This window comes from Tenrec ecaudatus, chromosome 1 (assembly GCF_050624435.1).
Source record: "Tenrec ecaudatus isolate mTenEca1 chromosome 1, mTenEca1.hap1, whole genome shotgun sequence".
Lineage (NCBI taxonomy): Eukaryota > Metazoa > Chordata > Mammalia > Afrosoricida > Tenrecidae > Tenrec > Tenrec ecaudatus.
In genome coordinates, this window is record NC_134530.1 from 249,092,388 (window position 1) to 249,223,145 (window position 130,758).

Below are 130,758 nucleotides of genomic sequence, written 5' to 3' on the forward strand. Positions count from 1 at the left end.
GGTGCAAAGGGTTAAACGCTTGACGAATAAGATTGAAAGGTTGGTGGCCTGAACCCACCCAAAGGTGGCTTGGGAGGCAGCTCTGGAGGTCTTCTTGCAGAACGTCACAGCGCAGTTCTGCCCAGCAACACAGGTGTCACCATGAGTTAGTCAGCTCGCGGGCAATTGGTGGCACAATCATATTTCACAGACTGCGTAGTAGACAATGAGCAAACCACTGGGATAATCCAGCGTTCTGTTTGAGCAATAACAGTGTGGCGTTCAGATCTAGTGATCCGGTGATTCACTGCAGCTACCAGGCTCCCTGCATCGGTACGGGAGACAGCTCATCAAAGCAGGGCGAGTTACCAGACAAGGAAAGCAAGCTGGACTGTCCCACGTGGGGCGCCGAGGTGCACGGAGCTACTTACATGGACGACGAAGAGAAGGAAGAGGCTGAAACTCTCAGGCCTGCAGGCCACGTGCCGCGTCTCAAGTGCCCAGAGGCACGCTCCAGGAGAAGCTCAGCCCCGTTGTGACAGCTTTGGGCACCAGCTCTCCTGTTAGTTGTCTGAATCCTCCTTTTCCAGTGTGAGGACAGCTCGAAACATGCTCCTTTCTCGGGAGGGAGCCAGCGATGTGACTGGGGCTGTGACAGACTCACAGGGAGGGGTCTGCTCCCAAGAGCCTGGGTGGCAGTAAGTACAAGAAGGAAAGGCTCCTAATTTAAAAGACTTCCACTCAGCGAGGTTCAGAATCTATCTTGCGTTTGTTATTTGAATTTCCACCGCAGTGACTACACAACAACAAAAGCTGTTTAGCATTTTATCACTTTCCTGGCACATGCATGCCTTTTGTGGGGGTGTTGCCTTCAGTCTCTTGTCATGGCTGGTTCTGAAATAAACTTCAGAAAGGTAAGAAGCCGGGGCAGCAGTGAGAGGCGATGAAATCAAAGCTGGGACAAGATCAAAGGGGCAAACAGCTCTCAAGGTGGAAGTGGAGCCATTGACTCCCCCCGGCTGCCTTTTCCTGGGTTTCTCCTTAATAAACACTGTGCCAGGGTGAGGGCTGCTGAGCCTGGCTTGAAAAACAAAGAGCTGACCGGGAAGAGGGTACTTAGCACTTAGAAAAGGGCCTCTGTGATATTTGTGGGAGTCAGGGGCAGCTACTCTGGTGGTGGGAGATGAGAGGGGGCCTGTGAGTCTGCCTGGCTCTATTCTCACCAGCCCTGGGGCTTGGCGGGGCGGGGTGGGGGAGGGCAGAGATGTCCCTAGCTACAGAAAGAAGGATGACTTTTAAAAAATTGTTTTTAACTGATTGCTTTCCTTCTGCACTTAAGAAAAACTGCGTTTGTTTGTTTGTTTGTTTTGGTGAAGTTTGGCACCGCAGTGTGGCTTCCCATTCAACAATGTCTGCCTCAGTTGTTCCTTGACGGTGGTGGTCTTCCCAGTGCATTCTCACTCCCTTCACGCTGATCCTCATTGCTCCTGTCTATGGAGCTAGTTTTTCTGGCCCCCAGCCCTCTCGTCCTCCTTTTAGAGTGATTGTTGACCATTTGGTCTCATCGAGGTGACTTAAACATTTTTTTTTATTCTGACTCATAGCAACCCTACAGGGCCGGGTAGACCTGCCCACAACATATATTCATTCACTCATTTATATGAGCATAGTACTTACGGGTGATATTGGTGGTTTGAGCCCAATCAATTATTTAGCTACAAGGTAACTTCAGGGGTTTGTTCCAGGCTTGAAGAAAATTGGCAGGGGTGTGTGTGTGTGTGTGTGTGTGTGTGTGTGTGTTAGGAATTTGAGGTTCTGTTGCACATTTTCCTCCCATCCTACCAGCGTTCCTCTATTGCGGCCCTGATTAGAATGGGGGGTAGGTGGGCACCAGCTAGGGTTATTTGTTTGTCTCAGAGAAGAGGAAACCAATTATATGCTTTTTTTTACTGCCTGCTTTCCTCTTGCATTGTCACTTGGAATTACTGGCCTTCTTCCCTGGTACCAGATGCTCTCCGAGCTCAACCTGATGAACCACACATGCTGCCCAGCTGCTGCTCTGAATGTGGGAACCTCAGAAGGCCCTGCACAGAGTGGCCTTCTAAACGCTAACTCCTAGAAGAGACCAGGCTTGCTAGCCAGATGCAGACTGGTGGAACCCCTGAGCCTTAGGCTCTTTGTCACTCTCCATGCCTAGAATTGAACCCACTCCTGGGCTCTGTTTTCAGCCAAACAAGGGAGAGGTCTGGAACATGAACAATAGCAATAGGGTGGTCTTTCCACTTAGAGTAACCGACCACCTGCGATCACAGGGCAGCAGTTGCCTCCAGACAGAGTTGGGAGGGCGGCAAGGTTTCAGGCAGAGAGGAACAGAAGCGAAGCGCGAAGCAAGGGGGGGGGGGGCGGGAATGGGACACAGGAGGTGGCATTGTGAGGATGGGGAACAATGACATAAACAAAACTGGTCTGAACTGTGGAATGAGAACCTCTTTGTTCTGGAAACCTCCCTCCAATGCCCAATACAAAGTTAATTAAATAAATAAAGCTCTCTGAGGAACTGTCTTTTCACCTTACCCTCTTTTGTGTCTGTTTTTGACTCACAGACCAAGTATAACTAATGACTCAAAGCTCTCAGCCAATCAATGGCAAGGGATCAAAGCTCTCAGCCAATCAACGGGGAGGGAGAATGCCACATCTAACCTCAGTGTTCAGCTAACTTTGTGCCTCGGTCAGCCACTGACCTGCTGCTATAAGCCTATGAAAATGCAGTGTGCCCTCCATGATAAGATCGCCGAGGACAAACGGGTGCATAAGCAAATGTGGTGAAGAAAGCTGATGGTGCCTGGCTATCAAAAGAGATAGTGTCTGGGATCTTAAAGGCTTGAAGGTGAACAAGCGGCCATCTAGCTGAGAAGCAACAAAACCCACATGGAAGAAGCACACCAGCCTGTGCGATCACGAGGTGCCAAAGGGACCAGGTATAAGGCATCATCATAAAATATCTATATCTATATCTATATCTATCTATATCTATCTATCTATCTATCTATCTATCTATCTATCTATCTATCTATCTATCTATCTATCTATACCATAGTGAATGAAGGGGGAAGTGCAGACTGGAGACCCAAAGCCTATTTGTCGGCCACTGGAGACCCCCTCACAGAGGGGTTTATGGGAGGAGATGGGTCAGTCAGGATGCGATGTAGTACTGATGAACTAGACAGCTTTCCCCCAGATCCTGGATGCTTCCTCCCGCCAACTACCATGATCCGAATTCTACCTTGCAGGACTGGATAGGGCAGAGGTTGTACACTGGTGCATATGGGAGCTGGAGGCACAGGGAATTCAGGGTGGATGATATACCTTCAGGACCAGGGTGTAGGGGCGATACTGGGAGAGTAGAGGGTGAGTGTGTTGGAAAGGGAAACTGATTAAAAGGATCCACATGTGACCTCCTCCCTGGGAGATGGACGGCAGAGAAGGAGGGGAAGGGCGACTCTGGATAGGGCAAGATATGACAAAATAACAATCTATAAATTATCAAGGGCTCATGAGGGAGGGGGGAGTGGGGAGGGAGGGGGAAAAAAAAAGAGGACCTGATGCAAAGGGCTTAAGTGGAGAGCAAATGCTTTGAAAATGATTAGGGCAAAGAATGTACGGATGTGCTTTATACAATTGATGTATGTATATGTATGGATTGTGATAAGAGTTGTATGAGCCCCTAATAAAATGTAAAAAAATAATAATAAATTTTAAAAAAAAGAAAAAGAAAATGCAGTGTGCTTGTTCAGGTGATTTATCTTAGGGAACTACTGTGCAATCGGTATTTCTGAGGATACTGCCAGGTAGCAGGCTCTTGGAATTTGTAGCTAGGGATACAGAGTTACAAGGGAATTGAAAAATAGAGTCAAGTCTGGGAATGTCGGAACTCGCTCATAGGACGGTCTTTATTTCTGGGTATGTAACTTTTCTCCTTTGACAGAATATAGTCTGACCACCTTTTTTTTTTTTTTTTTAAATGCTATTTGTGGAAAAGAATCGCCTTTTCCTCCTTCTCGCAGGTTTACAGGAGCATTTGCTTTCACGAGTTTTACTGTCTATTTGCAACTGAGTCAGGAAACTAGAACTTGGATTCAGTGACAAATCAGGAGTCCGGAGTGAACTCCACCTCCATGCAACCCCCGCACGGATCAGAGTGGAACTGTGTTCCCCAGAGCTGTCGAGCTAAGAGGAGACTGCCAGGCAAGTCTTCCAAGGGACCTCTGGGTGAACTTGAAAATCCAAACTTTCTGTTAGCAGCCAAGTGAATGAACCATTTGGGAAACCACTTATTATTTTACGTGGTTTTTTGTTTGTTTGTTTTTTTACAAAGAGGTGGAAAGCAGCGCTATTTTCACTGACAGGAGTGAATGCACAAGTTTTCATAGAGACCTTACAAAGGCTTACCTGTCCCACACCTGCCCTTGAACCTCCCAAGAAAACTGGGAAACTGAGTACCATGGTGAAGTAAGATCTGCTCATGGATACCTTCCATTACAACCTCGGCTTTAAATTTTTGTTTGTTTGTTTGTTGTTTTTGAAAGGACTGGCAGCACTACTATTTAGTTACAGTCTCCAGTGATGAACGTCTGATGATGGACTGTTGTTTTTTTTTAATTTTTGGGGGGACTCTTACAGCTCTTATAATAATCCAGACAGCAGCTGTATCGAGCATATTTGTACATATGTTGCCATCATTTCCAAAACATTTTCTCTCTACTTGAGCCCATGGTATCATCTCCTCTCCCTCATCCTTTTGAACCCTTGATAATTTACGAATTATTATTTTCATATCTTACACTGCCTGCTGCCTCCCTTTGCCCACTTTGTTCATCCCCCTGGGGAGGGGAGGGGAGTTATAAGTCAATCATTATAGTTGGTTCCGTTTCTCCCACTTCTCCCCGCTACCCTTGTGGTATCACGACTCCCTTTCTTGGTCCTGAGGGGTTTATCTGTCCTGGATTCCATGTGTCCAGAGCTCTTATCTGTACCAGTGTACATGCTCTGGTTCAGCCGGATTTGTAAGGTAGAACTGGGGTCATGATAGTGGGGGGAGGAAGTATTAAAGGACTAGAGGAATGTTGTGTGCTCTATAGGTACTATAATGCACCTGTCTTGTTCTTTTCTTGTGACCCTTCTGTAAGGGGATGTTCAATGTGTCTACAGACGGGCTTTGGGTGTCCACTCCGACCCCCATCATTTGCATTGATATATTTGTTTGTTTGGGTCTGTTAATGCCTGATACCTTATCCTGTTGACACCTTGTGATCACACAAGCTGGTGTGCTTCTTTCATGGGGGCTTTGTTGCTTCCCTGCTAGATGGCTGCTTGTTTAACTTCAAGCCTTTAAGACCCCAGACTGTATCTTTTAATAGCCAGGCACCATCAGCTTTCTTTACCACATTTGCTTATGCACACATTTTGACTTCAGCAATCTTGTTGATAAGGTGAGCATCACAGAATGCCAGGTTATTAGAGCAAAGTGTTCCTTGCATTGAGGGAGTACTTGAGTAGCGACCCCATGCCCATCTGCTAACTTAATACTTAACATTTAAATATATGTACATAGATATATTTACTTATGTATTAATATATTTACATGTGTTATGTCTATATTTATACTTTGATAAATGTCTTTTGCCTCCTTGTTCTTTCCTCTATTTCTTTTTACTTTCCTCCTGTTTGACCTTCATTCAACTCTCAGTACTTTCTCTCGACTACATTGCACTTGATCAAATCCCATGTACAACTTTTATTAGGCTTTTTGTTTTAGGTTTTCATTGTGATTTTTCACTTGCCATTTAATATGTTATATAAATCTTCCCTCACTTTGAAATGATTGAACCGGCCCTTACTTACAAATTATTTTATCACAATCATATTCACTTGCTGCTCATGTATCTTTTAAATCATACAAAGGCTTTGAACCTTTTCTTACACTAGCTCACTTACTATTCACTCACTCACTCACTGCTAATGCATCAATTCAGACACGTACTGGCCCTTTAGGGAAGAGTAGAACTTCCTCACGAATTCTTTACACGAATAGAAAGCCTCATCCTACTCATTTGGAGTAGCAGGTAGTTTTGAACTGCTGATTCTAGTTAGCAGCCTGACACATAGTTCAAGGGGGACTCTGGAACTAAAGCATGGCTAAGCAAGAAACATGTACTTGTTCTGACTTACCTGCGATGAGACTTAAAGACACTAACTGGTTTTGTTCATCACCAGGGGACTAGCTGTTACTGTGGTTAAGGGCCCTTGAGTCAGTTCTGACTCATTATGATTCTGTACACAATAAAAATGCTGCTTGCTCATGCCCCCCCTCACAATCATGGTTGTAGCCACTGGGTTGGTCCATCCGGTTGAGGGTCTTCCCTTTTGTGCTGACCAAGCTTGATGGACGTCTGCATTACTAAGCATAATGACCGTGTCCAGGGATTGGTCCCTCCGGATAACATGTCCAAAGTACTGGAGATGAGGTTCGTCAGTCTGCTAAGGAGGCATTCTGACTGTCCTTCCAAAACGTGTTTGCTCCTTTTCAGGCAGTCCATGGAACGGGTGGTCAATATTCTTTGCCAATACCCTAACTCAAAAGCATGAGTTCTTTTTCAGTGTTCCTTATTCATTGTCCATATTTCACATGCATAGGAGGTGAGCGAAAATACCGTGCCTTGAGTCTGGTGCACCGGACTCCTTAAATTCACATCTTTGCTCGTTAATACCACGGAGGAGTCTTATGCAACACATTTGCCTAATGCAGTATGTAGTTTATTTTCTTGACTAATGCTTCTATGGACATCGATTGTGCATCCCAGTAAAACGAAACCCTTAGCAATGTGAATGGTTTCTCCGTTTATCACGACGTGGCTTATTGGTCCAATTGTGAAGATTTTTGTTTTGTGTTGCATCTTTAATCTTCATCATTTAGCACTTCAGATCCTGTTTGCTTTCACCAAGTAAAGTTGTGTTTTATGTATAGTTCAGGTTAATGAGTCTCCCTCTAATCCTAATGCTGTGCTATACACATATATAGTCTTCATTTTTATAGAGACTCTTTTAGGGTTCTTCTTCATATAGTCCAGCTTCCTGGAGTATTTTCTCAGCACACACATTAAGGAAGTCTAGTAAATCAATACAACCCTGATGCACACCTTTCTTGATTTCACACCGTGCACTATCCGCTTGTGCTATTGGAATGACTGCACATTGGTCTACGAACTGATTCCACTTGAGCACAATTACGTATTCTGAAACTCCCATTCTCCGCGGTGTTTTGTTATGACCCGCACAATCGAGTGCCTCCGCAGAGCCCATAAAACACAGAAATAACAAAAAAACCCCAAAAAAACCCCAAACACAGGCAAACATCGTTCTGATAGTCTCTGCGTTCAGCCAAGACCCACCTGACGTCAGCAGTGCTGGTGTCCATTCTCTGCCCACCTCTGAACCTGGCTTGAATTCGGGATGCAGCTGCTGCAATCATTTTTGAATTGCCTTCAGCAAAAATTTAGTTACATAGGATATTACTGACAATGCTCACTAATTTCTGCATTCGGTTGGATCACCCTTCTGTGGGATGAGCACATTCAGTTGGCCAAGTAGTTGTCTTCCAAATTTCTTGACATTGTATCTGGTTATGTAAACATCTCGATTGGCATTCTATCAATCCCCTTCAGTGCAGTTCAGACTTCGGTCCTTAATCGTGTGCTGTTTCTTGAAATGACTGGATAGCGCATAGGGACTGCCTGTGTGCCGCTAAGTCGACTTCAAATAGCTGTCCAGCAGAGCAGACCTTACCTTGCACACTCTTTTCTTTGAGTTTTTAAAACTACTTTTTGGGAAGCTTTGCACTCTACATTTTATTCTGATTTCAGTAATTTTTAATAATGCTCTTCTTTTTCTTTTCCAGGATCCACTCAAAACACCGCACCGCATTGCGTCACAGGAAACTCGCTGCGCCTGTGGTTGTAGAGTGGGGCCCTGAATCATGCTGCCCCAAGCACCACGATGAAGCACTGCCTGCTTCTAGGTCATCCCAGGGAAGGCTTGTGGATCAGCCTGTTGCGACGCAGCGGACTTTTGTGGACTAACTTTTAGAAGTAGATCGCTAGGCCTTTCTTCCAAGTCTTACTTAACCTTAAAGATCCATTGAAACCTGTCTGTCTCCACTGACAGGGCTGGTGATTGTGCATGAAGTATACTGGCTGGGACTCAGACACGGTCTCTTGCATGGTTGGTGGGAATTCTACTGAACATCCACTGTCCCCATCAAAAAACTAAACTAAAAAAAAATATATTACAAGAATGCATGCCTGTGATTTTGAAAAAGTAACAAAAAGGGGGAGTCAGAGATTATAAAATAAAAGTCTGCCTCGCTAAACCTCAACTCTCAACTCAGCCCTTGGTTTCCACTGTGGGCCCACAGGTAGCATTTTCAGCATGTACAAGCACAAGCAACGAAAACGTCATTACAGAGCAAAGGATGGAGAAAACAGAAGATGCTGGACTCTTATTTCAATATAAAAGCAGATAACACAACAAATGATTATAGAAAATAATGCCTGTGGTATCTGTAGGGAGGATTAAAAACCCCAAGTTGAGAACTAGCATTTCTGACCAACAGCTATTACAAGAGAAAGGGCCGCTTCATGCACTGCTCCCTCCAAACTATGGCAAACTTCCATTTGATGTCTAACTATCCACAGGCCTGGTCCCCCTGGTCTTCCGCTAACAGGCAAACTCTGAATTCTCTCACAGCAAATAGAAGCAGAGAGGAAAGGCGCTTGAACAGAGGCCTCTGGGAATTTCCAGAGAACAAGATGGAGAATCCCAAGCGCCCTTTCCCTGGGCAGCTTCTGGGTTGCTGCCATCTCTGATTTCCCCTGCTCACCTGGGGAGGGAGGCGGGTCCGGCGGGGGGTGTGGTGTGTATGTGTTACTCAGAGCTAGCCTGCTTTGTAGTAGGCTAAGGGCAAAGGAAGCCTTCCATTCACACTGGAGTCTGGTGACGCTTTGAGGGAGTCACCGAAACCTGTAAGGTTGTATTTTTCTTGCATGTCTCTTAACCTTTCCAAGATGGACTTATTTTGTTTGTTAGGTTTGGCTGATTACAAGTTTGTCAGCAAAGGATGCATGCTGAGTAACGGAGGTGTTAAATTTTCTTAGGGAAGATGGAGTTTGAGAAATAGCATTGCGAATTGTTCGCCCCTGGACTCTGAAGGTAGGCTAGGTAGGATGAGGCATAGGAAAAAAGGATTTAGTCTTAACAAATTAATTTTCTTGTGTGAAACTCTCGTTAACACAGAGTAACACAGAAAGGCCTGCAATGGCTACACACTACTCTTTTTCGAGCCTCCTTCTTGTCACTGGTGCATTCTCCATGCCACCTGGTAGGTACCTGGACAGGTAAATGCTCCACAGCCTGTCAGAGCCCTGTGCCATATGGCACCCTGGCCACTCCTGCTTGTTCTTCACAGGGAAGGAGGGCCTGCCTATTCTTTTGATTTCCTGCCCCCAGTAAGTAGCTTTAGGAAAGGGAGCCAGAAGCAAAGCTGGTCACATCTGCCCCACTGGTTACAATGTGCTGTAAACAAAAATTAGCATAGTGCTCTTACCAAAACGGGCGCTAGGGGGTGGCAGAGTGGATAGGGAGCAGCTGGCAAACAAATGTGGAAGACATGAAATGATTTGGGTAAAGATATGGTATTGCACTAGAAAGTAAGTTATTCACCTGAAAATTATATCATCACTGGAAGTCATAAGTTCCAAATTACACAGAGGAAATCCTATGTCCACTCAGAACAGCAGATACGGTGTCATCAAACTTCCCTTCACTAGTAAGCATGTCCTCAATCATACACACGACACTACCAATGGCCAGCACATACCATCTGTGGAATACTGGTGTCCTAACATACAAAAACCCAAGCCAAACTCACCGCCATTGAGTTGATGGAGACTCATAGTGACCCGACTGAACAGGGAAGAACTGGCCCTGTGGGTTGCCAAGACTGTAACTCTTTACGGGAGCAGAGAGCCTCGTCTTTCTCCAGAGAGGCAGCTGGTGGTTTCCTTGCAGTGACCTTGCAATGTATAACCACCACATCACCAGGGCACAAGGCACAAGAGAAGCAAAAACTGTATAAGTGCACATACACATCCCACTGGTCACAAAAGGGACTTCAGACGACTGGTGGAGTTCTTGGGCGGTGCAAACGGTAACGGGCTGGCTTAGTAAGAGAGGTCGGAGTGTGCTTCGGAAAGAGTACAGATGGCACACCCAATGGCTTACAGTTTTGGATAGACGTGAGTCTCCGCGAGTCAGTCAATTCCACGGCAACTGATTTTTTTTCCCTCTAGTGAGACTGATATATCGGATCATGTGATTCATAGAGTTTTCATTGGCTGAGTTTTGGAAGTAAATTGTTTATCTTAGTCTAATGTATGTTCTCACTCTTATTAGGCCTATCACACCCTTTCCAGGGGGGAAAAAAGTACCCAGTTTTCTCCATGACAAAGGCAAACTTTTGTACAATAGCCCCTCATCCAGAATAAAGTGTAGGTATCTGCTTTTGCAGTACCCCTCTAGGGTTCCAGATCCACAGGGGGTGGTATCACCCACTTTGGGAACCACTATTGTAGAAAAGCCACTGAATCCCGTCCAGCCAGAGCAGCACGCGAGTCTCCAGGAAAAGGTTAAGTGGTGGCTACGCTGGGGTGCACTGGCTGGGAACCATCCAGGACCTCCTGCATGGGAGGCGCCAATTCTACTCTGGATGAAAGAATGCCCAAACCAAACCAGTTGCCCAGTCCATTGCAATGCAGTGACCCTACAGGACACAGCAGAACTGCCCGATGGGGTTTCCAAGGCTGTCACTTTTGTGGAACGGAGCCCTGGGGGCAATGTGAGTTAAGCATTAGTCTGCGAACCCCAAGGCCTGGCATTGAGACCCACTGGCAGTGCCTCAGGAGAAAGATGAGTTTTCTTCTATAAAGCTTTTAAAACTCAAAACTCACTGCCATTGAGTCAAAGCCATCTCAGTGACCCAATAGCACAGGGGTTCCAAGACTGAGTCTTTTCAGCAGACAGACTCGGCTTTCTCTTGCAGAGCAGCTGGCAGGTACAAACCCTTGACTTTGTGGTTAGCACCTCAACTCCTGACCCACTCTGCCACCAGAGCTCCTTCCTTAAAGTCTCTGAAATCCTATTTAGGTTTGCTATGAGTTGGATCGACTCGACCTCAGTGGCTTTGGTTTTATAAAAGCCACATATTTCCCCTGCGGAACACTGAGGTTTGAACTGCTGACCTTCCAGTTCACAGCGCTGAATGAGCGTACTACACCAATAGCAACTCGTTCCCAGCCTGCCTCAGAGGTCTGGCCTCCGTCATGCCTTCCGGTGACGGAGAAGGCCTGAGGGTGGCAGGGGAGCTCAGCAGGACCCGGAAGATGAGGGTGGAGGCTAGCGTGCTACAACAGTGGCCTGAGAAACAGTTGGGCCTTTCTCTGTGTTGTGAAATTGTTCTTGATCTAAAAACTAGGATAAAGACAGCTACTTTAGTTTATTTTCTAACAGTCTATGGGCCCTTCATACGCATATCGTACAATCCAATAGTTCAACCACATTAAGAAGAGTTGTACAATCTTTACCACAATCAAATTTTGAACATTTTCTTTTTCCTTGGACTTGTTCCCATGTAAATTATTTTTTCAATTTTTGGCAAAAATATACCCAACATTCCCCAATTCAACAACTTCTACGTGTATAATTCGGTGCTATTGATTATGCTCCTTGGGTTGTAGAGCCATTAGTTAGAACCCTCTCTAAATTGTTCCAGTGTCATTAAATTGACCTCAGTGCCCCGAAGCACAAGAACTCTCCCTTACCCCCATGGTCGTTTGGCTTCTTTATTTTTTTTTAGTCGTTTGCTGGACATACTCGTCACACACCATACACTTGCATAGTAAAAGCGCTTCCAAAAGGAGCAGCGTATACATCATACGCCAGGAGCGTGAAGCCTGCCTAGCCCCATGACCCTTCCCAACCGGGCCTGGCCCTCCTTTTGCTGCAGCTGCGAACACATTGAGAACGAACTCAGCAGCGCGCACTCAATGAGATCAGCTCCTGTTCTCAGGGGCTTCATCGGTTAGTGCAGAAGCAGGCCCGTAAGCCATGCCTGCGGTGGGATAAAATGGGGCAGAGCCACCGTCAGTGAGCGCAGGAGACTGAGGACGGACAGGCGATGGGCGCCTCCAGCCAGCCCCGCAGGGCAGCGCCAGAAAGTCTACAGCCCAAGTCCGCTCAATGCCGGTCTATTTCTAATCCTACTGGCCTGGGGGATCCATTCTAAAGGATCTTCCAGGGTCCACCCTTCCCCCTTCTCAGGGTGAGTTTATCACCCCCTTTCAACCGGGGTCCCTTTATCTGTGGCCCCTCCTTCCGACTGGAATGTGTTAGGGAAGCTGGGGGAGGCCCTAGGCCGGGCTGTTTAACAAACCTGGTACAGGGTCTAGCACATAGCAGGGGGCAGAAATAAATACCTTTGATGATGACTGCAGGGGAACCCAGAACGGCGGCCCGAGTGGGTGATCAGCGCCCCCACCCCGCGCCAAGAGGGAAACTCTCCCCACAGTGCCCCCCACCCACGCACTCCTGCCCCTCGAGGCTGCCCCTGCCCAGCAAACCGTCGCTGGGGGATGTTGATTGCGGTGGGTGGTGGGGCGGATGGGCTGGGGAGGGGAGGGACTGCCAGGGGGTCCGGGCCCAAGTTCACGCCTCTCCCCTCCCCTCTGTGCCACGGTCAGCGGAAGCGATTACTCCCCACCGGCGTCTGGCGGGGGTGGGGGCGGGCTCGCACCCCGAGAAGGCACGGGCCTCCCCAAGACCACCCCTTTGATGGGGCCGCCACCCCTTCCCGCGGGCACGTATAACTAGAGGGCGGCCCCCTCCCTCCCGGGCTTGCGGAACACCGGGCGCGTCGCGATGGCCACAGCAGAGTCCAGCCAGTTCCAGTTAGAGGAGAGCGCTCCAGTCCCCGGGTACCGACCCGCCGCCGCCGCCGCCGCCGCCTTCCCGCCGCCGCCGCCCGCGGGCCCCAGCGCCCCGACGGCGACCTTCGCGGGCTTCCTCGCAGAGTCCCTCCCTGGCCTGGGCGCGTCGGCGGCCGCCACCAGCCCGGCCGCCTCGTCGGTGCCGCAGCGCCGCAAGCGCACGTCGTTCAGCGCCGAGCAGCTGCAGCTTATGGAGCTGGTCTTCCGCCGGACCAAGTACCCCGACATTCATCTGCGCGAGCGCATGGCTGCGCAGACCCTGCTCCCCGAGTCCAGGATCCAGGTGAGCAGCCGGGCCAGCCGTGGAGGGAGGCGCTGCGACAAGTGCTGCCCACTCGCCCTCCTCTGGGCGAGCGGCTTTCCTCGAGCTTCGTGTCCTGGGCTGTAAACTAGGGACACCTCCAGTACTTAACGAGCAGTCCCGGTGGGCGGTGTAGTGCTTACGCAGTGGGCTGCCATCCACAAGGTCGGCAGTTTGAAACCAGAGGGTTTGCACTCCCTTGAAGAGTGAGTCTGGGAAACTCACAGCGACAGCCCTGCCCTATAGGGTCACTGCGAGTCACTCGATGGCAGCGGACTTGGGTGAACAGTACCTACCACCCGGTGATTGCCAGTGACGTAGTTCAGGCACGCACACATTAAAAAGTATAACACGTGTCCCTGCGAGGTTAGCTGGGCCTTTGAAACTCAGACAAGCACCAAAGAGAAAGTCCATTTACTCATCCCGGGCAGGAGCCCCAGGAGGTGCAGTTGGTGTTTGAGTTTGGAATGGCAGCTGAGCAAGGACAGGGCTGGGCTGACTCGGTGATTCCTTCTCCCACTTTCTAGGCAGATGGTGGCTCAAAAGGATATGTATAGTAGCTTGGGGTAAGCTAGAAGCATTTGCAGGGTCTTGCTTTCTTGTCCTTTGAACCAACCTCTTGCCTTAAAACAAAAACCTCGTGCAACCCGCTTTTACTGCCTAACTTTTTAATTTAGCTTCCTGTTAGAGAAGCCTTTTTGCCCATTAGTATCACTCTGGACTGCATCCAAGTGCAGTGTTGTGTAAAAAGAAAAAACTGAAAGCAGCACACCAGTTGCCATTGCGTACCTATATTGTAATTCAAGATCCACTTGTGACCCCATCCAGGGGATGGGCGGAGAGCTAGGTTCTGCAGAGCTGCCAAGGGCTGGATCTTTCAGTAGATTGCCAAGATTGAAACTGAAATGCTCCATCAGTAGCTGACTGCTTCGCCACTTGCACCACCATCAGTTTTAAGTAGTAGCCCTCATTTTCACACTGGAAGAGAATGGATTTGGTTTCTCTGAATCCCTGGTGCTAATTTGTGTCACTTCCAACAGCTGGTAGGAAGGCCTCCTACGAAGGACGTGGTCTCTATTTGAGGGGTGATGGTGAGCAGAAGTGAAGCCTACTGGGCAAAACATCTCCTTGATTGATTTGACTAGAGTATATAGAACTTAAAAAATTGATTTTCTCAATCATTTGAATGTGTATCATCTTCAAGTGTACCAAAAACCAAACTCCCTGCCGTCACTCATACTGACTCAGTGATTCTATAGGACAGAGTAGAATTGCCCTTGAGTTTCAGAGGCTACCACTTTATGGGAGCACAAAGCCATCTTTCTGCCTTAGGGTGGTTTTGAACTGTGGACCTTGTGGTTAACAGTCCAATGCTTAGCCACTGTATCACAAGAGCTCCTTGCTTTAACTGTAATTTTTAAAATTTAATTAGTTTTCCTGTACTTTATTAAATTTTGTGTAGCATGTTTGTGAAGATTCTCAAGGTTCTTAATTCTGGGACCCCATGGTTCATTTCAGATGTCCCTACAGCAGGCAGCTGAGAGAAACGGGCCCTGTTCTAATTGTTCACATGGGAATGGGGAGGCAGGGAAAGCCAGGTGCTGTGTGCTTCTCAGCATCTGCACTTCTGAAAGTCACAGCAAGTGTTTCAGCCATAACTTATGATGATGAACTATGAACCTAAGCGGCATAAGCACTTTAACCAAGAGCAGTTTTCTCCCTCTTCCAGGTGTGGTTCCAGAACAGGCGTGCCAAGTCAAGGCGTCAGAGTGGGAAATCCTTTCAGTCCTCAGCCAGGCCGGAGCTTTTCTTCAACCACGCTGCTCCCGGAACAGATGTGAAGTACTTGAAGCCCCAGCTGCCTCTCCAGGTGGATGTGAGCTGCCTACTCGATCCCAACAGGAATGGAGTGGACTTCTCGCATCCTAGCTCCCAAGGCCAGCAGGGCTTTGACACCTATGCCCCTCTCTCGGAAGACATTGATTCAAAGCTGGGCTCATGGGAGGGACACATCTTTTCTGCCTTTGGTAATTCTTGAAGATGCTGGGAGAACTCAGGCTGAACTGAGAAGCCATGACTGCCGGCCACACAAGACGTACATCAGAATACTGTACCTTTCTGGCTTTCATGTGAAGGACGCTTTCATGATAAAGGTTGACCGTGATTTTTGACTACTACTTCTCGCCTCTGATGGCTCTTCCCTTTTCACCCTATGACGTGGCCCCCCCCCCCCAGGGAGTCTGACACTCATTTTACCTCTGCATGTCCATATTTAGTTCCATTTACATGCTGTTCCTCCTTGCCAGCCCTATTTTTATTTTGGGGTGGGTGGGGCTTGTTCAGAACTCATTGATCTTTCACGAGAGTCCTCAACATCACTCGGTTCCCTTATGATCCCATCTTCTCATGTTCCCTCCAAAGCTGATGACCTTAAACTGAAGGAAACCTACCTTCTTCCACAGTCATCCTATCACCAAGATTTGTTACTTAAAACAACGTTGGCCCATCATCACCTTTACATTTAACTAGAGCTCTGAGGACTGCAGCCACATGACCCCAAGAACCTCCAGTTTCCCAAGTGTTTTTACGATTACTTTGAGAATTCTAAAGGTAGCTTTCAACACAACCAAATTTTAAAAACCCCGTTATTCTCACAAATAAGCACCGACAACGTCTTTAGCAGCTAGGGCAGTCATGTCAATCTTCTCATGGTCTCCCAACCACTCGAGCCCGTCTCAAAACCAAGTCCTTTCAGTGTGGGATCGCAATCACTAACTTTCTTTTAAAACACTCATTACCCCCTTTCTGAAGACTGAAAACTTCTCTCACCAAGCTTGATTTTGTACTTCCGACGTCAACCATTGCAGGATGCCCTTAGCACTTGTTAGAGCACTCCTGTGCAACTTTGGTGGATTCTTCCCCCTTGTCCCCAAGTGCTCTGCTGTAATTCTATTGAAATGAGTTTGCTGCTTTAGTGCCTTTACACCGTTCTTCAGTACATATCATGTAGCTCTAAAACTATTTCTAAAGATCCCAAACTGAAAAACAGTTATGAGTTTCTGCAAACGTAGCTTAAAGTACAATTAATATCTTGGCAGCATGTCACTGTGCTGAGAAATGTGACTTGGTTAAAAGTATATCTTTGCTCCTGGGAAGTTTAGTAACACATTTGTAAGTATTTTGGGACTTTCTTTCCCAATTTGTAAATTTTTATATATGTAAGTGAAGATTTAAAAATGAAAACTTTTGGTATTTGGAGGGTTTCTAATTTCCCCTTTTCTGCATCAGGAGGTTGTGGTAGGTAAGGGTTCTCTGTGTACTGTGGCTTCAAGTAGGCTCAAGGGGCCATGGCAAGGCCGGGCATCGGGACAGTGAGGCCAACCTTAGAAGAGTCTGAACTATACTCAATGCTTTTAAGGTTACATATGCCAATTGTACTAATTTCCAGAGTTATTAAAATGATTTATACTTTTTAAAGTAGCAAATCCATGATTAAAAACCAGAATGTAATTTAGTAGCAAATTGGGCTTCTGAACCCTTTGAAAATTGCCCCAAACAAAAATGAATAATAAACATTAGCTGGTATTATTTTAAGTGCTTACTATGAACCACACACATGGTGGTTGGGGCCTATGTAGGAGTGGCCAGAAGGTCTCACATCACAGAGCGTTTCACGTTGATACTCGTGACATGGCTCAACAAAATGCCTCATGCACACCTACAGAGTTGAAAAATATGTAACATTTTAAATAGATAGTCCTCCAAGAGTCACATTAAAACCTCTGTTTAGCTTAATTGCATTAATATTGTGTTAAACTCTAGTTTTCCAAATGAACAATTAAAATACACTTACTGCAAGTATTAGGTTTCTACATTTTGAAAATGGTGAGATTCTCTAAAATCAGAAGTGGCCAGTACTTCTCTCAAATTTTAATAGTCCCTAACTGCTAAATGTTGCTAGGATCATATACTTCATTATTACAGTTATGCTAAAAGAAAGGGACTATTATTCCCATTTAAAAAACTTTAGCTACCAAAAAAAACAAAACAAATAAAAAAACTCTAGCTAGCAAGTGGTGTGGTCAATCTAGGACTAGCTCGGCCCTCGTACTCGTTATCCATGATCCGATGACGCACCATACATTAAAATGGCCTTTTTAGTCAGGATTAATAAAGTAACGTGATAGGTGTAGAACAATACGCCACACAGCCTTTCTATACCGAATGAGTATTGTTTCACATGTCAAAGCAATCATCACTGGAGCCTGCACTCTTATCCTGACACCTACACCATCTAGAGCTCTTTCCCCCAACACTTAACTGATGAATCTGAACACGAGCAGGAGGCAAGTGGGAGCACAATTCAAAAAGGACTTGAACCCATCACTCTAAGAAGTAAGGAGACTGCAAATGTGACAAGCAGTAGAGTGAGAAGACCTGGAGACACTGTAATGGCTGCCGACATGGTACTTGGACAGATGCAGGAGGTTCATAGATACGAGAAAAACATTTCATAGGCAAATCTTTTTGTACACTCAATGGTAGTGAGTGAATCTGAAAATTTGGAACGACATAGTTTAAAATAATTCAGAATCAAATCTACATAAAAAGCAAGTGGTGTGCTTGTTGGCTCAATTTGGTCTAAATAACTTTTAAGCTGTGGCAGCACATTCAAACCAATGTACAAATGACTATTCTAAATGATAGATTTCTCCTTCCCTAAACAGAAATTTAAAATATAAATATATTTTTCAAAACAATCCCTCCTACCAACACATAATGGCACTGAACACATGAAAATGCTTAATTTAACTGATGAAACAAGTATAAAACAAGGTGCTATTTAAGTGAAACTTTTAAAAATGTAAAAGAAAAACATTAAAAATATTTGTTTAATTCTAGAGGGAATGTAAGGGGGCACTTCCCCCAAATAAAACAGGATTTTTTTTCAAAGTTTAACATTGAAAATTTTTTTTACAAAACAACATTATCACCTTCAATGTCCTCTCCATTACACCTAATACACTTGTCAGATCTGTGATTCCATTCTTAGAAACATTTTTCAAACTCATCTGTTTAGATGGCTGATCGTTTGTGTCTCCCTCGTTTCAGGTGAGTAAAGTGCACGGGGCAAGAGATGCATGCTGTTTTTGCCAAAAACTGGTGCATTGAGATGTGAGCAGGTGCATTGTCAGGGTGGCAAAACCAGTCCCCCATCTGCTACGAACCAGGCCTTTTTTGTCGCACACTGTTATGCAATCTTTTCAGACCTGCTGGAACAAATTCCAAATGCACTACAGAGTCGACATTTTCATCCATTCGGGCAGTGGATGGACGTCCAGAATGAGGTTATCAATTGACATTTCTTTCACCTTTTTGGAAACAAGAAAACCACTCATATACTTGAGTTTTTCCCATAGCGCTGTCCTTATAAGCCATGTTCAACATCACAACAATTTCTGCAGCATTTTTCCCAAGCAAGAAACAAAATTTCACAGCCACATGCAGTTCTCTTAAATTGGCCATCACAAAAATGAAGTTCCAACAAAAATGCTTTTATGAAAAAAAAAACTCACTGTGATCAAAGAACCTTCCCAGGAAATGCCAGTGGGTGTACTAACTCAGAGTGAGTTGCTCGATGCTCGCCTAGAGGGGAAAATGCGAGCTATGAAAGCCCGCTCTGCCTAGCACAATTCTAGTTTTTTTTTGGGGGGTACCCCCTCATATAGTCACCTCAGTCTTTAACTGGCTCTGTACTAAGACACAATTGCTTACTGTGATTTACTCAAAGGTGGAAAAAGAAAAATAATTTCATGAAATAATATTGGGCGGTACCATACTTGAAAATTGCTTTATAATGAATGTGTAATTTTTTTTCCTGAAAACAAATTAGTGAAAATTGGAATTCTTCAAAATGGCTTTTTAGCGAAGGAATGCTTATCACTTGTTACATCAATTAAAATTTTAGATATTAATTTCATAGATCAATTTATTTAGAATTACAAGTATCATTAAGAATAAAAGATCTATGCATTTCTTAATTAACATAACAATTTAGCTAAATATAAACTCTTGCTAAAGTTTTGCAGTGGCACAATACTAACAAAGAATACAGAAGCATTTGGAAACTATACAAAAATTTTAAATGGAAAATAATCTTGTTTTAAGTTTTATTTTACATTAACATATAAAAAGTCTCATTTTATGAGACATCTGAAAGAATCAGAACCACCTCTACATCTATTTTTTTAAACTCCAAATTTGAAAACAATTTAACTTTATAATATTCTATATCAAAACAAAAAAATTTCCAAATACACACTTTTGTACATGGGTTTTCTTTAAAATACCCCCCTCAAATTTCCCCCCTTCTCCCCAGAAGTCCCCAAACCTTTCCTCTGCATTCACAGCACTGGTTATTACATTTGTTTTCCTTATAAAAATCTTTTTACTTTTTAAGTTGTGTACTGTTGAATTTTAACCAGTAATCTGGTTTAAAAGTTGTGCAAATAAACAAAAAATATGAAAATAGTGTGTTATCAGTCTCTTTTTTTTCTTTTTTAATAAATCTCATAACAATAGCGCTTTTTTTGCCCTGAATCAATGGGAAAAGACATGCCAAATCCACTGGCTGAAATTCACCACTTTGCAGTAATGCTTTTTTCCTGTTCCTTCATTTTTTTTCAACAGACAGACAACAAAGGTTTTTATTTGTATAAATTATGATAAATTAAAATATTTAAAATTATAAAATGATCTACAGAGCCATGTCACATTACAAGTATATGTCACACACACTTGTAAAGTCCTTATTTTCCATCTCTCTTCCAGTGGCTTCCTTAAAAAAAAAATTAGAGTACTTCCCACACCTCATGATGGTATCTTTTGAAGATTGAGATGTTGATCAACCACATCAACTGGAATTATAATTTTCTAGACAGATTCCACACTGCCACTTATAGGCAAAGAAAGACCATTTATTTCTTCTTGTTCTCCATTGCAGTAGTTGACTGGATGCACTGGGTTGATTTTATGCACTTAAGAAATGGCTAACATATTCCGTGAAATGATACTGTGTTCAGACGTTTTCATTTTAAAAGTACTTGCTAATAAACAGACGTAACATAAGCAATGCTACTGCAGCTGAATAAAAAAGAAAAATATAATGCTGGTCAGACTGTTGGTTTAAGAAGCAGTACAGTATATTAAAATGCCGTATTTGGAAATTTTAGTTCCCCTTGTTTTCCAGCAGTTAAGTATTTGGTATTGGAAGCCTATGTAAAGGAAAAGAATTTCTAAAAAATAATGTCCTCTGCAGTTGGAATAATTAAATCTTCTATTCAGTCTCTGTTGGTGTTATTTGCTGCAAAGGCATGTAAGTTTCCCATCTGGCTCAGGCCACTCTGAATGTGTGCAACATGGATTTCTACATTATTCTGAAAGCAGCTAAAAAAGGGAAAGGAAATATGATTAGCTACTTGATTTCATACATCGAGAAAAACACATTTTAAAAGAGAAAACTTGCATTATAGTTAGGATAAAACTAAGACAACGAGTTCAGGGAAAGACGGGATCTCTTATATTAGTCTTAGTTCTACTTGAGTGCTAGCTGAAACAACAAATATGCTCTGAACAAGGAATATGCTGTCCAGGGAAGCTACTGGAGTGCTGGAAAGAGGATTAGCTTTTCATTCACCGGAAAGGCCTACTAAGTTGAATCTCCATGCTAAACCAAAAATTAATACGAGGAACTTCACAAAGTTCACAGTTCACAGAAAAATGCAATTAAGAAATAATGGAATTTCCCCACAAGTTAAAAAAAAAATGATCCTTAAGTCTAGTCTCCTGATTCCTTTATGTAAAAAAATCCACATGGAATATCTATTGTCAATCGACTAGATGTAACTGAACAGCTCTTTTAAAATTTATTCACAGGGTACATTATATGAATTTAGTAACAAATATGTATAATTCTTAAAACTTAAATGGAAATCACTTTGATGCATCCAATGACTTACCTTATATTAGAAGCATCTATTGTACTCTTGATATCATTTAATGAATCTGTCAGTGATTTAAATTCAAAGGAATTCAGGTCTCCTCCTTCTGCTAGACACTGAAAGAAAAATCGTATTTCGACATTTAATCACAGTACAAATATAGACATGAACTTTCTAATATAATCTGCTGACATATCGTTTCTTAGCAACAAATTAGCATAGTTATTGTTTAGGGTCAAAATTAAGAAATTTTCTTTGACATTTACCTTAATTTGTAATAATATAGCTGTGAGCCTAGAAATTAAGTCTGTCAGATTTTCATTTTCAACACAGGGCTGTCCTGTTGAGGAATTTGCATGCCGAACAATTTCCTGTGCTTCTTCTTCACATCTCCGTCTCATGTCTGTGGGCTGATCTGCAGGCTGGAGTCCCTGGTCTGGAGCAAGCTGAATATAGACGATGGAAACTTAAGATGTACTCTCATAAGGCCACAGCTATCTTATGTGTGTCTGCATCCTGTTTTCAGATTTGATTTTCATAATAGTAGCATTCATAAATAAAATGATGCTCTCTCTTTTAACCCAGAAGTTTCTTCTTTTATCTAACACTGTTTTCTAAGATGATGGTATGTATGAGGTGGTACCCCCCCAACCCAAAATCCCCCCAAAAGCTATGCATTTAATTTTTTTAATAAAACAACTTTATCATCTTTAAAGTACTCTCCATTACACGTAGCACATTTGTCAAACCTGTGATTCCATTCTTGGAAACATTTTTAAACTTATCCTAAGAACATCTACAAGTGTGACAGAGGATATTTGTACACAGGTATTTTACCTTTGCTGCTAGTAATCCATGAATGTGGTGGAGCATATGGAGGGAGAGTTATGAAAACTTCCTGGGCATAACCAAACACCACCTTGAGGGAATGAAGTGCTGAACCTCGGGGAAGGGTGGGGGTGGTGGGTCAGAATCATAATCTCTGGGAAACCAAGGTCAATTTGCAAAGCATAGTCCACGAAGATTATGTTCTCTATCCCACTTTGGTGAGCAGTCCCTCGGATCTTAAAGGATTGTGAATGATCATCTAAACAGGGGCCCTCAAACCACGGCCCGCGGGCCACATGCGGCCGGTCAAGGACTTTTACCCGGCCCGCCGGGTGTTTTTGTTTGTTTTGTTCTTTTACTTCAAAATAAGATATGTGCAGTGTGCATAGGAATTTGTTCATAGTTTTTTAATTTAAACTATAGTCTGGCCCTCCAACGGTCTGAGGGACAATGAATTGGCCCCCCGTTTAAAAAGTTTGAGGACCCCTGCTCAAAGATCTCCCTGTCTGGAGTAAAGAAGAGTGAAAACTACTGAAGGTGCATGGAAACAGTCCTGTGAACTTGTGGCTCACTCAAACCTCTCTCTCCATGTCTATCAGAGCACAACGAGGCGGTGCTCCTACCGCTACCAGCTGTTTGGAAAGGGATCACTTTAGAAAGGCCTAGACAGAGAGGAAAACCAACGTCCTCAAGAGAATAGGAGAAAATGTGGAAAACTCAATGTTTTGTTTAGAAATCATGTTTACTGGTCAGATAAATTGGCAGAACCCCTGAAACAATGGCCCCTAGTCACCCTTTCAGGTAGAGAAACAGGTCCATTTGCAGCCAAACAAAAGCCTGTAAGGGGAACAGTAAAACTGGTGAGGTACACACACACTGTAGCATACTCAACCATTTGGAACCCAATTCAGGAGGGCCAGGAAAGAAGGAAGAACAGAAAACACAAGGAAGAAGTACAATGAGTGGTGTTACAATGAAGGAGATGAAAGAGTGTGCATGTATTATCGAATATGAAACTGATGATCTGCTCAGCAAATCGTCACCCAATTCACTTAAAAAAAAAGGCCTTGATTACATATGAAATTATATAAGGCCATTTGTCATCAACCCATTTCTTCATATTTCATTAGCTTTGTGATGTGTCATCTTGGACTAATTGGGAGAACAATGTGTTTATTAGCAAAACAAATATTGCTTCTAAGTAACCGACAACCACTGTAAGTAAATGATAAATAAAAATAAGTGATAATTAAATGGTGACTCAGGGCTACCATATATTTGCTTTTTTATGACATGTCTTGTCCAGTAAGCACAGCTCTCCCTTTGTCATGTCCTACTCCTGCTCTGTTGATGTAGTGTCCAGTCATTTCAGTTTAAATCTGTAAAAATCAACAATCCATGTATTTTGGTCTATAAAACTGCCCTACACAGGCATAATTTCCTTTTCGTAACAGTGTTTTAAATAATATTCCATTGACTAAATTAATGATATCACCAATGGAATTACCATATTCCCCAGGAGGAGGAGGATATACAGTGTCTTCCAATAAAATAGTGATGTCTCTAGAGTGAACCAAGAACATATATAAGCTATAGAACTATGAGTGGATGTCGAGCTCACACTTCAATCGTAGCTAGTTATTATGACATGGCTCTGCTTAATGTTTGGCTTCATAAACAGATTATTGAAGATATGAGTAATATACAAAGTGCTAAAGAAAGAAGATGCCTGGCTATCAGAAAAAATAGCATCTGGGATCTCAAAGGGTTGTTTTGAAACAAGCAGAAATGCCGTGGGGTCCACTCACGCTGACCCCCATCTCTGCGACTTTCTGGAGAACCACTTCCTGGACAAGGAGGTGAAACTACTCAAGAAGATGGGCGACCACCTGACCCACCTCCGCAGGCCGGCCAGCCCCCAGGCCGGGCTGGGTGAGGATCTCTTTGAGAGGTTTACCCTCAAACACGACTAGGAACCTGCAGGGCTGAGCCACCTGCGAGGGGCCGTCTGCCTCCCTGCTGGCGGTCTTAGCCCCTCTGCCTGAACCTGCCAGCACAGCACCAATGCCACTGTTCTGGAGCCCCTCCCCCAAGCCGGGGACCAAATGGAAACAATAAAGCTTCCTTCTGCAGCAAAACAAAACCAAGCAGCCATCTAAGTGAGTAACTACAAGCAAACCACTAAAAAATAAAAGGAAGAAACACACCAGCCTATGTGATCCCAGGACTGTAAATAATAAAATCCAAATCAGGAAGAAGGATGGTATTGGAACTTAAATTCCGAACACCTTGGTTTGGTGGAAGCCTATGAATGAAAACCCAAAATCCATTTGCAGGGTCCCCATGTGCATGAAGCCTCCAGTCGGAGGACGGACCAGGGATATGAATGGTCTTGCTTGTCAGAATACATTGTAGGGTGAATTATTGCAGATAGAGTTAGGTTAAAATGGGACACCTTGTCATTTGATCTCCCCTTGCACCCACTTTATATTTGTTCTAGTTTTTAGTATTATCTGCTTTCTTTTGTTTTGTTATGTGAATTTTTTTCAAAGCCATTTTATTGGTAGTTATACAGACATCCTATCATTCCATGGTTCCATCCCATCAAGCAGTGCTGTATGATCGCTGCCACAATCAGCTTCAGAACAGTCTTTTCCTTCCTGAACTCCTTGACATCGGCAACCTTTCACCCCTACCACCAAAACAGTATGCCCCAGAAACCCTTATTCTACTTGCTGTCCTAAGAGATTCATCAATCCTAGGTTTCATGTAATGAAAAACATGTAACAAAAATTCAAGAGGATGACCCCTGTCATAACACAACTGAGGTCAACCCCAATATGAACAAGTAAAAAACAACAAAGTACAGATCGTGTTGAAACCAGACCAAGCCTCACATGCATCAGAGTGGGGGATCAAGTGACCAAGTTTTAACCACACAGGTCAGGTTTCTCATTTTGCTCTTCTGTAGTCGTCATCTCTCCCATGGACTCTACTTGGTAACTAGGTCCCTCCATCCCTCCATTATGTGTAGAGGGAACTCACCAGAAGCTCATTTCCTACGTAGCTCTCACAAACGTGCCTTGGGCTCCCATGTCATCCATAGCCTTCTGCAGACCACTCTCAGTTTAGGCTGTGCTACTGTTCCCTCCTTCAGCTTCAGAGGATATGATTTACAATCCTTCGGCGACTGCTATTGGTGTGCTTCTTCCTTGTGGACTTAGTTGACATCTCACTTAGATGGCTGCTTGTCTGGAAACAAGCCTTAAGACCCCAAATGCTATTTTATCTGATAGCTGGAAACCACGGAATCTCACCATACCTTGCTATAGCACTCACATCTTGTGTTCCCTTCCTCAGGGTGAGTATTGAGCAGGGCCATGATGTATGAACTAACTATTCTTAAACTGGAGCTAGGATTTAGTGGGGCCCAAAACCCATTCCTCAATTTCTGCTGTTTTTAAAAAATCTGCTTTTGGCTCCCTTTCAAGCCCTTGTTAATTTATGGTAATTTATGCTTTCTGTTTGATTGAGATTTTTGTTTTGTCTTTTTTTTCTTGTATGTTTTTCTATACATGAAATCCAGGATAGAAAATCTACAGAGGTAGTAACTGGATTAATAATTTCCTAGGGGTCATATCAATGTGAATAAGGGGGAGTGAGTAGTAGAGACCCAAAGCTCATCTGTACACAATTGGACATCCCCTTACAAAGAGGTCACAAGGAAGAGATGCGTCAGTGAGGAAACATACAACTTTCCTCTAATGCAGTGGTACTTAACCTTCCTAATGCTGTGACCCTTTAATCCAGTTCATGTTGTGGTGGCCCCCAACCATAAAATTATTTTCGTTGCTACTTCATAACTGTAATTTTGCTGTTATGAATCGTAATGTAAATATCTGACATGCAGGATGTACTTTCACTGTTACAAATTGAATATAATTAAAGCATAGTGATTAATCACAAAAACAGTAATGTAATTATATATTGTGAAATATTTATTTGTAATTACATGCTGGTTACTTGTATGTGGGTGTGTCTGCACGTGGGTGGACCCACCTGGAGACAGAGGGAGGAGCAGTGTCACGGTTCCTAAGATCCTCGGAAATAAGGGTTGCCTTTCACAAAGGGGTTGCAACCTACAGGCTGAGAACTGCTGCTCTAATGTTTCCCTCCTCTTCCCCCCGCTCCACACTATTATGACCCTAATTCTACCTTACAGATCTGGCTAGATTAGAGCATGTACAACGGTATAGATAAGAGTTGGAAACAGGGAATTTAGGATAGATAAACCCCTCAGGTCCAATAATGAGTGTGGCAATACCAGGAGGTTAAGGGGAAGGTAGGAGGGAGAAAGGGGGTACTGATGACAATTATCTACATGTGACCCACTCTCAGGGACAGACAACAGAAAAGTGGGTGAAGGGAGACATCTAGGTCAGTGTAAGATAAGAGAAAAAAAATTATCAAGGGTTCATGATGGAGGGAGGGTAGGGGGAAAATAAGCTGATACCAAGGGCTCATGTACAAAGAAAATGGTTTGAGAATGATGATGGCAACAAATGTACAAATGCGCTTGACACACGGATGGATGTATGGATTGTAATAAGAGTTGTATGAGCCCTCAACAAAATGATTAAAGAAAAGAAAGGTGATGGCAACATATGTATAAATGTGCTTGACACAATAGATGTATGTATGGATTGTGATAAGAGTTGTACAAGGCTCCAATAAAATGATTAAAATAAATATACTAATAAATTCCTAGGGGTATGGCAGGAGAGGTTGGGGGGGGGGGAGAAACAGAGTGCTAAGGACAATGCATATAAGAACAAAATGTCCTAATATTGACTGTGGTGACAATTGTCCAGTATGTGAATTATATATCAATAAAAATATCTTAAATAGATAATGGATAATCAGAGGAATGAACAAAATATACCTACTAGCTTTAGGTAACCATAGTTCATTCTCCTTAAATCAACTCAAGTGGATTGATAAGTCACTATGGCAGATCAAGTACCTCTAGTACTTACTTGTTATCATAAAAAACCAACTACTTACACACAAACATCTATTCTTTAAAAATGTAAATAGAGGGAGGGGCGAGCGGGGAGGGAGGGTGGAAAAAAATGAGGACCTGATGCAAAGGGCTTAAGTGGAGAGCAAATGCTTTGAGAATGATAGGGGCAGGGAATGTGCGGATGTGCTTTATACAATTGATGTATGTATATGTATGGATTGTGATAAGAGTTGTATGAGTCCCTAATAAAATGTAAAAAAAAATAGAAAGAAGAAAAAAAAAGTAAATAGAGAAGCATTCTAAAGGCAATCATTTAATGATGCTTTATAGCAGTGGTTTTCGACCTTCATAATGCTGTGAGCCTTTAAAACAGTTCATGTGGTAGTGGCCCCCAACCACAAAATGATTTTTATTGCTACTTCATAACTGTAATTTTGCTACTGTTATGAATCGGGTGACTCCTGTGAAAGGGTCATTTGACCCCCAAAGGGGTCGCAAGCCACAGGTTGAGAACCACTGTCTTATAGTAAGAAACTCAAATTTTAGGTTTAACTGTTGAACCACCCCACTCTTAAACATAATCATATGCAAACACAATTTGCAAATAATCATGTGATCCACATATCTAAAAGTCAAAAATTGATAACTGTAATATAAAGTTTAAAGGAGGAAACAAAATTATATGCATAGCATAGTAAACACTATGTGAGAAAAAGCATGGAGGTAAAAACAAACCAAGGGAAAATAACCCAAAACATGGTATTTGAGATAATGGAATTAAAAGTAATTATTTTTCGAAAACCTTTTAGAGATTATATTTGTAGTGAAAACAAACACAAACAAGAGGGTTGATAACTCAGTGTGTAAAGCACTCTATAACACTGAAGCTATGAGGAACAAAAAGTGTACATTAAAAAGGACTGTTTAAAAACTTAGCTTGCATTTTCCAAATGTGAAGGTATTAAGCTTCACATAAAGAAGGGCGGGCACAATACCTATAAAAGCAGCGAAACCCCATTACCTACCTCGTAACAGTACTGTTGAACTTTATGCAAGACTTTGTCTAGATCCTTGTTCAGTTGTTCAAGCTCAAGAACAATGGTTGCATATCTCCGCTGAAATTCAATGTTGATGGGCATTGAATATGATTTCTGAACAGAAAAACAAATTAGATCCTGATAAAGTTTTATTCATTTAATTTAGCTTACATAATGGAATTTCAATGATATAACAGATCTGACTTCTATACCACAAACTAAATGTTAATAAAATTGTCTATATTCAATATTCTCGTGTGTGATAATGGTACTGCTATCATTGAGATGATCTTTTTTTAGTTTTAATAAATCATTTTATTGGGAGCTCTTACAACAATCCATACATCAATGGTATCAAGTACATTTGTACATTTGTTGCCATCATTTCCAAAACATTTTCTACTTGAGCCCTTGGTATGAGCTTTTTCCCCCTCCCTTCTCTACCCTCCCACCTTGGTAAACCCTTGAAAATTTATAAATTATTTTTATTTTCATATTTTACACCGTCCACTGTCTCCCTTCACCCATCATTGCAATTGGTTCCCCCTTTCTCCTCTCACCCTCATGGTATCACTACTCTCATCATTGGTCCTGAGGAGTTTCTGTCCTACAGCTCATATCTGTACCATGGACATGCTCTGGTCTGGCCGGATTTGTGAGGCAGAATTGGGATCATGATAGTGGTGCGGAGGAACCATTAAAGAACTAGAGGAATGTTATGTGTTTCATTGGTGCTTATACTGCACCCTGGTTGGCTCATCCCTTGTGACCCTTCTGTAAGGAGATGTCCATTGTCCACAGATGGGCTCTGGGTTTCCACTCTGCCCCCGCCCCCACTTGTTTGCATTAAAATCGTTGTTTGTTTGGGGTCTTCTGATGCCTGATCCCTTCAGCACCTCATGATCACACGGGTTGGTGTGCTTCTTCCATGTGGGTTTTGTTGCCTCCCTTCTAGATGAGATGATCCTCTTACTGCATGTTCCTTGTTATTAGTTTTTTAGCGTGTCCATTTATTTTTCAAAATAAATATTGATACAAATTAGTATGTATACATTTTAAGTTGATGAAATGAGATGGAGCCATGTCCACACTCCTCCAGGAACACAAAGGGTGAGAAGAATTCAACTGCACACCAACCCTAGGCTGATTTCTCAAGCAGAGTTCGGACATACCCCCACTTTTAACCTCTACAACACCCTACCTCTCTGCTGGGTTCAACAGTCCATTGTAATGGTCACAGAGAACCCACAGAAAAGAATCATGATTATGGAAATTAGGGACACTATTTAGTTACAAGTCAGGGTAGAAACATTAAGGGCGCAGTTACTTTGCCTGCAGCACTTCTCAACTGTAGCCAGGGACACCTTTGTGTGCTTGGCCTCTCAGTCATTTGCCCCTTGGACTCTGCCCTGTTTGGGCAAGTGTTACAAAACTCTCAACAGTGATAAGTGCCGAAGGGCACCCTACTCCACAAGCCAGCCTTCTATCTGCCAAGCCTGACACTCCACTAAGCTTTACTTAGGCTGCAGATGCCACGGTGCCCCTTCTCTCTTGACGTCAGCAAATTCTTTGTTTCTGCTTCTGAGATGACTTATTTTATACCAGTGTCAAGGTAAATCTGACCAATCACTTCATATTAGTTCCACACATCTAATTAGTATGCTTCCATCTAGTCATCAGGGGGGAGTTACAAAGACTATGGATAAAAGAGTCATACAAACGAATTTCACTTCACTGCAGAAACTGTCTAGTAGTTATATTCAAATGATTCTTTACTTGAAATCGGTGGCTTAGTGCATAATGGGTTAGAGCATAAGTGTAAGGGTCAGATTATATACTTTCAACTCTTCACTTCATTGCCTACTAGCCATGTGACTGCTCTCTCTCTGAGCCTCAGTCACCTCATCTATAAAATGAGATTTTCAAGAGTTCTTGAAAGCATTAAATGAGATAATGACTTCCACATAGAATATAAATAAACATTAGCTGTACTATCCTTGCCATTGCTTTATAATGGCTCCATACCAGCAAGTGTAAATGAATTACATCCTTGTCATTTTATAGATGAAAAACAAAGCCCTACAATAGTTGAATGTCATGCTTCAAAAAACACAAATGGCTTGCTGTTGCTAACTATAACAGTTAACATATGTACACTAGAGCTAATTATGGAAACTCAGTGAACCTCAAAACAATGTCAGGAGAAGGATATTGTTATCTATTATTGTCTCATTTTACACATGAAGAATTGAGGCCCATAGAAAGATTAAAGTGGTCAAGGATGTCATTTGACTCTGATCCAGAATCAATGCCCATGGAAGAAGCAGTCAAAAAAAATCAAAGCTATTGCACGGGGCAAGTCTGCTGCAGGAGATCTCTTCAAAGTGCTAAAAAGCACACATGCAACTTGGAGGGCCATGGCGTACCTGGCCCAAGCCATGTGCTTTTCTAGTGCCTCATGTGCATGCAAAAGGTGTACAACAAATAAGGAAAACTGAAGAGTTGATTGCTTGAATGATGGTGTTGGGGAAGAATATGGACCACACTATGGACTGTCAGAAGGAGAAACCAATCTGTCTTGGAAGAAGTATGGCCAGAATGCTCCCTTAGAGGCGAGGATGGCCAGGCATTGTACTTTGCACACTGTATCAGGAGGGACCAGCTCTTTGCAGGTAAATAGGTAAAGGAGAGTGTCAGTGCAAACAAGGAAGCGCCTCAATGAGATGGTGGACAAACAGAACATGCCGATGCTGTAGAGTAGCAAATTCACAGAGCACTAAAGTTGTACTCTGAGAGTGAAAATACCTAGTGATGGCCAAAGAAAGCATGGATCTTTCACAGCCAGGGGTAAAGGGACGACAAGTCTCCAACTTATCTGCAATGTTCTACTCATTACTGCTAATGTCTTAAACATCACAGTTCGAAGCACCTGAAGTTTGTATACAGTAATTTCAGCTGGTAAGCAAGACCTGGCCACTGGTAATAAACACTGAAAACAAGTACACCCAGCCAACAGAATGGACAATATTCTCTTCATGTAACACAAACCTTATTTAACTATAAACCTCCATGTTTACATGTTTATAAGAGAAAACGAGAGGCTGCTGTGAAATAGTACTTTCAAAATAAATAGCATAAATCCCATACTTCATTATTTGAAAGAGCTGTAACTTAGATTGTTTATAGTAGCAAGTACAATAGAGACTGTTGATAATTGTGATGATTTCTGAAGAGGTGCTAGCTGTTAATCTCTAGATTGTTGTTCTTGATTGTAGTTACATATATTACCCCCAAAAATCACCTTTCTAATCATTTTTAGATATAAATTGAGTGGCATTAATTGTATGAACCATGTTATGTAATAGTCATTATGTTCAAATAGTCGATGCCTATATTTATTTATTTAAATTGTTTATTAGGGGCTCATACAACTCTTATCACAATCCATACATACATCAATTGTGTAAAGCACATCTGTACATTCATTGCCCTCATCCTCAAAACATTTGCTCTCCACTTAAGCCTCTGGCATCAGGTCATTTTTCCCCTCCCTCCCCACTCCCGTCCTTCATGAGCCCTTGATAATTTATAAATTATTATGTTGTCATGTCTTATCCTATCTGACATCTCCCTTCACCCCCTTTTCTGTTTTCTGTCCCGCAGGGAGGAGGTCACACGTAGATCCTTGTAATCGGTTCCCTCTTTCTAACCCAGTCTTCCTCTACCCTCCCACTATCGTCAATCACACCCCTGGTCCTGAAGGAATCATCCGCTCTGGATTCCCTATGTTTCCAGCTCCTATCTGCACCACTGTACATCCTCTGGTCTAGCTAGACTTGCAGGGCAGAATTGGGATCATGATAGTGGGGGGCGGGGAGGAGAGGAGGGTTTAGGAGGAAGTATTTAGGACTAGAGGAAAGTTGTATTTTTATCGGTGCTCCATCGCACCTTGATGGTTCGTCTTCTCCCCTAGACCCCTCTGCAAGGGGATCTCCAGTGGCCGACAAATGGGCTTTGGGTCTCCACTCTGCACTCCCCCCTTCATTCACTATGGTAAGATTGTTTTGTTCTGATGATGCCTTATACCTGATCCCTTCGACACTTCGTGATCACACAGGCTGGTGTGCTTCTTCCAAGTGGGTTTTGTTGCTTCTGAGCTAGATGGCCGCTTGTTTACCTTCAAGCCTTTAAGACCCCAGATGCTATCTCTTTTGATAGCTGGGCACCATCAGGTTTCTTCGCCACATTTGCTTATGCACCTATTTGTCTTCAGTGATCGCATTATAGAGGTGTGCACTCAATGATATGATTTTTTGTTCTTTGATGCCTGATAATGGATCCCTTTGGCAACTCGTGATCACTCAGGCTGGTGTGTTTTTTCATGTGGGCTTTGTTGCTGCTGAGCTAGATGGCGACTTGTTTATCGTCAAGCCTTTAAGAACCCAGACGCTATATCTTTTGATAGCCTGGCACCATCAGCTTTCTTCACCACATTTGCTTATTCACCTGCTTTTTGTCTTCAGTGGTTGTGTCGGGAAGGTGAGCACCATAGAATGACAATTTAATAGAAGTAAGTATTCTTATGCCTATTATTTATTATAAACAAATTGGATTTGTTAAAAGTAGTCATATTCCAAGAATAGTATTATTTATTTAGTCTTTCTTTTTCAAAACCATTTTATTGGGAGCTAATACAGAAACCTTATCATTTCATAGTTCAATCAGATCAATCAGTATTGTACGATCGCTACCATAATCCTTTTCAAAGCATTCTTTTCCTTCTTGAGTTCCCTAAGACCAGTTCTCCTTTATTTCCTCTCCTGACTATACTCCCCAGGAACCCTTATTCTACTACTTGTCTATGGTGGTTCATCAATATTTAGTTTCTTAGACCAGAAAACATATAATAACAATTCAACAGGGCTACCCACAATGACAAAATACATCATAGATAAACCCCACTATGAAACAAAAAACCAAAAAACACAGAAAATGTTGAAAACACGATCAAGTTCAATGTGTATCAGAGTGGGGAATCAAGTGACAAGGTTTTAACTGCTTAAATCAGGTTTATCATTTTGATCTCCTATAGTCATCTCTCCAAATACTGTCTTGTTTGGTAACCTGTTGAATTCTCATCCCTTCATTATGGATAGAGAAAAATCACCTGAGGCTTAATTCCTCTGTAGATCTCACAAATAGATCTTGGGCTCCCACTGTCATCTAGTATTCTGAAAACCAGAATCTCACAATTTAGACTCTGATACTATTTGCTCTTTAGACTTTTGATTATATGATTTATAATCCTTGGGTCACAGATATTGGTGTGGTTATAGTCTTTATTTAACAAAGTATCAAAAAGGAAAATAGAATCATCAAAATAGAAAATAGGTATAAGATGTATATATTTTTTAGATGTATAATTTTAAAATTTAGTCTTAAAATATAACTGAAATGTGAAGTGCCCTCAGAAATTGTTCCACTTATATTAAATCAGTGTAGTATATGTGCACTACTTTGCAGAGCTAGTAAATATCTGAGTGATTATGTCTTTTAATATACACATTATCTTCCATTGTCTGTTTTACTTTGAATTATTAATTTACTTAGAACATGCTCAATATGACAAGATCGTGATAGTGAATAAAAAATGTAGTAACACTTATCTGAAGATAAATATTCTTAAACCTTACAGAGAAAGCTCTACCATTTCTAAATAAGACAAATACACACAGGGCAGGAGGGAATGAAAGGGATCCTTACCAATTTTTCTGCTTCGGTGTTCATTTCCCTTAATTTCTTGATGTGTTCCTTTTTAATCATGAGAATTTTTGATAATTTGGTCTACAAAGAAATACATTCTTGAATAAACAGAGGTATTTAAATATGTCAATGAGAAATCAAACTACTTCCTTGTAGACCCATTCAACCTGTGGGCCTGTCTATGAGTCCTCGTGCTATCACTACTGCAGGACTGTGTGTACTACAGTGTTTATCTCTGTCGCTCCAGATCCAGCACTTCTCCCTGTGTCTTCCCCATCCCCATCATTTCTCCTAATAAAAACTCTAGAGGCCAGAGAAAATGTTGAATATTATACCACAAAGATTCAATCAGCAAAACCCAGACTACGGAAAATTCTACAGATAAATACTCCAAGTTTTGTCAACAAAGAAGTTGTATAACATAACAGAACATTAAGCACTCAGGATACAACTGGAAAATCTGAACACTGTTGGCGTACTTCATGATGTTGATATATTTCTCTCATTTTCAAGATACAGTAATGGCACTATAGTGATGTTTCTTTAAATAAAAAGAAACCTTGTCTCTAAAGAGATAAATACCCATTTACTTTTCCCATTTAATTTAAATGGAAATTTAATTTAAATACCCATTTAAATTTTCCATTAAAAATTGGCCTAAGTTGATGTACGCAGAGGACCTTGTTAGATAGTACACAGCCTTGTTCACTCAGACTTAATAATCGGTTGGCCTGTAATTTTCTGGATTGTTAATTTTATAGAAATCTGTGTTATTCTAGAATGGGAAGCAGTAAAAGACTGAGATGAAGGTAACAGTCTTCCTTAATTTTTCTCATCTTTTTGGTTGATTTCTTGTTATTTTTAAAATCATTTTATTGGGGGTTTGTACAACTCTTATCACAATCCACACATCCATCCACTGTGTCAAGCAAATTTGTACATTTGTTGCCATCATCATTCTCAAAACATATGGTTTCTACTTGAGCTCTTGGTATCAGCTCCTTATTTTCCCCCTCCCTCTCCAGCCCCCTGCCCTCATGAACCCCTGATAACTTATTATTTTGTCATGTCTTACAATGTCCGACATCTCCTTTCACCTACTTTTCTGTAGTATGTCCCCCAGGGAGGGGGTTATATGTAGATCCTTATAATCGGTTTCCTCTTTCTACCCCTCCTTCCCTCTACCCTCCCAGTATTGCCACTCTCAGCACTGGTCCTGAAGGAATCATCCACCCTGGATTCCCTGTGTTTCCAGTTCCTATTTTTACCAGTGTACATCCTTTGGTCCAGCCAGATTTGTAAGGTAGAACTGGGATCATGATAGTGAGGGGGTTGGAAGCATTTAAGAACTAGAGGAAAGTTGTGTTTCATCATTGCTACATTGAATCCTGACTGGCTCATCTCCTCCCCGTGACCCTTCTGTAAGGGGCTGTCCAGTTGCCTCCAGAAGGGCTTTGGGTCCCCACTCCATACTCCCCCTCATTCACAATATGATTTTTGTTCTTTGATGCCTGATACCTGATCCCTTCAACACCTCATGATCACACAGGTTGGTGTGTTTCTTCCATGTGGGCTTTGTTGCTTCTGAGTTAGATGGCCACTTGTTTACCTTTAGGCCTTTAAGACCCCAGATGCTTTATCTTTTGATAGCCGGGCACTATGAGCTTTCCTCACCACATTTGCTTATGCACCCATTTGTCTTCAGTGATCCTGCCAGGAAGGTGAGCATTATGGAATGCCAGTTTAATAGAACAAAGTGTTCTTGCATTGAGGGAGTACTGAGTAAAGACCAATTTCCATCTGCTGCCTTAATACTAAACCTATAAATATATGTACATAGATCTATTTCTCCATCCTTATATATAAACATATTTACATATGTACATGCCTGTATTTAGACCTCTATAAACACCTTTGCCTCCTAGTTCTTTCCTCTATTTCCTTTTACTTTCCTCTTGTCCCACTATCATGCTCAGCCTTCATTTGGGTTTCAGTAATTCCTCTCAGTTACATTGCCCTTGATCAAGCCCTACCAGGCCTCCTACACACTCCTTGCCACTGATTTTGTATCACTTGTTGTCCCCTTGTCCCGGGGTTTGTTAACACCACTTCCTTTCCCCCGCCTTCCCCTCTCGATGTCCCCTGAGAATGGGAAGCAGTAAAAGGAGTTTGAGATGAAGGTAACAATCTTCCTTCTTCATTTTTTCCTGTTCTTTTGGTTGATTGTTTTTTAAAAAGTGATACTGTTCCTTTATTTATCAAACTGGGCCATCAGGAACGAATTCATCAACCTTTTCAGATTTCTTCAAATCCCTGTTGTTGTCAGATCCCGAGTCTATCTTCAACTCAAAGTGACACTATGTGGCAGAGCAGAGCAGCCCATCAGGTTTCCTAGTCTAATCCTTATAGGACAGATCTCCAGGTCGCTCTCTTAAGGATCTGCCAGGTAGGTTCAAATTGCCTACCTTTTGGTTAGCATCCAAATAGTTCACCATTCAAAAGGAAAATTCATTCTATGAATCATAAAACTTTCCCCCAAAACTTAATTCTGCCATAAGAAACATGAAAAGAAAAAAATGATAAAAAAAAATATTCCTCTACCAACATGCACACTGCTACAGATAAAAGCCTTCAACACAGGGAATCAAGGACAGATAAATCCCTCAGGACCAAGAATGAGTAGAGATTCGAGGAGGATAAGGGGAAGGTTGGGGGGAGAAAGGGGGAATCGATCATAAGGATCAACATATAACCCCCTCCCAGGGAGACAAGCAACAGAAAAGTGGGTGAAGAGCGACAGAGGACGATGTAAGATACGAAAATAATAATCTATAACTTATTAAGGGTTCGTGATGGAAGGTGGGCAGGAGAGGGAGGGGAAAATGAGGAGCTGATATCAAGGGCTTATGTAGAAAGAAAATGCTTTGAAAATGATGATGGCAACAAATGTACAAATGTGCTCGACACAATGAATGAATGTATGGATTGTGATGAGATGTAAGCACCCACAATAAAAGTACTTAATAAAAAAATATCCATCTGCCTCAAGCTTAATATCAGCAAGAGTGAAAAGTATTTTGTAAAATCTTAATCTAAGAAAACAAACCCATGGCCCCATAGGGTTCCCAGGCTATCGACCTTCATAGAAGAATACTGCCACATCTTTCTTTCCCAGAGCGGCTGGGGCAAACCACTAGCCTTTGGGCTTGCAGTTAAGTTCTATAACCACGGCACCACCAGAGGCCTGTACTGGGTAAGCAGTACACTATTACACAGAGCCACCATGTGCCTGTGTGTTGTACTGTGGTGGCTTGCATTATTCTGCTGTGATGCTGGAAGCTGCTGCACAAGACCTCTTTTAAAGTGCGAAAGAACAGAAGGTCACTTTCAGGACTAATGTGTCCCTGACCAAAGCCACAGTATATATATATATATATATTTTAAAAATCATTTTGTTGGGGGCTCGTACAACTATTATCAAGCCATAGTATTTTTAATCGCCTCACATGCGTGTGTAAGTTGGAAGACCAGAGAGGATCAAAGAGTATGAGTTATGGTGCTGGTGAAGAATAATGAAAGTGTCACGGATTGCCAGAAGTGCAAGCAAATCTGTCTTCCAAGAAGCACAGCCAGAATGTTCCTTGAAAGCGAAGATGGCAAGGCGCATCTCATGTATTTTACACTGTTCTGTGGAGAGGATAGTCCTGGAAAAGGACTTGGTGCTTGGTAAAGTGGAGGGACAGCATAAAAAGGAAGACCCTTGTCAGAACAACTGTGAGGATGGCGAAGGCCTAGGCGATGTTTCTTTCAGTGCTACACAGGGTCGCTATGAGTTGGAAGTGATTCGACGGAACCTAACATTAGAAATAGTACATTTATACTATTAAAGGGTCATAAAGTCAGTTCTAACTCATAGAAATACTATGTGCAACAGAACGAGACACTGCTCGGTCCTTCATCACTTGCACAATTGTTCTTATGTTGAGCTCTGTTTAATTATACATAGCTAGTGATGCCATCAACACTGCTTAACACATAGACTTTAGTTTCTAGCTCCCTCTGGTGGCCAATTCTCCTACACACAGACAAACTACCTGTTCAGACACAAGTTTGACTTTTCATGGCTAACAAAAAATACAGCATCTGAGGTCTTAAAGGCTTGAAGATAAAGAAGTGGCCATCTAGTTCAGAAGCAACAAAGCCCACATGGGAGAAACACACCAGCAGCCTGTGTGACCGCGAGCTGTTGAAGGGATCAGGTATCAAGCATCAAAGAACAAAAATGCCTATCATTGAAAATGCGGTGAGTGCAGAGTGGAGACTCAAAGCCCATCAGCAGCCAACCAGACACCCCCTTACTGAAGGGTTGTGGGGAGGAGATGAGCCAGCCAGGGGGCAGGGTAGCAACGGAAACATACAACTTTCCTCTACTTCTTAAACACTTCCCCTCCACCACTATCATGATCCCAATTCTATCTTACAAAACTGGCTAGACCAGAGGATGTACATAGGTACAGCTAGCAACTGGAAACACAGGACAGATGACCCCTTCAGGACCAGTGGTGAGAGTGGCAATGCCTGGAGGGTGGAGAGAATGTGGGGTAGAAAGGGGGAACTGATTACAAGAATCTATGTATAGCTTCCTCCCTGAGGGATGGACAGCAGAGGAGGCGGGGGGGAGACGTCGGACAGTGTAATATATGACAAAATAATTTATGAATGATGAAGGGTTCATGAGGGAGGGGGGAGTGGGGAGGGAGGGGAAAATGAGCAGCAGATATTAAGGGCTCAAGTAGAAGGCAAATGTTTTGAGAATGGTTGTAGTAACAAATGTACATATATTCTTGACACAATGGATGTATGTATGGGTTGTGATAAGAATTGTATGAGCCCCAATAAAATGATTTAAAAAAAAAAAAGAACTATCCTTGAAAGCCAGCAGGCAGAAGCATAAGAAACTCTGTCAGGTTAGCAGATCAACACATAACCAACTATGGAACCAGGGTGCCTTAAAAATGCAAATGCTTGTGAAGTTTCAAATGGATTATGTATAAACATTTGGTTGTTATGAGTTAGAATGAATCGGATAACAATAGGTTTGGTTTTATCTATCCTAATCCAAAGCAGTCTTTCTGTAAAAAAATAAAAAGAAGAAGCATTTTCAGACTATGATTAAAAAACCTATTTGACCTAATTTTCAATTCTAACAATTTATTAAACCCACTGCAAACTGCCATCAAGTCGTTTTTGACGCATAGCGACCGGTAACTGTTCAAAAAAGGTAAAAAGAAATCTCACTGCCATCGAGCTGACAGACTCATGACAACCCAAGAGGGCACAGCAGAACTGCTCCTTTTGGGTTTCTGAGACTTTACATCTTTACAGGAGCAGATAGCCTCATTTTTCTCCCAGAGAGCAGCTATTAGGTTTGAACCACTAACCTTGTAGTTAGTGGCTCCGACCATGCCATCTATGCTCACTTCCACTGAGGTCAAGTAGATTTGAATTCATAGTAACCATATAGAACAGAATAGAACTACACCTATTTCCAAGAATGCAAATCTATACGAAAGCAAACTCTCTCACATTTCTCCCTCAAAGTGGCTGGTATATTAAAAACCCACTAAACTTCTGGTTAGTGGCCCAGTGCTTAACCTACTATGCTGCCTGGCTTAACTCATTTTGTTCTTTGTAATAACAATTAGTGCTTCATAGGCTTGGACTGCTGTGTTTCTAAAAGTATTTAAACAAACAAATAAATAAAACGATTTCAACATATCTACATATACTTTGTAGTTAAACAGTGATTTTATTTCTCAAGTACATACACAAATTTATGCAACCAGGGCAGAGGGGTTGTGGATGATTCATACTTCTAATTAGGGGGGGGGGGGCGACTCGCTTCATCGTATTTATCAAGTCAATTGGTAAATACAACTCTCAATCATAATCAAGCAAAATTTGTAGTCCTTATCCTTTCTGTTCTTCTCAAGATGCTTCTGAATAGCAACAGCTTCTTTAATCAAATGGTAGAGGTCCTCAGGAAGATCAGGAGCAAGTCCTTTGGCCTTGAGGATTCCCAGGATTTTATTGCCAGTCACAAAAATGTACTGTGTGACACCATGTTAACCACTTAGAATAAAGATTTGTGAAGGAGCAGCCTCTTCTTAGCCAGTTTGTAGACCTGCTCCTTCACACTGTTGAGCGCCAACCTCAGCTAGGTGGGAATACTAGGGCAATAGGGCAAGGCCAACTGAGTCAGGCTCATCCTCAGAGCATAAATGATGGTGGCGGTCAGGCAGTGGGAAAAGGGGAAAAAAAAAAGAAAAAGCTCAATTTATTTTTGAATGTCTAATGAGAATTGCAGGAGCGCAGTGGTTACACAATGGGCTGCTAACTGCAAGGTCAGTAGTTTAAAACCACCAGCCTCTCTGAGGGAGAAAGATGGTTTTCTACTCCCCTAAAGGGTTATAGCCTTGGAAACCCACAGGAACAGGTCTACCCTGTCCAACAGGAGTTGGAATCGACTGAATGGCAGTCAGTTTGGTTTTTGGCTTGGTTAATAAGGATCTCTGGTGATACCATGAGATAAAACATTGGGCTGCTAACTGAAAGGTCCAAGGTTCAAACCCACTAGCTACTTTGTGGAAGAAAGATGACACTGGTTCTATAAAGATTTATAGTCTAAGAAACCCTATTTAGTGAAGACGGTTTCAAAAGAGTTAATGATTGAGGGTAGTAAATAATAAAAAAATTAATCAAAAGTCTTCATACCACACAGGTGTAGTCAGTTTCATATGACACGTATGAGTCCTTAAAAATAGGACAACAATAAGAACCAATGCCAAAGTAAAATACAACAAAAGCCTCCAAGCCTTTTTTGACTATGCCAACTTTCAATTTCAAATTGTAGGAGAAATAATAGTTTTCTAAACCAACAAAATGGTCAGATTAATATTTGAAATATTCACCGTAGAATAAAAATGTCAAATTTAGTAACACAAGACATCAGTTAATATTTTTAGTGAATAGCCAGATACTGAAAGCAATTCTTACCACTTGGATAAGGAATTCTACTGGAAAGCCACCTAATGTTTCAGAATCAGAGCCAGAAATTTTATTTCTCCAAGGCGATTGTCCTAATAAGGGATCATTATCCTATGAGAATAAAAAGAAGTATTTAAGTATTGACTATTTTAAAAAATATATCAAATTTTAGATAAAGAAATTTTCATATAATATTAAAAATACTAAAATTTCTCTCAACTTGAATAACTATGGTTGCTATACACAGTATTTTATGCATTCTTGATACTTCTTATATTTTTAAAATTAGTAATTGGATTCTTGTTTGCTCCAACACTCTTGAAGTAAGATTCATCATTCTAATATAGTTATTCTAAGGCATCAACACGTCGAGTCACACTGGGTTAAAATGATATTAGCAAGTACAATGCAGGAATACTTCAGTTTGGGAGAATTAATTCGTCCTTTGGGGATTCATCAAAGGACAGCTCTGTGAGAGGAGTCGGGTAGAGTTAGGATGGACTCCTTATGATACCTCAGACAGCCATGCATACTCTCTTCCAGTCTATGAGAGCATTTCTACCTTTGCAACAATGATGTGAGCTACTCCTTAGCCAGCAGATGTGGCTAATAGCCCTCCTGGTGCAAGTCAGAACTTTACACAGTTTGAAGAAGGATTTATAGGTAGCACACAGGTTTTAGAAGGTCTGAGAGAATACTTAGTTTTGTGAGACTGTTACATGTTACTTGTATAAATAAAAGATGAATTTTTAAAAAACCTACTAAAAGGAAAATAGAAGGACTTTCAAAAAGTTTATGGAGATTCCATTTTCTTTTAATTCCATTTTTCCACAAATGTTTTGAAGTCCCCTTCATATTTCCAGAGTGGTACTAACTACTTATTTAATATTTAATACCTCAAAATAATTTGGATAGCTACTTCTTGAAAGTTGGTGTAATAAATGTGTATTTCACAAAAATATAATTCACATTAATAATGATCATTTAAGTTACGAATGACATTTCTAAGTGATTATTTACCGTAATAGGTGACTGTAGAGGAGGAGTATAATGTAACCGGGGTGGGGTCATGAAAAATCGAGACGGCCGTTGTTTTTGTCCAAAGGCAGCAATTGGCATAGTGTCATGAGGTTCATTACTCTTTGGGAACAGAAAGAATAGGCACAGACTTTAAAAAGAGATCTTCACCAGTCATTTAAGATCTATAAATAATATATTTCAGCTTGAGATATATATTAGTTCACATGATACTATTTATCACAGAATATATTGTTCTACAAAGATGAAAAACTTCAAAGTACGAAAACAAACACTACCATGTAGCCAGAAAGTTGAACCCATAAAACAGAAGAATTATGAAAGAAAACAAAAACAAAATAAGAATCAAACAATTCAGAGACGAGTATTAAAGTGTTCTATGGCCACTCTTGATAATCTGTGGATGTTTCCTAATTAAAACTGAACTCTTAACTAGATAGAAGAAAGGGTTGGGTGCTTTCAAAAAGAAAATTACATCAATAAAAAAAAGAAAGAAAATTAAAACAATAAAAAGAAAAACAATCTTCTTCTCTTGAAAGGAGAAGCTTAAAATAGAAAAAGAAAGGAGAAGCTTAATCATGTTCATCCTTTAATATACAAATTTAAGGCTTAAAGTACTTTGCCCTACATTTAATCTAAGTCTTCTTTTTCCTTCCTGTAAAAGATATTAGATAAGGAAATCCTCAAAACAAGCAGCAGGCCATTGTTAAGTATCAGGAAAGGATGGCTGCTCTATATTTCATAATATTTTAAAATCAAGTTTAACAAAGAAAGAAAAAGAGGAACCTAAAATGACTAACTTCCATAATGCTTAGCGGCAACATTATTTATCATGATTCACATTTTTAAAACGTTAACAATTTTTATTAAAAAATTATTTTAGCTTATTAGAACAATATATGATTCTCATAGCACTTCTAAATCAAGCATGATCAAGAGTGGTTCATAATTTAATAGACCATACCAGAAAATCAGAAGATCTGGATTCTACTCTCATACTGGTAAGAAATTATTTTGAGAACACTGAATAAAGTACTTCACATACTTATATCTAAGTTTCATCATGCACAAAATGGGGGTAATTACTCTCACAAAACTCTCAGGGGACAAATTAAGAGGGCACATTTGAAAGTGAAATATAACCCCCTCCTGTAGTCAGGACAGTGCTGTGTAGGTAAGGTAGGAAGATCCAAATTATATCCCTTTCAAGTTTCTGGAAAAGATGGAAGTGCTCTCAAACTTTAATTGGAGAAGGCGGGGAGCTTTTACTCTGCTTGAGGTCTAGTAGGCAGGGCTGGGAACCCTAAGGATCTCTTCCCCTATGACCTGAAGTCTTGGTTCTGTCATAAAACACAACGTCCAGAAAACTCGATGTAACATATGTAACACAATAAAAAAGTATTATGAAATACTACTTACAAGAACTTCATAGTCAGGGATGGTATGGGTTCCGAGCCCTGTCCTATCAAAAGTTACTCTGTAAGTAGCATTAAGAGTATCCACAGCATCTATTTGTCCAATGAACAGACCATCATGAACACCACGTAATCGTGCTGAGAAAAGAAACAAAGGAACTATGATATTTGGGAGATACAAGAATCATCAAATATAAAACTGCTCCATGTAATAGAAATGGCAGAAAGTATAGTATTACTGTCTAGTATAGTTTTAAAACAAGCAAATACTCAATTTTAGAGAAGCAAATTTTTAAAAAACAAAGAATAAAGCTACAAATAAAAATTTACTACATAACTAACTACTAAACTAACAAGTTTACTTTTTAAAGAAAAAACTTTAAGTCACTGCTTGAAGCTCAAAATTAAAAAAAAAAGCCAACTAAAAGAACTTTTATTATAATATTAATGAGTATTAAACAATGCAGAGGGAAAAAAGATGCCAAGGGTGCTGTGCAGAAAAGTTAACTTATCAGGCCTGAAATTATTATGCTTAAAGGCCTGCCTGCAAGACTGGCCACTGGCGGGCACTTGAGAACCTGGATTTTTGGGAGCATTCCCAACCTTTTCTATCTGATACAGGTAGTTTACCATGTCTAGACTGTAGAATGTAGTTTATTCTGAAAACCCACTTCTAGGAGTCCACAATTTTGTTATGTGCTAGGCAGAGGGTGCCTATTAAAAATCATGGGTCCTAAAAAAAAAAGTAAAGAAATATATCATGGCTCCTGCATCTCTAATGAGCTTTTGCAGTAGAAAAGATTTCACATGTGTCCTTAAAACCTGTTGATGAAGGAATTCAGCAGGTTGTGTGACTCCACTGGAGACAACTCTAAGGAGCTAGAGCTTGGTTTTCCCTACACCTCAGACCATGAGATTCCTCCCTTTGCTAATCTTTTTTGGATATCCTTTCACTGTTAAGAAATCTTAGCTATAAGTATATGCTGAATCTTGTGAATTCATTTACTGAATCAGCCAATCTGAGAGCGGTCTTGGAAAATGCTTATCTTGATAATCCTTGTGTCACTCTTAGTCAATTAACAATTCCAAATATTCAGCATAAGTGAAAATTAGAATGGTATTATGACTGAAAATATGAGTAGAATTTAAAGCATTACATTTGGCAAAGGGACAGATCTTAAAAGCACACACAAAAAAGTAGTTTAAGAACAAAACAATATCCACTTGAAAAATTAAAGGATCAGTTGATATAAGTGCAATTATAGTGGGAGACTAAAATATATGATAACCCAATTAACATAAAAGTAAATGGGGAGAGTGAGTGCAAGTAGCACACGGGGGAGGGACTCCATAGAGAACAGCACAGAAGAGCCACTGAGAGGGATATCCAAACTTCCAGATGGCAGCATGCTTAGCATAAAGGTAAGCAGACACAAATTTACTAACATTAAAAAGCAGCAACATCTGTTGATAAGATTCCCCATTGTCATTGGCCCTTGGCACTAGCAGGCTGAGCATGGACTCCCAAATCTCCTAACCAAATTTTCCCAGTCCATAAACAAGGGTGTTCGAGCAGCTGAGCTGTAGGGACACAGTTATAGACCAGCCTGGGGCTAATGAAAGCATAAATAGGATAGGCTCTAAGCCCAAGCCAAGGGAGCTCTGATTGGATTTTAAAAAAATTATTAGGGGCTCATACAACTCTTATCACAATCCATACATATACATACATCAATTGTATAAAGCACATCTGTACATTCTTTGCCCTAATCATTTTCGAAGCATTTGCTCTCCACTTAAGCCCTTTGCATCAGGTCCTCTTTTTTCCCCTCCCTCCCCGCGCTCCTCTCCCTCATGTGCCCTTTGTAATTTAAAATTATTTTGTCATATCTTGCCCTATCTGGCGTCTTCCTTCACCCCCTTTTCTGTTGTCCCCCCCCCCGGGGGGGTCACATGCAAAAAGAGCAAACCCCACACCTTCTGACCTGATTCACCAGAGGTCTATTCTCGTAGGATAATTGACTTACATCACAGGAACACAGGACTCTCAGCCATACCAGACACCAAAATCATTCTTAGCCTTAATCTCAACCCTATGCATGACATGTTCTAAGATCACAAGGTAGTAAAACAACATACTATCAGACCGACTGCTTAAAAGGCCTCTGGTTCCACACAGTATACTTTCTTCTCCAACACACATGGAACATTCTCAAAAATAAACCACATGCTATGCCACAAATCATGCCTCAACAAATTAAAAATATATATTCTACAATCAATTTGTAGAATAAAATGTTGTAAAATTAGAAATGAAAAATAAAACTAGCAGAAACATAAAGGCGAACACATGGTGAATGAACAACATAATACTGAAAAGTGACTGGGTAAGAAAGCAAATAAAGGAGGAGATGAAAACTTCCTTGAGAAGAACAATAATGATAACACAACATATCAAACTTTTGGGACACAGCAAAAGCAGTAATCAGAGGCCAATTTATAGCGGAAAATATACACATGAAAAAAGAGAAGAAATCTAAAATCAACACCCTAACACAACACCTCCAAAACTGGAAAAGGAAAACATGGCCCCAACAATAACAGAAGGGGGGGAAATCTTAAGTATCAAAATAGAAATAAATTAAAGAGAAAACAAAACATAAAAACCAATGGGGGGGAAAAATCAACAATACAAGAATGAAAAGATTAACAAAATAGATCACTGGCAAACTTAAATGAAGAAAAATAGAAAAGATGCAAATACCCAGAATAAGAGAAAAAGGTGACATTACAACAGATCCAAATGAAATAAATACAGTAAAACACTACTATGAAAAATGGTATTCAAACAAATCTGACAATCTGGAAAACATGGACAGATATCTAGAAATACATCACCCACTCAACTTAATGCAGACAGATATTGAAAAACTCCACAGACACATAACTAAAGTAGAAATGGAGCAGGTTATTAAGAAACTACCATTAAGAAAATCCCAGGACCAGAGGTTTTCACAACGGAATTCTACCAAATATTCCAAGAAGAACTGACTCCAATACTACACAAACTATTCCTGAACACAAGAAAAAACAAAGTCACAAACTCATTCCATGAAGGCAACATAAGACTCCATCAAGATAGAACATTATAGAACAAAATCCTTCCTGAAAATAGATGCTACAATCCTCAACAAAATCCTAGCCAATGGAATGCAACAGCGTATAAAAAATAATTCACCATGACCAATTGGGATTCATTCCAGGAATGCAATGATGGCTCAATATTTGAAGACAATCAATGTAAACCACCAAATAAGCAAGGCAAGTAATAAAAACCACATGATCACATCAATAGATGCAGAAAAGCATTTGGTAATATTGAACACTTTGTTCAAAACACTCAACAAAAAAGGAATAGAAGGGAATTCCTCAGAAATTTCTCAACATAGTAAAAGCCATAAATGAAAAACAAACAGCCAACATCATGCTCAATAAGAAAAGCCAGAAACATTTCCAGAAAAAACAGGGATCAGGGAAAGATGTTTGTCCCCTATCACCACTCTTATTCAACATCGTGTTGGAAGTTTTAGCTAGAGCCATCAGACAACAAAGAGAAATCACAGAATACAAACAGGCAAAGAAGTGAAACTCTTGTGATTTGCAGATGATATGATCCTATATATAGAGGAGCTGATGCCAGGGGCTTAGGTGGAGAGCAAATGTTCTGAGAATGATGAGGGCAATGAATGTATAAATGTGCTTTACACAATTGATGTATGTATAGACTGTGATTAAGAGTTGTATGAGCCCTTAATAATATTAAAAAAAAACAAAACAACTACGATATACAGAGGTGACTACAGAACATTTACTACAGGAAACTAAAAAAGAACAGACATAAATAGAAGAATATCCCATGCTCATGGGTAGATAATCTTAATATTGTGAAAACATCAATAATACCTATCTATATATACAATGCAAAACCATCCAAATACCAAATAAATTCTTTAAAGAAATGGCAAAATTAATTATCAATTTCATATGTGTAGGCAAAAGACCTAGGATAAAAGCAAAAAACTTCTTCAAAAGAACCAAAAAAATTTAAAAAAAGAGGACTTGATGCAAAGAGCTTAAGTGGAGAGCAAATGCTTTGAAAATGATGAGGGCAAAGAATGTACAGATGTGCTTTACACAATTGATGTATGTATGGATTGTGATAAGAGTTGTATGAGTTCCTAATGTTTGTTTGTTTTTAATAAAAAATTATTTTTAAAAAAAGAAAAAGAACCAAGTAGGCGGCCTAGCACTGCCTGACCTACTCCACAGCCACAGTAGTCAAAACAGCCTGGTACTGGTAAAACCAAAGATATATAAACCAATAGATCAGAACAGAACAGAAAATCCAGACACATATGCATCAGCCTACAGGCAACTAATCTTAGACAAAGGACCTAGAAATATCCAGTGGGACAAAGAAAGCCTCTTCAACAAATGAAGTTGGACAAACTGGATTTTCATATGCACAAGAATGAAGCAAGACCCATATCCCCCCCACGCACAAAAACGAACTCAAGATGTGTTAAAGACCTAAATGTAAACCCCAAAGCTATCATGATCATCAAGGAGAAAGCTAGGACAAACTCAGGGGCCCTATTGCAGGGCAAACATAGACTACCAAATATTATGGAAGAAGCACAAACAGTGGAAAGAGATAGATGACTTGGACATGATTAAATTATATCACTTATGCACATCAACGGACTTCATGAGGAAAGTAAACGAAAGCCCACAGATTGGGGACAACTTTTTACCAAAGGAAAATCAGCAAGGGTCTCCACAACAGCTCAATAAGACATTAACAAAAAAGGGGGAAAGGAGATCATTCATTTGATGCTATACAACACTGAGACAAGACTGTAACAAATCAATGGGGCCTCCACAGGAATGGAAGAACCTTGCTGAAAAATCAAGTTAAGGCCAAGAGGGAAGCAGCTACATTTTGGAGGAGACACTGATATTTGTTGGCACATGCAAGATGATGAATGGGGAGGAGTAACCTCACATTGGGAAAGGATGCTAAACAATGAGTGTTGGGAACCTAGGGGAAACAATAGACCAGATTTTATGTTCTTAGGTAGACACTACGAATGTTTCCACCCAACCTTTGGTGAACCTCGCCAAGGACTAAGAACCACAATGATTTTCGACGGTGGCCTTGCTGGCAGCATCATAGAACCCCCAGGGGCCACCCTAGAGGGACTCAACATAGAGGCCTGAATGAATGAACTGAGTCCTGCCTCGAAGCTGCCTGCACCTTGGGTTGAGGACTGGGATACTCCGATGGGAGAGGAAGTTGAAAGTGGATGCCTTGTGCTGGGAGAAGTGGTGTAATTGGACCTTAGACAGAACCCTTGACTTGGGTGTCCAATGGAAAGGGCCCCAGAATCACCATATATTTAGTACCTCGATGTTCCCCTTGCATTGATAATGACAGGCTTTGATCTACTGGGCAAGGATATACAGTTGTAAGACTTGATCCAGAAGTTTTCCCTTGGCACCAACACAGTAAACAGAGATCAGTCCATTGGGAGACTGGCCTATGCAGGGCAACAACTCATGGCTTGCTGTTCAAGGTGGAACTGTACTAGCATAGACTCCTCATTGTGACAGTGTCTTGAGTTCTGTGTCACAGGAAAAACTGTTGATGTTATCAAAACGCCATATACCCCAGGGGGATGATTAACAATGTTTTCTTCTGTTTCTTTGTTTTTCTGACTTTTGTTTGTTGCTGTTGTTGTTGGTCTTGGGGTTTTTTGTTTTTGTTATAATACAACCGCCAAAGTAAATCATAGTAATTCATAACCCGAGGACAAGAGGATGGATTCTGGGATCCTACGTAATTCTAGCCCCAATCCAAGAACAGTTAATTCTTATAACATGGCTCTGCTTGATACTCGCTGTGTTGGACAGGGTTCTCTAGAGAGACAAACCAGATTGCTAGTAATTATATATAAACATATAGAATGGATGCGATGAGATATTAACCCAACCGCTTTTCCCCCATAAGATTTGTTGAATCAATAAAGATAGATATATAATACAAGAAATGAACCGTTAAATTATATACAGATAGACAATAAAAGAAATTAACAGTGAAATTATAAAACAGTGAGATACTAGCAATCCTTTAAGGCTTGAGAGCTGCCAGTTGCCAGTCCCTTTCTGTAGAGAGAGCTGGGCTATATATATCCAGGTAGGAAACAGCAAGGCAGGTCACCAACTGTCACCAACTGTCGGACCCCAGCTCCAGAGAACATTCCAATTGTGTGGGCTTAAAGGGACCTTACAGCGACAAAGTCCACAAGCTAGGTAACCCACAGGTAGTGTACCCCTTTAAAGTGAGGCACAGAACAAGCAAGGCAGCCGCACGCAGGTCCGATGACTAAAGAACGAGAGACAAGCAAGGCGAGGCTCACCGAGCCATTTATCTCTCTGCCCTTCAGTTAATCCTACTTGTGTTTATCGGCCAGGCTGGCACAATAAACTATCGCACTCACCTTCATGAAATGATCACTGACGATAAGAGTACTACCAAAAACATGTGGTGAAGAAAGCAGATGGTGACTGGTTATCGATTAGAATAGTGTCAGTGGGAGGATGTACACTGGTACAGATGGGAACTGGAAACACAGGGAATCCAGGATGGATGATCCCTTCAGGACCAGTGGTGAGAGTGGCGATACTGGGAGGGTGGGGTGTAAAGGGGAAACCAACTACAAGGATCTACATATAACCTCTTCCCTGGAGGGAAGGACAACAGAAAAGTGGGTCAAGGGAGAAGTCAGACAGGGCAAGATATGACAAAAAAATAATAATTTATAAATTATCAAGGGTTAGGGAGGGAGGGAGGGGAGAAAATGAGGAGCTGATACCAGGGGCTTAAGTGGAGAGCAAATGTTTTGAGAATGATGAGGTCAACAAATGTACAAATGTGTTTTACACAATGGATGTATGTACGGATTGTGATGAGTTGTACAAGCCCCCAACAAAAATGATTAAAAAATAAAATTATCAAAATGATAGAAAAAAAAGTGTCTAGGATCTTAAAAATTTTTATTCTAACAAGCAGCCATCTAAGTGAGGTGTCAGGTATACATGGAAGAAGCATACCAGTTTGTGTGACCCAAAGATGCCAATAACAAAATCCAAATATGATGAAGGGAAAAGTATCAGAGCTTAAATTGGGAACACCCAATCTGTAGAAGGCCATGGAAGACAGTTGTAGCAACAGGCAAGGGATTCAAACAGCTTTATTATCAGACAGAGACAGATAATTGTAAAATTGATTATGGTGGATCAAATGAGGTATAATTCGACAGTCAGTTGATCTCCCTCTTGACTCAATCTAAATTTGCTCTAGGCTCAAGTATTTCTTCATTTGTGGGATATAAAAAGGCTTTTCGGGGCTTGGTGGGCAAAGACGGGGTATCCCTGTGGGGCAGCCTTGGTCGCGTGTGGGGGAGGGCAGGAAGTAGAAACAAATGCCCCGCTGGAGCCATGGGGGTGCAAAGATGGGGGGCTGTGGATATGGGGTGGGCCTGCGGTGCCAATATCGGGGCCCAGGAGAGCAGTGAAAGGCTGTGGCTATAGGGACCAGTGCAGGGTGAAGGATGCACATATATCTGGGGGGGGGGGAATCCTGGGAGCAATAGGGGAAAAAAGGCTTTTCTCCTGTTTGTCTCCCCCAAATATATGTCAGACCTAGGACACTGCTTGCAACTAATGGTAAATGATTGTCAAGTTATCTCCCTGAAGGCATCAGCCATCCAGAGCAATCAGATCCTATTGTCTGCCCTGCCATAGGTAGGGGTCACTCCCTGCTGTTAAGGACAGTGGATTGCTTTCCCAGGAGAGCTCAGAATAAGTCAGACAGGTAGCTCAAGGATGATCAAGGTTAGGCTGGGGTCATGAATCTAGGATCTGACCATCTTCTGACATGTGTACCCCTAATCCCTCCTCTTCTTATTGTTTGTACACCCCTAGATCCCCCGCCCATTGCTGTGTTACATACGGTACTACCCTTTCCTGTGACATATGTTGTTATCTGTAATCAGGGGGCTTGCACGCCAAAGTATATATAAGCCTTGGTTAGAAATAAATCTCCTCTCGTCTCCCATCCCCATGAGGACCACCAAAAGAGGCTGAGTTGAGCATGCTACGTACCATGAAATGTGTCAGACTCCTTTATCTTACTCTCTTCTATCTCTTATTCTCTATGACTTTACTATAATCTTTATATATTATAGCCCTACTATTACACCTACGAGCCCTTGTTATTTGTTGGGGGCAGATTTACCCTGACACTTGTTCCACTCACTGGCTTTTAAAATATCGATGGCGGTCTTTTTATTTACTCCTTATTTGTATTTTTATATTATTATTATTTTTTTTTAAGTTTCTTTCTTTTATTTTCTCCTCATTGCAGCGCTAAGTGATGGTAGGCTAGGACTATATTATTATTTTATTCGTATTTTTTTTTATTGCTTCTGTTGGACCTTTCAATTTGTGAAGCACAGAAGTGTCTGGACGAGAGTGGGAAGGCAAGAGCTGAGCATGCCCACAAGACCAAAAACAAGCCAGACCAGACGACACCTGATAAGAGAAACGGTATCTATAGATTATGGTTAAGAGTTGTATGAACTCCCAATACAATGATTTTTTTAAAAAGATAACATGAGGGTGGAAGGGAAGAGAGGGGAAAATCAGTTGAAAGACAGAGGAGCTGACACCAAAGGCTCAAGTAAAAAGAATTTGTTTTAGAAATGTTGATGGCAACATATACACAAGCGTGCTTAATACTACTGAATGATGGATCGTTGAAAGATTTTGTAAGAGCACCCCCCCCAATAAAATAATTAAAAAAAAAAAGATAACTGGTATCAGGAAGTAAACCAGATGCTCCAGGTTCAAAGAAAGTCACAAGGAATCGACAAGCAATTCTCCAAGTAGCCAAACCCTATCTATAAATGTTGGACATTCCTTATCACCTTTAAAAACTTGCGCTCTGACTGCTGGTCGTGACTTCCCTGACCTGTTTGGCTTAGGCCATGAAACCTGGTCTGGGAGTTCCCCCAATAAAGCTATTTCTGTTTCTATTCTCCTTTGTCTTGTATTTTGTCTGTCTCCCCCTGCCTCAGCTTCACCTTTTCTTTGGAGCTGAAACCCGGGAGATAGGGGCAGGGGACTCCATGCTGTCCCAGCCCAGCCCTGCTTTGGCTGGGACATAGCCCATCCTCCTCACCTCTGGAAGCCCACCTGGATGGGTGGTTTCTGGTATCTCTGTGTATGTTCATTCTGTCTCATTTGTCTTGTCTTTCTGGACACTGAGGACCAGCAAACTCATATGGAAACTTAGGGTCCCCATTTTTCTCCCCGAGGCACCGCTGCAGGGGTTTATTCTGCTACCCTAGTACTAAGAGGAGCTGGAAATAACTGCCTTTCCCTGAAACGGATGCGATGATAAGGTCAGTTTCTCATGTCCATCTTTACTTTGTGTCTATCTTCTCTCATGTGGTCTCTAGCCTTTTGTCTCTGTGTTTACTTCCTGGGATTCCTGCAGACAACAAGACTCCAGACACTGGGCCTGGCAGTCACTGCACCTTCAGACTGAACTAAGAGACAAAGGGTGTGTCTGAGTTTTTTCTACCTGTTCCTGTGTTTTGTGTTTGCAGCTCTGCAGTACTTTCTCTAAAACTTTTCTACTTCCTCATTTTCCCACCCTTAAAAAAGGCCTCTGACCATCCTCCATTATACTGGCCAGGAGGCCAGCCCCCTCTCCCCTTCTTGGATCCCTGTTGTGTGTCTCACTGATCCAAGGTCCCTGTCTACTCGACAAATCCACAGGCCTGCGCCAGGGAACCTTCCTGTTCCGGACAGTCCAGGACTCTCCCCTGGGTCCCTAACTCTGTCGGGATGCCCCCCAGGGTTACTGGATTATCTCCTGACTGCCAGGGGTGGACAGGGATCAGGGGACACCCTTCTCTGGCTATATCCCCTGAAGTTTGAGACACCATGGGGAGCCCCCTGTCTAATCGCCCTATGGACAGTCTTTTGGGGTGCCTACTGGTCAACCTCACCAAACTTGGCCTGGCTCCAGACATCCACCTTAAGCATTTGGTCTTCTTCGGTAACTAAGTGTGGCCACAATATCAATTGGACAAGTCGCACTGGCCAGAAAATGGTACTTTCAATTTTAACATCCTCTGTGGCGACCTTGACAGTTTTTGTCAGTGAACCCACAAATGGTCAGAAGTCCCGTATGTTCAGGTCTTCCTTTTCCCTCGCTCCCGCCCATCCCTCTGTTCCTCATGCCAACCTGCACAAGTTCCCCCCGGCTCAGGTCCCTGTGCCTGTGCAGCTCAAGACGAGGCATCAGCTCCTCCGCCATCTGCTGCCCCTGTAAGCCTAAGTCCATCAGACTCCCTGGAAGCTCTCTCTCTCCTTCTTTCCTGTCCTCCCCTTTACCCCACATCTCCCAAAATACTGCCTACTTCCTCCCAGACCTCCTCTCAAACCCCGTTCTCCCAACCACCCCTGCCTCTTCCGTTGCCATCTCCTGATGCTAGTCACACCCGTCCCCACCACCCTCTTGTCTGCCCCCTTCATGAAACTGCCGGAGCTGAGGGACCTGTCGGAGTCCACGCGCTGTTTTCCTTCAACAGACCTCTCTCGGCTGGAAAAGCATCTAGGTATTTTCTCACAGGACCCGACCACCTTTACGAAAGAAGTCCAATACCTAACGCAAGCTTAGGATCTCACCTGGCATGACTTATATGTAGTGTTAGCCTCCACCCTCGCCCCTGATGAGTGAGAGCACGTTTTTAGGCCGCTCAGCAGCACGCAGGTCAAGTCCAATTAATCGGTGTTACCGTGCCAGTAGGCTCCCAGGCTGTCCCAAGGGAGGACCCAGGTTGGACTTACCAGGTAGATACTCCGTGGGACGCAAAGGCAGGGCCCGCCTGGACCACATGATACAGCGCTTACTGGCTGGCTTGCAAGCCATCTCTCACAAAGCAGTACACTTTGATAAGCTGCGAGAGGTCACCCAGCATCCGGGTGAGAACTGGGGCTACTGTACTAGGCACTCATTTTATAATTCAGTCAGGCCTTGATATTAAACAAAAAACCTTTAAAAGGCTGAGGATGGCCCTGAGACCCCTCTCTGTGACGTGGTAAACATGGCATTTAAAGGTTTTAACACCATAGCAGAATAGGCAGATGTAGCAAGGGAGTCCCAAGGTCGCCAAAAGGCCAGCTGGCAAGCCCAGGCCTTGATCATCACCCTCAGGCCAGCAGGAGGGAGGAGTCAGAAGACCTCCGGAAAGAACAGCTTCAAGTGTCACCAGGAAGGGCACTGGGCTAAACATTGCCCACAGCCCCGACCACCCAGTAAGCCTTGCCCAGTATGTGGTCATCAGGGCCATTGAAGAAGCGACTGGCCCTGGGCGCCTAGCCCTGGAGGGACCATCCCTCTAAATCCTGACCTGCTGTTGGCGCTGCTGGGTCTAGCAACCATCGAAGATTGACAAAGCCTGGACTCAACGACCCGGTAACCCTTGCTGAGCCAAAGGTGACGATCAAGGGAGTGGGCAAACCAGTTTCTTTCCTGGTGGACACGGGGCTACCTTCTCAGTCCTCCCTTTCTTCCTGGACCCAACTTCTTCCCTGGTCATGGTTATGGAAATAGACGGCAAACACTCAAAACCCCTAATAAATCCCCCTTTGTTGTTAGACATAGGGGACTCCCCTTGTTCCCCTCCTTTTTAGTAATGCCTTCATGACCTGGCTACTAGGTAGAGAGTTGCTTTCTAAACTAGGGAGTCAGTTTTCAGCGCAACTGCCTGCTACCCACCTCTCCTTCCCCAGCTCCCTTAATATTTTCCGTCACCACCACCCCTCCCCACACCTTCTTCGACTCCGCTGCTGCACTGGTTAAACCCGAAAGTATGGAATACTTCCCGGCCCATCATTACTACACATCACCAACCTGTTCTTATCCACCTTAAAGACCCCTCCCTCTACCTTCCCATCCCGTCCCCAGTTTCCAATTTCACTCACCTACTGTAAAGGCCTAAAACCCATCATTCAGCGTCTCCTTGCTAATCAGCTTCTTATACCTGTCCATTCTCCCTGCAAAACACCCCTATGTTGCAGATAGTTCCTATCGCTCCCTCCTGCTGGCCTGAGGGCGACAATTAAGGCCTGGGCTTGTGACTCTCTTACCTCAGGAAATGTCAGTACCTGCCCACAAGTGGTTGAGGAATTAATGCTGCCTCGACCCGGACTTTCAGATCAACCCTATCCCAACTCTGATCTCACTTTATTTGTTGATGGCAGCTCTGTTGTTGACATGCAAGGAGGCAGTGTAGTCTCGCTTGACCGGGTCTGGGACGCCCAGCACCTCCTGGACAGCACCACCTCCCCAAAAGCAGAGCTCATTGCTTTAACGCGGGCACTCCATTTGGCTAAGGGAAAGGCAGTTAATATCTTTACACACTCCAAATATTCTTTCCTTATTGCCCACTGTCACACCACTATCTGGAGGGCAGGGGTCTCCTTACCACTAACGATCTCCCATCACAACTTTTACAGGCTCTTCAGCTGCAGCTAAGGTGGCTATCATCCACTGCGGAGGGCACCAGACTGAGATCCCCTTTGTCACACAGGACAATGGCAAAGCAGACGCTACTGCCAGAAGCCTGACTACCAGCTCTGCTGGGCCAGCTCCAATACTCTACCATCCCCGAAGTGCAGCCCTCTACACACCCCAGGAAGAAGCTGCCCTAACCCAAAAGGGAGGAAAGAAAGTAATTCATAACAAAATGGCGTTACCAACACAGCAAGCCCAGGACCTCACACACCAAATACACCACTCTACACACAGGGCCCCGTGCCCTATCCCAGTTCTTGCAGTCAATCTCTTACCACCCCGCACTGGCCCTGCTCATTCAAACTGCTAGTTCCTCTTGTTCCACGTGCAAAGCCATCAATGCTCAGGGAACCCTTAAACCAAAAGTCCACACACACCAACTGCATGGCTAGCTGCCCAGCCAGGACTGGCAAATTGACTTCCCTCAAATGCCTAGCCACAAAGGTCTTAAGTGTCTCCTCATGGTAGTGGGACACTTTTACAGGATGGGTCGAAGCCTTCCCTACAAAACGGGAGACAGCAGATACGGTCACAAACATTCTGCTTACCCAAATCACCCTCAGGTTTGTCTCCCCAACTCTAGTCAGTCTGATAATGGCCCGTGTTTTGTGTCCCAAATCACACAACAGGGTTCGTCTGCTTTACACATCAAGTAGCACTTACACATTCTGTGTAGGCCCCAGTCCTCAGGAAAAGTTGAAAGATGAATGGAATTATAAAAAATCTTTGTTGAGCTGATTCCAGGAACCCAAGTAGAAGGTGAATTTTGAGAATGACGAGGGCAACGAATGTATAAGGGTGCTTTACTCAATGTATGTATGGATTGCCAATAAGAGTTGTATGAGCCCCAATAAAATTATTTATTAAATTAAAAAAAATCATTTGTCAAAACTGTCCCTAGGGCTCCTTCATTCATGGGTGGACCTGCTCCCTCTCACCCTAACTCAAATTTACACCACCTCCGGCTCCCCCTCCTTCATAAGCCCCTTGGAGTTAATGTATAGCAGGCCTTTTCTAATCAGCCATAATCTGCCGGTCCAACCACCACCACTAGTGAACTATTTATCGTTCCTTTCCCTTTTAAGGAAGATGTTCCAGGAGCATGCAGCTAGGTGACTGCCCACCCCAGACCCTGCGCAACCTGACCTGTCGGCTGTCAGCCCTGGAGACTCAGTTCTCCTGAAAGAACTACAACCATAGCCCCTCCAGCCAAAGTGGAGACGACCTTGTACTATAATTGTCACTACTCCTACAGCGGTTAAGGTACTCGGGGACCCCAACTGGCATCATCTCAGCTGAGTCAAGCAAACAACCCCAAGTCATGGCCTCCTATATTCCACCCACATCGTGGGGCCCGCTCTTTTTCACTTTACTAGGGTGACTCCTGCAAGCAAACCCTAAACCAAGGTACAACTCCAAAGCCCAGAGTAAAGCCTTTTGTGTGGGAATTCATCATCTATGAAACTTATCTGGCTAACAATGCTGCACAAACACATGTGGCTGGAAAAGGATATTGGGGCCTGGCAGGGTGCCAGTCACAAGTTTCGATATACTTTCCCCCTGGCACCCTAAAATCCATAGCTACTGGAGCCTCCATGCCAGCCCTGTGTTTCTATTTTCGAGGCACAGCAGTAAGCCCTCCGGCACCCTTAGGATTCATCGGCAATATGTAAAAATTCTTCCTGGAAAACTTGATAACTGAGATTAAGTGGCACAGGAAATCCAGGACAGTGAACAATCTTTAGCCAACCAGCAATAGGGGGCTCAACACAGACAAAAATACTGACAACTCATGCACCTGGGCAAAAGTAATCCAGGAGGCCGCTACACTCCTTAATGCCTCGGGAGTTGACAATGCTTCCTGTTATCTCTGTGCCTACCTACAACGTTCACTGTATGTATATACAACTAATTTTAAAAGCAATTTAACCATGGAAATATATGATATGTGAACTCTGTAACAAGAAAACCACTAAGAAAAGAAACCAAACGACCAATGGTTACAATGGGTGAAGGGTAAAAAGCATTGTTGCTTAGAAGGCATCGAGCTATGTCACTGGAGGTGGATTAATTTGGAAAAGGATATTAATAATGGTTGTACAGCACAAACAGTATAATCAATGGCACTGAATTATACAAGAAGAATTTGTGGAGTTGGAGAATGTTTTGTTGTATATATTTTTTGCCACAATTAGAAGAAAAATAACTACATGAATAATAATGAGTATAAGGAAAAATGTTCTAGAATTGAATATGGTGACAATTGTATAATCCTTCTTGATATGACTGAATTATTGAAATGTGTGACATGCGGATGAAGTGCTAATAAAACTTAAAAAAAATCAAAGGGGACACAGAAGCTATGAATAATAAGGTTGAATAAACAATGAAGATAGAAAGGAACTTCTAGGTATATCTCAGTGTGACAAGACTGTTCATTCTTCTTTGCAAAATGCTAATATAAACTTGTTCAAAATCAACCATTTCAGGGCACTGGTAATTGACCATGTACAGACAGCAATTTTAGAAATGTTCATTGTTGAAAACCAGTTGGAGATTCAGTTCAAGATAAGGGGCACCAGTGGCCCTTTGCATGTATCCCTCCCTTCCACCTACTACCACCAGCTCTGTCGGAAGAATAGTAATATTTTTAGTGTTGGACTGATAATGAAACCAGCAATATTATGCCACAGGGAGCAGACTCAATGTAGGTCACCAGGCAGAGACAAACGTAGCTTTGCTAGTTAAAAGTGGTGAGCTTGATAAAAAATGAACAAGAGTAGAAATGTTTTGAGAATGATGATGGCAACAAATGTACAAATGTGCTTCACACAATGGATGTATGGATTGTGATAAGAGTTGTTCGAGCCCCCAATAAATGATTAAATAAAAAAAGAAAAGAAGGAAAAATGAACAAGAAAAACACACAGCTTTATAAGCCCAAGGTTTTGGTAATAAGCTAGGGTGAGCAGGAGACTAGTGAGAAATTTAACAGGGAGAGTCTGGTAAGACAGATGCACAGAATAGCTGAGATAAGATACATCCCTGCTACATGGGAAATTATCCATGAGTCTAGCAAAATGTAAAAACTAAGGATGGCTTCAGAATTTACAGCAACTTTGAACTTGTTCATCAACTCACATAATCATCAATTAAAGTCAGGCTGGAGGTGTTTGAGCGTTCAAATCATGTGCTACTGACTATTATATAGATATGGGGTGATCGCTAGGAAACCAAGCTTAAATATAAAAATGGGGGAAAAAATACCTTAGCAAGGATATTTGTGATTTTACTATCGAGTTATTTATTTTATTATCCCCCCGCCCATTTTTACTTTTTATTTCATGTCATGGTCATGCACGTTGTTTTTCATTTTTATCCCCATTGTCTTTTTGTTTTTTTCTCAAGTTATACACAGCTAATCGTGTGCAGTGATATTGGTTAAAGTTAATACTTCTCAAAATAGCAAGGCACATCATGTGAGAGAGAATTCCGTGCAAATCAGGAAACAGGTTTTGTTTTTTTTCTACGGTGGGGTATTTTTTGGAATAAGTTTTTTTTTGTTTTGTTTTTTAAACAAGGAGAGACAGAGCTACTTAGTAATCGCCATGCATGACACATCAGCTGCCGGCTCACCCTGCAACCAGGCAGCCAGCCCCAGGTCTCCACAAAGCACCATGCAGTTAGGTAAAGAGATGATTCTCGATGCAGTCCACTGGGGGGGGGGGCGGGGGCGGGGGAAGACAATGGGTCTCAGAGTCCAGCCCTCATCCTTTGCCCTGGCATCCTAAGGTTCCAGGTCTAGGAGCCCCATGCTGCTGCCAAGGTCCACACCTTGGTCCCCAGTGGGCTGCCACCCGGTGAGGGGCCTTGAGGGTGGACGGATGGACTGAGGGTCCCGGCCTGAGTGTGTTTAACCTGGAGGGCTGGCAATGGGGTCTTACCGAGCCCATGGAGCTAGTTTTGCAGGAGAGTTGGTTCTATGCCAAGTGGGGGCCCCAGGAGCAGCAGGTGGGTGGGGAGGGGGTCTGGAGTTGAGAATGGATGGGAGATGGGAGCAGCGGTATCCTGTTCTTGCCTTGACCCAAATACGGGGAGTGATCCCCTTAGCACCAGGTATGCAAGAGGTAAGTGGGGTTGGGGTACATGGCCGACCCCCTCCCTGGCCCCCCACCCCATATGGCAAACCTAGGGGGGCTGGGCCCCTGGATGTCAAGCTTAATGTTTTTGGAACAGCTCAACAAAGAATTACTTAGCGGATGGCACCCTCGGCCCCTCCCCCTGCCAGACCTCCTCCTGGCTAGCCTGGCCCACCCTGCTCCTGCCTCTTCTCAGAGCCTGGGGAAGATTAAAGTGCAAACTGAGGTCCCTTGGGGCTGGAAGACACCAGGACGGTGTCACTTCAGGCACAAACAAGTTATTGAAACAAATGTGTGGTAGAAATACTAATGTCTGGCTCTTCTATCAGCTCTCTATTAACTCCCATTCAAAGGATCAGATAGGACCATGTAAATAAGTTGTGAAGCCTATAACTTGGGAACTGGTCAGTTCTGCCATTCTTCTGAGTACAAAAGATCAATCTCAGAAGTAGGAACAGAGCGATTCTGAGGATCACCAAAAAATAAACACCTCCAGCTGATCTCAGACAAGATTCCTGCCTGTATGGGACTGTGAAAGAGTGAGAGGCATGCTGGCTTCCTGACCCAGAGGCAGAAGCCAAGGGATCATGTGGCTTAAGACTGAGGATCAGAAAGAGACATGGACATGGTTCCTGGCTGAAAAGTGCTGTTGTGGACCAAAGATTGTATCTTTAATGTTTTCTGATCCTGGCTTGTGGTAACCCAATTCCCTTCCTTATCAAACCCTCAGCAAAGTAGAGCGCCTTGGAGGGATATGCATCCATTGTGTCAAGCATATTTGTACATTTGTTGCCATCATCATTCTCAAAACTTTTGTTTTCTGCTTGAGCCCTTGGTATCAGCTCATTTTTTTCCCTTCCTCTCCGCTCCCCCCTCCCTCATGAACCCTTGATGACTTATAAATTATTATTTTGTCATGTGTTACACTGTCTAAAGTCTCCCTTCACCCACTTTTCTGTTGCCCATCCCCCAGGGAAGGAAGTTATATGCAGATCCTTGTAATCGGTTCCCCCTTTCCACTTTCCCCTCCCTCCACCCTCCTGGTACCGCTGTCCATACACTTCTAAAGGTGGTATTCCCATCTCTGTAACCCTACCCCAAAGAATTCTGTGTTCTTCAATTTACACTACTGGTGTCTTCGAGAGATTCAAACTGTATTGCATTTTCATGTTGAGTTTTGGAAATAAAAATTTTGAAGGGGCAAGATCAATGCTGTAGGATGGATGTTATAAGGTTTCCCAATGAAATTCTTATAAAAAGAACTGCCCTTGCTACTCTTGAAGAATTGTAGTGGGACCCTAGCAGCTATGCTTTGAAACACACACACACACACACACACACACACACACACAACCTTTTATTGTGAACTAAGTGGCAGTTTATGTATCAGATCATCATTTTTGCTTCAAGGATTTAAACAAGCTATCAAACCTCCCATTGGCTTCCTTGTTTCCCCTCTCTCTTTCCCCCATCTCCCTCTAGTAGTATATTTTCTGCCTCCTTGAGTTGCTAACCACTAGGTCAGCGATTTGAAGCAACCAGTCACTTCACAGGAAAAAGATGACTTTTTGCACCTGTAAATATCTATAGTATTGGAAACCCAAAGGGCAGTTCTATTGTACCACACAGGGTCTGCTATGAGTCAAAATTGACTTGATGGTAGTGAGTTTGGTTTTTGGCTTGTTTTTTCTCATCCAAGTCAATGCCTATTCTACCCACTGGCCTATTACTTCTCTTTTTCTCCCCCCACCTCCTACTCCTAGTAACTACCAAAGTCTGCGTCTTTTGGTATGAAAATCTTTTCTTGGTTTAAAAAAAAATTACAGTGGTTTTGTACAATGTTTGTGCTTTTCTATTTGACTAACTTCACTCAGCATAACATCCTCTAAATCCATCCATTTCCTTTTCTATTATGTGGATGTACCATAATTTGTCTACTCTTCTACCTGTACGTAACATTACTTGCCCTCCTAAATGGGCAAATATCTAGAGCTGTATACACATGGACACGTGCAACCTTCTTCTCTCTTCCAATTCCATCTTTCCACTAGCTTTTTGAAGCCCCTCTGTTTTTATTTAAGGGGCCTTGGTGGCACTGTAGGATAAGCACTGCTTGCTAACTGTAAGGTTGGTGGTTCCAATCTACCAATTACTCAGGGGGAGAGAGAGATGGTTGCCTGCTCTCCTACAGAGTTACAGGCTCAAAAAACCCTATATTAGGTCATTATGAATGAGAACCAACTACATGGTGCTTTTTGTGTTTATATGGGGTTTTTAGAATACACTTTTAAAAATATGCTTGTCCCACAACTCCTTATCGTCCTGTCCCACCTCCAGACTAATTGTGTTAAGGAAGAGGCCATGTCATGTGTAACTTTATGTAAGATAAACTTGTCACTATGAAATGAGCTATAACCAAACCTCATTTTCTTTTTCCATTTGCAAATCACATGCATGGCGATTTCCCCTACTACCCACCTTTCCTTTTAGTTACCCATGTTTATAACAGAATGAAAAACTACTTTTATAATTAGAAAGCAAGCAGCCAAAAAACTAAACCCACTGCCATCGTGTTTACTACACCACAGTGACCCTGTAGGGTTTGCAGGATTTCTGAGGCTACCAATCCTTACAGGGGCAGACACCCTCCACCGCTCTCCTGAGAAACTGCAGGTGGGTTTCAATTACTACCCTGTCTGGCTCCCTGTCAGCATACACACCCAGGATTCCTAGTAATCAGAAAATTAAAGTACAAATATATGTCAATAGCCTTATCTTAATTATCTCATGCTACTGTAAGAGAAATACCACAAGTGAGCTGCCTTTAACAGATTTATTTTATCGCAGTTTAAGAACCTCCTTTGTTTCCTGCATGACCAGTTCTCACCCTCAACCACTGAGTGGCAAGTGACAACAACCTCAGCCCCCTGCCTGAGGTCAAAGCCACACCTTCTTAAATCAGGCACTGGCTACACCTTGCCCATGTCTGTAGGTACTTGAACTCCTCATCAGACCAACCTAACACAAAGTACTGGGTTCCTGGCCACCCATGAAGAGGTGGTAATTCATTTCCTAACCAGTTGCCCCGCTACCCCTAGCGGACTTCTGGGCCTGAAAGAACTTCATCCAGGACTGGTATCCTACCTGCTCCCAATGCACCTGTGCACTCCTTAGCTGGCAGGTGGTGTCCATCCATACTGTGTGTCTTACCCACTAGTTTTCTTTCCTAACTATCCTTTGTTTTTTAATCCATTCTCTGGTTTCCTCTTTTCATTCTTTCAATCCTTCCCTTTTAATTTTTTTCTAAGTTTTTCTTTACTATTCTCTTTACCCCACCTCTAGTTTTACATACTGTATTTTTAAAATTCTTTGTATTCGTTATCAAATCTTTTTATCATGCTGGTGTTTGTTTCCCCCAGGTTATTCTATCTTTCTGGAGTTTGTTGGTTTTTTCTTGTTGCCATGTTTTTCCCTCTTGTACCACCCAAGAGGAAAAAGCAAACATGCCCACAAAGTTTAGCTACAACTGTACCTCCGGCAACTACATCTACTGGGCTAACGACTCACTCCTGCCCCACACAATCACTTATAGATAACTGAAAAGTACAGCTAATTCAGCCCTCAAGAGTGCTATATGATCAACAGACAGAGAACTTCCCCACACACTCACATTCTGGATTATATTCACCAGGAGAGAAGTGGTGAATGGATGGATATGGTCTCACCAATATAAATACAAATACAACACCACTGCAATGTTTCAGAGACAACATTTCTTCATATGAAAAAACAATGCAGAGTGGCTCAAACAAGTGACTGACAGAGCCAGACACTTTTTTAAAGGCACTGAAACAACCTGATAAGGAATTCTTAAGAACTGTTTTGAGACTTCTTCAACGAACTGACGAAATTATGAAACATACAAAAAGAGCAAATGGAAACCTAGGAGATTAACACTAAGGTTTCAGAAACAAAGCACTGAAAGAGAAAAGGAACAGAATAAACCAACGGAAGCCCAAACAAATCTCAGCTAACAAAGCAATTACATCTTACAAAGGGACAAAAAATTCTGAAGAAGCTTAAGAATTTTGTGGGACACCATCAACAGGAAAATTTATGTGATCAGAATCCCAGAACAGTAAGAGAAACCAAAAAGCATGGAGAAAATAGTAAGAGTTGTTAGAAGGAAACTTTCCTAACATTAAACACGAGAAGATACGAATTATATAAGTGAAACTCTGAAAGAAAACAAATTACCAACCAAGAATCGTATACCCAGCAAAACTGCTCCTCAAATACAATAATGAAATTAGAACACATGGAAATAATTAGTCCAATGGAAAACACATCCATCAGTCATCACAACTCTGAGACCAGGAGAATTTTATGGTACCCAGTTACTACTACCAACTGCTCTGTAAGGGATCACACTAGAAGGTCCTTGCTAGAATGGGAGAAAAATACGGGTAAATCAGAACTCAAATCATAAAAGAGACCAGGATTATTGGTTGGATAGTGACTGGTGAGACACGTAAAACTATAGCCCATAGTCAGGCTTCCGGTCTGTAACTGAAATCATGCAGGGTTAGAAAGTCACTTAATATAAAATAAGAGCATTTACCAAGGGCAAAGTTTTGAGGGTTAAGAAAGAAGGAAAACAAATAAATAAAAATTAAAAAGAAAGAAGGATGAACAGATAAAAATATGAAACAGAGAACTGGGAATAAATGATGGTACACTGAAATGACCACAATGGATGTGTTGAATGTAAACCTGATAATATGCTTTGTAAATCTTCACCTAATTCACAATAAAAATCAAAAACAAAATAAAATAAAAATAGAAAAAAGGAAAAGAAATGATGTGGAAACAAAAGATTTAAAACTTAAAAATCCAAACAATATCCATCTCTATATTTTTTAATATGGCGTATACATTCTGTGAATAAAATTAAAATATTCACAATTGGGCCAATAAACAACATCATGATAAATGAAGTTTTAAGTTATCAACAATTTGATTCCACTTCTGTAATGAGTCTCCATGGAGGCAGCAGTCAAGAAAACAAACAGAAGATTGGGACACACCCCCGCCAGATAACAAGCATGGGAAGATCTCCTCAGCAACTACTGGAGAGGTTCACTAGGGAGATATCTTGCAATTCCTCGTAGGGCGCGAATCAACTTAAAAGCTACAGAGACCAAGGTGGAAGAGCAGCAATGTCAGTTTGACCACTGGACAGTGGGCCCAAGTCAATGCTGTGAGCCCCACTCCTACCCAGTAGAGCTGATTATTTCCTGACCCTTTAGGCAACCTAGCCAGCCGAGGCTCTTACACAGCAGACCACATGGGCAGCTGGGTACGGATATTCTCAGGACCAAAGCGATACTTTTCACCATCTCCCCACCCCTTCCTCTATTCTGCTTCATTCTCCTGTACCCTCTCCCATGCAGCACATACGTACACACAGTACATATGTGTGTACAACCAAAGGAGCAGAAATCCCCACCCACAAAGCAGTTTTTTTTCTTCAACATTTTAGTTTTTGTACTTGGGTTCTATTATACTTTCAGTATTTTAGACTAGTTCTCTTCCACTTCCTCTTCTGGTGTGACCCCACCCTATTGAGAATACGCATACCCTCCCAGGCAAAAACAGGTGCATCTGTAGTTTGAGTACACCAACAAACAAAACTTTTTTTCTCCCTTGGAGTGCACAGACCAACCCTTTAACCAAAAAGAATCCCAGTAAATAAATGAGATAACAGAATTAGGCAACATAATAAAAGACCTGAAGAATAGAATAGAAGAGGAAAATTGATTCGGTGACCTCGAGGGCAATCACTCTGATTAACTGAGGAGAGAAAACCAAAAATGTGGAGGAATCTAAAAAAAGCCTGAGAAGGATGTGGGAAACAACCTATCATAAAAAACAACCTACATCTCACTGGGATCCCAGAATAAGTAAAAACAAAAATATCTCGAGAAAATAGGACAAGAAATCATGGAAGAAAATTTCCCCAACATCACAAAAGAGAAAATAACTATTCAAGGAGCTAAAAGAACGCCATAAAGAATAGATCCCAAAGAAAAAACACCATGAAAGACTCTCCAATTCATGGAAGAGAGAATCCTGAGGGCAGCTAGAGAAAAAAGAACAGTCACCTACAAAGGAAAACTGATATTGATGAGCTAGAACTCAGAAGAAACTATACAGACAAGAAGATAGTGGAGTGTCACATACAAAATTCTGAAAGAAAAAAGCCTGACAACCAAGAATCCTATATCCAGCAAAATTAACCCTCAAGTAGGAGGGAAAAATAAAAGGAGTATTTCCAGAAAGGGAAAAACTAAAGAAATTCAAACAAACAAGACCAGCAATACAAAAAATATTAACCAGATCACTACAGACAGCACATCAAGAGCAAACAAATCTGACAGCATCATATAGCATACCGCCATCCAGAAATCTATACAGTGAAAGCAGCACTCAAAACAACCCAGAAATGGAGGAGGTAAAAGATCCAGAAAAGAAACACACACACACACACACACGAAACAAATCAAACAAAACAGCAAAATGACAGCAACAAATCTGCATATATCAATAAAGACACAAATGTCAATGGATTAAATGTATCAATTAGAATACAAAAGAGGAAGCAGACTGGATTAGAAAACAAGACTCCTCTACATGATGCCTGTAAGAGGCACACTTTAACTCAAAGACAAAAATAGACTAAACATCAGAGGATAACAAAAAATCTACCAAGTGAATGACAACCATGAAAAGGGTGGAGTGGCAATATTCATCTCTGATAAAATAGACTTCAAGGTGAATAACAGAAAGAGCGACAAGCACGGACACTAAATAATGATTAAAGGAACAATACATCAAGAATATATAACTTTAATAAATACATATGCATGCAGTGAAAGACCTCTGAAATACATCAATCAAATTCTCACAAAATTGAAAACAGAAATAAAGAGCTCACCAATAGTAGTAAAAGACTCCAACACAGCAGTCTTAAGTAAATAAACTTAATAAAGAAACAGAAGAGCGAAACAACACAATCAACCTTGGCATAAACATTGAACTCCACCAAACAGCACATTCCACATTCTTCCACTTACTTTAGAATAGAGCACATGTTAAGCCACAAAGCAAGACTCAACAAATTAAAAACCACTAATATACTATAATCTATCTTCTCAGATCCAAAGCTATAAAATTGGTAATAAAAAATAAGAACATAAAGACAAAAACATGGAGAACGAACAACATACTACTTAAAAAAGGAGTGGCAACATATCAAATAAGGGATGAACTCAAGAAATTTCTTAAAGAAAAAACAAAACAAACGAGAACAATAACAAAAACCTACTAACCCTTTGGACACAGTGAAAATAGTTATCAGAGGGCAGTCAATGGACACATGAAAAAAAAGAAGAAAAATCCAAATCACCATCTTAACACACTAACTTAGAACAAGGGCAACCACATAAACCCTCGGGAAAAAAAGAAGAAAATAAATCATAAAGATTAGAGTGGACAAGCTAGTGGGACGGGAGGAAAGCGAAAGGAAATAGAGGAAAGGAGTAGGAGGCAAAGTGCATACAGAGTAGCCTAAATACATACATGTACATATGTACATATATTTATGATTCTAGGGGAAATAGACTTAAGTGCATATATTTATAGGTTCAGTAGTAGGGTAGCAGATGGACATTGGGCCTCCTCATGCATACTTCCCCAATACAATAGCACCTTGCCTTGCCCTGCTAAACGGTCATTGCATGATACCCACCTTCCCGACATGATCACTGAAGACAGATGTGTGTAAGCAAATAAATGTGGTGAAGAAAGCTGATGGTGCCCGGCTATCAAAAAGATATAGCGTCTGGGGTCTTAAAGGTTTGAAGGCAAACAAGCGGCTATCTAGCTCAGAAACAACAAAGTCCACAGAGAAGAAGCACCCGGCCTAAGTGAATACAAGGTGTTGAATGGACCAGGTAGCAGACACCAAGGATCAAAAACAATCATTGTGTGATCACCTTCCTCACATAATCGATGAAGACAACGACGACGGTGTGCATAAGCAAGTGTGGTGAAGAAGGCTGATGGTGCCCGGCTACTGAGAGATATAACGTCTGGGGTCTTAAAGGCTTGAAAGCAAACAAGCAGCCATCTAGCCCAGAAGCAACAAAGCCCACATGGAAGCAGCACACCAACATGGGTGATCGTGAAGGGCAGAGGAGACCAGGTCTCAAACAACAAAGGCGGGAGGGGGGTGGAGGGAACCACATCACCGTGAATGAGGGGGAGTGCGTGATGGGGACCCAATGCCCATCTGTAGACAGCTGGACATCCCTTCCAGAGGGGTAGTGAGGAGGAGATGTGTCACTCAGGGTTCAGTGTAGCAACAATGAAACTCAAAACCTTCCTCTAGTTCCTGAATGCCTCCTCCCTCCCAATTATCATGACCCCAACTCTACCTTGCGGACCTGGTTATACCAGAGGATGTGCAGTGATGCAGTAGGGATCTGGAAACACAGGGAATCTAGGACTGACGAACCCCTCAGCACCAGCGGTAGGAATGGCGACACCAGGAGGGAAGGGGGTGTAGAAAGGGAGAACCGATCTTGGAGATCTATGTGTAACCTCCACTCTGGGAGATGGGCAATGGGAGGGTGGATGAGGGGAGACGCCGGGCAGTTTAAGATAAGATATAATTATTTATAAACTATTAAGGGACCAGGGGGAAAGGGGAGTGGGGAGGGAGGAGGAGGGGGACAAAAAGGGAAACCGAGCTGATTCCAGGAACATAAGTGGAAGGTGAATTTTGAGAATGACGAGCGCAACAAATGTATAAGGGTGCTTTGCTCAATTGACGTATGTATGGATTGTGATAAGAGTTGTATGAGCCCCAATTAAAAGATTTATTAATAAAAAAAAAGATTAGAGTGGAAATAAATGAACTGGAAAACAGAAAAATGGGAACCAAAAAAAATCAATAAGACAAGCAGATTCTTTGAAAGAATTAACAAAATTGACAAACTGCTGGCAAACTTAACCAAAGACAAGACAGAGAAGATTCAATGAAAGATGAAACTAAAAAACCAATTACCAAATTCAGAAGGAAGTAATCAAGAAAAAGCAGCAAAAAACTTGTCCCTCCCCACAGAAGAATTTACTTAAGAGGAGGTAACGGACACTGCAGCTAGGGGAGAGGGGCATGTCTGATCAGAGCAATTGCGAGTAAATGAAGGGGGAGGAAGAGAGAGTGGAGCACATCCTGGCCCATCAGGCCTGGAGGACAATATCCCCGCTCTGAACAGCCAATGGACAGAGTGGACAATATGGCTGATCCCATGAGACACGCCGTCCCTTGATGGCCCAGGGCCCTAAGGGGGACAAAACTGGAGACTCAGGGTTGGAACTGGCCCAGACTGACCATGACACCGAGGCAAACCACTAAAAGCAGGCAGCTGAGCAATCATGGGAGCAAGGCAGGGAGCCCCTGAGGGAGTAAAAAGGACAGACTCAGGCCAGAGCATGGTACCCCATTGCACCTGATTGAAGGACACACCTAGAGATCAAAAATCAGACCTTGATCTATTTACAGGTCTTTCTTTATTTTTAAAACTTTTTCTTTCAATTAATTTATTCTTCTATGGGTAATTGGTTTCCTTTTTTGTTGTCATCACTGTGTTCTCACTCATCGCCTATCTTGCTATGGCTTGATTTTTGGTGCATATTATCTCTACAGATCTATCTAGATAAGATAGACTAAATGAATAGTAGGGAGGAGAAAACAACGGGACCAATGGTTCTGGGGGGACACAGGAGAGGGGGAGGTGGGGATAAGGATGTGGTGCTGACCAACCCAAGGACAGGGGAGCAACAAGTGATCCAAAATCAGTTTCAAGGAGGGTATGAGAGGCCTGGTAGGGATTCAGCAAGGGCAAGGTAACTGACAGAAATTACTGAAACTCTAATGAAGGCTGAGCATGATAGTGGAACAAGAGGAAAGTAAAAGGAAATAGAGGAAAGAACTGGGTAACAAAGGGTATTTATAGAGGTCTAAAGACTGAAATGTACACATGTAAATATATTTACATAAGAGTGTGGGGAAATATATGTGCACATATTTATAGGTTTAGTATTAAGGCAGCAGATGGACATTGGGCCTCCACTCAAACACTTACTCAATGCAAGGACATGTTGTTCTATTAAACTGGCATTCCAGGATGCACACCTTCCCGACATGATAGCTGAAGAAAAATGTGTACATTAGCAAATGTGAAGAAAGCTGATGGTGCTAGGCTATCAAGATATAGCGTCTGGGGTCTTAAAGGTTTGAAGATAAACAACGGCCATCTAGCTGAGAAGCAACAAAGCCCACATGGAAGAAGCACACCAGACTATCTGACCATGAGGTGTAAAAGGGACCAGTTATGAGACATCAAAGAACTAAAAATCGTATCAGTGGGTGTCCACCTTCCTGATACGATCACTGAAGACAAACATGTGCATAAGCAAATGTGCTGAAGAAAGCTGATGGTGCTTGGCTATCAAAAGATATAGCGTCTGGGGTATTAAAGGCTTGAAGATAAACAAGTGGCCATCTAGTTCAGAAGCAACAAAGCCCACATGGAAGAAACACACCAGACTGTGTAACCATTTGCTGTTGAAGGGATTGGGCATCAAGCATCAAGGAACAAAATATCATATCATTGTAAATGGAGACTCAAAGCCCATCAGTAGCCAATAGGACACCCACTTACTGAAGGGTTGGGGGGAGGAGGTGAGCCAGTCAGGGTGCAGGGTAGCAATGATGAAACATACAACTTTCCTCTACTTCTTAAATGCTTCCTTCCCCCACTATCATGATCCCCGTTCTACCTTAAAAATCTGGCTAGACCAGAGGCTGTACATTGGTACAGATAGCAACTGAAAATATAGGGAATCCAGGACAGATGATTCCTTCAGGACTAGTTGTGAGAGTGGCGATGCCTGCAGGGTGGAGAGAATGTGGGGTAGAAAGGGGGAACTGATTACAAGAATCTACGTAGAGCCTCCTCCCTGAGGGATGGACAGCCTGGAAGAGGGCGGGGGGAGACATCGGACAGTGTAACATGACAAAATAATAATTTATGAATTATGAAGGGTTCATGAGGTAGGGGGGAGTGGGAAGGGAGGGAGAAAATGAGCTGCTGATATTAAGAGCTCAAGTAGAAGGCAAATGTTTAGAGAATGATGTTGGCAACAAATGTACATATGTGCTTGACTCAATGGATGTACATATGGATAGTGATAAGAATTGTACGAGCCCCAATAAAATGATTTAAAAAAAAGAAGCAAAGAACTTTTCAAAACAAAAGCAAAGAACAAAATAGGAGATGGTTTAGAGCAGGGGTCCTCAAACTTTTTAAACAGGGGGCCAGTTCACTGTCCCTCAGACCCATTGGAGAACCAGACTATAGTTTAAAAAAAACCTATGAACAAATTCCTATGCACACTCCACATCTTATTTTGAAGTAAAAAACAAAACAGGGCAAAAACACCCAGCAGCCCAGATAAATATGCTCAGTGGGCCGCATGTGGCCCACCGACCGTAGTTTGAGAACCCCTGGTTTAGAGTCCTAAAGATAAACTGCAGAGAACACGGAGAGAGACAAACTGAAAGGTCCTATTGCAGGGTATACACAGACCACCAGACATAATGAAGGAATCCCACCCAGTGGAATGTCTTCTGACCACTGTCCAGGGACGTGAACAGCCTTCCTTCCTAGCAGACAGAGAGCCTATAATCATGACAGACGTACTTAAGTTACATTGTAAAACCTAATCATTTAATCTCCATTTTGCTTCAATTTAAAGCTGTGTCCACTTTTACTATTTTCTCATTTCTTTTCTCTGTTTTCTCATTATTTGTTGTGTCGTTTGTTTACTTCCTGTTTTTAAAAAATGAAATCCAGGACAGGAAGACGTACAGAGACAGTAACTGGATTAATAATTACTTAAGAGGTACTGCAGGAGAGGATGGGGGCAGCAAGAAATTAACAAGAACTCAAAAAGAAAATATTCTGAAATTAACTGTGGTGCTGACTATACAACTCTCCTTAATAAGACAATGCTTATGATGATGGCAACATATGTACAAATGTGTTTGATACAATTGACGTATGGATTGTTATATGAGCTGTACGAGTCCCCAATAAAATGATTTTTTTAAAACCCAAAACATTACTGAGGGGGAAAGAAAAGACTGAATTATACGCAAATAAAACTGTTAACAAAAGAAATCAAACCACACACTACATTGGGTAAATCTACCGCAAAAGAGCTGTTTAAAATTGTAAAAGCAAAGAGGTCACTTTTATGACAAAGGTCTATTTTTTTTTAATCATTTAATTGGGGGCTTTTAGAATAATTTTATTGGGGGCTTGTATAACTCTTATCACAACCATACATTCATCGTGTCAAGCACATTTGTTGCCACCACTATTTTCAAAACATTTTATTTCTACTTGAGCCCTTGGTATCAACTTCTCATTTTTTCCCTCCCTCCCTCATGAGCCCTTGATAATTTATAAATTATTATATTTTTTTCATGTCTTCTACTGACTGATTTCTCCCTTCACCCACTTTTCTGTTGTCCATCCCCCCTGGGAGGGGGTTATATGAAGATCATTGTGATCAATTTCCCCTTCCCCTCTTACCTTCCTCTTACCCTCCTGGTATGGCTACTCTCAATGTCGGTCCTGAGGGGTTTATCTGTCTTGGATTCCCTGTGTTTCCAGCTCTTATCTGTACCTGTGTACATGCTCTGGTCTAGCCAGATTTGTAAGGTAGAATTGGGATGCTAGTGGGGGAGGGAGCATTAAATAACTAGAGGAAAGCTGTATGTTTCATCGGTAATAAGATGCACCCTGACTGGCTCGTCTCTTCCTTGTGACCCTTCTGAAAGGGGATGTCCAATTGTCTACAGATGGGCTTTGGGTCTCCACTCCGCACTTTCCCTCATTCACAATGATATGATTTAATGCCTGATATCTGATCCCATCAACACCTCATGATCACACAGGCTGGTGTCCTTCTTCCATGTAGGCTTTGTTGATTCACAGCTAGATGGCTGCTTGTTTACCTTCAAGTCTTTAAGACCCCAGATGCTGTGTCTTTTGATAACCTGGAACCATCAGCTTTTTTCATCACACTTGCTTATGTATGCATCCATTTTTGTCTTCAGTGATTGTGTTGGGAAGGTGAGCATCACAGAATGACGGATTATTACAACAAAGTATTCTTGCATTGAAGGAGTAATTGAGTAGAGGCCCAATGTCCATCTGTTACCTTAATACTAAATCTATAAATATATGTACATAGATCTATTTCCCCATTATGTATAAACATATTTACATACGTACATGTCTGTATTTAGACCTCTATAAATGCCCTTTGCCTCCAAGTTCTTTCCTCTATTTCCAATAAAGGTCTTTTAAACAGCTATATATGAGCATATAAAAGCTGAACAAAGGAAAAAGAAGATAATGGAATTGATGTTTGAATAGTGGTGTCCAGTGAATAAGCAGACTGGTGTGGTATAGTTATGATTTGGGCTAACGATAAGGTCAGCAGTTTGAAACCTCCAGCCAATCAGGGGATGAGAGAACAGACTTTCTACTCCCATAATGAGTTCTAGTCTGGGAAACTCACAGGGACAGTTCTACCCTGTCCTAAAGGTCACTTTGAATAACCATGGACTCATTGGCAGAGAGGGTTTCGTTTTGTTTTGAGTTGGTGATGAATATTGACTACCATGGTGTAGAAGAACAAGCAAATGAAATTAATCTTGAGAGAAATATAACCAGAATGTGAGGATGGTAAGATTTTGACTTGCTTTATTTTGGACATGTCATCAGAAAACACTAAATGCTAAAAAGGGCAACATATTTTGTAAAGTAGGGAATCAGAGACGATGAGGAAAATACTCAGTGAGATAAACTGATAAGTGAGCCACAACAAAAACATCAGACAACCATGAAGATGGCAAAACCAGGAGACACTTTGTCCTGTTATGGTTTCAACAAGAGTAGATTCAATGGCAATAAACCATAAAGGCTTATAGTAGCAAATTTTACATTTAATTTTTTGTGCAGTTGTTTCAGTTTACATGATAGTAGAGGATATTTTTCTCTAATTCCAGAATCTTTTCTCTAATTCCTTTTAAAAAGAGACTATACATGAGAAAAACAGTAACTGCTAGCTTCAGCTATAGTAAACAGCTGAAGAATCAGTTTAAAACTTATAAATGTAAAAGTCATTCTACTAGGAGAGGTTATCTTGATGAAAATGTAAAATCCAAAATACTAATGCACCTTTTTTTTTTATTTACCTGTAACTTTGGTTCCAATAACCAGGGGCAAAGGAATTTCATCTGGGAGATCTTTGAATTGTGAAACATCTGCAACTTTCCTTTGTTGTAGAAGCCGTATTTTCTGCCGTTTCTGTTTTAATGCTGATCTCTCTTCCTCAAAAAATGCAGAAGAACATCTAGAATAAATTATAAAAATCATATAAACTGAAAACCATCCTATATAAAAACTTAGAATCTCCTTGGGCCCATTCTTTGCTTCTTCTACTTTTTCTTCCTCTTCCTTATTTTTTGAGTATTAAAAACTGGTTCTTAGAAACAGTACTAGTTTTTCTTCTAATTAAATTGCCTTTAACATTTCCTGAGAAAGAGGAGTCCTTCTGCTGCTCTAAGAGTTAGAGCCACACAATCCCTACACCGGTCCCTATGGGCTGGAAGCAACTCAACAGGGGTAGGTTTTGGGTTACCGGTAATTTTTTTTTTTAAAGACAGCACCTTGCAACACTGAAAGCTTTATAGGCTCAAAGATATATTATTATTAAACAGGTAGATTTGTTCACTATTCTTTAGTAAACTGTGCCTGAAACCCAGTTCAATTTTAAAGCTCTGTCCAGAAGAACAGGTTATTAACCTGTGACCCATGGGCATACTCATACAGGAATGAAAGAGACTTGCCACTGTGCAAACTTTTAATCATACTCTGCTCAAAAGCCAAAATATTGAATTCACTTTTATCTTTAAGGCCCGTTTTGCCTCTATTAATTTAAATACCCATAATAAACTATATTTCCATTTACATAATGACAGAAAGTAAGAAAAAAACTAGCAAAATGGAACACTGGGACCAACATAATTTCCAATGTGAATCAATATGAGTAGTAATAACAAGGACTGGAAATACGTAGAAAACCTTAGACATGTATTTTTGTACACTGCAAGGTTTCTGGGTAGTCCAAATAATTGTTTGCACTCTACCACTAACCTGAATATTTATGTTCCAATCTATTTAGCAGTTTTGAAAAAGACCAGGCAATCTGCTTCAGTAACATTATAGGCGAGATTAGTCATGCATTTTTTACCAAATTTCTTTTCAACCCTAGGTGATCTTGACTGCCTGCTGTATTGTAGATCTTGTCTTTTCGAGGTATACAGCATTCATCATAAAGCACATCAGAATTATATGCTTTTGAAACCCTACTAAGAAAAGTGAACTTTACCTAAAACATACTTTTGCATATTAAAGGACCTAGAGGGGCATATAATTCTAAATAATCAGATTATGCTCAAATTCTGTGAAATGAAGAAAATAAAAGTATTCATTTGAGTATAAGGTGCTTTGTGTATATAAAACCCCTACACTGAAATTAGTTAGCAAGATATATTTAACATATATTATTCTCAGAAATGGTATTAAAGACTAAAAAATATAATATGTATTAATGATTAAATACCCAATCTATTGATTTACCTCCGTGGTTTCCCCATAAGCCGCCTGATTTTTCCCCATTCTACTCTTGTTAGTTTTCTTGTCTTCAAATTAGGAAAAGATTCCTTTAGACATACACAAAAGTCATTATCGCCTTCAAAAAGTGGTCTATAAAGTAGAAATAATATTTTAATGGTTAAGATAAAATGAATTATTTTATTAACAGCTATAAAATCCAAAATACACACTCCAATTTTTCAAAAAATGGTAAACTTTCATTTCAATAATATGCAGATACAAAACAAACAAAATTCAATGCACCACAACTAAACTTGGCACTCATGAAACAAAAAATTTGTAACAGTTATTCAGGGAATAATTATGACTGAAATCCTAAGGATATTTATTTCTGTTAACTTTCCTACAAAGTGAACCTTTGGGGGACTATTGTAGCCCTTAAATGACATCAGATGATGATAAACAATTGCAAACTGCAGAGCAGCTTCATCCCAGAGGTAATGCCATCACCAAGGAGTCCTCTTTGAGATTAGATCAGTTTTAGAAATCCCCAAAAACTCAGATTACACCAGAATACTAAAAGCTCTAAGCCTATGGAAAACCTATGTGCAAAAGGGAAATAATTCTATCCATGGATTATGGAAACTGGGAAATAATTGTAACAGTGATGCATCAAATTATTGAGGTCAATTACAAACTTTCCTGAGCTTCACATGTTCTAGAGGAGTCAAGTGGTTTATAAAACATAGGAAGGAAATAAGGAGAAATAGCCAGCAAATTAAGCGTTTATGATTAGCATATGTGCATAGATTCAAAATCTTGCAGATTTCCTAAGGAAACTCTATTGCTAAATGATTGGATTTCTCACAAATGGCTATGTTCCACTTAAACATTTAGGATTTACAATCTTAGAAACCTTACAGAACATTTTTACCATTAGGTTTAGAATCAACTCAATGGCAATAAGGTGTTTGTGTACTCTTAAAATAGAACAACTATCCTAAAAATGTACTGAATCATTTTTAACATTAACAATTTTATAACTCTTATTCTAGCACTATAATTTCAAGATGGATAAACAAGTCTCATTCACCATAAATAATGATGTTCTGTTTTAATATATCTCAATTCCATGGTCTTTGTATATTAAAATTACAAGATATTTGCATTTCATTGTCCACAATAATGCATAACTTCTTCCCCAAAAGGAGAAAAAGGCAGCCGTCTAAAAAGGAAGAAGACTGAAATGGAATAAGGAACTGGAGTAAGAAATATCCAAGGTAAAATAGAATCAGAAGACGCTTATAGAAAAGGTTGTATTAAACTTCTGACTCAATGAATACTCACAATATAAGCATGATACCTACTTGTCTATATTTGAGTAGAACCATTCATATATGCACCATTTATGCGCTTTGGGAAGCTTGAGTAGGTTACGTAATCGAAACCCAATCTTCTGTGAGGCTTTCTTATCTGGTGTTGACATTGTTGCTGTAAATTTCTATATAAGAAAAATGAAATAAATTACAGTTCCAAGAAGTAAACAACTATAGTACTCTATACATTTTTAAAAGGTAAATTATGGTTAAGAACTTATATTCACTAATATTCATTATAAATTACTTTATTACGATTCAACAAAATTTTGATTATAAAAAGTCGCCAGAGGTACAGCCTGGGGCACCAAGCAGGCAATCTCTCCACCTGGCACTGGGTAATGAGCAGGGTCAGTTGTCTACCAAAGAAGGAAGTATGGAGGCGAGGGTCAGTGCGCTTGCACTGACAGATGCGAGAGGACAGACACTGCAGAGCTGAAGATGAGAAAGTCAAGAGGAAGTGGCTGCTAGCTGGAGATCCAGAGCAGGCCAGAGATCTGGAGCAGGGTGGATATCTGAAGCAGGCTAGTGACCTGGAGACTGGTAGCAGATCAGAGATGTGGAGGAGGCGAGAAAACTGTGAACAACCCAGAGAGCAAAGCAGAGCTCTTGGCTTCTCCTGGCTGTGGATACGGAGCTCAGGCAGTTTCTCTTTTTTTTTTTAATCATTTTATTGGGGGGCTCATACAACTGTACTCACAATCTATCCATCCATCCATCCATCCATCCATCCATCCTGTCAAGCGCATTTGTACATTTGTTGCCATTATCATTCTCAAAACAATTGCTTTCTACTTGAACCCTTGGTATCAGCTCCTAAGGCAGTTTCTGAGGACACTTCAGCAAATGGTAGCAAGATAATCAAATTCCCCAACTTCACCTCTCCTTCCAACCCCTAACATCAGAATTACCACCCTTAGGGTATGGGAAGGGGGGTGGGGTTTGGGGAAGCTGATAACATGAATGACTGTGTAACTCCACTCAAGAGTAGTTAACAAGAACTATATGAAAGGAGACAGCAGATGGTATTTGATATGGCAAAAATAAAGAAATAAATACATAAGGGTAGGGGTGGTTGGGGGAAAAAAGGGGAGCTGATTCCAAGGAGTTCAAGAAAGAGTTTTAAAAGCGATTGTGGTAGCAATTGTATGGTACTGTTTGATGTGACTGAACTATGAAATATTATGACATCTGTAAGAGCTCTCAATAAAATCAAAGAAAAAATTAAAGTTAAAAAGAGGGAAGAAAGTCTCCACATAAGATGCATTATAATGTATCAACACTTAGTTGAATCATCTAAAGCAATAGAAATATTTATAGTTGTGAACACCTACTGTATATATTTGTGTATAAGCCGAGTTTTTCCGCACAAAAAATGTGCTGAAAAAGTGGGGTTCGGCTTATACACGGGTTAGTGGTACCCCAGCCAGGTGTAACATCTTGCTGCCCCCCATCTCAGGTAACAAATGAGCGCCCATTATCTCACAGGTGATTGCTGTTTCTCCCCTGTCCATTCAAAGCCCCGCGGACACTGCAGGGCTTTGAATGCTTGTTTACTCACATCAAACCAATCAGAGCTGTCCTATGACGTGGACAACTCCAAGTCAGAGAAGCACCCATAGTGATTAACACCCATAGTGATTACCAGCTGAACTGGTAAGGATGTGTCTGTGGCTCCACTACATCTCTTCCCTCTGGTCTATGTTAATTCACATCCCGCATCCCCACCTGCATGGACCCCCGCTCCACCCCACCCACCTCCCCGTCGCGGGGGGTTGGGGGGGAGGAGAGTGTCATTACCATGAAAGTTCTTTTTCAAATTCTTGTTTGTTTTTTTTAATCCTATTAGAAATGGATACTCTTGAACCAAAACAAAAAGTCAGTTATATGAGGCTGGTTTCAAAAGGAAGGTTGTGTCAAGAGTAGAAGAGAGGAATAACAGAATTGCAAGGAGGGAAATCTGTGTTGACGAAAAGCAAGTGAGGGAGTGGCGGAAAATGAAGGCTGACTTCGAACAGATTCCAAAAGCCAAAAAAGCTCATCGTGGTTTAACTAACGTCTTTTTATGGGGCTCTAGAGAGTGAATTGCATAAATGGGTTATGGAGTGTCATCAAAATGGTTACTGCATAACACGCATGGGAATCCACATACGTGCTCTACAAATGGCTAAGGATGACAAATATAAAGCACCAGGCATTGAAAAATTTGCTGCGTCAGCAGGATGGTGTACCCGCTTCATGAATAGGTTTGGCCTACCGGTATGTTTGAGACAAAGAACAAAGATTTCCCAGAAATTGCCACAAGACCTTGAAGAAAAAATTATGTCATTCCAGTCATTTATTATAAAACAAAGAAGGATTTATAATTATGACCTGGCAGATATTGGGAATATGGATGAAACTGCTATGACTTTTGATCTTCCAAGCAACTATCTTCCAAGCAACAGAACTGTGGCAAGTTTAGGAGAAAAAAACATTTTTCCCAAAACCCCAGGAAATGAAACAAAAAACACTTTACAGTTGTTCTATCATGTTTGGCTAATGAACTAAGCTGCGTCCTGTCATTATTTTTCAAAGAAAGACCTTGCCTAAAAAGGTCAATTTCTCACCAAGAATTACTGTGCGTGCACATGTCAAAGGTTGGATGGATGAAGATGGAAAAAAAAATGGCTGGAAGAAATTTGGAACCGACGACCAGGAGCAGACTTAAAGAAAAAGCCATCGTTACTTGTTTGGGGTATGGTCAGAGTCCACCTATCGGATGACATAAAATCATTGGCAAAATCTAGTAAAGTTACTTTAGCCGTTATTCCAGGTAGGCTTACATCTGTACTGCAGCCTCTGGATTTATCTTTGAATAAGCCTTTTAAAGAAAGTGTGCGAAGGATGTGGCATGAATGGATTGTCATCTGGTCAAGCCCGACTAACAAAAGGAGGAAATCTCATGAAGCCTGACATAGAGTTAATAGCAAAGTGGGTCTGAGATGCATGGAAGACATTCCAGAAGACATGGTGCGACGTGCCTTCCAGAAATGTAGTATTAGTAATGCTATGGATGGCAGTGAAGACTGCACGTTGTATGAAAATGACAGCAGTGATGGTGATGACGGCGATCTCAGTGAGGACAGCGTCTATGATGACCTCACACCAGCTGAAGCTCTGCGTTGGGATACGGATGATGATGAGGAATCCAGTTTTGAAGGATTTGAACTGTTTACATTTTAGCTTGGTTGCTGATTGAGCTCAGGGAATAGTACTCTTAAGGTATCATTGTTGATACCTTATTGTTTTTGTGGAACCTGTTTTCCACTTACTGTGCTGGTTTACTAATATTAAATGACTTGTCCTTTTATTTATGTTTTTATTTAAAATAAATATTTAAATACATTACCCCACTGATGTCTCAATTTTTAGTAATTTTATTTTCATTTGTTTGGATTATTGAAACTCACCAATAGCTTCTGCATTTTTCACCCTAGGTTTATACTCAAGTCAGTCAGTTTTTCTGGTTTCCCCGATAATAATTAGGTACCTTGGCTTACACTCGGGTCAGCTTATATTTGAGGATATACGGTATATTAGAAAAAAAGAACCTGATGCAAAAGGCTTAAGTGGAGAGCAAATGCTTTGAAAATGATTATGGCAAAGAATGTACAGATGTGCTTTATACTATCGATGTATGTATATGTATGGACTGTGATAAGAGTTGTATGCGCCCTTAATAAAATGCTTAAAAAATAATAAAATGTTTAAAAACATAAAAAAAACCTGAGTACATGAGAAAAAGAAAAAAAGAAAATGTCACAAATAAACAACCTACAATTCTACCTGAAGAAAGTAGAAGAAAAATAAAGAAAATCCAAAGCAAGTAGAATCCAGAAAATAAAAAGGATTAGTGAAAAAATACATAGAAAACAGGAGTGGGAGGCTCAGGAAAGTTCATTATTAATAAAAAAATTTTTGTAAATTAACAAATCTTTAGCAACAATGGACAAGAACATAGAAACAAATGTTTTAACCTGATAAAATACATAACACATCCTCTCCATCTCAATCTCAGAATCATATTCAATAGTAAAATACCAAAAATATTTTCATGAGGAATATGACCTGAAATAGACTGGCCATTTTGAATCAAATACAATGCTTACTATGCCAAGAATGACAAATTCAAGAGAAAAGATATTGCACTTATTATCAAAAAGAGCAATTTAAGAGCAATTCTGAAGTACAATGTGTAAGTGATATATCTACAAAAGAAAAATCATTCAATACAACTATTATTCAAATTTACATACCAAACACTAAAGCCAGTGGTGAAAGAATTCTACCAAATCCCCCAGAGTGAAATTAAATATGCAATCAATTTTCAGTAATAATTACTAGTGATAAAAATACAAAAATGGTTCCCCGGCCCTCTGCTGCCGGAGCCATGAAGGTCGATATGCGCAGCTTTCAGCGGGTACAAGGTTTACCCCGGGCACGGGGGCGCCACGCCAGGACCGACGGAAAGGTTTTCCAGTTCCTGAATGCACAATGCGAGTGGGCATTCCTTTCCCAGAGGAACCCTCGGCAGAGAGACTGGACCGTCCTCTGCAGGAGGAAGCACCAGAAGGGGCATCGGAAGACATTCAAAAGAAAAGAACCCGCCGTGCAGTCAAATTCCAGAGGGCCATCACGGGTGCGTCTCTTGCTGATATCATGGCCAAGAGGAATCAGAAGCCTGAGGTTAGAAAGGCCCAGCGAGAACAGGCCATCAGGGCTGCCAAGGAAGCAAAAAAGGCAAAGCCAGCCTCTAAAAAGACAGCAATGGCCGCTACTAAGGCCCCCACCAAGGCAGCACCTAAGCCAAAGATTGTGCAGCCCGTGCAAGTGTCCGCTCCCCGTGTCGGTGGAAAACGCTAAGTCGGCAGCAGAGACTTTCTAATAAAGAAGCAATTATTAAAAAAAAAAAAAGAAGCGGTAGAGAGGAAGTCAAGTAGATTTGAAGCTAGAGCACACTGCTTTAAACTTGGAAAGAAATTAATAAGCTACAAGGTAACCTCAAAGAAATGCAATACACTATCTCACTAACAAGAAAGGGGAATCATACAAATGGTAAGCCCTAAAACAACGGCAATGAAGAAAATTGTTTTTTCAAAACCACACAAACGAATAACTACAAGAAGAAAACGTTCTTACACTACTGTTCTTAATGATTAAATTGTATAATATGTAAATTATATGTCAATGAAACTATGAATAAAGAACACACAAAATAAACTGAACACAAAAACTTAGGTAGAAGAAATCAGCAGCAGCATCACACACATACGCACTAAATCATATGACAACAATAAATTCATACCTGCCAACAATTACACTGAGGATTTAAAAACAGATGAAAAAAGAGAAAGCAACAGAGGATAGGACAGATAAGAAGACAGAACCCATCAACACACTGTCTATAAGAGACTCACACTAACTCTTACCATATTAGCTAAGAGACTCAAATTTGCATCAAATGGAATAAGTACCTTAAAAAGTATAAAGAGCGATAGACTGACGGAAAGAAAGCTGATGCAGCATTTTTTTAACAAGCTGGTACAGTTGTATTATTATCCGTCCAAATAGACTGTAAGGTAAAACATACAGTAAGACAAAACAAAAGGAATTTTCCATTAGGAAGATTCTATGATTCTGAACATGTATTACCTAACATTACTCCTGAATAAATAAAGCAGATGCTGATAAACTTAAAACTTGCTAAATAACATAGAATACTTGATAAATCGAATTGCATCTTGATTCATGACATTTAAAAGAAAAAAGTTCATGTTTGCTTCAGCAGTACATACTAAAATTGGAATACATAGAAGATTAACGTGGCCCTTATACAAGGATAACATGCAAGTTTGTGAAGTGTTCCATATATATATTTAAAGTTCAGTATGGATTTTAAAACATTTTATTATTTTAAATTATCCTAATGGTTTGTAAGGGTTTTTTATCTTTTAGTGGACATATGGGACTTTTGTTATTTTTTAACTGTTTTACTGTGAAGTGGTTGTGAGTTTACAGAGTAGGTCATCAGTTTTACATTAAACAATTCATACATTTTCATCTCATTCTTCACAATGCCCCCAAATATATCCCACGTGTTTCCTATCTCTTGCACTGTCTGATGCCTCCCTTCACCCACTTTTCTGTTGTCCCTCCCCAGGGAGGAGGTTATATGGAGATCCTTGTAATCGGTTCCCCCTTTCCAACCCACCCTCCCAGTATTGCCACTCTCACCATTGGTCCTGAAGGGATTATCCGCCCTGGATTCCCTATTTCCAGTTCCTATCTGTACCAGTGTACATCCTCTGGTCTAGCTGAATTCATAAGGTAGAATTGAGACCATGATAGTGGGTGGGAAAGAGCATTTAGGAACTAGATGAAAATTGTATGTTCCATCATTGCTACATTGCACCCTGACTAGTTCATCTCCTCCCTGCGACCGACCCTTCCATAAGGGGATGTCCAATTTCCTACAGACGGGCTTTGGGTCTCCACCCTGCAGTCCCCTTCATTCATGAAGATATTTTTTGTTCTTTGATGCCTGATAACTGATCCTTTCAGCACCTCATGATCACGCAGGCTGGTGTGCTTCTTCCATGTGGGTTTTGTTGCTTCTGAGCTATGTGGCCACTTGTTTACCTTCAAGTCCTTAAGACCCCAGACGCTGTATCTTTTGATAGCCGGGCACCATCAGCTTTCTTCACCATATTTGCTTATTGACCCGCTTTGTCTTCAGCGATTATGTCAGGAAGGTGAGCATTATGGAATGCCAGTTTAATAGAACAAAGTATTCTTGCATTGAGGGAGTACTTGAGTGGAGGCCCAATGTCTATCTGCTACCTTAATACTAAATCTATACATATATGCATATATACCTATTTCTACATTCTCACATATATTTACATATGCCCATGCCTTTATTTAGACCTCCATAAATGCCTTTACCTCCTAGTTCTTTCCTCTATTTCCTATGACTTTCCTCTTGTCCCACTATCATGTTCAGTCTTCATTAGGGTTTCAGGCCTCCTACACCCTCCTCACCACCGATTTGGATCACTTGTTGTTCCCCTGTCCCTGGGTTTGTTAACACCTCTACCTATCCCCCACCTCCCTCCTCTCCCAAGTCCCCCCAGAATTGTCGGTCCCGTTGTTTTCTCCTCCAGATTGTTCACCAGCCTATCTTATTTAGACAGACCTGTGGAGATAATTACATGCACAAAAACAAGACAGAGCAAAACCAAGCAATAACATAAAACTAAACAACAAGCCAATGACCAAAAAAAAAACACAAAACAAATCACAACAAGAAAGAAAAGCTTGTAGTTAGTTCTAGGACTGTTTGTTGTCCTTTAGGCATGTTTTCCAGTCGAGTCTGATGGGGTGCCAAGCCCTGGCCCCAAAGTCTATTTTTGGTATTCCCTGGGGACTTCAATGCTCTGTTCCCCTTGCTGTTCTGTTGCACACCCTTAGTGTTTTGCTTCGGAGTGGCGGGATCAGATTGAGCGAATTCCCACACTGTGTCTCCAGTGTTGTCCTCTGTAGGGATATGGGTCAGTGAGTGATGTCATGTCTCATAGTGGGGCCAGCCATGTGGTCTTCTGTGTGGATTGGCTGCTCTGAGCGGGAATCTCTTCCTCAAGGCTTGGTGGGCCAGGATGTGCTCTACTCTCTCTTCCTCCCCCTTCATTTGCTCCTGTGTGCTCTGATCAGATATGTCCCCCTCCCAGAGCTGCAGATTCAGTGCTGTCCTCTGAAATAAATTCTTCTGGGGGGAGGGGCAGGTTTCAGGTAGTTGGGATTGAGGCCGGCCCCTCAGACCTCTCCACTGGTTCTCGTGAATATTACTATTATTCCTCTTATAGCCTTGTCTATTGTTGTAATTTGAGCTACAGGGATATACTCAGTACTAGACTTAAAGGGTGACCAAGGGCCATGGCCTCAGGGGTTCCATCAGATTTTATTCAGTTAATAAACCTACTCTTTCATGATTTTGAGTTTGTTCCAATTTTTAATCTACTATATCTAGGACCTTTTAATGTGATCCTTTTTAGAGCAGTTGTAGTGGTAGATTTGTACCACCTAGTTTTGGTTTCAAGAGTCTTGGAAGCTGATATTTGCATGATCACCAGTATAGTGAAATAATGGTTCCCAGGTATCTTAGATTTTCATCACTCTTCTTTCCTCTACACAGGGAAAACCAACCTTAAATGACCAAGCTCGAGCTTTTAAGACCCAGTCACTAATAAACTTAAGAAGGATCTAGAACATGTCTTTCAATTGACCTTGTGTCTCCTGAGACCATGGTCATAAGCCTCCAGGACCAGCAACTCATTCCCTCAATGATACCTTTGTTTGATATCAGGTCCTTGATTGAGAAAATGCTCAATTACGACCCACCCTATTAGAAAATCTTGTTTGATAACACTTTTAGAAAATACTGAAACTAGGAACAGATTATAACAGAATTAGAAGTTTGAAAGGAGAAATAATTATTCTTGCAATTAGTATTTCCTTTTCCAATTTTCATTCCTTTGATTTTTACATGTCCACTTTAAAAAAAATGATGTCAGAAATAAAGGAGAAATGATTTCTTGCTATAAATTTTCCTCTTCTGGAACCTACAGATTGAGAAAAAATATCTAGAATCTGTAAGAAAACTTCAACACTTAAACAAGAAAAGAGATGAATTACTTCCATTTAAAAGTGGGCAGAGGGGATTTTGCGAAGAAAGATGGCGGCCGCCTGGGGGTTATCCCTGGCAGCCACTGCCCTGAGAGAGGTCACTTGCTGGCCAAGGTACAGGCTCCCCGGGGCCTTCCCCTGGCCTCAGGTGCGTCGGGAAACGTCATTCTCCAGCCCCCAGGCCAATGAGTGGCACATCTATCTCACCGACAGCTGTGTCCAGAGGCTTTTGGAAATCACCGAAGGGCCAGAATTCCTCAGACTGCAGGTGGAAGGAGGAGGATGTTCCGGATTCCAATACAAATTTTCACTGGATACAGTTGTCAACCTGGACGATAGGGTGTTTGAACAGGGTGGGGCAAGAGTGGTAGTTGACTCTGATAGGCTGGCCTTCGTCAAAGGGGCCCAGGTGGACTTCGGCCAAGAACTTATCTGAAGCTCCTTTCAAGTGGTGAACAATCCCCATGCACAGCAAGGCTGCTCCTGTGGGTCCTCGTTCTCCATCAAAGTCTGAGGTGAGGAGGAGGGACCCGGACACGGCCACCGCTTCCATCACCTGGAGGAACCTGGCATTCGTAGGACCCTTGAGGTCTGTCTCCTAATCATGGTCCTTTCTCAGATAGACTTCCCTCAGCCCACCAGTGCTATGTTCTGTCACTCCAGTTTTCAAAATGTGATGCTTGTACTCTTAATTCCATCCCCAGCCCCCGGCCCCCAGCCCTTCATTTCTAAGTTCCTGTCTCCAGAGCTGTTTCTTCAGATTGAATCACTGGAGGAAACCCAGTATAATCTACAGAGCCTCCCAGGCTCCAAAATTTGGAGTTACTGTTCTGGCCTTCAGAGCTGCTTGTACATATGTGGACTGCTATGTATTATATAAAAGCTATCTTTAGAAAGGAAAAAAATAAAAGTGGACAGAGGACACAATGAGACAGTTCACCCAAAATGGCATTCAAGCAACCAACAAACACAAAAGAAATGCTCCCAATCACTAGCCATCCAAGTGATGCAAATCAAAACAATGAGAGAACACCTCACCTCAGAACTGACAGCAAAGTTTTAAAAAGCAGAAAAGAACAAATGCTGGAGAAGGTGAGGAGAGATTGAAGCATTCATACACTGCTAGTGGGATTGTAAAACAGAACAACCACTGTGGGTAGGGGCATGGCACTTCTTCAAACAAATGGGAACAAAAATATCATATGACCTAGCAATCCCACTATTTGGTATAAAGACTACAGAAATAAGGAGTAAAACCAGATATATGCTCACCCATGTTCATCGCAGCACTACTCATAACAACAAGCAGATGTAAACAACCTAAATGCCACTGAGAGCAGAATGGATAAACTTTGGTACATACCCACAATGGAAGACTAGACATCACTGAAGCAGAATGATGTAAGTAAGTGAGTCACGTCTCATGACATGGATGGATTTAAAGGACATTATGTTGAGTGAAATTAGTCCATCACAAAAAGATAACTATTACATGAGATTACTGTTATATGGGGGAAAAAAAGAAAGGGTTTCCATACCAAAAGAAACTAACTTTAATGGTTACCAGGAGTGGGAAGGAGAAAGAGGGAAAGAAGGTAATAAGCTGGAGGGTAGACAAGTGTTAACTTTTAGGTGAAAGGGTAATATATCCTTTGGGAAATAAGAAAAAGGGAGCAGGGGGCAGGCAAAAATAATACTCAAGCCTCGATGGGCACACATACACACTTACATTTTTATCTGTTGGATAAAGTAAATTTCTATATATTATCAGTGATAAAGTATTTTTTCTCTACTCATTTCCTGCAAAGTCCAAACTGATTCCATATGGCCAAATCCATTTGCTTCATGTTCACTATCTCCATGTTTAAAAGAAAAGGTTGTATAAACAGGCTTGCAAACTAGCTTCTACTCAGTTTCAAAGTCAATCAATACCTTTCTTAGTAACTATAATAGAAGCTGAGCTGAAGACTGTTTCAAATGAAAGAACTATTATTGAAAATAGAACAACAAACACGCACTTGATGAAGCTGAGCGATGGCTCTTGCTTAAGAGTAACAATCCAGCCACATACCTGAGGAACCATCGCCACTCTCTGATTTCTTTTAGGTGACCTTGTACTTATTTGCCTGTCATCTTCATCAGAAAAGAGTCGACTTCGTTTCGAATTTCTGAAAGGCTATGGTAGAAATTTTGCTTTCAATAGTTTTACTGGGACATAATCCAAATATTATACAATTCAATAGTTCCATCATATCAAGAAGTGTTGTACCACAATCAATTTTAGAATTTTTTCCTTGTACTCCTTGTTATTAGCTTATGGCCCCAATTTTTTTCATTAATGAAAAAGCTGAACATATTCCTTTATTGTAGAACATATGCCTATATTTGAAAAGTATAGCTAACTCTAGACCAGTGGTTCTCAACCTTTGGGTCGCCACCCCTTTGGGGGGTCAAATGACCCTTTCACAGGGGCCACCTGATTCATAACAGTACCAAAATTACAGTTATGAAGTAGCAACAAAAATAATGTTATGGATTGATGTATGTATATGTATGAACTGTGATAAGAATTGTATGAGCCCCAATAAATTGTTTAAATAAATAAATAAATAGATAATGTGATGGTTGGGGGTCAGCACAACCTGAGGAACTGTATGAAAGGGTCCCGGCATGAGGAAGGTTGAGAGCCCCTGCTCTAGACTATCAGCTATATGGAAAGACAAAAGGGGGCACACAAAGCACACAATATCAATTACATTAGATTTAGAAAGCACTAAGATAGCTATTTGTGTAATCTATTTATTAATGAAATACTTAGGTGAGGACTGAATTAAAATCCTATTCTCCATAGTGCACTGGTACCCCTGAATGGTGAAGATAAAGATGAAATTTGGGAAATTCTAACTCATTATGTTGGCATATAGGTTAATAACAGTTGATTATAGCACATGATGTATCTGAATAGGGCTAGGCTAGTGGTAAAATACCAGATTATTCTCGAACAGTACCCAAAAAAGACTCGCTGTCACCCCAAGATATATATTATACTAGTTATGCTGCCAAAAGTATTCACTGAGCTTCCATTTGTGGACATAAATGTAAGAAACCTATAAAGGACACCCATTAAGTACCTGTAGAACATTTAAAAATAAAAAGAACAATCACATTATGAACTTAAAAGTCTTATAACATGAAAAATCCACAGTGTATCCTAGATTCAGTGTATCCTAGAGGGTTTGTTATTTATAATTTATTTAATCATTTTATTGGGGGTTCTTACAGCTCTTATAGCATGCCATACATCAATTGTATCAAACATATTTATACATATGTTGCCATCATTCCCGAAACATTTTCTACTTGAGCCCTTGGGACAAGCTTCTCTTTTTACCCCTCCTCCCTCACCCTCATGAATCCTTCATCAATTATATATCATCATTATTTCGTATTTTACACTGTCCCTTGTCTCCCGTCACCCACTTTTGTTATTTGTCCCCTTTGGGGTAGGGGTGGGGTTATATATCCAATCTTGTGATGGGTTCCCCTTTCTCCCCCTTCCCCCTCCATGACCATCCCCCTGCCCTACTGATATCACTATTCCCACTTTAGTTCCTGAGGGATTTATCTTTCCTGAATGCCATGTGTTGAGCTCTTATCTGTACCAATGTATGTTCTCCTGTAACGTAGAACTGGGTCATAGTAGTGGGGAGGAGGAAGAATTCAGGAACTAGAGAAATGATGTGTGTTTCATCAGTGCTATACTACACCTTGGTTGAATCATCCCTTCTTTATAACCGTTCTGTGGTGGGGGATGTCCAACTGTCTACAGATGGGCTTTGGGTCTCCACTCCAACCCCCTCATTTGCATCAATATCGTTGCTTGTCTTGGATCTCTTGATACCTGATCCCTTAAATACCTCATGATCACACAGGCTGGTGTGCTTCTTCCATGTGGGTTTATTTGCTTCCCTCCTAGATAGTTGATTGTTTAATCTCAAGCCTTCTTCTTCTTTTTCTCTTTTTAATCATCATTTTATTGGGGGATCTTACAACTCTTATCACAATCCATAGAAACATCCATGTGTCAATCACAATTGTACTCATGTTGCCATCATTTTCAAAACATTTTCTTTCTACTTGAGCCCTTAGTATCAGCTCATTTTTCTCCCTATCTCCACCCTCCCCCTCCCTCCCTCCCTCCCTCGTGAACACTTGATTTGTAAAAAAATTTTTCATGTCTTACATCGTCCACTGTCTCCCTTTACCCACTTTTCTGTTGTTCGCCCCCCACCTATGTGTGTTAATATGTCGATCATTGGGATTGGATCCTCCTGGTTATCGCTACTCTCGTTATTGGTCCTGAGGGGTTTATCTGTCCTGGATTCCCTGTTTCGAGCTCTTATCTGTACCCATGTGCATGTTCTGGTCTAGTCAGATTTATAAGGTAGAATTGGAGTTATAATAGTGGGGGGGGGAACATTAAAGACCTAAAGTTGTATGCTTCTTTTTAAAAAAATTACAGTATATACTCGAATATAAGCCGACCCGAGTATAAGCCGAGGTACCTAATTATTACCTGGGAAACCAGAAAAACTGATTGACTCGAGTATAAGCTTAGGGTGGAAAATGCAGAAGCTATTGGTGAGTTTCAATAAGCAAATGAAAATAAAATTACTAAAAATTGAGACATCAGTGGGGTAATGTATTTAAATATTTATTTTAAATAAAAAACATAAATAAAAGAACAAGTCATTTAACATTAGTAAACCAGCACAGTAAGTAGAAAATAGGTTCCACAAAAACAATAAAGTATCAACAATGATACCTTAAGAATACTATTCCCTGAGCTCAGTCAGCAACCAAGCTAAAATGTAGAGTTAAAATCCTTCAAAACTGGATTCCTCATCATCATCCGTATCCCAACGCAGAGCTTCAGCTGGTGTGGGGTCATCATAGACGCTGTCCTCACTGAGATCGCCGTCATCACCATCACTGCTGTCATTTTCATACAAAGCGCAGTCTTCACTGCCATCCATAGCATTACTAATACTACATTTCTGGAAGGCACGTCACACCATGTCTTCTGGAATGTCTTCCCACGCATCTCGAACCCACTTTGCTATTAACTCTATGTCAGGTTTCATGAGATTTCCTGCTTTTGTTAGTCAGGCTTGACCAGATGACATCCATGCATGCCACTGACCCATGTATAAACCAAACCCGTTTTTCTGCACGTTTTTGTGCTTAAAATCGTGGCTTATACACGAGTATATACGGTAAACACTTTTATTGAGCGCTCTTACATCTCCCATCACAATCCATACACTAATCCAGTGTGTCAAGCACATCCATTGTCAAGCACATATCTTGTCATCATTTTCAAAGCAGTTTCTACTTGAGCCCTTGATTTCAACTCATTTCCCTCCCCCTCTCTCATGAGCCCTTGATAAGTTAGATTATAATTTTCATATTTACATCACCCTCTGTCACCCTTCAGCCTCTTTTCTGTTGTTCGTCCCCCTGGGAGGGGGTTATATGTTGATCCTTATGGTCGCTTCCCCTTTTCTCTTCCAGCCTTCCCTTTATCCTCCTGGTATCTCTAGTCTCATTGTTGGCCCTGAGGGGTTTATCTATCCTGGATGTGTAAGGTAGAATTGAGGTTATACTAGTGAGGGAAGGAATATTAAAGAACTAGAGGAAAGTTGTTTGTTTCACCCTACCCTGACTGGCTCGTCTCTTCCTTGTGACCCTTCGGTGGGGGGACATCCAATTGTCTACAGATGGGCTTTGGGTCTCCACTCTGCACTAGCCCTTATTCACACTGATATGATTTTTTGTCTGGGTCTTTGATGCCTGATACCTGATCCTATCTATCAACACCTTATGATCACACAGGATGGTGTGCTTTAGTGCTTCTCAACCAGATTGCTGTTTATCTTCAAACCTTTAAGATCCCAGATGTTCTATCTTTTGGGAACCATCATCAACTTTCTTCACCACATTTACTATGCACCCATTTTGTCTTCAGCGATCGTGTCGGGAAGCTGAGCATCCCATAATGCTAGGTTATTAGAACAAAATATTCTTGCATTGAGGGAGTACTTGAGTAGAGGCCCAATGTCCACCTGCTACCTTAATACTTAACATATAATTATACATACACAGATCTATTTCTCTATTATAAATATATTTACATATATACAGATCTGTATTTAAACCTCTATAAATGTCCTTTGCCTCCTGGTTCTTTCCTCTTGTCCCACTATCATGTTCGACCTTCATTTGGGTTTCAGTAATTCCTCTGTTACATTGCACTTGATCAACCCCCACCAGGCATCCTACATGCTCCTCACCATCAATTTTAGATCACTTGTTGTTCTCTTGTCCCTGCGTTTGTTGACAACAGCCTTTCTTTACCCCACCTCCCCCTCTCCCATGTCCCCCGGAACTTCCAGTCCTTTTGTTTTCTCCTCCCAATTGTTTACCCCACCTACCTTATCTAAATAGACATGCAAAACAATAAGCACATAAACAAAACAAAGCAAAATAAAACAACAACAAAAAAGAAAAACCTATAAATTGTTCCAGGTCTGTTTGTTCATCTCTATGAATGTTTCCCAGTTGAGTCGAATGGGGTGCCATACCCTGGCCCCAAAGTCTATTTTTGGTATTCCTCAGGGACTTCATTGTTTTGCTCCGCTTGCTGCTCTGCTGCACGCCTTTACTGTTTCGTCCAGGTGTGGTGGGGTCAAATCAGGCACAATTCCTGCACTGTGTCTCCAGTGTTGTCCCCGGTAGGGCTACGGGTCAATGAGAGACATTGAGTCTCGTGGTGGGTCCGGCCCTATGGTCCTCTCTGTGCATTGGCTGTTCAGAGTAGGAATATCGTCCTTGGGGCTTGGTGGGCCAGGATGTGTCCTACTCTCTCTCCTTCCCTCTTCGTTTGCTTCTGTGTAACCTCAAGACTTCAGACCCCAGATGCCATATCTTTTGACAGCCAGGCACCATCTGCTCTCTTCACCACATTTGCTTATGCACACATTTTGTCTTCAGCAATTATGTAGGGAAGGTGATTATCAAAGAGTGCCAGGTTATAAAACAAAATGTTCTTGTGTTAAGGGAGGCCTTGAGTAGAGGTCCAAAGTCCATCTGCTATTAATACTCAACATATGAAGATATGTATATTGGCCTCTATCCCTTTCATTATATATTAGTATAGTTACATATATACATGCCTACAGCTAGACCTCTATAAATAGCTTTTGCCTCCAATTTCTTTATTCCATTTCCTTTCACCTTCCTATCCTACTATCATGCTCAGCCTCCATTTGGCTCTCAGTAATTCCTCTTGGATACACTGCACTTAATTGAACCACACCAGGCATTATACACCCTTCTCACCATCAATTTTAGATATCTTATTGTTCCCTTATCCTTGAGTTTGTTGCCTTCTCCACTCCCCCTTTCCACCCCCTCCTCTCCCATCTCCCCCTGGAACCACTCACTGGTCCCGTTGTTTTCTCCTGGAGATTGTTTGTCCTGCCTATCTTATATAGATAGACATAGGGAAAAAGAAAAACGAACAAGAAAAAAAACAAAACAATAAATAGTCCCAGGTCTGCCTGCTGGTCCTTATGTATGTTTTCTGATCAAGTCTGATGAAATGCCAAGCACTTTCCCTCAAGTCAGAAGTCTATTTTCAGGATTCCTTGGGGACTTGGTTACTTTGCTCCCCTTGCTGCCCTGTTGCACTCTCCTTGTGTTTCACCCCACTGTGCATGGGGCAGCCTGGGAACAATTTCCCCGGTGTTTCCAGTGCTGTCCCTCATAGCGCTATGGGTCAGTGAGGGACTGTGTCTCGTGGTGGGGTCAGCCCTATGGTCCTCTCTGTGCACTTGACTGCTCTGAGCAGGAATGTTGTCCCCGGGGCTTGGTGGCCATGATGAAGTCCCCTTTCTCCCCCCCCCCCCCACCCCAACCTTTGTTCACTCCCATGTGGTCTACACAGATGCGCCTCTCTGCCCAGGCTATATCTTCAATACTGTCCTTTATATTGCCTTCTTCTGGGGAAGAGGTCAACAGAACTCGGCTTGGGCCCAGCCCCAGCATCCTCTGTTAATTCAGTGCTCCATGCCGGTGTCTTCTTGTTTGTTAATGCAGCAAAACAATGCAAATGATACACCAATTAAATACACATTCTTTCTCAAATCTTTTCTCCACCACCTAAGACAGAATTTTATGCCTATGTGAAAGGAGGATAAATGCAAATAGCTTCGGATGAACCTAATGCTTACATCTGGGGAGAATCCAACTGGTGAAAATAGAGGTATGGACCCTTAGAATCAAGCCAACTCAGGGTCTCAATACTCCAGTCCTTTTATCCATTCCATTCCCCTGACCACACAGGCAGAGAGGAAGAAGGCAGTGATGACAGGGGTGCTGATAAGCGTGGGGAAAGTGCTACATATCCACAGTGCTCACATGCCCAGGCCATTCCATCTACCCGAGCGCCAAGCTTTCTTCGTGAATGACCTTCATATCCTCTGGCTCAGTATTATCACATCAGCCCGGGAGGAGGAAAGGCCTCAAAATCAGTCGTCATGCCAACTGTATAATCATCACCTCTACTTCGTATCCCTAAACATATTTAAAACTGACTTACATAAAAGTTTAATAGTTTACTACTTATTTATATAAAATTTTTTGCAGGACCCAAAGCCATGTAAAAATTTTAACACATAAATGAAACCCAATTATATGAAGTCCTTGATAAGTGAAATTGTTTGGTTTTTTAATTCAAAGAAATCTTCAGAGTTGTATGCAACTCTAGTCATATGCAAACTAGGAAATGTTTAGCTTGCCTAATGATGACCAGATTATCAATGACTATAGATTACTTACCTAAATATGACCAAATACTGCTAATATTTAAGAAGTCAAATGCTTTCAACTTAGGAACAACCGTGGAAAATTATCACTAAGCTATTAAAACTAGCGTATGACAACAATAGAGACAAATAAGCTACCATTATTCTAAAAGGTGAGGAAAAAGTCATTCCTTACCATATCCACAGAACTTGTGTTCCTGCCTTTCCAAACTGGCGTTTTCTGTAAAGAATTGTACTTTTCATTCCATGTGTTAGATAAGCTTCCCTCTGTAATCAACAATCATTGTTAGTAATGTTTTATACACTTTAATAACAGCAATAGGTTCGAAAGAGTTGCCAATTTGAAAAAATATACTAACTGTACTTTTAGTTTAATACAAACAAAACCTCTCTTCTGGATCTATTTATTTGTCAAGCTGTCTCATCTGGTAAGGCAATGCATTATAAAAGTATGAAATGTTTAGACTAAAATATAGGTGGCTTTTCTTTTTGGTTTTCAGAAGTTCTTCCTTTCTAGTTTGCTAACAACTATTTCATAAATCATCAGTATAACTCTGACTGCAATAAAGGCAATGAAACAGATTCTTCTAAGCTTAAATTTAAAGCATATTTTAAAATTTTATTTTTGTTAAATATGTAACATCCTGGATAATGAAACTGAAATTAATATAGGGTTTATTTCATGAATTCAAACTAGTTGTATGCAAACTAGAAAATGTTTATAGGCGGGTCATAAAAATAAGGGAGAGTTTAATTTTTAAAGGTGTGTTTACTTATAGAGAGGTACACAGGAAACCTGGGATGAGCATACATGAAAACATTATTTTTATTTTCTTCTATTTGCTCAAGGAGTCCTGATAGCACGTGCTTAACTGCTAAGCATAAGGTGGGTAGTTCAAATGCAAACACTTCACAGGAGAAAAATGGAGCTCTCTGCTTCCATAAATACTACAGAAAAAAAAGACAACAGCCTTGGAAACTTATGGAGCAGTTTTAGGGTTATTTTGAGTAGGAATGGATTCAATGGCAATGCATTTTATTTTTAAAATTCCATTTGCTTATTAGCATCTTCTATTTTTGCTAAGAGGAATTGATATTACTTATAGAATTTCTCCAAAGTTGCATTTATAAAAAAGGAATGTTCAATATCAGGAAAATATATAATACTAGACTACTTTTACAAATGTTTACTTTCTTTTTTTTTTTCTTTTACATTTTATTAGGGACTCATACAACTCTTACCACCATCCATACATATGCATACATCAACTGTATAAAGCACGTCTGTACAGTCTTTGCCCTAATCATTTTTTTCTCTTTTCTTTTTTTACATTTTATTAGGGACTCCAACAACTCTTACCACAATCCATACATATACATACATCAATTGTATAAAGCACATCCAAACATTCCCTGCCCCAATCATTCTCAAGGAAATGTTTACTTTCAAGAAGAAAATAAGAAGACCAATGGGATTGGATTGATCGTAGGATTTCTGGAAGATAATGGCAGTTTTCCTAATTTACAAAACCACGAATCTAAAACACAACATAGAGTTGGCTTTAAAGTCAAAAAGTACTAATGAACTTGTGAGAATGTCTAGCGAGGCTCTAAGGTAACTCATGAGGTAAACAAATTATATTAAGAAAGTGGGCTAATGTACCTACAGAAAAAAGAATACTATCATTTTTTTTTATGCCATGGGTCTTCCATTGTTACTTAGAAAAAAATTTAAAATTAACATTCCAATATACGCAGGGCTATCAAAAATTTCAGGGGAAAATGGACTTAAAAGATATGGGAATCCATGACAGATGAACCCCTCAGGACCAGTGGTGAGAGTGGCAATACAGGGAGGTTGAAGGTATAAAAGGGGGAACTGACTACATATAACCCCCTCCCTAGGAGACAGATAACATAAAGTGGGTGAAGGGAAATGTCGGACAGTGTAAGACATGACAAAATAATAATAATTTATAAATTATCAAGGGTTCATGAGGGAGAGGGGAGTAGGGAGGGAGAGGGGAAATGAGGAGCTGATATTAAGACCTCAAGTAGAAAGCAAATTTTTGAGAATGATGATGGCAACAAATGTACAAATGTGCTTGACACAAGGGATGCATGTACGGATTGTGATAAGAGTTGTATGAGCCCCCAGTAAAATGATTAAAAGAAAAAAGATATGGAATTTTTCCAGGAACTTTTTGAAGCCCCTCATCTATCCCAGCATAGTTGTCTACTAAATGTTTCAAGTCTAAGAGTTGTCTGTAAAGTTTAATTAAAAATTCCAATGGATAATTTAGATTGAAAATAATAATTTAACACCTAAGGATTTATTCTCAAATAATAACATTTGAATTCAAAGTTACTGTCAGTTAACACTGATACTTAAAAGCTTTACTGCATCAAAACTTGTTGGGGAAGGGAGTAGCACTATATTCAAATTAATTTAATAAATGAAAATTGGAGCCTTTTGTCATATCTAAAAATATTTTCATTCTTACCTTTTAAGCTGACAAGGGCTTTTGCTGAAGAGCCTACAATTAAAAAGAAAACAATATTTAAAATTAAAATGTGTCAATTATTTTACAATTAAAGTGAGATAGGGAACTTGGTAAGGGGATAAAAGTTGATTGAGTTCATTTTAGTACTGCTGTTTTGTAGTGATGGAGAGATATGTAGCTAGAAATTACTAGCAGACAAGGTATCAACTAAGTTCACATGGAATAAGTGCACCGCCCTGTCTGAATCAAGGTTTGTAAATAACAAAATCCAAATGCCAAAGAGGGAATAGTATCAGAGATTACATTTGGACACCTGGTTTCCAGAAGACTATGGATGACAGTGGAAGCCCAGAATCTATTTGCAGAGTCTACACATGGATTAAGCCTCCAGTGAACCCTCTTTGACCACTATCAAGGGATGGAAAGAGCCTGATTATCAGACAGAAAGTATTGTAAAGTCGATTATGGCAGATGTAGTTAGGTTTAAATGTACTATCTTATTATTTAATCTTCCCTTTTTAACCATTTTAAAGTTGTTTCAGTTTTTAAAAAAGTGAAGGGAAAATACACATAGCCTACAGTGTGATAATTGTACAATTCTTCTTGATAAGACTGAGCTAGTGACTTGTATTATATGTAGATTAAGTACCAATAAAACTGTTACAAAAATAATAATCCCCCAATACAATAGCACCTCGCCCTGCTAAACGGTCATTACATGATACCCACCTTCCCGACATGATCACTGAAGACAGATGTGTGTGTAAGCAAACGTGGTGAAGAAAGCTGATGGTGCCCGGCTATCAAAAAGATATAGCGTCTGGGGTCTTAAAGGCTCGAAGGCAAACAAGTGGCCATCTAGCTCAGAAGCAACAAAGCCCACAGAGAAGAAGCACACGGCCTAAGTGAACACAAGGTGTTGAATGGACCATGTAGCAGACACCAAGTAACAAAAACAATCATTGTGTGATCACCTTCCTCACATAATCCATGAAGACAAAAGTGTGCATAAGCAAGTGTGAAGAAGGCTGATGGTGCCCGGCTACTGAGAGATGTAGCGTCTGGGGACTTAAAGACTTGAAAGCAAACAAGTGGCCATCTAGCCCAGAAGCAACAAAGCCCACACGGAAGCAGCACACCAACATAGGTGATCGTGAAGGGCAGAGGAGACCAGGTCTCAAACAACAAAGGCGGGGTGGTGGTGAGAATCACATCACCGTGAATGAGGGGGAGTGCGTGATGGGGACCCAATGCCCATCTGTAGACAGCTAGACATCCCTTCCAGAGGGGTAGTGGGGAGGAGATGAGTCACTCAGGGTTCAGTGTAGCAACAATGAAACTCAAAACCTTCCTCTAGTTCCTGAACGCTTCCTCCCCTCCCAACTATCATGACCCCAATTCTACCTTGCGGACGTGGTTATACCAGAGGATGTACAGCAGTGCAGTAGGGATCTGGTAACACAGGGAATCTAGGACAGACAAACCCCTCAACACCCGCGGTAGGAGTGGCGACACCAGGATGGAAGGGGTGTAGAAAGGGAGAACCGATCTTGGAGATCTATGTGCAACCTCCTCTCTGGGATATGGGCAATGGGGAGGTGGGTGAGGGGAGACGCCGGGGAGGGTAAGATATAATAATTATTTATAAACTATCAAGGGGGAAGGAAGGAGTAGGGGGGGGGAAGGAAACCGAGCTGATTCCAGGAACCCAAGTGGAAGATGAATTATGAGAACGACGAGTGCAACGAATGTATAAGGGTGTTTTGCTCAATTGATGTATGTATGGATTGTGGTAAGAGTTGTATGAACCCCAATAAAAAATTTATTAATCAAAATAAATAAATAATAAAATATTAACAAATAAAACACAAAGAAATAACTAGTAGATAATTCAAGCTATATATATACTATTTGGAAGAAATGAAGAGATACTTGGTATTTTTGCTAAAGTTGTGAGAAAGATGATGTAGGGAAAAAAGGACAGAAAAAGAGTAAAGATAGACGCAATATGGGTCCTACAGAAGGAAATGAGAAAGGAGACATGTATAGAAGCAATTCAAGGTGGATTAGAGAAGCAACAATTGGACTTGGTACTGGAATAGCGAATACAGAAAATTCAAATGATCCAAACTCTCATAGCAGGTAATGAGTCCCTAGGCAGCCTAGAGTGCAGACATGTGCAACATGTAAAGAAACAAGCTGAAAAGGGAGTCTTGAACAGCCATGAGGGGACAGAACAAAGTTGGAGGGATTCACTGACAAGTCAGAATAAACTTTAGTGCATATTAGAACAATCAGGAAGCTCCTCCACATAGTGGCCATGTATTCTTAATAAACTCCTCAGAGGATTCTGCTACAAGTAGCCCTAGCACTTGCTTCGAGATAGACTGGGCTGCAGTGCTTCTCACTCAGTGAATAAAGAGTCTATGGGACATAACCAAATGTAGTGAAGAAAGCTGATGGAGTCCAGTTACCAAAAGATACGGCATCTGGGGTCTTAAAGGCTTGAAGATAAACAAGGGGCTATCTAGCTCGAAGCAACAAAGCCCACATGGAAGAAGCACACCAGCCTGTGTGATCACGAGGTACCAGAGGGATCAGGTCTAAGGCATGAAAGAACAAAAAACCGTAGCATTGTAAATAAGGGGAAGTGCAGAGTGGGGACCCAAAGCCCATCTGTAAGCAACTGCACATCCCCTTACAGAAGGGTTGCAGGGAGGAGAGATGAGCCAGAGTGCAGTGTAGCACCGATGAAACATACAATTTTCCTCTAGTTCCTAAATGCTTCCTCCCCCCCCCCACTATGATGATCCCAATTCTACCTTAAAAATCTGGCTGACCAGAGGATGTACACTGGTACAGATAGAAACTGGAAACACAGGGAATCCAGGGCGGATGATCCCCTCAGGACCAGTGGAGAGAGTAGCGATACAGGGCCGGTAGAAGGAGAGTGGGGTAGAAAGGGAGAACCAATTACAAAGATCTACATATAACCTCCTCCCTGGGGGATGGACAACAGAAAAGTGGGTGAAGGGAGACATCAGACAGTTTAAGATAAGACACAATAATAATTTATAAATTAGCAAGGGTTCATGAGGGAGGGGGAGAGCGGAAGGAGGGGAAAAAATGAGAAGTTGATGCCAGGGACTTAAGTGGAGAGCAAATGCTTTGAGAATGATGAAGGCAACGAATATACAAATGTGCTTTACACAACTGATGTATGTATGGATTGTGATAAGAGTTTACAAGCCCCCCAATAAAATGATTACAAAAAAGAGCGTGGATCATAACCAAGTATGGCTAACACCGAAAAGAAAGGGCATTCCAGAATACTTCATTGTGCTCATGTAGAACCTGCACATGGATCAAGAGGTAGTCATTCAAACAGAACCAGGGATACTGAATATTTAAAATCAAGATAAGTGGGCACTAGAGTTACATCCTTTCATCATACTTCTTAGCTCTGTATGTTGACATATAAGAAGCTGGGCTATGTAAAAAAAGAACGCAGCATCAAGATTTGAGGAAGACTCCTTAACAGCCTGTAAACACGCAGATGATACAAGCTTGCTTGCTGAAAGCAAAAAAGACTTGACGCACTCACTGATGAAGATCAAAGAATGCAATCTTCAGTATGAATTATAACTCAAACAGAAAATCAAAATCTTCACAAATGGACCAACAGACAACACCATGATAGCTGGAGAAAAGACAGAAGCTGCTGAGATTTCATTATACTTTTATCTATAAACAAAGCTCATGGAAGCAACAATTAAGAAATCAAACGATGCATTGCATTGGGAAATTTGTTGCAAAAGACCTCTTTCAAAGTGTTAAAGTGCAAGGATGTCACTTTGAGGACTAAGGTGCACTTGATACAAACCACATTTTCAATCACTTCATATGCATAGGAATGCTGGGGGGATGAATAAGGTAGAGAAGAATGGATACATTTGAATTATGGTGTTGGAGAAAATACTGAGAGACCATGGACCGCAAGAAAAACAAATCTGCCTTGGAGGAAGTGTAGCTAGAATGCTCTTAGGAGGTGAGGACTAAAGATGTCCTCTGAATATGTTGGCAGGAGAGACAGTGCCTAGAAAAGACATCATGCTTGGTCAAATAGAGGGTCAGTGGAATATAAGAAAGACCCTCAACGAGTTGGATTGGCACAACTGGTGTAACAGTGGGCTCAAACATAACAACTGTGAAAATGGCACAGGACCAAGCAGTTTTTCCCTCTACTGTGATACTGGCTCGACAGTATCTAACAACTGTTGAACGTTAGTAGGCAGTGCAAACAGCCATGTATATTGCATGAGTTCTGATGGTCCGTCAGGTTAAGAGCTTCGCTGCTAACTGAAAGATCGGCACTTCAAACTCACCCACGTAGCAGGCGGAAGACCTGGCGATCGCTTTCCTGAACATTACCCATTGCCGTGCAGTCAGTCATTCTAACTCATATTGACTCGACAGGCAAGAGAGAATTTTCCACAGGGTTTCCAGAACTGTAATCCATATGGAAACTGCCTGCTAGCCTCTTGATGAACAAGCCAAGTGGTTATCACTGTGCCACATGATATTACAGCAAAGAAAATCCCATGAAACTACCATAAAGAAGTTCCACCCCTTCAAATGGTACCACCATGAACTGGAATCAACTCAAAGTCACCCAACAAAACACTGAGAGCAGTAACGCTTATTAAAGAAAAAGAAACTATTCATTCAACAAATATGTAGAGTGCTAGTCTTTCATGAAATTTATATACTAAGGGGCGCAAAAAATATACAAATCAAGTAATTAGAAGCACAATGAAACTATAGTATGCCCCAAAGATGATAATCCTGCTCAGAGCAGTCAATGCACAAAAAGGAATACAGGGCCAGGCCCACCATGAGACACGTCCCTCACTAACCCGTAGTGCTACGAGGAACAACACCGGAGGCAAAGTGTGGGGACTGTGCCCCTGTTGACCCCACCACACCGGGGAAAAATGCTAAGAGCGTACAACAGAGCAGCAAGAGGAACAAAGGAATGAAGTCCCAAGGGAATGCCAAATAGACTTTGGGGTCAGGGCATGACACCCCATCAGACAGGACTGGAAAACACTCCTAAAGGTCAACAAACAGACCTGGAACTATTTCTTTTTTTTTTTTTTTTTGGTCATTGGGCTTTTGTTGTTGTTCTTTCGGGTTTTTTTTTTTTTGTTTTCTTTTGTTATTTGGTTTTGCTTTGCCTTGTTTTTGTGCTTATTATTGTCTCTGCATGTCTGTCTAGATAAGATAGGCGGGATAAACAATCCGGAGAAAAAAACAATGGGACTAATGGTTGAGTGGTGGTGGGAACATGGGAGAGAAGGTAGTGGGGGAAAGGAAGTAGACATTACAAAGCCAGGGACAAGGGAACAAGAAGTGATCTTAAATCGAAAGCAATAAGGGCGTAGGAGGCCTGGTAAGGCTTGATCAAGGGCAATGTAACCAAGAGGAATTACTGAAACCCCGAATGATAGTGGGACAAGAGGTAAGTAAAAGGAAATAGAGGAAAGAACTAGGAGACAAAGGATATTTAGAGGTGTAAATACATGCATGAACATTATGTAAATATATTTATATATAATGATAGGGAAAGACATCTATGCATATATATTTATAGGTTTAGTATTAAAGGTAGCAGGCGGGCATTGGGCCTCTACTAAAGTACTCCCTCAATGCAAGAACACTTTGTTTTAATAATCTGGCATTCCGTGATGCCCAGCTATCAAAAGATATAGCATCTGGGGTCTTAAAGGCTTGAAGATAGACAAGCGGCCATCTAGCTATGAATCAACAAAGCCTTCATGGAAGAAGCACACTAGCCTGTATGATCATGAAGTGTCGATGGGATCAGTTATGTGGCATTAAAAAACCAGAACAAAAAAAAATCATTATCAATGTGAATGAGGGGGAGTGTGGAGCAGAGACTCAAAGCCCATCTATAGACAAATGGACATCTCCCTTACAGAAGCGTCACAAGGAAAAGACGAGCCAGTCAGGGTGCAGTACAGCACCGATGAAACATACAACTTTCCTCTAGTTCTTTAATGCTTCCTCTCCCCACTATCATGACCCCAATTCTACCTTACAAATCGGGCTAGACTGGAGAATGTACACGAGTACAGATAAGAGCTGGAAACACAGATAAACCCCTCAGTACCAATAATGACAGTAGCGCTACCAGGAGAGCAAAGGGAAGTTGGGAGGAGAGAGGGGCAACCGATCACAATGGCCTACATATAACCCCCTCCCAGAGGGATGGAGAACAGAAAACTGGGTGAAGGGAGACACTGTTAAGTGTAAGACATGAAAAATAGTAATTTATGTAAATTATCAAGAGGAGCTGCTACCAAGAGCTCAAGTAGAAAGAAAATGTTTTGAAAATGATAATAGCAACAAATGCAAAAATGTGCTTGACACAATGGATGTATATTGACACAATGGATGGATGGATGTATTGTGATAAGTGCTGTATGTGCCCCCAATGATTTTTTAAAAAGAAAGAATATATATGCAACACAAAAGATTATAAAAAGATCAGAGATAACGTGGTGTGGTGATATTGGATTAGTATCTCTTATCATGTGACATCTGAACAATCGTCTGAAGGCAAACTGTGAGCCACTTCCATATGCATTGGTGCTCCACCAAGCGGGATTCATATCCTGAGGATTCTGATCTCTAGCTTTGTTCCTTTTTTGAGGGCAGTGTTACCTAATGGTTAAGATAGTTAACAAGGCAAAAGATGGAAACTAGCTGTGTTTGAATCTTGTGAGTGACAACAGTTCTGCCACTTCCTTATTTTTACTTTAAGCATTAACTTTAAATTCATGGAAAAGTGGAATCCAAAGACAACGGAATTTCCCCACTTTTTGAAGCCTATTTCTCCATCTGTAAAATGAGGGCTAAATGAGTTAATACAGATCAATGCACATGGCACAACTATCTTTATGTATTATTTTTTATTATTACTAACAACAACAACAAAACCCATAGTTGAAGAGAATGGATTTTACACAAGGATGAGTTTGCGTACATGACCTAGGGTACTGGAGAGTCTCCAAGGGTATAACATCCGCAAAAGAAGAGCCACAGTGTATCCTGGAGAAGAGCAGGGAAAGGCAGCAGTTAGTCTGACAGAAGAAGCAGTAAGGAAATAGCACTGAGACAGAAACTAGATTGGAAAAAACAGTAACACTAAAGCAAAAACACTGATGGGAGCACACGGAGATGACCACATGGCCAGCCTCACTATGAGACATGACATCCTCACTGACCTATAGCCCTACAGGGGACAACACTGGAGACACAGTGTGGGAATTGCGCCCGATCTGATCCCGCCACACTGAGGTAAAACACTAAGGGGTGCAACAGAACAGCAAGGGAATGAAGCGACCAGGTCCCCAGGGAATGCTGAAGGTGGACTTTGGGGCCAGGGCGTGGTGCCCCAACAGACTGGACTGGAAAACACTCCTAGAGGCCAACAAACAGTCCTTGAACTAACTACAAACTTTACTTTCTTGTTTTGTTTTGTTGTCATTAGTTTGTTATTGTTTTGTTGTACATTGTTGCTTGGTTTTGCTATGTCTTGTTTTTGTGCATGTTATTATCTCCGTAGGTCTGTCTAAATAAGATAGGCTGGATGAACAATCTGGAGGAGAAAACAATGGGACCGACAGTTCCGGGGGGACATGGGAGAGAGGGTGGTGGGGGGAAAGGTAGTGGTGTTAACAAACCCAGAGACAAGGGAACAAGTGATTCAAATCGGTGGTGATGAGGGTGTAGGAGGCCTGGTAGGGCATGATCAAGGGTAACGTAACCAAGAGGAATTACTGAAACCCAAATGAAGAGTGAGCATGATAGTGGGACAAGAGGAAAGTCAAAGGAAATAGAGGAAAGAGCTGGGAGGCAAAGGGCATTTATAGAAGTCTAAATAAAAGCATATACATATGCAAATACATTTATATATGAGGATGGGGAAATAGATCTATGTGCATATATTTATAGGTTTGGTATTAAGGTAGCAGGAGGACATTGGGCCTCCACTCAAGTACTCCCTCAATGCAAGAATACCTTCTTCTATTAAAATTGGCATTCTATGATGCTCACCTTCCCTACACAACCAATGAAGACAAAGCGGGTGAATAAGCAAATGTGGTAAAGAAAGCTGATGGTGCCCAGCTATCAAAAGATATAGCGTCTGGGGTCTTAAAGGCTTGAAGGTAAACAAGCAGCCATCTAGCTCAGAAGCAAAAATGCCCACATGGAAGAAGCACACCAGCCTGTGTGATCATGAGGTACGGAAGGGATCAGTTATCAGGCATCAAAGAACAAAATAAATCATATCATTGTGTGCCCACCTCCCTGAAAGGATCGCTGAAAACAAATGGATGCATAAGCAAATGTGGTGAAGAAAGTTGATGGTGCCCGGCTATCAAAAGAGATATGTCTGGGGTCTTAAAGGCCTGAAGGTAAACGAGCGGCCATCTAGCTCAAAAGCAATAAAGCCCACATGAAAGAAGCACACCAGCCTGTGCAATCACAGGGTGTCACAGGGATCAGGTATCAGGCATCATCAGAACAAAAAATCTTATCATAGTGAATGAGGGGGGGAAGTGCGGAGTGGAGATGAGCCAGCCAGGGTGCGATATAGCAAAAACGAAACATACAACTTTCCTCTAGTTCCTAAATATTTCCTCCTCCCCCACTATCATGATCCCAATTCTACCTTACAAATCTGGCTTGACCAGAGGATATACACTGGTACAGATAAGAACTGTAAACACAGGGAATCCAGGGCGGATGATACCTTCAGGACCAGTGGTGTGAGCAGCGATACTGGGAGAGTAGAGGGAGGGTGGGTTGCAAAGGGGGAACCGATTACAAAGATCTACATGTGACCTCCTCCCTGAGGGACGGAAAACAGAAAAGTGGGTGAAGGGAGATGTCGGACAGGGCAAGATATGACAAAATAATAATTTATAAATTGTCATGGGTTCATGGGGGAGGAGGGAGGCGGTAGAGAGGGGAAAAATAAGGAACTGATGCCAGGGGCTTGGGTGGAGAGCAAATATTCTGAGAATGATGAGGCCAATGAATGTACAGATGTGCTTTACACAATTGATGTATGCATGGATTGTGATAAGAGTTGTATGAGCCCCTAATAAAACGATTAAAAGTAAGCAACTCTAAAAAATAAATAAAACAGAAAAAGAAATTAGATTGGAATAGTCCAGAAACAGAAAGGGGATTGAGGGTAGCACTGAGGCTTAAAGAGTAACTAAAGCCAACCCAAATTTGGTGCCATCAACTCAACTCCGACTCATAGTGACCCTATAGGGCAGGGTAGAACACAATAGGTCAGGGTAGAAATGCCCATGAGTTTCTGAGAGAGTAACTTTACAGAGCAAGAAGGCTCATCTTTCTCCCCGAATAAGAAGTGATAATGAAAAAGGTCGGGGAATTAAATCAAGTATTATGCATGAAAGTGGGAATGCATGCAAGCATGAACAAAAACAGAAGCCAAACCTGTTCTAGTGGGGCTTATATTAGAGCAAAGGAGGTAGATATTAACTATTCACAAAAACACATACATGTAGAACTGCACTTGTGGACAACTGCCAGGAAGGAATTACACAGAGCTATGAAAGGGTGTAGTAAATCAATGTAATCGAGACAGGAGAGACAAAAACCATCTCTGTGCAGAAGGTGCAATGGGATCTACAGGATCAGCAGAAGTTAACAGAAGGAGGATAAGAAAGGGAGAGCACTCCATGTAGCAAGAGCAAAGGCCCTACCGACAGAGTCTGGCGGACCCAGGGAAAGAAAAGGCCCCCAATCACTGCAAGGGCAGAATGAGAGGAAGACAAAATGAAGGGCTATAGAGCTTCTAGAGGATCTTAAGCCAAAGGATGACACATTTACATTTTGAAAGAATAACTCTGGCAATGTGTGTGTATGAGAGAGCAAGAGCAAGAGCAAGGCAGGGAGGGAGAAAGGGAGGGAAGAGAGAAAGGAGGTTTTAATGAGCGCCTAAAGTGATCTTGTGGCGCAGTGGCTTTGCGTGTGGCTACTAACCAAAAGCTGGGGGTTCGAACCCACCAACTACAGAGACAGAGAAAGATGTGACAGTTTGTTTCTATACAGACTTATAGTCTTAGAAATCCTAAGGGATTACTCTGTCCTACAGACTAGCTTTGGCATTCATTAAGACTGAAACCTCTTAAAGTAGCTCTGTCCTTGGGAAATGGTGAAATCTGAGGCTAGGAGCATGGGTGGCATAGCAGTTCAAAACCTCCAGCTGCTTCTCAGGAAAAAGATGAAGGTTTCTATTCTCTTACAGGACAAATCTACTTGACCCTTTAGGGCCACTGTGAACCAGAATCTATGCAATGACAGGGTACGATTTTTGTTTTGCTCTGTTTTGTTAATTACCCTTACCAGAGCAGAAAACCTCATTGTTAGCCCTCAAAGAGGCTAGTGGGTTCAAACTGCTGACCTGGCATTTAAGCAGCCCAACACACAACCTGCTACACTACCAGTGTTTCTTAAGAAATAGGTAACAAGAGCCCAGAGGAAAGGTCTGAGCTAAAGATAGCCTCAGTTTCTTCATATGGAAAAATAAACCATTAAAAGAATACTTACCTCAATTGTAATGAAGACAAGCAAATACAAAATGATCGCATAATGACTGGTGCATAATGAGTGCTCAAGTGGTAGTGTTTATTATTGGCAATGTTGTGCTGGCTATCAGCTAATACATTAGCTAGTCCCCTTGCTTAAACTTGGCATCCAGTATCAAACCCGAAATCCCTTTTCCTTTTTGAAGATCCTGTCCCAGTTTCATTAATAATGTTTCTCCATATAAATGGAACTATGTATACTTGAGTAATGGAATTGTATGACAAGACAGATAAGGCAACCCCCTGCTTTCAAGAATATAAACAACACAGGCACACACTATGTACCAGAAGTATAAGAAAGTGATAAAAAATAATTAGGTACATAATTTGAGAGTGGAGCTGGATTTGAACTCTGTAACTCCCATAGATCGCCTGAGTAAGAATCAACCAGATGACAGTGAGCTGGGTTTTTCTTATAACTACCAAGTTCCTACAAACAACCATATTAAGTCTGCAATACATGTTTGATGATGATATGGAAGCAAAATATTCCAAATGAGAGGGATACTAAAAGCCACTTAAAGAACCTCTCATTCAACAGAATGACAACAGCAACAACAAATCTTCTAAAAGGTAATATCTTTATCGTAAAGATAATAAGTATATTTGGGAGCAATGTAAGTCATAACTAAGTTGTCCGAAAGGGCTTCAAAATGCTGTTTGAAAAATGGAATTTTTGCCAGGAATTTTTTTGAAGCCTGTCCTCTGGTACTGGTCAGCAAGAAACAATGAAACTCATGGACAGTCTAGAGGTACTAGCCACAATGACTATTAAAACGTAATTAAAATTAAGCTGAATTTAAAATTCAGCTGCAAAGTCACTCAGCCCCATTCCAAGTACTATATAATCACATGTGGCCAGTGGCTACCCTACCAAACATCACAGAATACACTGAGAAAGTTCTACTACAACTTAGCACCAGCCTACAGCAAATTAAAAACACAAACTTTGAATACAACTTTCATCAGTTTGACTTGATGACAGTTTGAGCTCTTTATTTATATTTCAAGATTCTATGGCTCCCATAAAGAAAACACAATTGGCTGCCCTGAGCTCTACATTTTAGGTCTGTTTGCCTTTCGCACACACGATGTTAACAGTGATTGACCCTTCTCTTTGTAAAGATGCTCAATCACACGGACACATAAACCCAATATAAGTGTGGGCTGAGGACCCTTCAGTAACTCGGGGGACGATTTGCCTTTTTTCTATCCTGTATGCAGTTCTTGAAATCACAATATCCGGTCCCATTGTTTTACAAACTATGGATCTCGGTGCTTTCACGTACTCCGGGAGAGTTAGCCAACGCGGCAGTGGGGCACAGGGGTTGGGCTCGGGAGCAATGCCGGGCGGTGGGTGTCCCCGAGGTGTGTGTCCGCCGTGTGGGTCACAACCCTGTTTACCAGGCACTCCCGCGGTCCCCGAAGACACGCAGGGGCCAGTCTGCGGGACCGGAGCCGCCCGAACGCCTGGGAATCCGGTCGGGACTGCTCCTGGAAGGGTCCACGGCCACCTGTGGTCCCGGGGGAGGGGGCCGTCCCTTGACACGGAACCACTTCCGAAGGCGGGCACGCCGGCGGGGCCGGGGACCGAGGGGAGCCCAAGCGCACCGAGCGGCAGGCTCCGGGGCACGACCCCCACGGGCGGGCCGAGCCGGGGTGCGACCACCCTCCCCCGGCCCGAGCCCCCCGCCCGGCCCGGGACGGGCGCGTTACATAAGCCGCCGGCGCCGCGCCGGGCGGCGGGGGCAGGCGGCCAGGGCAGCCCCCGCGCCCCGGGGCCGCTCGCCCTCCCCCGCCGCCGGGGGGGCCCGAGTCCGGCCGGGGGCGCCGGCACCGCCTCCGCGCAGCACGGGCTGGGCGCCCAAGCTTTCGGCTTCCGGCGCCGGCGTCCACACCACCCCAGAAACCCACACAAGACACCATAACAAAAGGCGGCGACGCGGCGGCAACACCGGAGTGGAAGGACGCGGAGGGCCGTGGCGGGGCCGGCGGTTCGTCCACCCACCCGGCCGAGGGCACGGGCCCCCTCCCCGGTCGGGGCAGCGCCGGGGCGGGCGGCGGGCGGGAGGCAGTGGGGGTGCTCGGAGGTGCTACTCACTCTCGTCAGGCAACTGGTCGAGCTCCGCCATCTTGAACGAGCCGCGCCGCTTTTTCAAAGGCTGCCCGCCGCGGTGCATTGTGGGGCGGAGACTGTCTTTGCGAGGGAGGTTCGAATGCGGAGCTCGCTGCCCGCGGCGCGCCGGCCGCCGCGCTCTCCGCGGCCGGCCTCGGGGGCCCCGGAGCGGGCACCGCCGAGCGAGGCCGCGCCCCCGCCCCGGGCCGGGCCGGGCCCGAGGGCAGCGGGGCGGCGGCGGCGCGGAGAGGCCCGCGGCGCGCCTCCCCTGCCGGGCCCGGCGCCGGAGCGCGCGGGGAGCTGCGCGAGCTCCCGGTCCCGCCCGGGCCCCGCGCCCGGCGCGCGCTCCTGGTCTCGCGCAGCGGCGCCGGGAACTGCGCGCCGCGCCGGGCGGCGAAGGGAAGAGGAGGTGGGAGCGCAGCCCTGGCGGCTGGGGCCGTGGCCAGGGGGAGGCACCTGTGGGCCTGCGGGCGGACGAGAAAGCCTTCGATTCGTGCTCGGTGACCCCGGTTATGGCTCACGGTTCGTCCAACTCACGTCCTTCGCCGCCCTCTTACGGAGTGCCCAGGGAGGAGGCTCGGGCCGCAGCTGTCCTGCAAGAGCAGCCCCGAAGCCGGGGTCCCTGCGGCCGCACGAGAGCAGGGGACACCCTCCGCCGCCACGTGGGGACTTGAGCTGCCCGGAGCCTGGCAGGAGAAAGACCTTGAGAGGTCACCAAGTTACTCCTCCTGTAGGCCAGCACCTAACTGCCCACCTCTTTCATCCGCTGGCCACTCTACCTTGTCCCCTGCACTGAACTGGCAGAGGGCTACAACTTGAATAACAGGTTGTGTCGAAAAGCAGTCGTGACCCTGCGAGGTGGTGAAGTACCCTGATCAGAAATACTTAGAGAACACTCCATGAGAATTCTTACCGTCTTGAGAAGGCCAGAAAAGATTTCACAAATCCGGCCCATAACACGCCCCAAATAAACCACTGCTGTTTTTCTACAGTTCCTTTAGCAAATGGTATAGAGCCCCAATCCTTTGCAAGAGTTGACGGGGCTTTCCAGGAGACGGGCAGGCGATTAAGTAGTGAAATACAGCAATGAGTACATTACAGGCCTTAAGTGGTCTGGAGCCCTGGTGGAGTAGTGTGATAAGGTGTTGAACTCTTAACTGCCAGGTCAGCAGTTTGGGAGTTTTAAAAATCATTTTATTGGGGGCTCATACAACTCTTAATCACAATCCATACAGATACCGATTGTATCAAGCACGTGAACATATGTTGCCATTATTTTCAAAACATTTTCTACTTAAACCCATGGTATCCGCTCTTCATTTTTCCCCTTCCTTCCCCCACTCTCCTCTCCCTCATGAACCCTTGATAATTTATCAATTATTATTTTTTCATGTCTTACATCCACTTTTCTGTTGTCTGTCCCCCTGGGGGTGTTATATGTAGATCATTGTGGTTTCCCTTCTCTCCTCCCACCTTCCCTTATCCTCCTGGTATGGAGACTCTCATTATTGGCCCTAAGGGGTTTATCTGTCCTGGATTCCCTGTGTTTCCCATTCTTATCTGTACTCAGGTACATGCTCTGGTTTAGCGGGACTTGTAGAATTGGGGTCATGATTGGAGGGAAAGGGAGCATTAAAGAACTAGAGGAAAGTTGTATGTTTCATCGGTGCTACACTGCACCCTGACTAGCTCATCTGTTCCTTCTGACCCTTCTGTAAGGGGATGTCCAATTGTCTTCAGATGGGCTTTGGGTCTCCACTCTGCACTCCCCTTCATTCATATTGATAGGACGGCATTTCTAAAACACGAGCCTGCCCTGCAGGAGAAAGACTAGGCTTTCTACTCTTATAAAGACTTACAGACAGAAAAAAAAAAGTTACAGACTTGGAAACTCACAAAGACAGTTTAACCCTGTGCTATAGGGTCACCATTGAATCTGAATTGACTTGATAGCAGTGAGTTTGTTTTGTTTGAATATGTGGTAGACTGAGATAAAGACAGGAGCCCTCTTGCTAATAGCAAAGAGCCCAGTTTGAAACCACCAACTCCTCTACAGGAGAAAGATCAGGCTTTCTACTCTTGTAGAGAGTGACAGTCTCAGAAACCCACAGACAGTTCTGTGCTGTCCCATAGAGAAGCTGCAAGTTGGAATCGACTCACTGGCATTGTTTGAGATATTTTTTGAAGATGAGGACAGAACAGTAAACTGAGACCAGCCCAAGCCAAGTAGTTGGATTTGCTATGAGCCACAGAGGAGTCGAGTAGCATGGTTCCATTTGTGTTTTTGGACAAAGATAAGGAAAATATGTTGGTAAGGGACAAGATAAGAGTTCTAAAATCCGTCAGAAGGCTTGGGGCAGGCACAGGAGAGAGAAACATCTGGACTAGTGGCTATAGAGAGTCAGAGACCCATGTTAGGATTTCAGGTGGTAGCTGTGTAATCTGGAACAAAGTCCTTAATTTATTTCTTCAGGCTTTGGTTTCTCATCTGTGAAATGTAGACAGCAGTTGTTGTCAGATGCACAGAGTCAGTTCGACTCGCCACCCAGCCTGTGCCAGTCTCACAATTATTATTTGTTTTGTTTTTAATTATTAATTGGGATTTAATACATATATCATTCCACAGTTCAATTACATCAAGCAAAATTGTAAATTTGCTACCACCATCAGTTTCCAAACATTCTTTTTCTTCCTGGACTCCTTGACATTGTCTACCCCCACGCCCCATCACCACCACTTTACCCACCCCCACCCCTGAAACTCTTGTTCTACTTGTTGTACCTATAGGCCCATCAGTCCCGAGTTTCGTAGACTGAAAACCATATAATACCACTTCAAGAGGGTAACCTCCAATGACATAACACTTCTGAGATACAATCTAATATGAACATACAAAAACAAAGCAAAAATACAGGAAATGTTGGAAACCAGATCAGGTCCAGCGTGCATCAGTTGTGGGGGTGGGGTGAAGGGGGGAATCAACTGACAAGAGTTTTAACTGTTCAAGTCAGATTACGCCTTTGATCAGCTGTACTCCTCTCCGCTGCCCCTCTGTTCAGTAACCCCTTTCCTCCCCTCAACTGTGGAGAGAGGAAGTTCACTGGAGGGTGTTTCCTATGGAGTTCCCACAAATGAATCTTGGGCCCCCCACTGACATCCACAGTCTTCTGCAAACCAGATTCTTAGTTTGTTCTTGTGTTTAAGCCCATTATTGCAGCTGCTGATTCCATCCATTGTGTCAAGGGCCTTTTTTCTGCTGCTCCCCTTTTCCCAACCACGTTTCCTTTCCAGGGACTGCTCGCTCCAGACAGCATGTCCAAAGTATATGAGATGAAATCTCATGATCTTTGCCTAGAAGTACATCCTAGCTGGACTTCTTCCAAACCTATTTGTTTGTTTTGGCAGTCCATGGTACTGAAAATCTTCCTCCCCGACATCATAGTTAAAATGCATCTATTTTTCTTTTGTTTGCTTTATCCAATGTCCAAATTTCACGTGTATGTGAAGCGATTGCAAATACCATGGCTAGGGTCAGGTCCACCCTAGTCCTCTAAGTAACATCCTTGCTTTTCAACACTTTAAAGAGTCTCATGCAGCAGATGTACCAAATGCAGTGCATCATTTGATCGCTTCCCTGCTGCTTCCATGCGCCTCAGTTGTGGATCCAGGCAAGACAGCATCCCTGACAATTTCAGCTTTCCTCCATTTATCATGATGTTGCCCTGATGTCCAGCTGTGAGGATTTGTATTTTTTTGGTGAGATTTGTATTTTCTTTACACTGAGTTGTAATCCATATCAAAAATTGCAACTCTTGATCTTTATCAGCAAGTGTTTCAAGTCCATTCAGCAAGCAAGGTTGTGTTATCTGCATATCACAGGTTGTTAATAAGCCTTCCTCCAATCTGAATGATTAGTAGTAATTAATTTTATAGCTATAAAGCCCGTACAGTCCCTAGCATACATTTAGACTCAAAGGTTAGCTACTGCTGTTACTAACACCAATACTCCCTGCCATAGGGTCAATGCTGATTCATAGAGACCCCTTGTGGGTTTCCAAAGCTGTAACTGTTTACAGGAATAGAAAGCCCAGTTTTTCCAGTATTTCTCCCACAGAGTTGCATGTGCTTTTGAACTGCTGAACATGCAGATTGAAGCCCAATGCTTAATCACTTTACAACCAATCCCACTACTGGGCAGATAATATTAGAAGGGATGAGGAGTTAGGAAACATTCCATCTTTTTTTTTTTTTTTTTTTAGGAAACATTCCATCTTTCATCCACCCACAGCCATTGAGTTGATTCCAACCCATTGTAACTCTATAAGGCAGAGCAGAACTGATCTCTGGGGTTTCTGAGGCTGTAAACCTCTTTTTTGGCTGTAAATCTTAATAGGAGCAAAGAGCCTCATCTTCCTCCCTAAGAGCAGCTGGTGGGTTCAAACTGTTGACCTTGTAGATAGCAGCCCAGTGTGTAACCAACTACCCCACCAGGGGTTCATTCCATCTTTTAAGAGATGTGGGAAAAATAGGTTTGGTGGTTCAGGTCAACACCTGGAGGATTTCAGCAACTTGCACTCCAATCTGCTCTGGAGAGGAGTTCAAGAGAATGCAAGAATAGAAATAAAACAGGAAGTAAGTTAGCTGAGTGGGAGAAGCTCATTCTGTGCAGTTTTGTTAATAGAATGATCAGAAACGTTCACATAAGATCAAGGTAAAGTGGTTTTATCATGTGGTGGTTAGCTACTGTCAAGCCAACTTCAACTTGTAGCATTTCCATGTGACAAAGTAGGATTGCTCCCTAGGATTTGCTTGGCTGTAATCTTTAAGGAGAGTCTTTCTCCTGTGGAGCTACTGGATGGGTTTAAACCACCAACATTTGACTGCCAGCCTAGTTCTTAACCCATTTATATCACTTATCACAAGTAGTTTTGGCAAATAAATACAAGCCTGCTGTTTAAATGTAGACTTTTAGTTATTTTTCTAGAAAATCTATACTTCAAACAAAAGCTGTAAATGATTCTTCCTGCACCCTGAAACCTGGAGTTATACTACAAAGCTGTATCTACCACTTATTAACTGTATGGATGGTTAAGAAACGTTCTACAACCTGACTGACTGGATATTCCTGACAACTTGGCAAGCTGTGCAGGAACAAAAGTGACCCGGTGACATAATCAGAAATCTAGCCTGCTCTCACCCAATTTTTCCCGCTGATGTCAGAATACCATCGGAACCACTTATTTGAGGCTGAGTTCTTTACAGAAGCAAAACCAGTGGCACTTCTATTTTAATTTGGAGGTTTTTCCTGACTCTCATTCCTTCAGGGGCTAATGAACCCAAGATCGGCAGGAAGACCTCAGGCTTTCAATGCAGCGGTGAATTAATCCAAGGTTAGTTAGCAGGTCAGATGGCAGGCCGCTGATGTCTTCCAGGACCTGCAGGCACTAGGGCAGGCTATTTGCGCAAATCCAAAGAAAGAGAGGTCCAATAGCCAGATGCAGAATCCTAGATCAGCAGAAAGCAAGCAAGCGTCCCCCCAGCATCCACTTTACCAGAAGCACTGCCCACCCCCAATGCAATCTGCATTTCACCCGAATCTTTTTTTTTTTCCTTTTTTTTTTCTTCACCCGAATCTTATCCCGTTATGGAGGCTTACACTTGATTGGCTGTGATTAGTTTTTTAAAGCAATTTATTGTGAATTAGGGGAGGGTTTACATTTCAAATCATCAATATTGTATTCAACAGTTTAAACTACTTATCCCATGAATTTACCCGACACCCTCTGCCTTTGGCTTCTCTTTTCTCCCTCGTTAATTACTACGGCCATTTCACTCAAGTTAATAGCTGTCAACCTTCCAGTCTATTGCTGCATCCTCCCTCATTTACCTTGACCACCTTGAAAAGCTCCAAAGTATATTCCCTACATTAGAGTGAAGTTTCTTAATATGGGGGTTTTCGTTACCATCCTCCCGTCCATAGGGATGAACCATCTTGAAAGCAGCAGGAAAGAAGAGAGCAATCCCCAAGGACCTTGGCACAGCACATTCAAAATCTCCGTCTAAAGCGGTGGAATCGCCAAGACCAGATGCATGGAAGACCACACAGCACAGAGACTCAGAGGAGCAGTGTCATGACTACGGGGTAACTTCGTTTCATCTGGCCTTAGATTAGGGAAGCTGGCTTCCTGGCCTGTGGAGGCAATGGCCGAGGGACCACATGGCTGAGAGACGGATTGAAAACCAGAGAGAGACTTGGCTGCTGGTGGAGACCAATGACTGTATCCTTACTATTTGTTGGCCCTGACTGGTAGCCTATGAACTTCTCTAATGTTGTTGCTGTTGGGTGCCACGAAAGCCAGTCCACCTCATAGCAACCCTATGTACACATAACAAAACACCTCCCAGTCCTGCACCAGCCTCACCATTGTTCTTAGGTTTGAGCCCATTGTTGCAGCCTCTGTGGTTTCTTTAAAGATGCAAAACCAGTAATACTTACATTTTAACCTGAAGTGTTCCTGGCCTTCCTAGCTTCAGATGCTGTTGAAGCCAAGATCAGCAAGAAGACTTCAGGCTGTGGGTCTTTCTTGTCCAGGGCCTTTCTCTTTTTCTGTGCCATTCTACATTAACCAAACATGATGTCCTTCCCCAGGACTGGTCTCTCCTGACATGTCCAAAGTATTTGAGAGTAGTCTCACTATTCTTCCTCTAAGGAGCATTTTTTGGCAGTCCACAGTACTTTCAATAGTCTTTGCCGGCACCATAACTCACATGCATCAATTCTTTTTTGGTCTTCCTTATTCAATGTCCTAATTTCACATGCAAATGAGGCAATTGGTATAGTGTATTCGTTCCATCTTCTGTTGATGCTTCCTGCATCATTCAATATTTTGTCCATAGAGTCTTTAATATTGGAACTCAAGGCTTATATTTTTTCTTTAGTTCTTTCAGTTTAAGATATGCTGAGCTTATTTTTCCCTTTTGGTCTTTTAACTCTAGGTCACTGCACATTTCAATATTTAGCTTTGTCTTTTCAGCTGCCCTTTGAAATTTTCTATTCAGTTCTTTGACTTAATAATTTCTTCCATACTCCTTAGCGATGCTACAATTAAGAGCAAGTTTCAGAGTCTTTTCTGACATCCATTTTTATCTTTTTTTCCTATCTGATTAATGACCTTTTGCTTTCTTTGTGTATGTGGTTCTTTATTTTTTAAACAGTTTTATTGGCACTTCATCCATAATTCTATAGTTCAATTATATCAAGAAGAGTTATGCAATCAATGTAGAATATTTTATTAATTTTAGAACATGTTCTTTGTTGTACTCATTGCTATTAATATAATAATTATTATTTAATTGTGGAAAAGATATACGCAAGAAAGCATTCTCTATTTCAACACCTTCTACACGTGAAATTCAATGACATTGATTAAACTCTTTGTGTTGTGCAACCATTATTGATATCCTTTTCCAAGTTATTCCACCACCATTAACATAAACTCAGTGCCCCCTAAGCAAAATCTCTTCCTCCTCCGTATGATGCTCTTGATGTCCTACAACCGCTCCTGTGGCCTCCTGGCATTATTATTCAGTGCAGCAAATCTGTTCCTGAGGTGTTCTCAGAATTCAGGTGGGATAGCCTCAAGGTCATGTTTTGGCTTTTGTGGAGTTGTTTTAACTTTCTTCAGCTTTAACCTGAACTTACATGAGCAATTGATGATTGGTTCCACAATCAGCCCCAGAACTGGTGTTAGCTACTGAAATTGAGCATCTCCATCATCTCTTCCCGGATGTAGTCAATGTGATTTCTGTGTATTCCATCGGGAGTAGTCCAAGTGTTACTTTTGTGTTGTTGAAAAAGGTATTTGATATGAAGTCATTGGTCTTGAAAAACTCTATCATGCAATTTCCATCTCCATTTCTATTACAAAGACCATAGTTTCCAATTAACGTACCTGCTTTTATGATTCCAACATTTGCATTCCAGTCACCAATAATTATCGAAGCATTTTGATGGATTGTTTGGTCAATTGTAGACTAAAAATTATGGTAAAAGTCTTCAATTTCTTCATCCATTAGCCTTAGTAGTTAGGACATAACTTTGAAGAATAGTTATATTGACTGGATTTCCTTGTAGACAGATAGATATTATGCAATCACAGCATTATGCTTCAAGATAGATCTTGAAGTGTCCATTTTTACTTGAATAGAACACATTTTTATTGAATCTGTCATTCCCAGCATATGATTTTCTGATTCAAAATGGCCAATAACATTCCATTTCAGCTCATTAATACCTAGAATGCTGAGCTTTATGTATTCCACTTTATTTTTGACTTCCAATTTTTCTAGATTCACACCTTGTAAATTCCAAGTTCAGATTGTCAATTGATGTCTTCAGTTGTTTCTTTTCATTTTGAGTCGTGCCTCATCAGCAAATGAAGATGCTGAAGGCTCTACTCCCACGGGGTTTACTTCATCCATATCAGATGGTTGACTACTTGGAGAAGGCAGCTCTTTTTCAGTCATATTTTGAGTGCCTTCAACCCGAGGGGCTCATCTCCTGGCCTACCTCTGGCAATGTTCTGCTTCTAGTCATAAAGTTGTCATTCCTTCTTCAGTCTATTCTTCGTCTGTGTGGTAGTTACATTATCTCCTGTCAACTTGAGAGTGTTAAGAGCAAAGGAGTGGTGTCTAGTCTGGCAATCAAGTCACAGCCTGAAGACACCTACTAGTAGGCATGGCCTACTTCACCTTATTGTGGAAGACCCGCACTCAGAGCTGGAGGAGCTACGTGGAGACCAGCTCCAGTGCTGAGATACTGCCACTGCCACTGCCACTGGATCCACAAGATTGTCATCCACCGGCCTGTGACCTTCCTGCATTCAGCATCATTGCATGTGCTGCGTGAGTTTAAAAAGGAATTTATGGACTAGTGTCAGACCTATGGGGTAATATTGGACTTATGGACTTGATCTGTACTGAGCTGGATGTTTTCTCAATATACAATTGCTCTTTGATAGATGAGGGAGCACCCCCCCAAAAAACAGAATTTTTTCCCCAAAGCTATGTATTAAATTTTTTTAAATTTTGTACTAAATAACCTTATCACTTTCAAAGTACTCTCCATTACACTTAGTACATTTGTCAAATCTGTGATTCCATTCTTGGAAACATTTTTCAAACTCATCTGTTTGGATGTCTGACTGAACTTCCCTCGTTTTTTTTTTTCTTCATCTCTTTTACATTCTTAAATTGCTGTCCTTTCATGTTCCTCTTCACTCGTGGAAACAAAAAGAAGTCGCACAGAGTGAGTACGGTACGTGGGGCAAGAGAGGCATGCTGGTTTTTGCCAAAAACTGGTGCACTAAGATGGCTGCATCCACAGGTGCATTATTGTGGTGGTAAAACCAGTCCCCCATCAGGCCTTCTTTGCTGCACACTGTTACACAATCTTCAGAATCTCTAAACAAAAAGCCTGATTAACAGTCTGACCTGGTGAAATGAATGCCAAAATGCACTGCACTTAACATTTTCGTCTACTTAGATAGTTGAAGGAGGTAAAAAAAATTTGTCATCAATCAACATTTCACTTTTTTTGAAATGAGAAAACTACTCATACACTTGAGTTTTTCCCATAGTGCTGTCCTTGTAAGCTGTGTTCAGCATTGCGACAGTTTCTGCAGTATTTCTCACTACCCCCACACCGTCCCCCAAGCAGGAAACAAAATTTCACAGATGCACACTGTTCTCTTAAATTGGTTATCAAAAAATCCCCAAAAAACGAGGTTGGAGCGAAACTGCTTTTACGAAAAAATTCACTGTGACCAGAGATAATTTTCCCAGGTGACACCACTGGGTGCACTAACTCAGAGCGAGCTGCTCGATGTTCGCTCGCCTAGCAGGAAAAATGTGTATTATGAAAGGTCAGCCCAGCAGAGATTTTTTCTATTTGGAGGGGGAGGTTTCCCCGTGTAAAGCTCTCTCTTACACACATATGGGTGTCTCTGGATTTGTTTCTCTAGGGTGACCCTGCTGGCCTTTGAAATATCAGTGACAGCTTCAGCGTGACAGCAACACAGAAGCTACCACAGTAAAACAGATGGACGGACAAGTGGTGGACTTTCCTCGTAAACTGTCTTAATTGTGAATATTGTCTTTGAGTTCTGTGTGGCTGTTACAATGGATTAGTGAAGCCAGCATAGATGTAGAGTGGCATGGGAGCAATAGGATGGATCATGGAGGCTTGTCAGATCCATGCTTTGTCAGAAGCCAGAAGGAAGCCATCTGACCCTCCATTGCTGTTTATTGCAACCTCTGTAGTATGAAAGTCTTTGTGTTATTTGTTTGTTTTTAAAACAGTTTTATTAGCATATAATTCATACATCCTACAATTCAATAATTCATTTTTTCCTTTCCAACAGTGGTCTCATACAATATTTGTTCTTTCATGATTACTAACTTGGCTGTGATTACATTTCCCTAGATAGTGTATGGGTGTTACTAGGTATTAACTGCCAAAGCACCAAGAATCCTAGCCCAGTCAAGTTGACCCCAAACCTTAACTATTACACTTCACCCCTTGTCAACTTGGAACCAGTCTACATCTCCTTAAGCCACTTATATCACACCAAACCACACATAATCTCTAAAACAACCATGAAGTCATATTTGTGCCTAATGTGATACGATTAATATGTGTATGATTTAAAACACACTATCCCATATTATATTTTGCATGTGAATAAAACAAAAACATTTTGATGCATACACACAGTTACAGTCCTTGCTTCTGTAACTGATCATGTGACTGTAGCTGATCTTTAGAACTAACTTCTTCCACCACCCATACCTCAGCAAACACAGCAATCTGGGTGACACAAACCTTCATTCCTGAAGAATATGGATCATTAGTAGTCATGTTACAATCAGGTTGCTATATTTGCCATTGACTTTAATCACAGAAGGAGCCCTGGTCACATACCGGTTACATGTTGGGCTGATAACTATGAGGTTAACAATTTTTAAACACCAGCTGCTCTGAGGGAGAAAGATGAGGCTTTCTCCTCCTGTAAAGAGTTACAGTCTTGGAACCCCCCAGGGGCAGGTCTACCCTGCCCTGTAAGGTCACCATGAGTCAGAATGGACCCAATGGCAGTGAGGTTGGTTTTTTAATCACAGGGCATGCCATTACTAAAAATCATCCTAAGGAATTGCCTAGATTCCAGAAATATTCTTCTGTATTTCCATCATGTAATATTAATCTGATTTACCCTTGGCAATAAGGATCAATCCTACCTCTCAATGCAGTAACTCCCTTTCATGAGGGGCCCAAAGTAACCAGGAGGCATTCTTGACTTCCAGTTCAATTGAATCAGTGCTGTGTCTCCAGTTGGGAGATTTCTTTCTGGAATTGACACCAATCAGCATAGTAGCATCAATGTAATGGGTCAATGTAATATCTGGTGAATGGAAAGATAATGAAAGTCCTTGCAGACTAAATTATGATACCGTGCTGGAGAGTTGAAACCCTGGAGGCCAGATGGTGCCAGTGTACTATTTCACCCTTGCCAGCTGAAGGCAAACTGCTTCTAGTGATCCTTTGAAACTGGAATTGAGAAAAAGACACTGGCCAGATCAACAGCTGCATTCTGGGAGGTACTAGCTGAAGCAGTTGTTTGCTTGAGCACTGAAACAACATCTAGAAGAGCAGCTGCAATTGGAATCACCACTTAGGTAAGTTTTTGATAATCCACGGTCATTCTCCAAGATCCATGCATTCGATGCAGGGGTCCAATGCACAAGTTAAATGGGAATGTGGTTGAATGAACTCCTTTGCAACCTGCCCGTCTTTGACGCGGCACCAATCTCTGCGAGCCCTCCAAGGACGCGATATTGCGTGTGGCTTACTGTTTTCCTAGGTAGAGGCAGTGCTAACGGCTTCCATGTAGTTTCTCCTACCATACTATCCCATTGTTTGTCAGCGTGTCATACTATGGTGGCCTGTGTGCTGCCGTGATGCTGGATGCTCTGTCGTTGGTAGTTCAAATGCCAGAAGGGTCACCCAAATCGAACAGGTCTCAGTGGAGCTTCCGGACTAAAAGCAGACAACAGAGGAGGCCTCGGCTCCCCACTTCAGAGGAAGGAGTGGCCGCAAACCTCATGCAAACCTTCGAAACATTGTCAGACAATAAAGGCCTAATGAATGGAAGCAGAACAATGTCGGAGATAGGGCCAAAGGACAGGCCCCGCTGGTCAGGAGCATTCAAAATGTGACTGAGGAGAGCTGATTTCTCCGAGTAGAGTCAACTCTGATGATGTGACTGTGATGGTGTGAGTCGGGTAAATCTGTGGGAATTGAACCATTGTGATCTTCATTTACCGATGGGGCATGACACGAGGTAAGGAGGAAAAGCTGCAAAAATCTAATGATCAGAATTTAGAATGCATGAAGTATGAACCTAGGAAAACTGGAAGTCATCAAAAATGAAATGGAACACATAATGATAAATATCCTAGGCCATAGTGAGCTGAAATGGACTGGTATTGGCCATTCTGAATCAGAAAATCATATGAATTACTATGCCAGGAATCATGCAATTGAGAGGAATGGCGAGGCAGTCATTCTTAAAAAGGGCATTGTAAAACTCAATCATGAAATACAATGTTGTCTGTGATGGGAAAATAATGAACTCAGCTATTATTCAAATTTATGCACCAAACACAAAAGCTATGATGAAAGTGAAGAATTCTACCAATGACTTTAGTTGGAAATTGATCAAACATGTTGGAAATTGATCAAAATTAATCAAGATGCATTGATAATTATTGATTATTGAAATGCCTTGATAATTATTGATGATTGGAAACAGTAGTTGGAAAATATGGACTTGGTGATAGAAATGAAGCTGGAGATTGCATGATAGAATTTTGCAAAACTAATGATTTGTTCATAGTAAATACCTTTTTCAACAACACAAAAGGCAACTATTCAGATGAACTTCTCCAGATGGAATACACAGAAATCAAATTGTGTTCACCTGTGTGAAGAGATGATGGAGAAGCAATATCAGTAGCTAAAACCAGGTCATGGTCATACTGTGGTAGAGATCATAAATAGCTCATATGTAAGTTCAGGATAAAGCTGAAGAAAATTAAAACAAGTTCAAAAGAGCCAAAACACAACCTTGAGTCTATCCTACCCAAATTTCAAGAACATTTCAAGAACAGATGTGATGTATTGAGTACTAATGACAGAAGACCCGATGAGCTGTGGGAGGACATCAAGAACATCATACACAAAGAAGAAAAAGGTCATTTAAAGGACAGGAAAGAAAGAAAAGATCAAACTGGATGTCAGAAGAGATGCTGAAATGCTCTTACTTATAGAATAACTAAGATAAATGGAAGAATAGATGAAAGCAAAATGCTGAATAGAAAATTTGAAAGGGCAGCTTGAGAAGAGAAAACCAACTATTATTTTTTCCCTTTAAAAAACCATTTTATTGGGGGCTCGTACAATTCTTATCACAATCCATACATGCATCCATTGTGTCAAGCACATATGTACATTTGTTGCCATCATTCTCAAAACATTTGCCTTCTACTTGAGCCCAAAATAAGCATATAAGTGGGATTCGAACCCATGCCTCCACCTGGAGACCAGAAACCCCATCAATGGGCAGTGAAAGCTTGAGTCTGGCGCCTTAGACCACTCAGCCATTGGGGGCTTGTACAACTCTTATCACAATCCATACATCCATCCATTGTGTCAAGCATGTTTGTACATTTGTTGCCATCATCATTCTCAAAGCATTTTCTTTCCACTTGAGCCCTTGGTATCAGCTCCTCATTTTCCCTCCTCCCTCCTGCCACCTTCCTTCACAAACCCTTGATAATATATAAATTATGATTATTTTGTCATCTCCCCTCACCCACTTTTCTGTTGTCCATCCCCCGGGGGGAGGGGGCATTAATATGTACATCCTTGTTATTGGTTCCCCCTTTCTATTCCACCTTCCGCTTACCCTCTTGGTATTGCTACTCTCATTATTGAGGGTCCTGAGGGTTTTATCTGTCCTGGAGTCTCTGTTCCAGAGATTTGTAAGGTAGAATTGGGATCATGATGGGGTGGGGGGGAGGAAGCATTAAAGAACTAGAGGAAAGTTGATTGTTTCATTGTTGCTAACCGCACCTGATAGGCTTGTCTCCTCCCCGCAACCCTTGTGTAAGGGGATGTCCAGTTGCCTACAGATGGGCTTTGGGTCTCCACTCCACACTCCCCCTCATTCACAATATGATTTTTGTTCTTTGATGCCTGATCCCATTGACACCTCGTGATCACACAGACTGGTGTGCTTCTTCCATGTGAGTTTTGTTTCTTCCCAACTAGATGGCAGCTTGTTTATCTTGAAGCCTTTAAGATCCCAGATGCAAAGCCAACTATTATAATGAAATGTGCAAAGACCTAGAATTAGAAAACCAAAATAGAAGAACAAGCTCAGCATATCAAGAAAAAATTCAAACATATTCAATATTGAAAGATTTTATGGGCAAAATACTGAATGATGCAGGAAGCATGCAAACGAGATGGAAAGAATACACAGTCACTATACTGAAAAGAACTAGGCAACATTCCACCATTTATAAAGGTAGCATATGAGCAAGAACCAATGGTACTGAAGGAAGAAGTCCAAACTGCCCTGAAAAAATTAGACAAAAACAAGGCTCCAGAAATTGATGGGAGACCAATAATGTTTCAACAAACTGATGAAGCATTGAAAGCACTTACTCATCTGTGCCAGGAAATTTTGAAGACAGACATTTGGCCAACTGACTGGAAGAGATCCATATTTGTACCCATTCCAAAGAAAGGTGACCCAACAGAATGCTCAAACTTTAGAACAATATAATTGATAACATATGCAAGTAAAATTTTGTTTAAGATCAACAACAGTTGCAGCAGTACACTGACAGGGAGCTTTCAGAGCTCTGAACAGTCAGAAATTATAAAAAGACATGGAACAAAGGATATCATTGCTGATGTCAGATGGATCTGGGCTGAAAGTAGACAATACCAGGAAGATGTTAACTTGTGACTTATTGACCATGCCAAGGCATTGGACTTTGTGGATCATAACAAACTATGGATAAACTTGAGAAGAGTTAAAATTCCAGAACAATTCATTGTGCTCATACAGAACTTGTACATCGATCAAGAGGCATTTGTGTGACAAGAACCAGGGAATACAGCATGGTTTGAAATCAGGAAAGTGTGCAACAGGCTTGTATCCTCTCACCATACTTATTTCATCCATATGCTGAGCAAAGAATCAGAGAAGCTGGACTATATAAAGAAGATCGTGTGGCATCACGATCAGAGAAAATCTTATTAACAACCTGCAATATGCAGATGACACAACATTGCTTGCTGAAAGTGAAGAGAACTTGAAGCACTTGCTGATGAAGATCAAAGATTGCAGCCTTCAGTGTGGATGACAACTCAATGTCAAGAAAAGCAGACCCTCACAAGTGAACCAATAGGTAACATCATGATAAACAGAAAAAATTGCAGTTGTCAAAGATTTTGACTTACTTGGATACACAATCGATGGTCATAGAAAGAGCAGTCAAAAGATCAAGAGGGGGGTTGCAGTAGGTAAATCTGCTGCACAAGGCTTCTTTGGAGGAGTCAGCTGTCAGATTGATCTGGGCTGAAAGCAGAGAATCACAAAGCAAGGAAGTTACTTTGAGAATGAAGGTGTGTCTAACCCAAGCCATGGTATTTTCCCTTGTTTCATATGCGTGTGAAATTGGGATATTGAATAAGGAAGACTAAAGAAGAATCTATTCCCTTGAATTGTGGTGCTGGAGAAGAATATTGAAAGTACTATCTATGGGCTACTAAAAAGACAAAAGATTTTGAGAATGAGGATGGCAACAAATGTACATATGTTCTTGACACAATGGATGTATGTATGGATTGTGATAAGAATTGTATGAGCCCCCAATAAAATGATTAAAAAAAAAAGACAAAAGAATCTGTCTTGGAAGAAGTATGGACAGAATGCACCTTAGCAGCAAGGATCGTGAGAGTTTGTCTTACATCCTTTGGACATGTTGTCAGGAGAGACCAGTCTCTGGAGAAGGACATCGTGCTTGGTAAAGTAGAGGGGCAACAAAAAGGAGGAAGACCCTCAAGGAGATGGACTGACAGTGACTGCTACAATGCTCACACATAGGAACAAGTGTGAGGGTGGTGCAGGACAGGGCAGTGTTTCCTTCTGTTGTGCATAAGATTGATTAGAGTCATGGCACCTGACAACAACAACAACCGCCATAATAGACCTTATTCCACCTGGCAGAGAGCCCATATAAGGGTTCTGCCAGAATCTGACTATATTCCAATGAAGCATTCTGACACTGGGAAAACAGCAGTACGATGGTTTCAGGGAAACGCTGACCCACTGTAAGATGAACCTGACCTACAAGTCCATTAATAACTTGACCGCTCTAGACTCCATTCTGACTTATGGGCTTTCAATTCATTTTTGGTCTCTTGGAATTAGTATCAGTGCAGAGCCAGTGTCCAGTAATCCTTGAAAAATCTGATTATTTCCTTTTCCCCAATGAACATTCTTGTAAAAGGCTGTAGATACCTTTGGGAAAGGCTGGGAGAAAGATTAACAGTACAGATTTCTGGCAATTTGGTAGGTTCCTTTATTCCGGGAGTTGTGAGTGTATGTAAATTGGTTCAATTCTGGGAATTGATTTGGGAATCTTGACTCTATATTCTGGTGATTCAGGCTAGAATGTGTTCACCTGACTTAGAATTCATCTACTTGTAGATCAAGTAAATATTTAGTAGTTTTTCCAACTATTTTATTATAAGTTAATATTGCAAGTACAGAGAAATCAGATTTTTTGTTATTACTTTGACTGTACTTGCTGTTCAAGAGTAACCATATCCACCTTGTCTCTTCAGTTAAATGCTACCACTTGGCTCCTACCACCAAGGGGGAGGGGGTTGGAGAGCACGCAATCGGCCCCATTGTAGTTAGGTGTCTTAATTCAATTAAGGCAATTCCCACTCGCAAACCTGATTTAGATAAACTAGCAATCAAATCAGTTTTCAAAAATGCTGGGGCTCCTTCACAAAGTTGCTCCTCACTGTGTGTCGTCTGGGCACTGTGGGTGTGGGACTAGGTGTCTATTCTGATAAAACCATGTCAATTTCCATAGGCCTTTGGATAATCTTTTCTACAATATACCAAGTCTTTAAGACCCCAGACATTATATCTCTTAATAGCCAGGTACCATCAGCTTTCTTCACCACATTAGTTATGCACCCATTTTGACTTCAGCAATCGTGTCAGGAAGGTATGCATCATGGAATGCCAGATTATTAGAACAAATCCACTTGTACAGTTTCATGTAAATTCAAGTTGACATACAACTTAACTGCAACAAACCATGTCAACAAACTTAGATTAGTGCAACCTTATGTTCCTCACACCATTATCCCACAACTTTAATAAGCATTCCGAGGTTTCTGTTTGTACATATTAGAGAACTCCAACAGTTCTTTAGAAGTGCCGCCTACCTTTTCCCAGGTTATCATCTGTACTTCATCTTTGGGACTTGCTAGGCCTTAAGACTGGTGGTAGCTCTAATCATGTGCGGGTGACGGTGTTCCTGGAAACAGAAATATCTTGTAAGGCCTCTGTCCCAGGAAGTGCTCCAAACACAGGCTCAGCTGCCACATCCTCATGCACAGCTGAACTAATGTCAAGTGTGGGTGGAAGGGATAATGGTTTCACTGATGATTAGCAAGCCAAGGTAGAGTAAGCTCTTCAAATGGGAGAGGTGGTGCCACTGGCTGACGTGATTTAACGGCACTTAGGAGCCCACTGTTTGAATCTGTCCATGTGTTCCTATTCATGTTTCAAGCCCCCAGTTTTTCCCCAATAAAAGCCCTCCCTGGAGCATCAGATATTCTAGGTTTAGAATTCAGTTGCATTGTAATCAGCCACTCTTATGATAAGACTCTAAGTTTGGTTTTTAGAAATATCATAAACTCTGTTACTATAAGAAACAAGGTTTTCCAAAAAAAGAAAGATTTTCTTCTTAGGCACAAGAGGAAACTTTGAGATTTTTTATGTGGCTGTTTAGCTGTGTGACTCTGAAGGCCTGAGCTGATAGCTTTTCTTTACCACTTTGTTTATTACAAGTAGTAGTGACCAACCAGCTTCCACATACTTCTCATCCTGACAAAATTGCTGAAAAAATAGATTACCTAGATCCTCACTTCTTGCCAACAGGTTAGCTACTCATGGTGATATGTGTATTAACATTTCCCAGTGTAGATTAACTGTATCTGCTCTGCTAACAGTGGCAGACTTCTTAGTACTGATGGAGACAGAGTGACCAGTTCCTTGAGAACCAATTTAGAAAACATCCTTATCATTTTGCTTCTCTGGAATCATTTCTGATACCAAATGTGTTATTCGTAGTTCTCTAGAGAAGCAAAATCAGTGATTATATATACATATATATGATTAAATTCTCAGCTCTAAGTTTGCAGAACGATACCCAAAATCTACTTTCAATCTCCTCATGGAATAATCCTCCACTGACTCCCTTTGGGCCTCCAATGATGATGTGGCCAGCCTTGCTCTCAGGCAGAGCACATTAAAAAGTGGGTTAGTGCCTCTCTCCTTGCCAGTCCAGGAAGGAGTGGTCTCGTCCTTAGGGAAGGCTTGGGTAAACCCTTGGTGGGACTTGGAGGTGCAAGGGTTGCATAGTCATGAGTCACAATCTGACCACCTTGATCAGTGGGCCCTGGAATGATCTTTTACATTCTTCTGTCTAGCAAAATTCACATGTCCCAATCATGGTCCCATTCCCACTTCTGTAGTGGAATTGTGCTATATTGATCTGTCACCAATCCTGCTTCTGTGATCGTTTCCTTTATCCTCCCATGTCCTAAGCTCCGATTCTCTACAAACCCATGGGCACCATTATGATCTCATGCTGATGTTCTCGCTCATCTGCATGATGTGTTTTTTGTCTTCTCTTTTGTTCCCTTTAAGACTTAATATTCTCTTCGAATTATGTTTGTGATTTGGGATCTCTTTTGTCTTCTACAATATATATACAGAGAGAAATTTAGATCAAGAAAATGGCTAAACAATTAGAGAGTGGGAAAGTCAAGTCCAAGTCTAGTCAGGTTCCAAGTCCATGGGCCATATGTTAAGCTAGATGTCTCCTAACTGGCATAGCTTCAGGGGCTGGGGAACCCAACATGGGCAGGAACATCACATGCAGATGAATCCAAGGTCAGCAGGGCAGGCTTGTGACCGAGGAATCCAATTTGACAGTCCATGTCTGATGGCAGGCAGCTGGTGGCTTCCACGACAATATGCTAGGCTGCTGGCTGACCCCCAAAGAACCCGATGTCAATGAGCCAGATGCTGAATCCAGACCCAGCAAAAAGCAAGCAAATGTTCCCTCTGTATCCACTTATAGGAAGTGAGCTAATCCCAAGGAAACTTCCTTACAGCTGCATCAGGGCTGTGATACACAAGGTATGATACAATAGGATGAGAAGTTGTACTCTAATCTTACAATTACGTGGCTACTCACAGTAGGTCTTGTATGGAATTGATGATGTTAGGCCATATCGTGGGGGAGCCCTAGGCCTCAACTGCCAAACCACTGAAAATGCTGGCCCAGCAAAGTTGACACAAAACATAACCATACATGTTATTATGAATATTCAATAATATAATAGAAATTCAATGCCTATCAAGAGTTCTATTAAGTATTGGTTTCCTTCATTCGCTTTTACCAACGCAAAGCATCTTCAGTGTATCCTGGTAATGCTCTTCCGAATCCTTTGTGATATTGATCCACGGAAAGAGGCACGAGGACCAAGAGTTGGGAGGGATAGGTTCTGAACTTGACACCATCACTTGTGAGCACTGTGTTTTTAAACAAATTGCTGAACCTCCCTGCCTCAGTATCTCCAAATCAATTAACGTAATTCATTTCTTAATGTGGCTCTTCTGTCCACGTCTCTGTAACTCCCATCAAACGATTGAGTAAAACAATGCAAATAAGATGTGCGAAACACTAAGAGAGGGGATTAGTCGATTTTGCTGTTCCCCTGGTTGTAAGAATGAGGTTTTCTAGAAGCCAGAGGAGAGAATTCTTGGAATCAAGGAAGATGAGCCACCA

General features: G+C 41.7%; 2 protein-coding genes and 3 pseudogenes across 4 annotated transcripts; 4 read left to right on the forward strand and 1 right to left on the reverse strand.

The window, feature by feature from the left end:
- Positions 1 to 13,005: 13,005 nt before the first annotated feature.
- MIXL1 (Mix paired-like homeobox) lies at positions 13,006 to 15,412 on the forward strand. Its single transcript, XM_075542672.1, has 2 exons — positions 13,006 to 13,356; positions 15,104 to 15,412. Exons 1-2 carry the CDS (start codon positions 13,006 to 13,008, stop codon positions 15,410 to 15,412), a joined length of 660 nt encoding a protein of 219 aa, XP_075398787.1.
- A 4,338-nt stretch (positions 15,413 to 19,750) lies between these two features.
- On the reverse strand, positions 19,751 to 110,687 carry LIN9 (lin-9 DREAM MuvB core complex component). 3 transcript variants are annotated; one of them, XM_075531035.1, is made up of 15 exons: positions 110,509 to 110,686; positions 97,693 to 97,725; positions 95,364 to 95,455; positions 88,372 to 88,476; positions 77,568 to 77,701; positions 76,225 to 76,350; positions 74,778 to 74,935; positions 43,530 to 43,663; positions 42,093 to 42,212; positions 41,082 to 41,183; positions 34,026 to 34,106; positions 28,251 to 28,340; positions 21,641 to 21,820; positions 21,393 to 21,490; positions 19,752 to 20,820 (listed from the first exon to the last, which is right to left on the reverse strand). In XM_075531035.1, the coding sequence occupies exons 1-15, from the start codon at positions 110,585 to 110,587 to the stop codon at positions 20,715 to 20,717; spliced, it is 1,638 nt and encodes a 545-aa protein (XP_075387150.1). In that variant the 5' UTR covers positions 110,588 to 110,686; the 3' UTR covers positions 19,752 to 20,714. The 3 variants fall into 3 exon arrangements, with proteins under 3 accessions (XP_075387159.1, XP_075387150.1, XP_075387141.1); XM_075531026.1 differs by having other exon boundaries at positions 19,753 to 20,820; positions 28,251 to 28,376; positions 110,509 to 110,684; XM_075531044.1 differs by lacking the exon at positions 88,372 to 88,476 and having other exon boundaries at positions 19,751 to 20,820; positions 28,251 to 28,376; positions 110,509 to 110,687.
- Positions 77,987 to 82,502, forward strand: LOC142429696 (large ribosomal subunit protein eL24-like; annotated as a pseudogene).
- Positions 83,394 to 83,492, forward strand: LOC142438272 (U6 spliceosomal RNA; annotated as a pseudogene).
- On the forward strand, positions 86,350 to 86,736 carry LOC142437419 (iron-sulfur cluster assembly 2 homolog, mitochondrial pseudogene; annotated as a pseudogene).
- Positions 110,688 to 130,758: the final 20,071 nt, after the last annotated feature.

Coding starts and splice junctions, on each gene's coding strand:
- LIN9 (XM_075531026.1), bottom strand. CDS start 110,587: ATGCACCGCGGCGGGCAGCCTTTGAAAAAGCGGCGCGGCTCGTTCAAG. Junction 95,456..97,692: donor AGCCCTTGTCAGCTTAAAAG/GTAAGAATGAAA, acceptor TGTTGATTACAG/AGGGAAGCTTATCTAACACA. Junction 20,821..21,392: donor ATAGATGCTTCTAATATAAG/GTAAGTCATTGG, acceptor TCCCTTTTTTAG/CTGCTTTCAGAATAATGTAG.
- MIXL1 (XM_075542672.1), top strand. CDS start 13,006: ATGGCCACAGCAGAGTCCAGCCAGTTCCAGTTAGAGGAGAGCGCTCCA. Junction 13,357..15,103: donor TCCCCGAGTCCAGGATCCAG/GTGAGCAGCCGG, acceptor TCCCTCTTCCAG/GTGTGGTTCCAGAACAGGCG.